At 36.1% G+C, this 144,179-nt stretch overlaps 7 protein-coding genes across 7 annotated transcripts; 1 reads left to right on the forward strand and 6 right to left on the reverse strand.

The window, feature by feature from the left end:
• Nucleotides 1–4,878: 4,878 nt before the first annotated feature.
• Nucleotides 4,879–7,074, reverse strand: LOC145581154 (protein FAR1-RELATED SEQUENCE 5-like). Its single transcript, XM_081638214.1, has one exon. It carries the CDS (start codon nucleotides 7,072–7,074, stop codon nucleotides 4,879–4,881), a length of 2,196 nt encoding a protein of 731 aa, XP_081494340.1.
• Nucleotides 7,075–31,184: 24,110 nt separating this feature from the next.
• LOC145582216 (acireductone dioxygenase 1-like) lies at nucleotides 31,185–34,381 on the reverse strand. Its single transcript, XM_081639221.1, has 5 exons — nucleotides 34,224–34,381; nucleotides 34,004–34,091; nucleotides 33,818–33,912; nucleotides 31,672–31,911; nucleotides 31,185–31,504 (listed from the first exon to the last, which is right to left on the reverse strand). The coding sequence occupies exons 1-5, from the start codon at nucleotides 34,233–34,235 to the stop codon at nucleotides 31,376–31,378; spliced, it is 564 nt and encodes a 187-aa protein (XP_081495347.1). The 5' UTR covers nucleotides 34,236–34,381; the 3' UTR covers nucleotides 31,185–31,375.
• A 3,358-nt stretch (nucleotides 34,382–37,739) lies between these two features.
• On the forward strand, nucleotides 37,740–42,405 carry LOC145582217 (beta-glucuronosyltransferase GlcAT14A-like). Its single transcript, XM_081639222.1, has 4 exons — nucleotides 37,740–38,487; nucleotides 39,197–39,272; nucleotides 39,367–39,482; nucleotides 41,379–42,405. Exons 1-4 carry the CDS (start codon nucleotides 37,932–37,934, stop codon nucleotides 41,888–41,890), a joined length of 1,260 nt encoding a protein of 419 aa, XP_081495348.1. The 5' UTR covers nucleotides 37,740–37,931; the 3' UTR covers nucleotides 41,891–42,405.
• A 1,708-nt stretch (nucleotides 42,406–44,113) lies between these two features.
• LOC145582218 (protein PAM71-homolog, chloroplastic-like) lies at nucleotides 44,114–59,281 on the reverse strand. The gene is made up of 10 exons (XM_081639223.1): nucleotides 58,917–59,281; nucleotides 53,731–53,902; nucleotides 50,377–50,560; nucleotides 49,604–49,651; nucleotides 48,239–48,335; nucleotides 45,762–45,919; nucleotides 45,135–45,200; nucleotides 45,003–45,053; nucleotides 44,812–44,916; nucleotides 44,114–44,730 (listed from the first exon to the last, which is right to left on the reverse strand). Exons 1-10 carry the CDS (start codon nucleotides 59,044–59,046, stop codon nucleotides 44,665–44,667), a joined length of 1,077 nt encoding a protein of 358 aa, XP_081495349.1. The 5' UTR covers nucleotides 59,047–59,281; the 3' UTR covers nucleotides 44,114–44,664.
• Nucleotides 59,282–66,864: 7,583 nt separating this feature from the next.
• On the reverse strand, nucleotides 66,865–67,887 carry LOC145581155 (uncharacterized). Its single transcript, XM_081638215.1, has 2 exons — nucleotides 67,591–67,887; nucleotides 66,865–67,497 (listed from the first exon to the last, which is right to left on the reverse strand). Exons 1-2 carry the CDS (start codon nucleotides 67,885–67,887, stop codon nucleotides 66,865–66,867), a joined length of 930 nt encoding a protein of 309 aa, XP_081494341.1.
• A 39-nt stretch (nucleotides 67,888–67,926) lies between these two features.
• LOC145581156 (uncharacterized) lies at nucleotides 67,927–69,393 on the reverse strand. The gene is made up of 2 exons (XM_081638217.1): nucleotides 69,234–69,393; nucleotides 67,927–69,074 (listed from the first exon to the last, which is right to left on the reverse strand). The coding sequence occupies exons 1-2, from the start codon at nucleotides 69,391–69,393 to the stop codon at nucleotides 67,927–67,929; spliced, it is 1,308 nt and encodes a 435-aa protein (XP_081494343.1).
• A 12,552-nt stretch (nucleotides 69,394–81,945) lies between these two features.
• Nucleotides 81,946–83,236, reverse strand: LOC145581157 (uncharacterized). The gene is made up of 2 exons (XM_081638218.1): nucleotides 82,994–83,236; nucleotides 81,946–82,383 (listed from the first exon to the last, which is right to left on the reverse strand). Exons 1-2 carry the CDS (start codon nucleotides 83,234–83,236, stop codon nucleotides 81,946–81,948), a joined length of 681 nt encoding a protein of 226 aa, XP_081494344.1.
• Between the last annotated feature and the right edge of the window lie 60,943 nt (nucleotides 83,237–144,179).

Genomic DNA, 144,179 nt, shown 5'->3' on the forward strand with positions numbered 1-144,179 from the left:
ACAAAAATATAAGAATAATGTGTTTGTTGGATCAAAGGAAAAATGGTGTGTCGTGACATTTTGTCACTGAATTTGAAAACGAATTCCGGCACAACTGGGGTGAACATTGTATCGCCGGTACGGTACGTTCCCTATGGTTACACACCACTCTCACTCAAATGCACTTTTGTGTGAAAGGTGGAGCCATATAAACTTATTCCCAATTAAGAAGAATGTGTTTAGCTCTTTTTTATATGTATAGTGTGTCATTTATGAAAAGAGTTTCTAGCAATATATAAACTATGCAAGGAAGATAAAGAGGCAAATGTAACCCTCCAACAAGTGAATTAATTAGAATAAAGATGAAGATTAATCACCATAAACATCCACATAATTAAGGGAGTTACAAAGTGGTTACAAAGGAAAAGGAGAAAGCCAAAAGACATGTTGTTGAATGAATCTAGACATGAAAAAATCTACTCCACAACCCACCTGTGGGCAAACATGACAGACCACGACCTACTTGTGGAGTGAACTGATCAAGCTCTAAAAAGACCACAAATCAACCAAGAAACATGACTTTTACTCTCTTTACTCTAACAATCTCCAAATAAAGGGAGGAAAAGCAAAACCATAGAAGAAAGAAAAATGAGAGACAACATATTAGGCATAAGAGAAGATTAATACATAACACTTAGATACTACATAAGTAATTTGAAATCTAGTGCTTAGTGGTATGAGGCAATGAACTACAAGTCTAAGGGTGGATCGGACAAAATTTGAAACCCTTAATTCTCTTGATCATGGAGTGAACGAACCCTAAAACTCCAAGGTTTAGTGCATGATCCCCACAACACATATATCACTCCAAAATTTATATGAACTCCTCGAAGAGATATGCTTTTTTTATAGCCAAGCATATTCATCTTAGGTCTAGTATAGGCTTTAGGAAATCCGTAGTCTTCACAACCACATAGGTGAATCACAAACATTTCTCAATAGTACTTAGGCCTTGTTTGGTAAATGGCTTTTGGCTGGCTTTTTAATTGGCTTTGTCTTTTGGTCAAACAGCCAAAATACATGTTTGGTAAATGGCTTTTTAGCTAGCTGAAAAGCCAGCTTTTCCGCCAAAAATAAAAAGCTAGTCTTACTAGCTTTTTGGTTTTGGCTTTTCATTAAACAAATTACTTTTTTATCCTTGATTAATAATTAATAATTAGTGATTAGTGATTAATGTTAGTAACTATTAGTTACGGAGTATTAATTAGTAATTAGTGATTAGTAACTATTAATTATTAATTAATAATTAGTAATTAGTAATTAGTAACTATTAATTATTAATTAGTGAGTAGTGATTAGTAACTATTAATTGTTAATTAGTAATTACCAGTAGTAATTAGTAAATAGTAAATAGTAATTAGTAATTAATAATTAATATTTAATAGTTAATAATTAGTAGTTAATAATTAATAATTATTAGTTAATAATTAATAATTATTAGTTAATAATTAATAATTATTAGTTAATAATTAATAATTATTAGTTAATAATTAATAATTAGTAGTGAATAATCAATAATTAATAATTAATAATTATTAGTTAATAATTAATAATTAGTAGTCAATAATCAATAATTAATAATTAGTAGTCAATAATCAATAATTAATAATTAGTATTCAATAATCAATAATTAATAATTAATATTCAATAATTTATAATGAATAATTAATAATTAATATTCAATAATTTATAATGAATAATTAATAATTAATAATTAATAATCAATAATTAATAATTAATAATTAATAATTAATAATCAATAATCAATAATCAATAATTAATAATTAATAATTAATAATTAATAATCAATAATCAATAATCAATAATTAATAATTAATAATCAATAATTAATAATCAATAATTAATAATTAATAATTAATAATCAATAATTAATAATCAATAATCAATAATTAATAACTAATAATCAATAATTAATAATTAATAATCAATAATTAATAATTCATAATTAATAATTAATAACTAATAACTAATAACTAATAACTAATAACTAATAACTAATAACTAATAACTAATAACTAATAACTAATAACTAATAACTAATAATTAATAATTAATAATTAATAATTAATAATTAATAATTAATTAGTAGTTTTTATTTAATAATTAGCTATAATTAGTAGTTAATAATTAATAGTTACATTAATAATTAGTAATTATTAGTACCTAATAATAAATAATTAATAGTTAGTAATTAACAATTAGTAATTAGTATTATAATAATTAGTTTTTTGTACTTAATAACTAGTAGTTAGTAATAATTAATAATTAATTAATTAATAATTAATAATTAATTAATTAATAATTAATAATTAATGGTTAGTAGTTAGTATTTTGTATTAGTAATTAATAATTAAAAATTAGTAACTAGTAATTTGTAATTAAGAATACTAATAATAAATGAATAAGAATACATAATAATGTCCTTTAAGTTCATTTTGCATAGTTACAGCCAACATCTAAAAACTAATTTTATCAAACATATTTACATACAATAAATGGTCAAACAGCCACAACAAACAACCAATACTAACAGCCAGTCAAACAAGCCAAGTTAAACAGCCAGCAACCAACAGCCAACAGCCAATTGCCAAACAAGGCCTTAGTCATTGGGGTTAAAACATATATAACTTGGTATAATTACCTTAATTTTATATAATTTCCTCAAATCAAATTTCACTTCAAACATCGATGAATGAACAAAAATTACACTAAGGATCTCCGACACGAAGAACTTTAGTGTAAAAGGAATTGATTGACAACTAGTAAAATCAATTAAACATGCAAATTAACCTAGCCAAAATCGAAAATTGACAAAATCAACAAAATTGTAGACTAGATATCACAAACACAATGAAAATCTTATAATTACTAAATTTTAGCAAATATTTGATAAGCAAAAAAATGAGGGAATAAGTAAATTAAAAAATTAGTTAAAAAAACTCAAAAGTTAGAGAAATTAGAAGTATGAGTTGCTGAGATGCTGCAATTTATAGCTTTTCGCTTCCGACGAAATCGAAATTAGTAGTGATTGAAGTTGAGATTTGGTACGTCACCATTGATTTCTGAACGAGAGAAACCCCAAAATTTTGAAGAGAGAGAATGAAAAAGTTGATCAGGAGAGAGAGAAACACTCATGAGAGATGTGAGATTAAATTCACTTAAATCGTAACCGTTCGATTTTACGAAGGTAAGCTTAAAACTCGTGTGTATTTTTAAACCGTAAGATCTTGGAATGGACGGTGTGGATGAGCTGTTTTCAGTTTTCATCATAAGGATGGTTTTCACATGATCCTCCATATATATATATATATATATATATATATATATATATATATATAGGGATTTGCTAGAATGAGAAATAAGAAATGAGAAAAGAAATCTCCACCCTTAGATTTTAATAACCACCGACGGCTCAGATTAAAACATTAAAAATTCACCTACTCTTCTCTTTCACCCCCTCCCACGTTTCTATTTCATTTCCATTATGTTGTATAATTGTTGGTTGCCTACTTGCCTTTCTTTCGCTCTCTTCTCTTTTTTCCCTTCTCCTTACTTTTGTTTCTTCCAATCCCTTAGGATCTTAGTTCATACAAGCAATAATTTTCACAGGATGAAGATCAATCCAACTCATCCAAGGTAATTTTAACGTTTGGTTTTCACGATTTTACTTTCTGGGGTTTCTAATTGAAATTAGGGGTTTCCTATTAAACGTTTTTATTGCTTTTGGTGAATTGAAATTTTACTTTTAAAGATCTAGATTTAAACGTAATATTTGATTATTATTTTATAATTTCGATAATTATGTGTTAAAGAAATATTTGATTATTAATATACAATTTCGATAATTATGTTTATAAGAAATTAGTTCTTTGACCCAAATTTTGTGTTTTTATTAATATTTTTTTATTAGTTATATTGATTCATTATTGACGAATCCTTACGATATCATTGGTAATGGTTATTTGGTTAGTGCCTAGATATATTGTTTGACACAATTAGTGGATAAGACGAGTGATGTATAATGGAGATTTTTTGGTAATGGAGATTTGGGGGCTTAATATTTCTCCAATGTCAATACATATCTCCTTTTTTGAGATATAATGTGATAAGCAGAGTTACTCTCTGTTGTATCATTTGAAAAATTGATTGGCCAAGTTGTATATTGTGCCTACCTCGACATTACTACATCAAAGATATGTGTTATATTTTGCATTATTGATAAGCTGCATTTTCGGATATTATATAAGTAAAAGTAATGTTGTGAAGAAACCTATTAGCTCAAATGGTAGAGCATTGTGCATTTGCACAAGGTTGTGGGTTCGATTCCCTCATAGGTTATCAATATGTCAATTCTTAAATTGCTTCTTGAGTTTATTATGTTTTATGAATGATGTAATAATGATCACATTGGCATTTTGCCATTAGTAATGTGTTGAAATCAATGTAGCAAAAATCAAATTACATATGGAGTATGTTAGAATAGAGGTGAACCAAATAGAAATGTAATCCATAATGAAATTTGGTAATCATTATCCAAGATCAATATCTGTCATTCAACCCCAACTACAATATTACAATTAAAATAAAATCAGTTATATGTTCATGTGAAACAAAAAGGGAATAACCCTCCAAACATTCAACCTAACACCATCTGAACTCTGAAGTACTTGAATCTTGATAAGCATCACAAGTACCTGTGCCTGTGACCTGCACCTGCAATAGCTAACACAAAAATACACTCTTAACAATGAGCTGATGTGAGAGATAATTACAAAATAGTAGAGAAATTATATACAGCTAGTTTAAGAAATAGCTAACCTAAGCCTCCTTCATAGGGCAATTGCGACTATCATGTTGTGCATATTTCCCACAAGATTTACAAAGTCTTTGTCGCTTTTGCTTATCTTCAATAGCTTTCTCTTTCCCACTTGGTATTCGTTTGCCACTTCCTTTAGTTATTGAATGCTTTGGTGGATGAATATCAATTCTCTCTGGAACGGTAGACTCAACATATGCTTCCAAATCATTTGTCTTGTCATTTACATAGGCACTGGTACTCTCAAGCAGAGATTTTTTTAAGTCTATGATCCCATTCCTTAAAAAACGAATTTTATCAATATCATACCCGACCAATTCTGCACAACCATGAAAATCTTTCCATAACTCAGATATTTCTGTATTAGCTAGTTGACTTTGAGAACAACCTTCACATACAACAGTATCCATATCAAATATAGGTGAGCAAGGTGCACTTTTAGTCCATCTATGAACAATATAATATGATGGTATTGCATCAATTCCTCTGCCCTTGAAAACACAAAGATTATGACGACATGGAATGCCATCTTGTTCAAATAACTTACATGAGCAGTGAGCCACATTGTCAAAAGTATTATAAGCTACAATTCTTTGCTTTGGTTTCCAAGGATTACTATCATGAACTGCAAATATTATACTTCCATTTTCCTCTTTGGTCTCCTTAACTCCACAATACATACTAGAACACCAAAATTCCTTTTGAAAGACATAAAAATTTGCATGAGTATAAATATCTCTTGCATGCTTTTCTATATTATGATTTGTCTTTAATATAGGTAGTGAATGTGATGTGTCATGGTCAAATTTTTTTTGGTTATGCCTCTGCCTGTCAATAATACTTTCATATTGAACCCAAAATTCAACCAAATTGAGCCATTTATCTGTAAGACTACCAAATACTGAATTTTCACTTTCAGAAATAGAATTTGTTCTAAATAAACCAGCCAAGAACAAGTCCTTGAAGTATGCAGGTATCCATGAATGTCGTATCTCGTACATAGAAGAGAACCACTCATTTTTTGTGAGCTCAAACTCATTAACAACTTGTGTCCAACTATGCTCAAATTCCTCGGGAGTCTCTGATTGCCACACACATGATTTAAATTTATCTTGAAAATCCTCATTACTATTAAGACTTCCACCTACCTTCTCAGAAACTTTTTTTAAAATATGCCACATGCAAAACCGATGAGAAGAGGTATCAAATATATTTTTTATTGCAACTTTCATTGCTGGATCCTGATCGGTGATTATGCATCTAGGTTTATGACCCCCCATTGCTTCTAAGAACTTCTCAAATAACCAAGTAAAGGATTCGGTTTTCTCATTACACAAAAATGCAGCACCAAATGTAATGCATTGTCGATGATGATTTCTTCCGGTAAATGGAGCAAATATCATTGAGTATTTATTTGTTCCATATGTCGTATCAAAAGAGACAATATCACCGAAAGTGGCATAATTTTTTCTCCCAATGCCATCAGCCCAAAAAAAATACTTTAACCGATGTTCATCATCTACCTCATATGCAAAATAATAAGAAGGATCAAGCTCTTTTTTTCTTTCAAAATTCTCTTTAAACATCTGTGCATCATAATCACTGATCATAATTTTAAGTCCTATTTGATAATTTTGAAGGTCTTTTTGCGTACATCCAACTTTATCATATCCTCCAACTTGATTTTTAATCAACTGATATGCTTTGGCAGGTCCTATATTGGCTCGACTACATGTGAATAAAACAGCCTTATGCATAGAATTAACCTTTCTTTCCAATCTCAAAAGGTGTCTCTTTGTAGGAGTTGCAAGTGCATGGGTATGGTGCTCAACAAACTCCTTAATCTCATATTTACCCTCTTCCGTTCGTTTGATTTTGATTTTTGCACCACACCCTTCTCTTGTTTCTTTCAACCTTTTAGATTTACCCCCATTCATAGATTGATTTGTAGGCTGATTATAACCTTCTTTAGAACACAAAAAATATTTCCATATAACCAAACCAGTCTTCTTATCTTTCACCTCCGTTGAAGACCTAACGCTAAAACCAATATTATGTGCGTACCGTTTGTAAAATTCTGCTCCTTCATCTAAGTTATTAAATATCATTCCTAGTGATGGCTTGACATTATCCATTGCCTTGATTGCCTTCATAAGGGGTAACAATAAACATGTATCGAATACATTAGCAAATCCCATTGATGATGTAATTAAAAAAACATTAATGGTGTGCTATTATTAGATACTACAGAGTATGTATGTACCTATTTTACAATATAAACATACAAAGACAATAATCAATCAAAGAAAATAACAAAATCATATACTATTTAGTTAAACCACTTGATTTGATATAATAAAAAAAAATCAAACAAAAGAACAAGAATTCAAGCCGGCAATCAACAAGTCTAGACATTATTATATAAAAAAAAACAAATAGCAGTCCATACCTCAATTGTGATTGAAAGTTTTCGTCAAAGCAACAAGATAATACTGCAGCATTCGTCATTTTTGCCGACCAATTATTTTTTGGTCAATTGATCTATTAAGGGAGAATGAAGTGTGATTATGGAGCTTATTTAAAAAAAAAGGGTAACTAAAATAGAAACGTGGGAGGGGGTGAAAGAGAAGAGTAGGTGATTTTTAATGTTTTAATCTGAGCCGTCGGTGGTTATTAAAATCTAAGGGTGGAGATTTATTTTCTCATTTCTTATTTCTCATTCTAGCAAATCCCTATATATATATATATATATATATATATATATATATATAGCTTTATTTCTTTGCGCATTTCCGTTTGCCGTGCAAGAGTCCTCACAAGGTTGGCAGCAAGATGATTTTTCATCTAATTCACATTTCTTAGTTTTCTAAAAAGCAATTATCAATTACCTAACCTCATGTTATCCTACTTCTTTGATTATTGGGTAATTTTGTTTCCTGTCATTCGGATCAAGCATACTCGGTGACTATTTGTTCCCCAAATTCAACAATGTCCCTTGCTCGTATATAATTAATTTGGTGTTTCGGCCTGAAAGGTAATCACACGAAATTTTAAAGATCTGTGTATTATATTTCAATTTGTATTAGCTTGTATGATACGGAGTATGATTTATTATTTGTACTCTTTGTATACATGATTAATTATTATGATATTATATGATATGATTTGTTTGATTTAAATATCGTATTATTTTTGTTGTATATAATTGATTATACAATTATTTCTAGGGGTTTTAATGTTGTTGTTATAAGGGAGTATTGTTTTATCGAGGTTTTAGGTTTGTTAATGCAAAGTATTATTTTTGGGTTGTGAGTTAATTATATTTGGGAACTAGTATTATTTCCCTAAAGAGTTGAGATATTTATGAATCAAATTGTTATGTTATTTGAGAACCTGTGCCATTATTGAGATATTATAAACTAGCTTGTGAATGATTGTTTGATCGAAGTATGAGATCAAAAGGTTGAGAATTATTATTTTGTTCTTGGTTTAAGGCTCGACGTTATATACCTTAGTCCTTGGCATGTTGGTAAGAGGATGATAATCATGAGTTAAGAATGAGATACAATCTTTATTTTATTTATTTTTCTATGGTCCCCTACAGTGCGATTTGGCCCCTATGTGGTCTGGTTCAAGGTCTTTTCTGGTTATTGAGAGTATTCAAGTTTTATACTTGTTGGTTTATTTATTCGAATTACCCATATCCAAGGCTAGGTGTAAAACAAAGAGCGTGGCACACTTATGAGATAGATGAGTTAATTGAGTAAAAGAATATATTATTATTCGAGATTGAGTTAATAAAGGTTATTTTTCAGAGTACGATGTGTAATGTAGTTTTGAACTACATTGTTAAAGTGAGCTACTAATGTTAATTATTTTTTTATTCTCTGTACTCTGATATGTGATGATTACTCAGCTTTTTACTGACGTGTGTGTTGTTTTGTTGTGCTATCTATGTTTGCGGCTATTTCTTCTTCTTATGGTGGCTCTGCGACGATCTATTTTGGAATTTGTCCCTAATGGTGAGCAGTCAAGATTGTTTAAACAAGTTAAGCAAGTGATCGTGGCTAAAGGAGCTCAAGTGTTTCGATTAGTCTGTTATAACGAGTTTGTAAAGTTGTATAGATACCTCACCTAGATTTATTGGGTTATAATTATTGGGAGTTTGTAAGCCTTAGCACTTGACAGGTTGTCGAGTACGGCGGTAATACCTCCGATTTGGGTGTATGCTTCCGCAATTTTATTTAAAGGTTGCTTATTTTTCCTTTAAATCTTGTTTATTATTAGTTAGTAACTCGGGGGTGTTACATAATTTGCACAAATGGTTAGAAAAATATGTCACATTCACCATTAGATGAATAAAGTAACAAGACAACCCAAAACTTGAAATTTCAAAAACTTACTCAATCAATCCAATCCTTGAAAACAACATAGTTGCCTTAATGAACTTATTTCATCAACCACTAATCATCAACACTCGCCTTTTGAAAATTTTTGAACAAATTTTCCCGAAAGTTAGTGTATTTCACAACTTTTGTAGCTGAAAAGATACTTAGTAAAAGGTGAAGCAAATTTAAACAACGTTGGTCATTCACTATTAAATTTGTAAAATATTGCACTTCAACTATTTCACAAATATGTGTTATGCTAAAATAAAATGCAATGCATGTCACTATCACATTGCTAAATATATTTCACAACCTTTGTACCTAAAAAGATATTTAGTAAAAGATGAAGCAAGTTTAAACAACGTTGGTCATTCACTATTAAATTTGTAAAATATTGCACTTCAACTATTTCACAAATATAAGTTATGTTAAAATAAAATGCAATGAATGTCACTATCACATTGCTAAATGTATTAGTATACACCAATCAGGACATACTTTAGTATACACAATCTATGCCAATACAAAATATATCCCACTTGAATAATGACATGAACAACAAATAACATGCCATCACAAAAATCTTCTTAATCATGAAACATGCATGACACTTTAATGTGGATAAACCAAAAACTCAACCAAAATAATAAAACACATGCCATATTCAAATTTGTGAAAATTGTTTAACAAATTAGAAAGATAAGAAGTTCAAGAATGTTATTAACTACAAATAGACATGTGATTCTCAACTAGGAATGGTAACGGGTCGATCCGAATCCGATCCGAATTTAAACAGACTATAAATTCGGATCCGAATCCGGATCCGAGTCCGTACTACTACCCTTCGAATCCGAGTCCGTCAAATTTCCGGACTTCCATATTTTCGAACCTCCGAATCCAAATCCGATTGTTTAACATTATGAACCATTAAAGCAACAAACAAATAGTGTAAAATTTATATTCATCTATGTAAATTTCCAATAAATGCCGAAAACAAAGTATTACAGTTGAATGTTAGAAATAGTAATTCATCTAAAAAAGGGAAAAAAAAAAGCCATGACCATCCCGAAAGTATGATAATGATTGATGACTTCTCTTCTAATAAAATTTATTGGGAAATTCTCTTTGGTAACACTATAATTTTTAATTTTCTTAGTGGTAAATTGTAAAAAAATTTATTATCCTTGGTACACTTTAGTTAGTTATAATTTTTCAATGGTGAACTTAATGAAACTGTAAGCCTAACCCTAGTTAACTAAAGACTTAATGACTAATTTAACCCTATTCCTAAATTCTACCTTTCCTTCCAAAAAGTTTCAACCACGAATTACCCCTCCCCGTCTATGACCAAGCCCTTACGCCAGCATCCCCTTCTCCTACGCTGGCCGGCTATCCCAGCGCCCCCCCCCCCCCCCCCCCCCCCCTTCGAGATCTATATTTTGTTGTTGAAATCCACACCTAAAAAATTGAATTCTGGATTTGTTGTTTGTTCGTTAGGGCGAGTTCTAAGTGGGGTTTAAGGTTTGGTGGGTGGTTCTAGGGTGGGGAAGGGTTTAGGGGAGATTTCAAGCCAAAATCCAGCGGTTTTTTATTTGAGGAGGAGAGATTGAGGATTTGAGTTGTTTGGGGAGGGGATGCGGTGGTTGTTCAAGGGGAAAGAGAGGTGCGGAAGGGGTGGGGAATTGTTGTAATTGGTTGCGAATTTCATGTTTGCGGTAGGCGAATTGGTGATTGTGGGATGCAGAGGTGCGATTGGTTGTGGCAGGTGATGTTACGGGCTATTGGAGTGAGAATTGGTGGTGGTTCAAAGGTGGTTTGGTGGCAAATCGATGTAATTAATGGTGTTCTTGGTGGGTGAAGCAATGGTGAATTTGGTGAAGGTGGTTTGGTGGTTGTTGTGTGTTTTGGTGGTTTTTATCGTGGTGGCTGTTTGTTATTGTTGTTATTGCGGGTTGTTGTTAGTAGGTGCGGCGGGTTGTTGCAGTGTTCATGTGTTGGTGGCGGTTTGAAGGTGTTTGGTGGTGTGGCTAAAATGACGTGGCTGCTAGAGATGTGCAATAAGGTGTGGCAGGTTGTTAATTGCGGTGGTTGTTCGGTGTTGGCGTGAGGCAGTGAATTTGGTGGTGGTAACTGGTAAGTGAGGTAGAGAATATGCTCAACAGTATGTTGTTGTTGGAAAGGTAAGGAGGAAGAAAGAATTGGGGATGATGATGATGATGATTGGTTATTTGGTTGGGTTTGATGATAGTTAAGGTGGAAAGCTGGACAATCATGAAGAAATAGAGTGAGGATATTTTAGGAATTTGAGTGCATTAAGTGAGGATATTTTAGGAATTTTAATTTTTTTTTTTTTAAAAAATGTTAACCATAGTTAGTAATTAACTAACTATTTCAGAGTTAAGCTAAAATACAGTCCCTTAACTTTGCCATTAATAGCACATTTGGTCCCTTATCTTTGAAATGAGACAAAAAGGTCCCTCAACCACCCTAGCCTCACCATTTCTGGTGGAGGAACTTCCTAGTCAGCAAAGTTTAGGGATGTTAATATGCCAACTAAGCCAAAGTTCAGGGACTTCCAGCGATGGGTCAACAAAAGTTTAGGGACTACATTTATTTTTTTCAAGCAAAAGTTTAGGGACTTGTTAGATCATAAGTCAATTAATTAAATTAAATATAAACAAAAGCTTAGGAATTTATAAAGTGAGTTTTTTTTTAACCAAATACTTATTAAGTGAGTTGGCAAGAATAAAAATTGCTAATAAAATTTGATAATCATGATATATTTTATATTTTTTTTTTATCATTCCCTTACTTCCTACCATTATTTCGTAATCAAAATTTTTACAATATATTCCAACTAAACTCATTATCCACACTTCCTCAAATCCTAACTCCTAACCTCCTATATATTTCACACACCAAAATAAATTTTAAAAAAATAAATAAAACCAAAAAATATAATGTGTTTTCAAAGCGAGAGAGTAATAAAAACCCAAACTTTGTTATATAAAACTAAATAAAATTATGAAACTAGAATAAAAATAATACCACCCGACTTTTCTCATTAATTGAAAATTTATTTTTTCACGAGTTTATGTTCTAAAAGGTTTTCAATTTTTTGGGTTTTTGTGTGTCAATTTCAAGATTTTTTTTCTATGTGTTTTGTGTTCTAAATGATTTTCAATTTTTTTGGGTTTTATGTGAGACAATTTTAAGGGTTTTCTTTTTTATTCTTCTTATTTCTTATGTTAATTTCTAGAAGAAAATAATTTGCCTTAGATTATTAACTAAATGTGTTTAACTGAAGTAAATGGCGGCGATCATAAATTCACACTTAAATTATCTCACTTTGTATATTTTTATGAAGTAAATAATTTTTACTAAAATAAAATTGGTTTATTTGAAATTAAATAAGTTTAATTGAACTAAATTACACTTATGGGTTAAAACTTATAATCATTCTTGTGTAGGAGCACCATGTGTCCCTATAGGTTCCTAAATTTTGGCCTATAATAATTACATTAGCCACCTCACCCTAGTCCCTTAACTTTCATTTATAATTTAATTAATGCCAACTCATCAGCTGAAAGTCCCTAAACTTTGCATTTAAAATCATTAAATTTATTGCCACATGTATACCAAGGTCCCTAAACTATGCTTAGTCAGTTAATTTGTACCTGAAAAGTGAGTCATTGGTGGTTGAGAGATCATTTTGCCTCATTTGAAAGTTGAGGGACTAAAATGCTACAAATACCAAAGTTCAAGGACTGTATTTTAGCTTAACTAAACTATTTCATTAAGTTCACCATTGAAAAATTATAACTAATTAAAGTTTACCAAGGATAATAAGAATTTTTACAATTTACCACTAAGAAAATTAAAAAACTATAGTGTTACCAAAGAGACTTTCCCAAATTTATTTCTCAGCAACCAATCTTGTTCAATAATTAAGTGGAGATCTACTCTCGTCTTGCATGTATCTAATTGCTAAAGGTTCTCTGATTATAATGACAAATAAAAAGAATGAGGTGTTGAGAAGGGGGAGATAATGAGGTTACATGGGAGATGAATCAAAGAAAAAAGAAGATGGCGGCTGTTTGAGGAAATGGTTAGGTTTTATTATCTTATATTTTTTATATATAGTGAATAATAACAGAAAAAGGTCCACATCTTCTAATGGATCAGACTCGGATAATTCGGATCAGACCCTACACAAGATCCAATTCCGCTTCACCTCCTACTCGGAGTTGGACTTTTTTAGCAGACTCGGATTCTAACTCTTTGGTATTAGATTCGAATCGGAGTTTATTCTTCGTATCGAATCGAACCCGGAGTAAGTCGTCATCCCTATTCTCAACGCCATCACATTACTCACATTGTAGAAATAACACAAAAATCAAATTAAATTACCTTGAAGCAAGTAGTGAGAAGCATACTTAGTCACAAATACTAGATTCTCACAAGGTACTACCCAAACTCTTGTACCATCTCATAGGTAAAAGTCTCAACATACACTTGAACTTCAATTCACATTTCTTATCTTCAACATGGAACTCTCCAACTAACTCACTTGGGACCTGTTCTCTTCAACTTAATTTTAGTTCATGTACAATTCCTAATTTCCTTTTCTTATAAACAATTCAGTTCTGTTTAGCTCAATTCAGTTCAGTTCAGCTCAGTTCAGTAAATCAGAACAGACCCTTAGAAGGCTTAACAATCTTCAACCACTAAATTGAAACTTATCATCAACGACAATGATCCAAAATAATTAAGTCATCTAAGTGAGACCTACATTATCCCATTAAGACAAGAAAAACAATAACATTTACTCACAAGTTTAGCCTTGAATACTTCCAACAAAACTTGGTGAAATGACATCGAAAACCTTTAGAAAACACTATTAAGAAGCACACGCCTTAGAAAGTTGCAAAGCTCTAAGTATATATGTTAGACAAGTTCTAACTTATTCTCAATGGTTTCTTCCAAGGTAACCGTTCATGTAATACCCCAAATTTTTAATGTATTTTATAAATTATTTATTTAATTATAAATTATATTTTGGGTCAAACTATTTTAATTATTGGATTATAAATAAAACAAGTATTAACATTTGGGTCAATAAGTATTTAATTTAAATGTAGCCCATCTTCATAATAAACCCAATCATCCTATTTTTATAATTGGGATAACTTTTTCATCATCCAAGTCTATAATTCTTATAAGCCTAAAATTTACCCTAACCTACTCTACACTATAAATACTCCTTCAATCCCCAAAATTTCCCACACAAAAAGTCAATTGGTCAAGGTATTTATTTCTCCTCCTTATTTCTCTTTTCTTATTCTTTTTCCTTTTTCCTTTTCTTTTCTTTCTTTTCTTATTTTTCCTTTCTTTTGCTTGTTCTTTCACGTGGCATTCCATGAGTTCCAAATTGCTACTACTCCCAACAACACCTAGTGCTGGCTGCCACTGCTGCTCGTCGACCCCACCGTCGATTTGCCACCACCTGCCACGTCGCCGTCGGCCACACCCACGGTGGTTCTTCCCTTCTCTCTCCTCTTTTATTTTGTTTTAATCATTATTCCTATACTTTATATTTTGGGTATTAATTTTAATGTTTAAACATGATTAATATATTTTATAATTGTGTTTTAATGATTAAAGATTGTAAATTTTATATTATAAGGTGTTTAATTTTCAGATTTTATAAAGTATTAAAAGTTAAGGTTTTTATTATTAAAGACTTGATTTTTAGGGTTCTTATACAAATTGATTTGGGGCTTTTGTATACCTAATTATTTTATTGATTAATTAGGCATAAAAGTATGTTTTAATAAAGTTTTTAAGGGAGTTTTAATCAAATAATGTTGCTGGAATTTTATTTAAAGTAGTAGAATTGTGATTTTAATGAAAGGGTTTAATTACCCATTAAAAAGGGAATTATTTAGGGGTTTTTAAATAATTTTCAGATTATTATAATTTGTTTAAAGTGAGTTTAAGGTACTGGAAATTGTGTATACAAGTGTAATTAATATAGTATTATTGTCCTTTTATGTAGGAGACTTAGTTCGGGAATTGTTGTAGTGTACTCAGCTACTTTAAGGGCTTAATTGAGGTACGTACGCGTACTCGAAAATTTATTAAGCGTGTAGAAACATGCTAGGATTTATTTAATTGATTCCCACTTAGTGTCATGCTAGGAATTGGTTGGAATGGTTGATTTGAAATGAGATTGGTGATTTGAATTGGATTGATTGAATTGAGAATAGTTTTGGTGAAATATTTATGAAGCATGATTGGTTGAAATAAATCATTTATTGGAATTGGTGATATTGGAATATTGTCATTGAACCATATTTTTATTATTAGCATGTTTAGAGGTTTGTTTAATTAAACTAAATGTTTAATTTGGCTTGGAATATTGAAAAGGAATTTTATTATAGTTCATATAATTTTTATTGATGCTATAAGCATGAGGAAAGAGCTATTTTAGAGTCTTTGAACACGAGGAATGAATTATGTTTGGTGTCTTAGTGCGCTTATAGTGTTTTCAACACCGAGGGATAGGATTTGTGGCGCATTATGCGTTTAAGGTGTCTTTGACACCGAGATAAATTTAAAAAGGGGTTCAACATTAAATATTATGTGGTCACTAATTATTCAAGAATTAAATTGGTATGCTTGATTGTTTGAATAATTATAATGATTGTTTGTGTTATGGTTTGAGAGTCATCACCAAGTCTAATGATATGTAAACAGCGTAAAGTGAAAAAGATTACGCACCAAAACTCTTGAAACGTATATACCTTGAGTATGAACATATTGGGGGGGGGGGGGGTTATACGACTTTATATTTGACCATAACTTCTACTAGGGGTACAGGACGCTGTACTTTCCATTTTATTATGCGCAGGAATTCCGCCACTTACGAGTGGTTCTTTTATACTGGCACGGTCAGCTCCCGTGTTAATACCCCTTTATTAGGGCAGGTTAGGAGGAAACCCGTTCGATGCGTAATCAAGCTAAATAAATAATGTACCTATGTATTAGCTGGTCATTGAGTATATTGTATGCTTGTGAACAGGTGCAACAAGGTAAGTTGTGTGATGATAGGGTGAAAGCATATTAGTGTGTTTTATTTACGCTTATGTACTCAGCATTGCTGATTGTGTGTTTGTATGTTTGTTTGGCCTTGTCTTTACTTTGGCCCTACGACGACCCACTTCTAATGATGAGTAGTGGGGGACAAGTAGAGAGGAGCTTTTCAGGTGATGAAGCATATTCATGAGGGGGCATGAGTGAAGAGCGAATCATGCTTAGTTTCCATAAGATTACGATGTGATTTATCGCTTTAGTTATTTTTTATTATGCTTGTGAGACTAACACAAAGGTTTTTAAGTCTGTTTGGTTTTAATAAGGGCCTACAATGGTTCCAAGTTGTAGGTTGACTTCGTTTAACTTTGGTTTGACTTTACTTTCATTTTGGTTGACTTTTATAGTTGAGTCTTCTGTTGTGTGTCTTTGATAATTGCCTTAGCCGTTTTCACGGTGGCGGTGTCTTATTCCTCTTTTGAGTTTTAAAAAGAGCAAAACAGGTATTTTAAAGGAAAGGAATTTCTAGGGTGTTACAGTTCACTCTCGTTCACTAAGTTAAAAAGATACTCTCTTAGCATCATGGCAAACAAATAATTATCATTTTTTGCAAAGTTAGTCATTTTCATGCTTTGCATTAAATAGAAGAAAAACTAAAATTGAGTCTCTTATTCCTCTTATAGTCGAATTGCTCACTCAATAAACAAAATAAATACATAATAATAAGATAGAAATATAGCAATCAAGACATGATAATTACAATATGCATAGCCAAATCTCTTATCATTTAAACATGGCATAAGCATAAAATTGCTAAAACCAAATCATTATAGTAAAGGATGCCAATTATCGCGGAATATGGAGATAACCCAACATTCACATACAAAGTCATGCAACATACAAAAAATTGCTTAAAAAGCAAAACTAAGATGTTTCACAACCACAACCAAGACTTTGAGTCCAGCACTTATTCTCATATTACACTTTTCTCCCACTTTGGACAATAGAAGTCTTCAACTAAGTATTGAAATTAGACATGGTAAACTCTACTCCTTTTATATGGGGCACGTAAGGACTAAATTCCTACTACAAAATTATATACAATCATAGAATTATAACACATGCCAAAGTTAAGTCTAAAATCAAAACCTAGTTAATTATGGAGAAAGGAATATGTGAACATACCTCTATGACACCTCTAATAACTTACCTTAGCGATCAATGATGAATAACCCAATAACCACTACTTGTAGTGACTGTGCATCCACTAAGTATTTTGAGCTCTTAAAGCACACTTGGATCCATGTTCTTTACTTGAATTATATTGACATCATGTAGAGATTTACTAGACATAGCATCAAAATAAAAAGTATTCTTAGGAATTACTTTCCACATAATGATTCTTGTAAAAAATGCCAATACTAAATCAAATTGAACCAAGTAAGAACAAAAAATGAGCAAAACATGCAATAATAACTAATAACTCTTGAAAACTCTCTCATAAGGTAACACTAATAAAACATACTAATCTGACCATTGTATTTTAAAAAAAAAAAAAATCAAACATATTTTACTTCAAAATTTACATCATAATGTTAAAACAACTTTGTTAACACATTAAAAAAAATTGACGACACCCAAAGAATATTAAGAGTAAAATAAATAATAGTACTTAAGTTTCACCCAACAAGAGTTATGGAAGCTTAACACACCTAAGAGTCTCAAGAGCAAAAACCATTAAAATAAACAGTACTCTTAGGGGACAAAGCTATAACTCTTCACAAACAATATTGCATGATTTTATTTAAACCTTCACTCACTCAAGAAATCGTAAAACTAATACAAGTTCACGAAATATCATGGATAAATGCAATGTAGGCATTTAGCATTTAACATTGAGCATGAAAAAAATTTCCACAAGCATCACATATACATACCAAAGTATACATTTGCTAAAAATAATAATCTTTGATATCATACTCAACGTAACACAAAATTCATGGTGAAACATATAAAACCTATAATTTAACAAGTCTTAAATAACCATGGAGTATCTATCAACATAGCTATGTAAACATTAGGTACTCAATATATTGTTTATAAAAATTAATCTAAAACAATAGCCTAACATTTACTTTCTCAATGAACAAATTAAAATAATATATATGTTCAAAATACCAACAAATTGGAAAATAAAACCAATTAACATATTTCTAAGTACTAAGTTCAAACCACAAGTATAGAACAAAGAGATAGAAATAATCATACCATGTAATATCACACATATATAACACGGATTATACTTTAGTCTATAAACTAATAATCATATAACAAATTATACATTATGGACGTACAAAATAATCATCCAACATTATAATGCCAAAAAATCACAACTCATTTATTTGTCTAGAGAATTATTAGATATTAAACCACAAGCTAAACATAATCAATATAAAAATTGGTTTAGAATGGACCTCCCTTAAATTAATTCAAGAAATGTGAATGAGCATTCTTGTAATACGCCCAAACATCCACTCCAAAAATGCAGCTCAAGATGTCATCATAAATCCCAAATGTGAGGTACTATCAACGATCCGACTTTGAAAATGAAGCATTGTATGTCCCGAACAAGCTCCTAAAATTTCAGCCAAAACCGACCAAGAATGACCTTCGATCGAGGGTCATCTTCAAGACTGCTCCCAGAAAACGTGAAGATAAACTTTTCCAAAAAAATATTTTTCTTCACACCATATAATCTTTCAATCAATACCCATTGAGTTGCCATCAAAAATTAATAATTTGTTTTCAAAATTGTTGTAAAATATGTGTTTTAAAGGCTACAGAAATATAAGAAAAATGTGTTTGTTTAATCAAAGGAAGAATGGTGTGTCGTGACATTTTGTCACTGAATTTGAAAACGAATTCTGAGCAAGCGGGGTGCACATGTATCGCCGATACGTTCCCTGGTTACACACCACTCTCAAACCCACTTTTGGGCAGGGGCGGACCTTTAGTAGGGGTCTACTGGGGGCTGGCCCCTAGACTCCTGGTACAATACAAAAAAAAGTCTAACTATATTAATAAAGCCCAAGTAAAAAAGTTAAACATAAAACTACCATATTACTAAAAAAACTACTCTATTACTTACTGCGGAGTAAAAAAAAAAGTATCACATTTTTTCGCTTTATTCATACAATCACACTTATTAAAGCATACAATCCCATATACTTCGTACATCTAGTAGTATCACATTTTTTTCACTTTCTCATTTATTTGTCAAAGTTCACATATTCATTAATTTAGAATTTATTTTTTTAAAAACTAGTATAGTAGGCAGCTAATCATATTACTCCCTCCGTGTTTTAATAAGTGTTACAATTTGACTTTTTTCATTATTCACATAATGACTTTGACTTGATTATTTTACTAATATATTAAAAATAATTGTTATTACATAAGACATTGTTGGATTCATTATAATGTATACTTTCATATTATAAAATTTCCTATGATTTTATTAACATATAATTAGATAAATTAGTGGTCAAAGTCGTGTCTCGGCATACGTGTTTGATCAAACCTTAACACTTATTAAAACACGGAGGGAATATATTTTGTACGTACCATTTAGTTTCATATTGAACTTTCTATATTAACCAACTTTGTCTCCAAAAAGATTTTTAAGTACAGAGAACAATATAAAACGTAGAAAGTATAATATATTTCATATCAATCACATATAAACTTGAATTACATATTTACATTTCCATATATAATACTCAGTAAACGAGACCTCATATACAGTTGAGTTAAATATGTGTAACATTAATCGTTACTCGATTTATGTTAACTTTTAATGTTGTGTAGTTGCACCAAATAATTTTAGACTTTTTTTATCACAAATATTTATAAGGAAACTGGAAAATATCATTATTTTTCTGCTTTCTCAAAAAAAAAATATCATTATTTTTTTATAACAATGATAAAAAGATACTATTTTTTTTCTTCATATAATATGGAGTAGAAATAAATAACTTTAATTTAACCTCGTACTCCATAATAAGTTTTAGATCAAGAATTTATGTCATAAGTCTAAATATGTTTGGCCCCTAAAAGAAAATTACTCAAGACCCGCCATTGGAGGGCAGCACACCAAAATTGTATGACAAACACAACCAAAAATGTTAAATGACACAAAAAGGTTATTAATTATATTTTGTTAAACAAAGAAAAAATTATTAATATTGAACAAGTAAAATAGTTTTTAAAAAGTAAATAAATAAATAAAGGCAAGGACAGCCTCTTAGAAAATTGATTAACATGTTATTTATTTTTTAGCCAAATAAGAAATTGAAATACGTATCATGAGGTGACTAGGCTAATGATGAAAATCATCTAGTAGGAAATAGACGAGCAAGGTGTTGGGCCACAATAAATGCGGACACCACCAATGGGGACTAGGATTTGCGTGGCTAGAATGCATGGCACACGCAGATCCTAGTCCGAGCCCATATGCCCACATACACCAGGATGAATAAATCCAACCGGAAGGCCTATCAAATAAATAATAAAACTTCAGCATAGATTATTTATTTGGAACACGATATTAAAGTAGGGAAGATTATTCAAGGGCTACATAATTAGAAATTGTAACTATTATAACTATGTCCACTAATATGTTTTAACTACATAAATAACTATATAATAAAACAAAATTTAAAACAATATTTTAATTTTTATAAGGGTTACTAGACATGCGTGATAAAAATATTATGTCAAGTGACAAATCCAACAACTTTTTCAAGTGGGTTTAAATAAATGAAAATTAAAATTTAATCTCACACATATACTTTTACTACTTAACTAAAAAAATTTAATATTTAAATTTAATTTTATTGTGACCTTAAATTTTTACACTCGAATCAAAACATTATAAATTTATTTCATATATAACTCAAAATTTATCTACTACAAATCCAAAATGGTACGCATTTTTAAATGATATTATTTTTATACATATATTATACATATATTATACATGTATCGAATATGTTGTTTGCATCTATTGGCCCATATAAATTTGTGTAAATTAAACTTGTTGATCAAACTTGCATGTTGTATCCTTATAGTGATCAATTATTTAATTATTATATTTTGATTGTATGTAACAAACTTTTATAAGAGTTAATTGGGGTCAATTGACTTCAGTCACAATTTATTTTTATTTTTTTTTTGGGGTCAATTTTACTTGGAAGTTTTTAAAATTCAAAACTTGGCCCCCATTATCTTTTATTCTAAGATCTGCCACTAATTTTGGTTGAGAGGTGGATCCATATAAACTTATACCCAAAGAAGAAGAATGTGTTTAACTCTTTTTTATATGTTACGTATAATGTATATTTTATGAAAACGAGTTCCAAGCAACATATAAAATATGCAGATAAAGAGGCAAATGTAACCTCTCCAACAAGTGAATTAATCAGAATAAAGATTAAGATAAATAACCATAAACATCCACATAAAAGAAGGGAGTTACAAAGAGGTTATAAGGGAAAAGGAGAAAGCCAACAGACATATTGTTGAATGAATCTAGACATGAAAAATCTACTCCACAACCCACCTGTGGGCAAACATGGTAGGCTACAACCTACTTGTGGAGTAAACTAATCAATCTCTTAAAAAAGACCACAAATCAACCAAGAAACATGATTTTTACTCTCTTTAACCCAACAAGAGGGAGCTAGGAGGAGAAGGTGTGTGAGGTGACTTAGCTTGTGGGCGGCAGGTGGAAGAGCGGGTAAGAAGGGGAGGTGAGCTAGTGACAGGAGGTGGTGTTGGGGAGGAGGTTCAGTGACAAATGGGGAGAGGGAGGAGAGAGAAAGAGTGTTTTTTTTTTTTCTAAAAAATCAAATTCTTTTAAATAGATGTAAAAATAAAAATAGAAAATTTTAACCAACCACAATGCAATACATGTATGATTTTAACCCGTTAAACAAGTTATCGGTTTTTTCTTCTATTTTAAGCAAATGTATGTTAAAGATCATTTTATTTTAAAGTAATCAAAAAGTCCTTTTATTTTTGAAAGACCGTCCAACGGTCGTTTTATTCTTGACAATTTTTCTATTTATTAAAACATTAGTAGAGTATCAATCCGTTTTGAATTTGATTAATCCGTATTATGAAAGATCAAAATGAAACCATGTCTAACAATTGTTTTACATCTAAATTACATTTTTTTTATAGTAAATAAAAGGTGGACCATGGACAAGATAAATGATAATATAATTGAATAAATTAAAATAACTTATTAATTATTTATGATGCTTGATATTTAAGATTGATTATTATCAATGTAGCAGTAGTGATTTTTCCTTTATGTTTTACTAGTTATGCCACTGCGTACGTAAGCACGCGGTAGGCAGCTAGTTAAAAGTATTTATTTTCTCTGTTTCACGTATACTGCAAGAATTATCATTTTTTAAGGAACTTTTACAAACATCGCAACATTTCTATATTTGCACATGTTTTATTTCCTTCTCTCCTAATCACATGGGTACATAACTTCTTGAAATTTGTGACCCCCCACCCACCCACCCACCCACAGTGCAATATTAGGGGAATGGACGAAGTACATAATAAAATGGGAAATTTTATCATATATGACTTAATACTTGATTAGAGCCCTAATATGATTGTAATATTACTTTTGATCAATTACTACAACCCTAAAACATACTTGGCATAAGAAAAAAATACTCTTGTAAGAATAGTCTTGTGTGTACTTGTTGGAATCGTCTCAATAAATAGTTTATTATTTTTGTAATTGTTATAATTTATACTTATTGATAATTTAAAAATTACTAATCAAATATTTTCATCAACATATGTACTTGAGAGAAATAAAGCAAGTAATAAAATACGGAGTATAGAGGTATTATTTAATATTTATTTTACCTTTAAGTTTACTTTCGTACATATCTTAACTTAACCATACAAAAGTTTGTTTGTTGAGATTTGATTATTCATGCTGCTGTGCTTACATCTCACCATTTTTGGAAAGTGTTCTTTTTTTAACTATTTTACATTTTTTTTTACTATGAAAAAATAGGCAAATAAATTAATTATAGTATATCCTTATAATAAAAAAAATCTAAGTACAACATTTATAATGGAGATATTTAGTTATAGTATATCTTTATAACAATAAAAACAAAAAAATAAAAAAAATAATCCAAGTACAACACTTATAGATAAAATAAGAAAAGTAATTAACTGAAAAAGTTAAAGTTTATTTGGATATTATTGGTTACCGCTCACACAAAGTCAGCTGAGAAGATGTATAATAAAGCTCTACAAAATAAAAATAAAAAAAATAAAGAAAAAGGACATGGAAGGAATTTTAGCAAACGAATTCACTGTACAAGTGTCATTTTTCAAATAAATGGTCAAACTTCAAAAATTTGAACATGAATTGTCATTTATATCAAGTTTTTATAATATAGTCACGTTAAGTTTTATTACATTCGTCTCATTGTATATTTTATTAAATCAAGTTTTTATAATTTTTACGCGTATAGAAATCAAGTTATATATGTTTTAAAACGCGTCTTAAAGACTATAAAAATTTAAATAGCGTAAAAAAAATTTGAGGATGGAAACTATATAGAAATTATCATTCCTCTAAAAAATGATCACAAGTTTTCAACATGGCTGGCGTTGACAATGGGTGGGCCATGGGATGTGAATAACGACATTTAATCAGTTACTGTAACTCTAATAAAGTTCAAAAAGTTGTAAATAAGGATAAAATAAATTAAAAGAGGACATGGATGAGATTTTTGCAAAAGATGACACCGTGCATTTGCCCTTTAAGCCCAAACCATCTTTTCTCTTTTTAGTATAAATAAATGGTCAAACTTCAAAAATTTTGAACATGAATTTTCATTTATATCAGGTTTTTATAATATAGTCACATGGAGTTTTATTACATTCGTCTCATTGTATATTTTATTAAATCAAGTTTATATAATTATTACGCGTATAGAAATCAAGTTATATACGTTTTAAAATGCGTCTTGAAGATTGTAAAAATTTAAATAGGATAAAAAAAAATTGGGGATAAAAATACATAGAAATTATCGTTCCTAAAAAAAATGATCACAAGTTTCTAACATGGATGACGTTGATAATGGATGGGCTATGGGATGCGAATAACGACATTCAATCAGTTACTGTACCTCTAAAAAAGTTCAAAAAGTTGTAAATAAGGATAAAATAAATATAAAGAGGACATGGATGAGATTTTTGCAAAAGATGACACCGTGCATTTGCCCTTTAAGCCCAAACCATCTTTTCTCTCTTTTTTTTTATATATTTTTTTTTGAAGGGATCTTTTCTCTTTTTAGTATAGTATAGATTTATGGGAATTTTCCTTTTTATTTTAATTGATTAAAAATTTATTTTCTAAATTATTTTTTCTAAACTTTTATTTTTTTTGAAGAAATATTTTTTTCTAAACTTGATTGAACTTTTGATTAGAATGTTATTTTTTCCTTACATCAGTTAATATGTCAATTACCTTCAATTAGTTTTTTTTTTTTTTCTTTTTCTATAACATTCTAAAAAGAGAAAAGTAGGTTTGGGCAAAAAGGGTAGCTGTACAATATATTGTTTTGCCATATTTCCTTCCATGTCCCAAGTACCTTTGTTTAGTTTATTTTATTTATTCTTTTGGATTTTTGGTTGTTTGCTAGGTATTAGTCATCACGTGTCCAAGTACGTTTTGTATTTTTTTTTTAATTTTTTTTTGGTCTTTTTTTTTAATTTTTTAATGCAAAGAAAACGTGTGTAACAAATTGGAGCCAAAACATTGATAAATGTCAAGCATGCATTCATGGAATCAAGTGCCTCATCACTTGCATGACTGCCAACACTATGTTGTATCCCATCAGCCATCAGGTATCCAAGTACGTTTTTTATTTTTTAAATTTTTTTTTCTTTTTTTTGGTTTTTTTTTGTTTGTTTTATTTATACTTTTTGTTTTTTGCTAGCTATGTTGTACCTCATCATGTGTCGACCTTCTTCCACACGTCACATCACCACCTCCTATTATTTATTTATTTTTGTGATAATTCTCATTTTCCTTTCATTATTTTTTGTTTCATCCAAAAACAATATTACGGAGTACAAAAATACAATATATGACCCATATTTATCACTTTATATTATCTTTTATGTTGTCATTAATAACGCATCAACTTCAAATTAATTTGATTTTATCTTTTAACTTTATTACTATAGATAATAATGAATGAAATTAAGAAGAGTATATCTGTATATTCAACTTATCTTACAACTAAATTGTTTTGCTAAATTCTTATCAAATTGTTGTACATTGTTTTCTTTTTTGTTATCCTTTTTTTCCCATATATACATACACATAGTTATCAATGTACTGTATATCTTTTGGTATATATTCTTTGTTGATGTGCATAGTTATCAAATTACTGTTCATGCTTTGGAATTTTTGACTGTGTTTATAAGTAGATCTTCGGTGCTGCGATAGCATCTCACTCCATCTTCATCCTAAAATATTTTGATATATAAAATTAACGTGTAGTACTGCATTTGTATTTCTATTCATTCGGGTAGTTACATTGATCATCAAACAATAAGTTATTATTAAAAGGTTATTGTATGGCTAAACATGCATCATTAATGTAATATAATGTATGCTATATTCAAATATTTTCAACACAATTTATCAACAATAATTTTTTTCTCAATTTTATTTTTATAAATCATGGCCTTATTAGTTGTGTTATAACATGTGTTGTAACATAGTTTTAGGGGAGCTAAGGGGATGTGTTAGGCTCCTCTTACCATGTCTTGGTGCTCGAGTTCGGGCAATTGTGGGGACTACCCTTTTTTGTGGTATGTTTAGGTTCATAGGATTGGTTTTGGTTTGTTGTTTGTATGTTGTTAGCTTTTTTGATCTATGATCAAGAGAGTATACGAAGTAGAGGTGATCATTTGCGGGCTTGGGCGGGTAGCGGGCCGGGCTTATGGTTATTTTTTGGTCCAACGGGCTTTATGTAGCAAACCCGAACCCTTTTTATGCGGGCTTGATACTTTGTCCATGCCCGCTTATTAAACGGGCCGGGCTTGTCCGCGGGCTAATGGGCCTTAAAATTTTGTTTTATTTTTTATAATGCTAATTAATCTTTTTTATTATTTACCTTTGCTAAAATGATTTTGGTGGAGTTGTCTTAAAATTTTTTGTTCACAAATGATAATAGAAATTAACAAAAAGGTTGAAATTATGACATATTTTATAAATATGTGAAAAAAAAACTTATTTAATAAGTGCTAATGTTAAAATATAAGATTAAAATAAATAATTGTAACTAATAAAAGCTTATAATTCAATATAGTCTCTTTTTATTTATTTTCTAAAATACACAGAGTTTGTCATAATTACTAACTAAATAAAATTATTAAAATATTAATAAACGGGCCGAACGGGCTAGCCCGTGATACATATTTTTTTGTCCATACCCGTCCATTTATATTAACGGGTCGGGCCCAGCCCGCCCAAATATCCAATTTTTTCAAAAAGGTTTCCCAAGCCCGCCTTTTTTACAGGCCGGGTTGGGCGGGTTTAGAGGGCCGTCCCGCCCATGAACAACTCTAATACGAAGGTTATTCCTTGGTAATTTTATTTTAGCTTATTAGCAATGGATTTTCAATTCATTGCTTTGAAAAACCTTTATCTTAGTCCTGTTCTCCAACATGGGGGCTGCTTTAAGTTTCTTTTGGAGGTTTTTAGTATGTTAATGGTCTTTTTTTAGAGAAGAGGCTAAAGGTACCCACAACTAAGGGTACTAAGTCACTTTTTACAATGACTGTGAGTGTGTTGTCAAGCCTGGGTTGTCTGTTGTTCCTACCCTTGTTGCCTAATGACATGATAAAATTGTATCTCCTAATCAAAAGAATTACTTAACTCCTCTAACTAAATTAGATAGGGAAGTAGGGTCAAATCCACAAGTCTTTCTTTTTCTAATTAATTAAAATAATTTAAACAATCAAGTAACCAATTATTATTATGTGAAAATTAAACTAAGGGAAAAACAATTAAATTAAGCAAATCAAATAAGGGAGAGATCAATAAATCAAAGCCTATGGTATAGGTTCACCAATAAATATTTTTCCAGGGTAAAATAAGACAATTAATTATTAATGCATCAATCAATCAGATTATAAAGGGCTTTTCCTAAGTATTACAATCACATAATTAATCTACCGGTATTAAATTACATCTCTTGAATCTTGACTTAACCATTAACCTGCCTATTGAAACTAAGCCTAAACATCAATTCTCATCTCTCGAATTTCGAATCACTATTGCATAACTCATACAATTAAACCAGGTTTAATCTAATTGCATAGCAATAAATCAATCAATAGGAAATCAACCAAAACATTGACAATCAACCATAATAAATTACCCCTTCATACTATTTATGGATCACCACAACCCTAGAAATAAAACTACTCACATATATTAAAATTTAAATTAAGCAAAGCAAATAAACAAGACATGATTAACCAAAGCAATTAAATTATTGAAAATAAAAGGGGAAGAAATCGTTACCAAAATAAATGGAAATAATGAATTTCATAAACCAAAAGTGTAGAGAGAGGACAAGAGTATTAATCAAAAGCCTTAAAACTAAAAATCCGAGAATTTAACTAATAAAAGACGTCCCCAAAACTCGCTTAACAAAAGCGTATTTATACTAAGTTAGAAAATGTTAAGCTTAAACGAAATAAAAGACGCTTAAACGTTACTTAAAAATATGCGCCCGGTCGGGCGCCATCTCGCCCAGCCGGGCCCGCCTTTTCGATGGGAGAAGACTCGCTTGCGCCCGGTCGAGCGCGCCTCTGGGGGAGTACTTTTTTACTTCCTTTTGCCTTGCCCGGCCGGGTGCACCTCAGAGAGAGGGCCTACTCAGTCGGGCCCTTGTTTGTTTGTTCCTTGTTTGTTCATCCTTGTTTGTTCCAAAGCAAAGAGCTCATCAATGAACAAATAAAACATACTTCACCCCAAAAATCAATTAAAACCAAGCATAACCAATTCAAGGCAAATCCAACAAATATGCATCAAAGTCAACCAATCAAATTCATCCAACTATTCATCCTCCCTAACAATTGTCAAATAGAGCAAACCACAAGTGTATATAGAATTCAAGACTAGTGCTCACACACTCTTCACTCTTTTGTGTGGCAGATATAAAATGTATCCGATTGCTTTCCATCTAATCCCTTTATTGTGAACAATTCCCTCCCAAACTCACAACACTTGTGTGTTAAGAAAACATGCATTCAATCTAATGGTCGACTCAAAATATGTCAAATCATTTTTTGCATCGATAAACAACAAATTTCCCACCATACGTATTTTTAGATGCTATGTTGCGTTTAAAAATACGCAAGCGATGCTATGTTGTCACCCAAATTGGGTAATTTATTATTAAACTACCCACCTAGTATGGTGGGTAAAATACCCACCATACCATCACACGACACCGCGTGTTCACCGAAATTATCCCCAGAAAAAACCTTTGAACAAGTAGAGCATGATGTCGAGACAGAGAACAACGGATTGGCCAAAAAAATCAACTAAAAAAGCATTATCTCTTAGTTCTTTACACGATATATATCCTTATTCGTTGATTTAAATGTTCATTAGAGGCAAGGTAATTTAATTATACAGTTTCACTAACATCTCACAAAAAATTATTAGAAAAAGTCTAACGATCAATTATAAAATTATTTATTTGTAAAGAATTACCATAATGGGAATTGTTGTATGAACCTTTTTATATTTCATTCACTAGTACATTGCTCAAATAGTCAAAAATAATCTTAAGTAGAAATATCTTTCCCTTTTTTTTGTTAGTCTGTGTAATCTGTATAGCTTGTTTGGTAGGTGGCAATAAATCTTGATAATTTTAATGAATTTGTTTGCATATTTGTAAAGGAAAGTCCTACATCTATGACCATGGTGATTCTAGTTTATTCCAATTTGTTTCTTTTGCCATAAAATTTTCCATTACCATCCATTGCCCCTCAACGAGGTTGAAATATGGTAATGGGGATTTTTGTAAGAAAAACACTGGTTTGGGGATGGATTTGCATTACTATGGACGTTACACGTTAGGACGATACAATCTTTGTAAAATTTCACTTGATACCATTCTTTCTGCTTTTTAGACTTTATGATCACCTATCTATTTAGCTGTTTAATGTTTTAATTTTGACGGAGCCCTAGTCAATCTATGAGATTAATATTTCAAGTTAATCTCCTCTCATAACTTTCTGCATTTGTTTATGTGTCACTAACCTATTTCACTTTTGTTATTTAAAAAATAAAAGTAAAACAATATATTATGAGAGGAGATTTATTTTTATATTTATCGCAGAGATAAACTTGAATTTTCCTTTTAATTTTTGTTATGGTAATTTAATTATTTATATTCATTTTGAGTTAGTCTATTCAAAAAAAAAAAAAAAAAAAAAAAAAAAAAAAAAAAAAAAAAGAGAGAGAGAGAGAGAGTTATTTATTAAATTTTTAACTCTACTATCTATTTATATAACACCCCAAATACCTCATCTACAAAGTATCATATTAAAGTCAATTTAAAAACCTCCTAAATTTATGATTAAGCATATAAAAAAAAATAAAAAAGGTCATGTTCACTTCACCTTACAAAAATGTATCCAGAGTTCAGTAAAAATAAAAAAATTAAAAAAAAATAAAAAAAAAAGTAACTTCAAAGTAAAATATGATAGAGAATTAGGAAAAACATTTTCAACTCAAGTAAAATTAATTTAAGTTTCTTAAAAATAAGGTGAAGTGAACAAGACTTAAGGGGCATTATGGGTAGTCCAACAACACCAACTTTTTTCTCCCCCCTCCCCCCTTTGCATGAGGAAATTCTTGTTAATGAGCCTGATTGACAAGCTATGTAAATCAGGGGGTATATGGGTAATTTTATTTGTTTAATTAGGGATAATTTTGTAAGTTTCATCCCTTTCTTCCTCCCTTCTCCATTCTTCCATTACAGCAAGTCAACAACCCACCTTCTTCCTCCATGAATTTGTACTGCAAACCACCGCCACCACCATCTATGGTGGTTAAAATTGCTTCCACAAAGTAGAGGATTTCCCTAAGGGGTTGATGTGCCCATAATTTACACTCTTTTTCTACTAGGGTATCATTTTGTTACCGTCGCAAAGCGGCGTTTGGGGCATTCCGCCATTGTTGTTGAAGAAGACGACGAAGAGGAAGGCCGGTGGTGTTAGGGTTTCTCCTCTTGTCCTTTTTGGTGGTGGAAATGGTGGTGGAACGAGGAAGCCTTCGGGCATGTTCTCTTCAGCTTAAGTTCAGTTCAGTTCAGCTCTAATTAGTTCAGTTTTTAATTTCCTTCTCTCATAAACAATTCATTTCAGCTCTATTCAGTTCAGTTCAGTTCAGCTCCAATCAGTTCAATTCAGTAAATCAAAACATGTCCTTCGTGGTTGATCGGCGGGAAGACGAAGTGTATCGTCGTGGTGATTGGCGAATCGGTGGTCGTCGGAGGGGTGGCTGACTAGCTATAGATCTGGTTTTGGAGAGTTGGTCACGGCTCGTGGTAGATAGCTGTAGTATTTTTTTTTTTTTTGTAAAAAAAATTGGGACTGATTTACAACTTTTGCCAATCAGACTGATTGACTGGGGCGCCCCCCAAACCCCCCCCCCCCCCCCCCCCCCCATACTTAGAAAGTTTACAGATAGCAATATATAATAACAATAATTGTGTAGAATTTTTTACACTATTACTTCCTACTACTGTCCACAAAGAAGCAGCAATACACATTACAAGCAGCCATAGCTCTAGCATATCAATGATTACAGTCACAGAATACCTATATAATTTTGATACCCACGAGCAACCACAAGGTATGGCTTGAATGACTAGTAAGCAGAAACAGGCATCCTCGCTTTCTCTGCCAAATTCTTTACGTACTCCTTTCTAACTGGATGGTCCTCCTGTGGCCGATTATAGGGTGTCCACACTGGTTCTCCTATGAATAGCCTCATTAACTGCATGTTGTTCATAAGTACTCTCATTAAATCATATCAGCAATTTCCATGATCCTTTAGTGGTAATAAACAGATATAGGTAACAAACAGGGGATGCAAAGCTCAACAGTAGTGAGACTATAATGTCACACAAAATTACTACCGTATACTAAGAAGTGTATACTTGCCTTCACATAGTTAGAGGTGTCAAGAGTGAAACGATGGTATATTCCAGCAGGAAGTATGATCATATCACCCTCTTTAAGCCAGATCCGAATCCAACGGTCTGCCTTGTCTCGTACATCAAAGTAGCCACTTCCCTCCAAGCAGTAGCGTATCTCTTCATCTGCATGTATGTGTTCTGTGAAGAAGTTCTTCAGCTTCTGCTCATAATTCTCCACCTTTTCAGGGCACAAATCAAGAATATCCTGCACATCAGAATACATTGTATGACCCCCTACAGAGAAAACAACCCTTGACTTCATCGGAAAAGCATAAGATAGAGGATGTAAACTTTGCAAAATCTTGGGTTTAAAACATGAAGTTCCATAACTCTGGTTTTAAGATCTACAATATATTTTTCATCAGATTTAAGAACCTTTGCAGTTTCTTAATCACGAGGTATGAATCAAAATTCATAATGAATCTAAGTTAATCAGTTAAATAAAAGTAAGATTAAATAAAAAGATACACAATTCCAATCCCTTCCCCACCCCACCCCCCCCCCCCCTCCCCCCAACCCCACCCTTCTGAACAAAAAGTAAAACACAGCTGCTGATTGTTGGAGTTACGTATGCCCAGCTGCCCTGTCCAGCATATGTCAACTCCAAGCCAAGTGTGCTAGGAAAAATAAGACTACTCATAAAGTGTCATAAGATTAGCTAGCCATTTGCGGGGTTCGTGATGATAAATTTTTAATTACTGGTATAGCCAAGAGCACTTGTAATTGTCACTAGTAGGTATGTTGGTTTGAGTTCAAATGTAAATTCTCCAGAAAAGGAAACAATAAGTTAATATGCAAATGCATTCTATTTAGCAGTACGTTAAAGCTTCACAATTGTTAAAGAGCAAGTCTTCTAAGGAAATAAATAATAGCAGCTTAGGCTCTTAGCCGTAGCAGTACAGCAGCATATGTAATTTGAGAAGAAAAGAAACATGAGATATGGTGGTGAAGACTTAAGAGCATCATCCAGCTGATTTAATCAGATGTCAATGTGTAAAACACTATATTATAGAAGCTAAGCAAAGAGCTCAGCAGAAATTGAAAATATTTAGATTTCCACCCTGCTAAGGTGGGAAACCCTTTAGTTTTCCCTTATATAATAGATTTTATACAGCAACATTATACAACGTTAGCCAAGTACCAAGGACAATAGACTTTGATATAAATTGATATCACAGATGGATATCCTGCAGCATATTACAAAATTCACGGCAACCACTTACGATTCACATGTAAAACCAGAACCATGGACTGCAGAGTACATAGTGCAGAACTGCAGACTGTAATTCAAAATTAGAACTAATTTGTCGAATTTCTATTAATCTCTATAGATTGCTCCCCAACTCATTGTACCTCGACACCTACACAATCCTACTAACATAATCAACTCTTACATTCAATACCCCAATCTTAATCTAAAGCACTGAACCTTTTATAACTCGTAGTTCTCCAGCATCCTAATCAGCACAATTAGATAAAAAATTTAATAGCATTTTTGTTAATATTACTTCTAGTAATCAACTTATCTCATGTTGATTTTCAATAAAATTATTCGTAACCCACAATCCTAATCCAACATCACAATTCGGAGTGGAGCCAATCATCAATTATGCAATACATTATACATATACTCATAAGTCACCCAATTTCTAATCCAATAAGATCAACATCATTCCAGCAATTTTTTTTTTTTGTTAGATTTTTTATTTGCACTAAATAACCATTATGGCATAATAATTTAGAAAACGAAACAACATTTTCCAAACATTCATTAATAGTACCTCCATTTTCTCCTGTTAGTCACATTTACCATTCATGTGTTCAAACAAAAAAAAAAAAAAATCATATCATGAGTTAAACTCAACTACAATTGGTACATAAGAAGAAATATGGTCAGGTCAAGTTGAATTTATATTCAAGATGTTATGCAGTACTTTTTATAAGTTACGTACACTAGTATAATTTGAAATTACCTGTAATTAAATACTCCGAATATTATAATTCAATCATGTGTATCGATAACTATGCAAAAATCAAATAGAACAATCACGGGACAGAGGAAGTAGTATCACTAGTATACGTGACTATTATTTCCGAGGGAGCAAACTTACCATATAGTTATAACCCCTCTCATCTCTAATCTTCTTTAATTCAGGATCATTTTCATAGTCCTTAGCATTCAATTTCCAGTGTAAAACACCAATTTCTGCAACAAACCCCATTTTTATCATCAATAAATACCCAAAAATTCCCTGAAAAAATTAGAAAAGAAAAAATGGGAGGGAGAAATAACAAACCAGAAAGGGTATCAAGGGAGACAAATTCTTTTGGGTTTCGATGATGAGGAAGCCTTGGATCCTCATTACTTTCATCCATATACCAAGCCTTCAAATTAACATTAAAATTGATCAAAATTATATATTAATTAATTAATCAGCGATTATATGATTATAAATTTATAAGTAGTAATTAATTAAAGGAAAAAGGGTATGAAATTGGATTTTGAAGAAATCTCACCTCGATTGCCATGACTTCAGTTGAGTTTTGTAATGGTGGGTTGGTAAATGAAGAAGGTTGATATATTTACGAAAATGGAGTATTAATTTAATTAGCTGAAAAATTATATAGAGGGAATATAAAATATGAAGAGCATGAAATGGGACAAAAACTTGTGAAAGTGTGTGGTTAATGTGGTGCTTCTAGTTTCTACGTTTAAAAAATCTGGTAAGAAAGTTAGCATCATGACATTTGGAGGCTTATTAAAATTTTTGGAGGCTTGGTTTTCTAAAGATTAACTAGTCTTCTGGCCCGTGCAATGCACGGCTTGTTCATAGAAAATTGCATTGAGAGATGAGTGAGAAAATACCAATAAATAATTATGAGTGTAATATGTAAATGAAAACATAATTAAAGAAATAAAAATTTTGAGACTTTAATTGAAATGATACTTAATAGAAAGAAGATGGAGGGACTAAAATCAAAGAGAGAAATTAAAAAGGTTGAATTAAAGAGGGGAGATGAAGATGAAGTGTTTAATGAAAGAGTTAAGAAAAATTGTATAATCAAAAATAAAAAATGTAATAAGACATGTGGCACGTTGAGTTGAAGAAGAAGATTGGGAAATGTAATAGAATAATGACACATGTTTTTTTTGGTTTGCTTTTTTAAATACTAAGTATAGATTTGGTGGATGAAAATTTCACCATACACCCATACCCATGGTACACTCGGTCATAATACAAGGTTATTAAAAATTGCGAAAAGAATATTGCAAACAAATTAAAATACATGAGTAAAAAAAAAATCAAAACGACTCCCTCCTTGATTTAAGGTATTGATTTGTTAGTTATATTCCTTGATTCATGAAATTGATTTATTATTTACATTTTATATATTAATAGAATACTTTTGGTGAATAGAAGTTCATTTTTTTTTTGTTAAGAGAGAGAAATTGAATTTAGATAGAGAGAGAAACCATGGTAAATTTTGTATTTCTAAGTGATTCAATGTTATAATAGAGTTGATTGTATCATTCAATATAATCTCTTAATGATGTAATTGATTAATTCATTGTTGAGAGAAAATGTATTTAAAAATTTTTTTTTCTTGTTTTCGTGCTATTTTCTGAGGTTGAAGATAATGTTCTTCGTATTATGATAAAGGTTCTTTTATCATTTCTTGATACATATTCTTTTTTTTATTGGAATGTAATATGTTCATTAAATTTGATCAATATGTTTCTTGTATATGAACTATATGTTCTTTACATTATAAACATTATACTTTAATATATGTACATTAAAAATGTTCTTTGCTGGGTTTCATTAATACAAATAATGTTCTTTTAAGTTAGATAATATGTTCTTCTATATTAATATGTGTTTGCTTTAAACCTTGTATTATTATTATTATTTTTAGTGTTTTTATCCCTTATGTTTTTTCGGTAATGGTGAAAATATATGATTAATTTTTGTACATATTTTTTTTAAAAAAAAAAAAAAAACTGAAATAAAGTATATTGAAAATAAAATTTTAAATTTTGAATTTTTGAAATTTGAAAATAAAATCTTGAATTATTTTTGATAGAAAATAATCTTAGATAAAAAAAATTCTGGGAAATCCAATATTTTGAAATGATTTGACTTTAAATGCGTGGTAAAAATCAATTGGTAACTATCTATTATCTTTTTTTAAAATTAGTTTCTCATAACTTACCATGTTCTTTATATTTCAATGATGTGTTCTTTTATAATTTAATGATGTTCTTTGCATTTATAAGCTATGTTTTTTCTATTTTAATTCGGGTGTACCATGCACATGGTACTCCCAGGTGTATGAACCAACCATTGGTTTTGTGGATGGATTTTAATTTTTAAAATGGACGCCTATCATAAAAATAAAATTTGGTTGTGCATTTTGCCTTAGTTTGAGCTTTGAGGGATTGAGGATTAGAGAGAGAAAGAGATCCAACTCATCTAAAGTGCAAGTTAGTTTATCATTATTATACTAATGAGGTCTTGATTTAGTGGCAAAGATTAAGGTCATATATACCATATGGAGTAAGTTATATGTTCAAACATGCTATCGTGTAAGCTACTATTATAGGCATGTTCGGCGAAATATAGTTGTGAAGGTAGTTATTAGCTGTGAAGATAGACAAATAAGGTATGAGTGTTTGGTAAAGTAGCGATTGACTATATGTTACATTTAAAATTAATATTTTTTCCTAATCTACAGATTAAATTTTCAACAACTACCTCTAACTTTAAAACCTAATAATTCTAGCTTTTGATAAAAGCTACCTTCACCACTAAACACTAACTCAACCACTATATTGCCAAACACTCATATTTTTTTATTTTTATTAAATATTGGTTTGCCTATCCACTAAATGCTACTCAAAAGCTAATGCTAAACACGTCCTATATTGTGTTTCAAGGAAGCAACACCTCAAATCTGATTTGTTTTAGAAGACTTTGACATCCTTATTCCACAAGCTATCCCTAATGTGGTCACGTAGTGGTTGCTGATAGATACGCTTGTCGATAAAGTTAAGCTAGGATTAGGGTTATAATTTGGGAGAAGATTGGGTGTTCTTGGCCATTAGTTTCTTCGTTCCTCAAGTGAGAAAAGATTTTCGCATTTGATAATTTATAGGGAATTTCAACAGCATGTCATAACTATCTCTATCACCACCGTTTTAGGGTTTGTAAGTTTCATTGAACTCATGATAAAGGTAAAGATTAGGTTAGGGTTTTTGCTCTTTGGTTTTTTAGGGTGTTATGATAGCGTTTTATCCTCCTATTACATACCCCTTATTTTAATTGGTTAAGTTCTAAGTTTTAATGCTTAGTTTTGTTTAGACTTGGTGATTTTGGGGGAGGGGGGGTGTGTCAGGATCCCCTTAGCTTTTCCCTTAGAACTATAGTCTACCTAGCTGATTGGCTTTGCATGCCTAGAGTTTCAAGGGTCGGGGTCAATGCAGGCTGGGTTATAGATAATCACATTTTGTTGGCCTAAAAGCGAGTTAGGCCGATACATGTACAAGATCTAAGATAAACATAGTCATGTGAAATCTTATTGGAACCATCTTAATAAATTATTTTTTAATATCAATTTATTACAGTTTATACCACTCCATAACTGACAATTAATAATTTTTTTTATGGACAATAATTAAAGATATCACCGTCAAAATACCGCATCAAAAAGTACTAAAAGGATAAATGTAACAATTAGGGACTTTAATAAAGAAGTGAGGGAGCACCTAATAGTCAGAAGCTCACCCATTACATCACACTCACCTTGTTAATTCATTCCAATCTAACCACCTTTCTTGCCTCCTTAATCTCTTTACCCATCCTCTACTTAAACACAACTAATAAATCAATAAATGGTAATCACATCATCTAATCAAAATCATATAAACTAAATATCTCCCTAATATCTAACCTTCCTAAAACACACCAAAAACCCCCCCACCTTAGATCTAGTAATCTCACAACACCCTCAAAATCAAAACACTCTTCATTATTTTTTTCATTTCGATACACAGCAATACACGAAAGCATAATAATCCCTTATCTCAAGAACGAACCATCCCTATGGCCCTATAGCACCATTAATCCCATTATAAACACACCAAAACAACACAACCAACCATCTTGTACCAAAAGAACCAAAAACTATAAACTTTTTTAAAAAAACACAACAACAACAACAACAATGTTGCAAAACCAACAACCACCATCACCGCCACCAAGAGACAACTCCACAACCTTGTACTTCATAGCAGCCTCCTTCATTTTCTCTCTCCTCTTCTTCATCTCAACAACCACAACAACCACCACAACCGCCGCGACATCACCTGACCCACGCCTCTTCCCCAACCCTCAATATGTCCTCAACAACCCCAACTCACCCCCTCTTCCTTCTGTCCCTTCAATTGCTTACTTCATCACTGGATCATCCGGTGACTATTCTAGAATCTTCCGGCTTCTTCTCTCTATTTACCACCCTAAAAATCTTTACTTGCTTCATCTTGACCGTTTTGCCCCTCAGTCTGACCGTGACCGTTTGTCTCTTAGGGTGCACGGCCTGCCCGTGGTTAAAGCTGCCCGTAATGTCCATGTTATTGGCAATGCCGATTTTGCTTACCCTAGAGGATCTTCCCCTATTGCTTCTTTGCTTAGGGGTGCCTCTATCTTGCTTAGGTTGAATTCTAATTGGGATTGGTTCATCAATTTGTCTGCTCATGATTATCCCCTTGTTACTCAAGATGGTAAATTTCTATCTTTTGAATTATAATTTTTGTGGGGTTTGCTTGGATGTTTGATTTGCTATTGTTTTTTGTGATTTAATGATGGTTGATCATGTGATTTTGTGTTATTGGTTTTTTTTCTTGCTTTGCTGCATTGATTGTTAATTTGGTCTAAGTTACTAGTTTTGATTTTCAAGCCGCAAAGAGCAGTGATGTAGACGGGATTTCATCTGACGTTTTGTGAATTACTATTACATTCGGACTTGAATTGACTAAGATACTTAAGGTTTTGAAGTGTAGTTTTGTTGGGATTTCTCTTATTAGCTGCATTGATTGTTAATTTGGTGTATACTAGGATACTAGGTTTGTTTTTTCTTGTTCATGGAGAGTCGCAAAGAGCAGTGATATAGACAGTAATTGATGTCAGGTGTTGTGTATTGCACCCTGACTGTAACCCAGACTTTAGGTTTTGTGCAAATTTGCTGTTCATTTCGCGGTTCATGACCTAAAGATTACAACTTTGTTACAATTCTAGCTACATTAGATGAGGAGATTGTTGTTATCTTATGATGTGTATTTTGGTTCAAGCTTTAATGTTAAACACTGATTTGATAATGCGGGTCTTTCAGGGTTTTGTTGCATATATGCCCTGCTTGATTTGATAATTTGGTTCAAATATTCAAACTTCTATTTAATTTTGATAATGTTGTTATGATTCACATTTCTACAGATTTATTGCACATATTGTCATACACACCAAAAGACCTGAACTTTGTGAATCATACCAGCTACATTGGATGGAAAGAGTGAGTTACTTTTACTTGTTTACATGAATCAATTTTTTGGTTGTTGATTAAGTCCATTCCCTTTTAGTAACTCTGGTTTCATGTGGCATTTTAGAGCTCGAAGGCTGAAACCCATCATTGTGGATCCTGGACTTTATCTTGCAGAAAAGACTGGGATGTTTTATGCCACTCAAAAGCGGGACTTTCCCAGTGCTTATCAGTTGTTCTCAGGTGAGTCTGCAGCCTCACTTGCATATTTCCAGAGCTCAAATACTAGTAAAAGTTAAATCTAGTGCTCCTTGGTTTGAGCTATTATAGATTTTTTTTTTTCAAATCTTAGTCTATCGCTGGCAGCTGCCCTAGTTGCTTTATACTCCCTACCCTCTTGAAAAAAGTACATAATGTGATTTAGTTTTGGTTAATTGAAGCTTTAAAAGGGATCTCTTTCCTGCATTGTCTGTCTCACCTCTGATGTTACCAGATAATCAGGGCAAGAATCAAAAATATGTATTGAAGCTTTGGTAGTATTCGTATTCTTTGAGAACAGTTACTTGAGATTTTAGGCCAGAAAGTGGTTATGTGGCTAGGACACAAGGTCTTGATAGCAGCTTGTTTGGATAATAAATTGGGAAGGGAAAGAAGAAAACTGAGAGGGGACTAGGGGAGAGAAAGGAAAATAGGAGGGGAAGCGAACTTTTTGGTCTTATGGTAGTGAATAGTTCATCCTTTTCGCTTGCTATTCTTCATCAATGGAAGAAGAAGACCCACAAATTTGGAGCCCCTAAAAATTCGTTTCTTTATCATTTACTACTGCCTACAACACCACACGATCCTTTGCCACTTCCACAAAGACATCCACCTGAAGGTGACGTTCATCATCACTCTGACAATCTCTTCCGCCAACACCACAAAAAACTACAGTTGCTGATGGCTGGGTGTGATTAAATGTTTTCTCCACTGCTGAAATAGTTGTTGCTAGTCTTTCCATTGTCATTTAAGATATGTAGGTAGTTTCATTTCATCTTCATATTTCTTGATTTGAAATTGGGGAAGTCATGACAATTAAAGGATGTCAATTATGTGAATCTGGGTTTCACATCTAAGAGTGAGACAAAGAAAGGTGAGGGAAAATGAAAAAGGGGTTATTTTTTGGAAGGACTCAAGGGTTGGGGGGGGGGGGGGGGGGGAAGGGGAGAAAATCGAGATTTTAGTAAGGTAAAATCGTCATTTCATGTTAATTGAATGTCTTATTCCCATTTTCTTTCCACATTTTTCCAATTTTGGAGAAATTTGTTTCTCAAATACTTAATTCCCTCCATTTTCCTCCCTTTCATTTCTCTCACCTACATAATATGCTATCCAAATTAGGGAAATTGCATCCCTAATCCCTCTATCCAAACAATGTGCCAGTAGATGTGATCATGTGAATTGACTTTAGATCCATATTCAGGGTACCTTCTGTCTGGTCTCAACTTTTTTAAAACTTTCCTTGATCCTGATGTATGATTTTCTCCAAAATGAGACTGATGCTATGGGTAGTAATCACTATTGTTTACTAATTACCCTTGCTTCCCTTTCCCTCTCTGTTCTTTTGTCAAAGTGTCTAGGCCTCTAGTGAGAATGGCAACTTAAATAACACCTTCCCTCTGACATATACTTGTTCACTTGCTGCATAATTCCATCAACGGATGAATACTCTTGGACTTTATTGTAAGGTGCAACTAGGAGCATTGGCTGTTTGACGTTATTGCTGGAATGGCTTATATTCTGAATATTTTTTTGATGGCACTTTTCTTGTTTAGCAACTACATGAAAATGATGAAGTTGAAAGAAAGCTGTTATGTTTATTCATCTATTTCATCCCCTAATAAGCCCCAATTTTCAAGATAAATCGATGAGAAACTACAAAATATGTAGATGGAAATCTTGTTAACAGTTTTTTGTTCAGAATATGTCAAAGAAACTGCATCTTCTGCTGGCATATTTAGCCATCAAAAAATGTAGATGGAAATTGTTCAGAATATGTCAAAGAAACTGCATCTTCTGCTGGTCTATTTAGCAATCAAAAAATTCACCAGAAATTTTGAGTACTGAATCATCAGCTGATAATTGGTGTTCTATGTGCAGGGTCACCGACCTCTGTTTTGAATCGGAAATTTGTTGAATTCTGTGTTCTGGGATCAGATAACTTACCAAGAACTTTACTGATGTACTTAGCAAATTCCCCATCATCTTTATTGAGCTATGTACCAACCGTTGTTTGCAACTCACCAGAGTTCAAAGAGAGTGCTGTAAACCATAATTTACAGTATGCATCTTACTCTGCATCTTCAAGTGATAGTCCCAGACACCTGAATGGCTCTGACTTAAAAGACATGCTACAGAGTGGATCGGCATTTGCCACGCAATTTCGTCCGAATGACCCAATACTTGATCGTATTGATAGAGAAATTCTTGGGCGGAGACGTGGGAGTGTTGTGCCTGGTGGCTGGTGCGTTGGTGAGAGGAACAACACTTGTGGTGAATGGGGGGATGCAGACATCTTGAGGCCAGGTCCTGGAGCTAAGAGATTTGAAAGACGTATCACTGAGCTGCTTAAAAATGGGACATTCCGAACTCAGCAGTGTTTGATTGAATAAATTTTTTACCCTATTTATCACACGATTTTCACCTGAATGACACATTAAGGAATGAAAAAGAAATTCATGAGAGCATTTTCAGCTTCAGCCTATAGAAGCATTTTTTTCCCTCGGCTCATCGTAGCTCTGCTCTGAGGTTTTTATAACAGTCAATGCTGCATCAGAGAGTGGGTTAGACGATTAGTGGTCAATTTTAATGTTGTAACAGTAGGTGTCCAAGCCTTTGTGGTTTGTTGGGGATGTAATTGTTGTACCTTAGTCCCAATTGGTTGGGGTTAGCTGCACAGATCTAGACACTCATGAGTTGCTCGTGTTAGTCGTCTTTTCTCCCTTAAACTCTATTCAATGCGCTACGAGTCTACGACCCTGAAGATGCAGGGCTGCAGGGGATGTAATTGCTGTAAAGTAAATTAACTTTTTTTTGTTTAGTTGAGAGGGTTGATTATGTTGTACTTAAACGATGCCTCTAGTTCCTCGGTTGGCACACAGTCTAACTTTTCGTAACGAGTAATTGTTTGCACATATTGTTCTTGAATGAATCTGCTTACAATGAATAATCAACAATTATTTGACTAAAATTCCTGCCAAAACTACTCAACAACTTTCTTACACATTCTCTCTAATCAAGCTTATAGTTAATTTCTGTAACAATCTGAAAGGCTTGACCTCAAGTCTGAATCTCAAAACTAGGAAACCAATTAACAAAATCATAAGTATACTTCCAAGTAGCTTGAGATTCAAGACAACCTTGCATTACTAAAATACTAAGTAATGGATTTCAGCAACATAACAATCGCGATGCTTGACCACCCAGCCATCCAAGATATACCATCAGACATCAGTTCAGAAGAATTTCTATCATGAAACATGAAGATACATGCGTCGTTGTAAGAATAAAACCTCTCAACTGTTTCAATTGTGAATCATAAAGGCTGGATGAAACTATTCCAGGATCTTCATTTTATAGCTTTATTACTTGTAATGTACCAAATACTTGGATGATAAAATATTCATTGGTCCCATTCTTCACTCATCTTTGTCCGTATGGGTGTTGCTTCGGGTATAGTTACCAAGTCAGGAGTTTATTACTTGATCAGTAAGGAACATCTTACGCTTGAATCATGATTTACCTAAAATAATTAACTGAGCTCGAGGGGTGTATGAGAATACTTGCTCTGATAACAAAGTTAGTTACGAGTACTTGCGAAAGAAAAAAGCTTGCAATCTTTATCGATAAGTATGAGCGAATAGACAAATTGAAAGTACCTTGGGATTTACCACTAAAGCCTGTTCTTCTCAGTTTAATTTCAGTTCAGCTTTAATCAGTTCAGTCCAGTTCAGTTTCTAATTTCCTTCTCTCATAAAATATTCAGTTCAGTTCAGTTCAACTTCAATCAGTTCATTTCAATTCAGTTTAGTAAATCAGAACAGACCCTAAACTAATATTGGTACTACCTCCGTTTCATATTATATGCAACTTTGGAATATTGTTTGTGATATAAAATATTCCAAAGTTGTAAATAATATTGTAACGGAGGTGGTAGTAGAAATAATATCTTAGTAGATGGGTTTTGGACCACTTGACCATTGGGCCATTATATTGCTTCCAAAGCTTGGAAATGCTCAACACAAGCATTTTAGACTCATCCCAGACTTAAGCCAATTGACCTTTGCACCCATATGGGACTTTGCTATTGGGCTCAGGTTTGATAGGCCGTCAAATTAGAAAAGCTATTTGGGCTTCAAAACAAGGTGTAATCTAAGCTAAACCCGGAAACTCACCTCAAACTTCCTATCAAACCTCCTTTTGATCAACAAGAGTTTTCACCCTATACACATGGATCATTGGGAAACTACTGTCCAGGAAGAAAGCACTTGGGAGCAAGTGTGTACAGAATTAAGAGTTTAGAACACTTGAAACCAAGACTTGTGATTTCAGAGATGTCTCAATTCGGGGGATGGACTATTATGACGTTTGTTCCGGTGACACTATTTGAACATTTTTGGCCATGGCAACTTCAAAATTTGGGAAGCACACCAAATGGATATCCACAACGCTAGCCCTTCATGGAGGACTTGGAAGATGGTGTATATGAAAGCACCTCCAAAGTCTAAAAACATGAAATCGGGATTATATCAATTAATTTTCCCTATCAATTCCTCATCCCACACTTAATCCTCATAAGTCACAATTGTAAACCATCTAAACAAACTCTTTGCATCTGATAAAAATGATAAAAGGTTACTAAGGGATGATATTCCCAAATTCCATCCGATCTGTGACACACATTTCTGTATCGAGTAATGTAGCTATATATGCCAAAACATGAAACATATCCGAACTAAGAATACAATGTTTCTTACACTAAAAAAAAACTACACCATTTCATGGGAAATCATTATTTATACAAAAATGATTGTTGCAAGATGGTTATTTAAATACATGTCATACAGAGGAAGGTACAAAAATTTTATCAGTAACAATAAATACCTATTCTTCACAGGTTTCACTCTGTTTACCTGGTTATTGGAATTTGTCAAATTTCCTACTCAAGGTGTTCTGTTGCTAAAATGGCATGGCGTAACTTGTATAAACATTTCCAAGCTGGCTATGAAGCTGAGAGATTCTACTGGCACGATCCAACTAATGTGTCAGTGGGGAGGAGTTCCTGATCTGGAGAACAAATCTTCTGAAAATTTCCTTTTTTGAAGATAAACGTTTTGAATATAATATCTTTAAGGAAAATCTCTTGACTCGGTTATATCACGAGGAACTAAAAGAATCCAAAGAATGTTGCTACAGCAAAAAGAAGAAATAGGACCCCTCCCAAGTAGCCGACCTAAAGGGAAATATAGCGAGCATGATAAATAAGAGCAGCAAGATAGCAAAACTTAACAGCAGAAACATTTCAGTGACCTACCAGCTTTTCAGAAATGTACTTGGCAAGAAATGCTCCTCCAAGAACTGCGACAGATGTGGCAACTAGGTGTCCCACTATGGCTCCACTTGCCACGCCCCATGGAGACTGAAAGTCAAGTAATTAAGATATAATTGTAAAACTTATGGATGCATACAAGTTTATATCTATGAATGCTAGTTCTTATATTGTACCTGTGCAGCACCAAGGGCGATGGTAGCAAGCATTGAGCGATCACCCCATTCCTTTAGAAACAAAAGGATTGCATGTTTCAGCGAAATAAACTAATAATAATACAATTACTAATAATTGTACTGAAGACTCACTGCAAAGAACACAAGGCAGAATGATTTCCACAGAATTTCAAATGGGTTTGTTAGTCGTTTTGAAGCCTGCACAGAAAACAATAGGATCAGTCAAATGCAATGGTTATCATTACAGCTTTTTCACCTTTTAGGATTTTTTTAAGGAGGGAGGAAGGAGAGGGGGGGGGGGGGGGAGATGATTAGAGATTGTTTGGTTTTGCAGCAAGACCTCCGTTGTGTCAATCCAGAGAAGTTAATTCTCGGAGGGAGGGGGATAACATATTAATAGGATCTAAAATATCTAATCTATATTTCTATTCCAACTTTATATAGATTAAACAAAGTAAACAAAAAGATTGTAACCCCATAAAAAGTAGTGAATTTGATTTGTTTTGTTCAAGCAAACAAAGTCCTTATTAGAAACTTTGAAGGAAAATATATTTAATTGGACGCAATGGAGTCAAAGAGATTCACTTAAGAGCATAAGCGTCCAGTACTAGGGCAGTAAATATATATTTGTTAATCCAGAAATGGTGCAATTGAGACAGAGGTAATAGTAAGCTTAAAAGAAGTGAGAGTAAGGTGTTTATTGAAGAATAAAAATATGAGATCACAAGTATCCTGAAAATATGGTGTTTTGAAATTCACCTTCACAAGCTCCTCAGCCTCAGTATATTCACCAAGTTCAGAGCCATCTTTATTTTCATCTTTGGAATCATCTGCCGGAAGGTCCCATGCATCTTTAATTGACTTCAAACCGAAGAATAGCAGAAGAGTCACAGCAGCATACTCTCCGATGGGAAGAGCTGTAAAAGTCCCATGCATCTTTAATTGACTTCGAACTTTTATAAGATTAAAGAGCTGAATGCAACACTGACCCATTATCTAATAGATACTTCTTCAAATGGAAATCTCCTACATTTTTTTTTTATTATTGAATCTCTCCTCTTATGGTCCATATTCTCACTTTTCATTATGTTTCTCTCACATCCTTTCTTTCTAATAAAAAAAATACACCCACTATTCCCTATCTTATAAATTTTTAATTCCTCAACAAATCCCACTTGCATATTATTTTATTACATTTAATTGAACCTCCTAAAACTTTCATGCTAGTCTAAGTGTTGCACTTACAAAAAACAAAAAAAAATAAATTAAAATAGGTATTTGCGAAGTCAGTTGACTGTCCGACTGTCAGCTAAATGTTAAATGCATCCTAAACACTACAGATTACCTGGATATATAGCTATATCCATGAGTTTCTGGGTCATGATAGACACAAATGGCAATTTTGTAAGAGACAATAATAAATCAGATCAGCTGATAAGAGTTAAGCTAACATTTTAACAATGACCAAATCAGCCACGTGAAAGGAAAATAAAAGAGTTAAGCCAAATAATACAAAGAAACATAGAAATCAGAGGTAATCTTTCCAAGTTGCAAATGGGCTGGAACAGAGGTCTCCACCTTGACCTTGACACGTGTTAGCTGAAGCCCGAAAATTCTCTCTCTAATAGAATGGAATGGATTGGGAACCCATACAAGATGGTGGATTTAGAATCTTAGAAGATGAGTTAGGTATGAGACTTTTGGGGGTTGGAATGGAGTTAGATACTAATATTATGAAATTCCAGACTGAACATTCAAATGGATTTGACACCATTCCAACCCATTCCAAAAACCCCAACCAAACACCCCCTAAGTTCTCCATACAGGTAAGAAAAAGTAACAAGGAGCCACGAAGGGTTTTTTTTTTTTTTTTTTTTTTCCAAGTATAACCTAATATACATAAATCAAAAAACTTGAACTACAATCTGTTATGCGCGCGTATTAATACTATCTGAATAATATTTCTTACGATCAATTTTGTTAGAACCTACAATATCATAAGAACAATTGGTAGGAAATCCCAAGTGCAAGGATGATATTCTCCAAGACAGTCTTTATTTTGTTTGCGTTTTATGATCATCTGCTCTAATATGTAGAATCAAATAGATTATCTTGCTATTCATATGACAAGTACTAAAGTTCATTATGAACCTTAAAAATCAAGCCTACGATTTCCTATCTTTTACATTATAAAAACAAAAGAAAAATGGAATATTCTCAACGGTAGCCTCTAACTTTTTCTAAGCTGAATTGGTAATCCCCCACCCCACCCTACCCCTTTCCTTTTTTTTTTTTTTTTTTTCACAAAAAGACCCTAACTCAAATGTTATCCTCACTTGCATTAGTGAGACTTATTTCTTAAGTTTTTAATAATAAAACTAACCATGGTTAGTGTTTTTTGTTCCCTTTTTTTTAAAAAAACCTCAGACCCCCACCCTTCTCTATCTCTGTTCCCAATCAGACCATTGACCTCCATTAACAACACCCAGCCACCAGCCCAGCCCCATTTCCTTTCCTCCATTAACACCTAAGTGCCCAACATCACCAAGCAATCTGAGTTTTTTTTAAAGCAGGAGCAGGATTGAGATTAGTGTTGAGGATGATAATTTGATAGGATTTCTTGTCGCTTTTGTTCCAGTTTTCACGCCTTCCTAGTTCCTAATGCTGTTATATTAGGCTTCTTTTCTTCATCAATCAATTTTTCAAAAATTAATTAATTTAATTAATTTCCCAAATTTAGCTGCTCCACATTCTTTTTCTGCTTCCTTAATTGTCTTTTGTTGTAGTTAACGGGAAATTGAAGACTTTAAATCGTTTAAATTGATTAAGAAAAAGATGGGGTAAAGAGGTGTACTGTGCTGGGCTAAAAAGGGTTTTACTAACAGTTGTATGGTGATGGTGGTTGATGTTGTAAAGTGGTGTGAGTAGGGAGAAAGTTGAGGATTGTAGGGCCATTTAAGTAATTTATTAGGTTAACCATAGTTTGCATTGTGATAACTGAACTAGGTCTTATTAATGCATTAAGTGAATAAAAACTGAATTAGGGTCATTTTGTGAATTATTTTTTTAACAAAAGGAGCTAGCAATCAAGCATAGCAATTGTTAGAGGCAACATGAGAATTTCCCAAGAAAAATAGAAAAGGTGGTTTCATGAGCCTAATTCCCTGACACATAGCATTCATAAGTTAGGCCAACAATTACAAACATGATTCCTCAAATATGAGGTAAACACTTACTTGTCTGAAATTGAGCCGGTACAGACTGAAATACTCGTCCTATTATCACAGAGAGGATGGTCATCAGTCCAAGGGCACCCATAGATCCTAACAGCACCTGTTTCATGAAAAAAAGACTATAACATAGGATTTCCATCAGTGGAAATACACTCAATTTTGCACTGGTGATCATCCTCCCTCTAGAAAATGCTTTAACAGTTAATCACGTCGCAGAAAAAGGACTTGTGAAATGAAAAAGCTATACTCAACACTGCATATGGTAGCTCTACAGAATGGCGACCCAAAAGATCAAGGTGAACCAAACTTAAGATACCCAGCAGACAGAAGTTAGTTACCATAACTTCTTGAACCTTCCAATAGAGGGATATTCACTGTAATATATCTGAAGAAACTAGTGAGTAGTGACACAATAAGCGCTAGCAAAACAACAATTTACTCAATTTCTTTTGACAATCTTGGTTGAAGGCTCTATTATTAATTTCCGGATAAGTAAACATGCACAAGCAACAGAGAGAGTAACAAGGTTCTAGTAATATATCTTATGCTTCTTTAGTTCATCAACCCATGTTATCATAAACCTTGGTACGGCCTAGTCAGATAAGCTTACTCTTTTCCTTAATCAGTTTCTCAAGCTTCATCAATTTTCTACATGACTTGTGGTTGTCACTTCTCAAGGGCCAACTCATCATTGATAGATTTATGTAAAGTTAGACTAGTTTACTGCATTTTTTAATTATAAGATATTCCCTTCGATCTGTCTTTTTTAACCCTATATGCTAGATTAGGGAGTATACCATCACATGTCCTTAATAGATAAAAAGATGATCTTTACATGGGGCACAGAATTCTTTGGTGTCATGCAAATCTCAGGAAAAGATCCTCTTTGACAAATTCAACCCTAATTGAAAACAATGGACCCTCCACTCTGCTCTTCATGATACTTGGCAAAGCATATCCTTATTACAAATATTCAATTTTTCATGCCTGAATTCTGACAATCAATTTTCAACACGCAGAAAACAGATTATACGCAGAGGAAACAGCAGACTTCTTTGTAGAATGGCTAAAAAGTGCCACCCACACACAGTAATTTTAAGAAGGCTATCATTTAAAATTCAAATTTTATTAGAGCTCACTGGTAACAGACACTCAAATTTCTAATCTTCCATGAATATTTTTCATTAAGTTGGTAGGCCATCCACCTTCTGATGAGATGGAGCATCAATATGTAGTTATGTACTATTATTAGCTGTCCCGCTAAGTAGAATACATGAAAGCATCAGACCTTAGGATGAGATTATATGTGATACGTTGTCAGCAAAATGACATGACCTTAGAGAGAGAGTGAGAGAGAGAGAATCATACCAGTCCTTTTTTATACTGCATGGCCAGGAGAGCAGCAATAAAAAATGTCTGTTCCACGGACGCAAAGCAACTTATCAATATTTCCATTTCACAAAATAACATTACAGAGGCAGTCTAAAGGTATATAAAATGGAAATATAACATTTGTCCTTTAAAAGAATTTTTTTAAAAAAAAGAAAAAAAAAAAGAAATCTGAAAATTGCATGAGCTATTTGATCTCGGGCCTATTACAGGTAAACATTATACTGAACATTGACACTGCATTATGTGAAGACCTTCCATAAAAAAATATGCATTTTATGAGGACTATAACTTGATTAAAAGGCTCTTTTTTGTTCACTTTAACAGCCTATAATCCTGCCTATGGATAAATTATAATCGCGATTAAAATCTTAGAATCTTTACGATTTTTGTATGGCCATGAGATCCTACTTGAAAGCCAAATAAATGCTCAAACTTAATTGTAATAAATATCACAGCTACTAATATAGCAGCACAGTAATGCTGGTTAGTTCATATGGAAAAATATTTATCCAGATGTTTCCAAAAAAAAAAGAAAAAAAATCATGGCTTCAACATTATTTTCAAGTATAGGTTAGCAAAGTAACTAGCCATTTGTAATTAACATTATATACTCAAATCAAAAGAATATGTCATCAAGGAATGTGATATGCTCCTGGTGATTATTCTAATTCAAATCACGGATTCAAATGACACTGCAGACCAATACAATTTCAAAAGAACGGATAAAAGCTTTGTTACTAAATGTATACCTTGTCCCCAATTTCCGAGACAAAAATTAATGTGAATGCAGCAGTAAATCCGGTCTTTGCAATTGCAGCCAATATTGATGAAGGCCCTCCTTTGACAAACATTACAAGGGAAAACGCCAGAGCACACCCACCCAGAACCATAGCTATAGAGAGAGGATAAGGGATTCGGATAGGATGCTTGTCACTGCCAAACAATCGAAAATTGAACATAAATTGATGTCATCCTAATACACATTGCAACAGATCATACATGATTAAGATATGACATTCTGTAGGAAAGACTAATCAGAAGTCAAAAGGTGAACAATGAAAAGGCTGTCACATCAAAGTACAGGAGCAGGAATCACAAACATGTTATTCTGATTGTCAGACACATCACAGCATAATTTTCAGACACAGCCACATGAGACATTATCTTATAGGATACTAAAGAGATGGCACAATCCATACATCAATCATGAAACACCTTCATGCGTGGAATAAGGCTGCCCTTACCAAAATCCATTTGGCATTAGCTTACAGAAAGGACAAACTTTGGGTCAAATGTAATTCACATATATTATGTCAAGGAAGGGATGTCTCCACTATGCCTATTCCACACTTCATGGCTTGTGAGGAAAATTTGGAGATGTAGACTACATTGATAAGGTTGGTGGGTGGAATGCAGTTAACAGTTGAAGTGGCTTCTCATTCAAACTTATGTAACAAAACTTCAGAAGCTTCAAGAACCATATGAAAAGGTGGTTTGGAAAAGGGTGATCTGTAATATTAAAGCTGGTCATAAAATTGTATTCACTTTATGGATGACTATTTTGCATATAACACACACTAAAGGCAGAATCACAAGTTGGGGCATTCAATGAGTGCAAAGCTGAAGTTAAATGATCAGGCTCCAGAGAGCATTGACATTAGTTCTTCTCTTGCTCTTTGTCAGCTCATCAGCTGAAGTCTAGAAATATGTGCTCAATGTGTTGCAGCTGAGAAGGCAGATTGTAATGGCAGAATGTAATGGATCATTAGCAATTAATTACTCAAGCTTTAAGCCTTAAATTACTGTTCTTTGTGTTAATCTTGAAGTGGGAAATCTGGTCTATAACACAGATGAAGTCTTTCAGAGAAAAAGTGCAGAATGAAAATAAGATTGCCAAGAAAACGATTGCAACTAGTAACATTTACCTGATGGCTAATTGGCTATTGCTGAAGCAATTTAAGGCATTTGGGTCTGGAGGAATGCTATAATTATTTATAGAGTAAAAATGATTCCTACATGGAGATATAAGGAAGTCATTGTTGGAGTCTACTGATAGTGATAGATGCAATTAGCTTAGTTTTTATTGCTTTATAGGAGTACAGTTTTTACGAACCATGTAGACTATATAGGCTAGATCGAATAGGATAGGACCAGGACCAGGACCAGGACCAGGACCAGGACCAGGACCAGTTTCAACGAATCCGATCTTAGCACAAGCAATATGGGTGATAAAGCCACCAAAGTAAATGGAACAGCAGTGTAGTGCCCTTAGCTATATTATTATGGTGGACTGCAAGTTGGTGCGCAATATTAATTTTGTAAGGGTTAGTTGTTCAGTAAACATAACTACCAAAAATGGCCAATTCCTCACTCTTAACATTTTGAGGCTCATGCCTCCTAAAAAAATAATGCCAGTAAACCATTGCCAAACCTTAGGGACAAGGTGGTGGATTAGAGTGGCATATAGATGTTGGAAGGAATCACAGTTCTCTTGACCTGTGAGAGCCCTCCAAAGACTTACGACGATATATTTGGGTGGCAATTTGTAAATACAGTTAATGCTTAGGCCAAAAGTTCGAGCGAACTCATTCAAACTCATCAATAACTCTATTTATTTATCTATAGTACAAGGTGATATCACCACCTCTAGATTTCACAACACTTAAAGAGCTCAAAAATTCATAAGGTAATTTGGGAAAAAGTGTAACAAGACAAACTAAATATTTGACATGACACATTAAAACAACATTTTAACCTCATTATCAATTTCCATATAATTGAAAGAATTTCTATATATGAAACGAGTAGGAAAAAAAAATTTCCCCCTGTAAATGAATCTAGAACTTTCAACTTTAAACTCCCATCTTTTTTTATTGTTCTTAAAAAGCTTTTTACTTTTTATTATAAATCAGTTTTAACATTTAAATTTGAGTTTTTTTTTTCTACATATTTAATATTACTACCTTTTTTTTTAGTTGACACGTATTCCTTTTTAGGAAGTTCATTTTTAGTTGACACGTTTCCTTATCGGGTAAGTTTTATACCTTGTTTTTTTAGTGTACCCCACTTGCTTTATCATTCTCTCTCCTCTCCTTAATATGTGTGTCTACATTAAAAGCGTCAATTAAATAGAAACGGAGGAAGTACTAAGAAAGCAGTAAAATAAATATAAAAAAATTAAAAAGCGCCTCATATACGAAAGGTGCACGTCTACGCTTTGTGCCTAACGGCTAAGCTCTCAGTGCGTCTCGCGCCTTTGAAAACTAAGAATGATTGAGACATACCCTTTAGTCTTCAATGACTATGTCCGAAAGGTCTTGTTAAATCTCTAATTGTGGTTATCTCGAACTATCAGACCCAGTCTTGACCTTTTTGGTGCCATATTTGAGTACTTGAAGGTATTTCTCTATAGGATATTTGAAACTTGTAAACTATATAGAACGAAGATAAAGTAAAGTGTATTAGATAGTAGATGTAACAAAGATTGAGAATTTGAGAAATTTGAGGAAGGGTGAGAGATTTAAAGTTTGTAGAGTTGAGAAGTTAGGGTTTGGAAAGTAGAGAGAGAAAGTGAAGAATTGGGGAAGAAGGGAAGGGGGGTTAAATTCCCACGAATCTTGATTAACCAAAGGGGGGCATGGTGATATACTTTCCATGTTTTGTGGGGAGTTGAAATTCCCATGAATTCCCACTTCCTCCATTTTGCTTTTGTGTGTCAACCAAACAATTATCCAACTTATCAATTTCCATAAACTTTCACTTCCCCAATTTTATGTTGTCAACCAAACAAGGCCTTAGTATTTATTATTCCCTATTCAATTATTGTCTTAGTTTCAATTATTCCAACATCAAAACACTCGATCCCATAAATAATAGGATCAAAAGGACATCATATGACTCTACTTCCCTCACTACCTTGTTAGTGGATTTTAGGATTACTTTAATTAGGTGATGCTATCACTCTATCAGTCATACGTGTTTTCAAATAAATTCAACTGTTAATGACATAAAGATTACAAACAACAGTGTACTTTTATGACATAAAGGTTACAAATAAAAGCTTACTTGGTTTCAAGCTTGCAACAATGAAAATTGATACCTACATTTGAGAGGAGCTTTCAGTGGATGAGCTATTTGAAGATATATTCTGACTATTAAACTCCTCTCTTCCATCAAAGTCGCTTGATCCAACACCAACATTTGAGGCCTGGCTTCGTACTGGACTTCGGACTGGACTGAAGACTGGTTTGAACTTCCTTGTTTCCTTGTGTTTTACTTCAAAATATAAATAACATTTATTTATCATTTATCATCAATCAAAATTTAGTGTATTTCTTCAAAATAAAAATTAGTGTATCAATGTGCAAATACCAAAATTTAGAATTCCAGAGAGTAGGCTTGTATTAAAATATGTCAACATAAATTGGGGATTCTCAGCAGAAATATATGTTTCTTATGAGAGTCGGTATAGAAAACATAGGTATGCTACCAATTACAGAGTCAAAATGCAAGGATAAACTAAGTCTCACCATTTCAGCAGCGGAAGGAGACACATATAGTCCTGACAAGAAAAACACAATATTTCAAGTAAATAACGGACCATATCAGAAGAGAAAGACACCTATAGGCCATGGTACAGGTTTGATCTCTTAAGAGGTCATCATTCAAACATGGAATGCAGTTCTACTTGCTTCATCAAGCTCTTTCAGTCAAATATTAGCGAATTCTACAATATTCTGGTCCCTTCTTCATTCAATGTGATATTTATACAGAAAAAATATAGATACTAAAGACCAAAGTCAAAACATGTACACCCTTAGTTCACTAAAACTTTACCACTGTTAGCAAGATTGACTGTATAACACTATAATGGCATATAGGAGTATCCCATAACGATATACATATCGGCATTACGACACATTGATGGTCACACTCAAATAACTCAGGCACTTTGAAAGTGAAAACCACCAAATATAACAAACAAATGAACAATATTAACAGCCTTAAATATCTCTTATGTAACGACAGGGCCAACAGACACACAGAAGCAGACAATATAACACTATCCTCCCATCCAATATTATGTACAACTATTTTTACACCCTTCTGGACCCTCCGACCACACAACCTGTCAAAGACAACTGAACTAATCACAACAAAATAAATGCATATGAGAAGATACAAGAGGTTGGCAAAAGTAGATTACTGTCTTTCACAATTTCAAAACTATGATAGGATTATTTGTTTAAGAGTGCCTTGGGTTCTAAATGTTAGTAACACTTCATGTGGATACCACAGACCAACGAGAGGTGGAAAGGGAATGTGAAAGGTGGGATATGTGTAATAAAAGTAGGAGAGAAATTGTTGTAAGTGGGGTTTTTGTGAGAAAGAGTAGAGTGGTTGTAGATGAGTTAATGTGAGAAAAGTTTGCCAAAATAGGATAAAAGAAAAGGTGTACCCAAGAAAAAGAATGGATGAAAATAGAATGTACAACAACAAAATGTAACATGAATTTATGCATCTTCCAACTTTTATGAGTAACAATGAGACTTTCTATATAAATCAAACAAAGACACAACACAGAACACACATTTAACGATATATGGAAATATTAAAATCAAGACACCAACTTTGAGGTGTGCTACATTTATTGATTCTAACCTGTGCCCATCATCAAATTGGTACCAACTTGCTAAACACATAGCTGACATAAATTACACCAACATCTGACCCATTTGCTAGATAAAAAATTGTTATCCCTTTATTTCTAATTGAAATCCTATTTGGGGTCGGCTAACATAAATTGTCATAAAGAACTGTCTGATATAGAAAAAGGGACATAACAAGATAATCCGATGAAAGAGTTTGAAAAAAGAAGTGTAAAAGTGAGAAAAAAGAGCATCCAAGTAAAAATTCAAAACTAAGGGTTACTGTTGAGAAATTCCCTTTTTTTCTCCAATGGCCTCACCAAATAACCAGGTTTTTCATGCTAACACATTCTTCACCAACCCAACATAATGTAACCCCTAGTTATTCAAATCATCTATTACAATCTCATAAGCTCAATTAAATAACAAGGTGTAGAACAAGAGCTAATTTCTACTAAAGATTCAAGAAGCGAAAAAAGGGAGAAGTTCAATAAAAATGATTACATTTAGCACAAGAAGCCTTTTTTCCCCTTGGAGAGTTAGCATAAGAATAACCTCAACACCATTTAAAGAAGTATCCTCATAACAAAAGGCAAAATTGAATCCCAACTGATAGATCAATTAAAGAGCGGGAGAAATGTACATATTAGAAAATAGGGAAAGAGGAGAGAGAAATTATATGAGATAGAGGCATGAAGGTAAAGAGGGAATTGAGTGGACAGAACAAGGACAGCTATGGAACCAATCTCCCACCATAGACAAAACTAGATTGAGAGAATATTTATCAGGGACCAAAATTAGACAGAGAGCATATCTATGTATATTGGTCCCAAGTATGCTAATTTGCAAATGCTCATTCTTCCAGCATTTCAGTTCTGGATTTCAAACGTGTAAGCCAACATAGTTATTATTTTACTAATCACCAAACACCGTTTATATAGTCGTCTTCTAACAAACCTACTGCCCCAGCTTGCTAGTAAAGTCTTCTAATTGGGAATTGAATATACTATTGTCGGAACAGTGTTATATTGACAAACAAGGCCCAAGTATTTGGTAATGTCAAAATCAATTAGTATGCCAAAGCTGATGGAGTGATGGTTTTGTTGAATTATTAGGCAGCAAAAAAATCCTAAAGTGTTTATAAAAGGGTAGCTTAAAATTTTTTAAGTGGTTCAGCTGCAAGAGGAGAATAGTAGGCAGAATGTACAAAGGTAGACTAGAAATAATCACTTACAAGTCACAAGAGTCATATCTGACATTAACATATATATACTACTATACTCTGACTTAATTTTTCCCTTAGATATACTTGACCTGGCAACTTTATTACTCGAAGTCTACCAACACCCCTTACAAGTTAAATACTAATATTCACATGTGCAGATGCTATGCTTGAATGCCATAGAGCATACAGCAAGATGGTAATTTATCTGTGTCCATTTTCTCCACACTATGACAGTTTATCAATCTTAACTTAGTTTCTGAGCAATTTTGTCTATGTTCTAGGTCATAGATATCAAAAATGCTGGATGTTCATAAAAATATCAGTTTCAATTATGCTCATGCATCGACCCTAGCAAACCCCAATTAAAGATATGCTTGACTGGAGTAAGGGATCCCTTGAAAGGGGCACATACTTGTTTAATATAAAGAAAGTAAGGAACAACTATCTTTTTAGTGTAAGTTAGTGTCATTAAATACAGATTTTATCAAACTAATGAAACAAAACCAGCTATCTCCCGTTGTTATTCCTAAATCCGACCTCGATCAAACTCCTATTACCGAAGCTAATGAGTGGAACGAGCATAAGGATAAGGTTTACCAGTATGGCAGAGTTTCATAGCCAAGTTAAAGACGTGCCAACTTTTCAAACTCTTTCTTAAGCGCTGGTTCTGCTTTCACTATATGAGCAATATAAGAGCATATAAACAATAGAGCAAGATAGAAACAATAACAACAGGAAGCTCTTAGCCGGTCTATCGAACGTCCCTTGTTATTAGGCTTTAGCAACAGGAAGAGGAGATGGTTCATTAATACTAGTTTAGTTAAATAACTATGTTGTTAGCTCCGGTCGAGCTCTTTCTCCAATAAGACCGAGAACTTGTTTAGTTAAATAATGACCGAGAACTTGCATAGTCACTTGTGCTACAGCAAAATCATGGCAAGACAAACACTTAGACCCCGTTTGGTTTGATGTAAAATGTTTTCGTGGAAAATGATTTTCCCTTTTTTCACCCATTTTCCTTTGTTTGGTTTGTGAATGGTGAAAAGCAATTTTCCCAATGGTGGAAAATCGTATCCTTAACGATAAAAATCATTTTCCTTTTCAAGGGAAGCCACATTTTCCTCCTTCCTCCTTACCTCCCTTTTACTTTCCTAGTATTGTTGGGTTTGAGAAGTGTGAAAAATGGTTCAAGAAGGCATAAAGATGCAGGGCTTTGGACTTAAGCTCTGGATTGTGTGTTTGGTGCAAAGCAACAATTAAAGGCAAGGGCTGACTTCAAATGAGCATATATCTAGATCTAGAAATGTTATTGAGATCAGGTGATAGCTCATCTCAAGAGCTTTCCAATGGTCATAAGCTCGATTAGGACAAGAATCGATGAAGATATGACCATTTTACGAAGAGTTGTGTGGGGAGTTTGCCCGAACCTCCCATAGGTTCGCAACTCAAAGAAGAACAACATTTGAAGGTTACAGCCAAGGACTTCACCCGAACCTTGGGTTGGTTCGCCCGAACCTCTTGCTTCTGTTCTCTACGGTTTTGCAACTTAAGCGACGTGGCTTATTTAGGACCGTAGGATTGTTTTATTATGCTTTAAACTATATATACTCATGTTTAATCATTGTATCAGAGTAAGGGAGAGGGAATAAGATGAAGGGAAAGATGTAGAGAGAGAGATCCTCAAATGTAAAAGCTCTAACTCTATACAATGACCAAACATGAGTATATATAGTGCAAGGCATAAAAAACAATCCTACGTTCAAGAACACGTCACAAAGAGGGGGAAACGGGCTGCAAAACAAAGCAGGGGGTTCGCCCAAACCAACAGTCTTCACTGATTCAGCCGAACTTCAAGACAGTAGCTTAGAGCTACTTTGCTTCACAATGTTTGGTTGAATACCAAGTTCAGGCAAACTTGCTTCAAACCTTCACGATCCTTTGCAACACCTCATGCCGTTAAACCGTTCTCCACACTTCTCAAACCCAACACTTATCTATTTTCACATTCCCGCATTCTTTAACTTTCCTCACCAAACAAAGGAAAACTAATTTGCAATTGCGCATTTGCCAATAAATGGCACACCTCATCTTTCTCTAACCAAATCATACTCTTCGTAAACCAAAATGACTTCCCTTTCAGGTTCAGGGTTCACCATTCCCCTACTTAAACTAATTTCTATCGGGTTTATCTTCGCCGAATTTACAAGTATCCATGGGCACTCGTTAGACAAACCGTATTTAGTTATAAAAACAACCCCACATGTTAAACATACAAAAGCATAATTTTGTTATGGTTTGAGGGAAATTGAACTATAAACAATGAGATTAATAAGTATCCAAAATCACAGTAAAATTAAACAGCAATTAAAACATGAAATTGAAAAGGAAAAAAAGAGAAAGGAGAGAGAATTATTACATGAGAGAGAAAATTGGCGTCTGGGTAAAGTGGGATTTGAGCGGACAGAAGAAGAAACAGCTAACAACGGAAGTAATCCTCCGCCATCAATGCCAATTTTTGATGCCATTAGCTGCTGCTTCACCACCATTTTTATCACTTACTTTGTGTAATTTCTGCTTAATTATGCTTCAAAAACAATTAATTCTTCATCTTGGATAGTAGTTGAAGAACGTAGAATTTGGGGGTTTGGGTTGTAATTTAAGGAATTTGAGTTTGGTGATTGGTGGTATCACTACTGCTGATGTGATAGATGATAGGTGATAGATGATAGATGATGCGGAAGAAGTAGGAAAGCTGTAGTGTTTTGGACTTTTGGAGAAACTGATGACAAAAATAAGCTCTCCATACGCCCCATACGGCCATACCCAATCCATTATTTACATTTACACCCCGTGTTTTTTCAAATGATATACTTATCAAATACAGTTGTGTACTTGTATTATTGTCGTGTTATACTTAAAGATGGGCACGGGCCGTGCCGGCACGCGGGCGGCACGGGCCCGGCACGACTCCGGCACGGCCCGGCACGGGCACGGTGGCCGGCACGGCACGGCACGGCGGCACGCCGGCGTGCCGTGGGCCGTGCCGTGAACAAATTTTTTGGGACCGGCACGGGCACGGCCCGTGGCACGGCGGGCGGCACGGTGGCCGGCACGTGGGCCGGCACGCCGGCACGACCCGCCGGCACGGCACGTGGCACGGCCCGGCACGGCCAGGCACGGCCCGGCACGGCCAGGCACGGCACGGCACGGCACGGCCCGTGCCGTTGGAATATGGCCGTTTATGGCCGTTTTCCAACAGCTATAAACGGCCATATTTTCCACCCCATTTCCCACCCAAATCCCCTATAAATACCTCATATTTTCCTCCAAAATTTTCACAATTCATCAACTCATCTCTTCTCTCTTATTCTCTAATTTTCTTACTCCCAAATTCTCAATTCTCAAATTCCTAAAAAACATACAATCTTCCTCTCTTTTGTGAAAAGAAAAAAAAAATTCCTACTCTCTTATAAATTTTACATTTTTACTATTATTACTTGTACTAGTCTACTACCAAAAAAAAAAAAAAAAAAAAAATTGTTATATTTACATTCGGGAAATTAAAAATTCGGGAAATTATAAATTTGGGAAAGCATTGAAGCGTCATTGTAAGATCTAACTCAACTTTATTTTAATTTGTTATTGTTATTGTTATTGTTATTGTTACTATTATTAATTTATTATCATTATTACTATTATTATTATTATTATTATTATTATTATTATTATTATTATTATTATTATTATTATTATTATTATTATTGGAACTACTTAATTATATAAAAACTACTTTCTATTTTAATTGTGGGTTATTTGGATTGTTGAAATCTGTCTAAGGCGGGATTTGGGCTCTGGACAACGTCGCTCCTAACCTCTCCTACCTGGGATCTCATTGATCCAAGTAATCTACTATTATTATAATTATTTTTGAAAATTTAATTTATATAAAAACTACTTACTAATTAATTCTCATTGATCTCATTGTTGTTAATTGTTACTTTGTTATTGTTAGTTGTGTTATTATTATTAATTAATCATGGCATCAAACCCGAACGTTTCCTCCTCCTCTAGAAAAGCCAAGTCAACACGTAGGGAATCACCAAACCCAAACACTTCAATGTCTATGCCCCCCCCTAACATGCCCTTTCCCTCTCCTAACATGCCCTTTCCAAACACTTCCACCCCTTTCTTTCATCCCCAAAACACGGGAGGGCAAGAACAAATGGATGATATGGCTCCTTGGACCCAATTTCAACAAACCCAATTTCAACAATATGAATTTCCTTTTCCTCCTCCTCCTCCTTCCCAAGGTAGCCAAACACAAGCTTGCGGGTCGAGTGAACCATCCACCCATAATCCTAACATATTAGAGTGGTGTACCGAAGAGGATTTTGCTCAAACCAAAAGAAAGAGTGGATGTTGGGTACATTATCAATTAAGTAAAGATGGAAAAAAATGCAAGTGTCGGACTTGTGGTAAAATTTTCTCGGCCGATACCAAGGGAGGGACGGGACACCTTACTAGGCATACAAAAAAATGTGGTGGACCATCTAGTGATCCAACCCAACCTAAAATTTCTCAATTCCATCCACAAGGTTTCATTTACAATTACGAGAGAGATAGGGATGAACTTGGGAGAATGCTTGTACATGCAGAACAACCTTTTCTTTTCGCCGAAAATGATGCCTTCAACAACTATATTAACCGAGCACTACAACCAAAACACAAAAAAATGTCCCGAAAAACCGTTCGATCTGCTGCCATGAAGACTTATCTAGAGTACAAATTGAAATTAGTAAATGAATTAGCTAATCTTCCTTGTAGAGTTTCTTTAACCGCCGATGCATGGGATGGTGGGTACGGACTTCACTATTTATGTGTTACTTGTCATTGGTTAGATAATGAGTGGATGTTACAAAAACGCATCATTCATTTCAAAATGCTTGAATACCCTCATACCGGTCTTAACATTTCACATCATTTAATGGAAGCTATTGATGCATATAGTCTTAGGGATAAAATCATGTCTATGACTTTCGATAACGCAACTTCTATGACATATAGTGCGAATTTGGTTAAACCCCAATTAACCGATTTAGTATTAGATGGAGAAGCACTTCATGTTAGATGCATTTGTCATGTTCTTAACTTGTGTGTGAAGGATGGAACACAAGCAATTGGTCCATTTTATCACAAAATACGGAGTGCTATTTGCACTATTAATAGCTCTAACATGAGATATCAAGAATGGAAAGGTTTTTGCAGGCAACAACGGATTAAAACCATAAAAATAGCACCGGATTGTCCAACTAGGTGGAACTCCACCTATGAAATGTTGAGTCGGGCAATCGAGTACAAGGTTCATTTAACACTTTTTTATAATATGAAATATCCACAAAATGCTTTACTTGAAGATGATTGGGCTAATTGTGAAAAATATATGCAGTTTTTACAATTACTATATGGTATGACACATTGTTTTTCTTCTGTATATAATCCTTGTGCTCATTCTTTTCTTAGCAATGCATGTTTACTTGCACAACTTTTTGCGGAACACCGATCAGAACATGTTTATCGTGGATATCTTCCATCCATGGAGGATAAATGGCGTAAATATTACACCGATATTCCTAAGATTTATATTTTTGCTTCCATTTTAGATCCTAGACAAAAATATGATGGCACCTTTTTATTAATTGATATTTATTATAGTAACATGAATTTTGAAGATGATGTTGAAACTTTTAAGAATAAGGTGACGGATGAGTTTTTTAATTTATATAATGTTTATGAAAGTAAATATGGAACCGTGTCTCGATTTGCCCCTTCTCAAACATCCAAAAATGTAAGTAAACGGGCCAAAGGTTTATTTGCACAAGCTGCTAACTTGATGTCTAAGTATTCAGGTACAGAATCATCATCATCTAGGAGAACTCAAAGCGATGTTTCGGAGTTGCAAATGTACTTAAGTTACGACTTCATGAAAGGCATGGACGATGAAGAGAAGTTTGGCCTCGACATCCTCGATTGGTGGAAATCACAAGCCGTGAAACATCCAATTTTGTCGGCAATGGCTCGTGATATTTTTGCTATCCAAGTCTCCTCCGTTGCTTCCGAAAGAGCTTTTAGTGCGTCGGGAAGAGTTCTAGACGATAGAAGAACAAGACTAAAACCCGAAACACTTGAAATGTGTGTTTGCTTCAAGGATTGGTTGGATGCCGAAACTCGTTCTCAAGATCGTACTTATGCACAAAACGACGACGATGAAGGAACGTCGACTTCTTTTAGTTCTCAATCCACTCAATTGGCGGATGAACTTGAACCTCTAGGAGACGAAGACGAAGATGAAGACGAAGGCGAAGACGAAGGCGAAGACGAAGACGACCAATAATAATTACATGATTACATATTTACATTATACACTATTGTATTCTTTTTGTATTATCGAACTTCGTATTCCGTATAATAAATGAAGTTATTCAATATTCATACACTGTTGTACGATTTTTAATTATCATTACTTATTTTGTAATTTTGTATTATTGAATTATCGTACATTCGTACGGTCGTACCGGCTACCGTCATATAATAAAATAAGTTATTCTTCAATTTTTTGTGTTTTCGGATTATCGCACTAGTATTTTTTTTTTTTATTATATGCATTTTTGTTTTTAATTCGTTTTTTTTTAACATTTATTTTTTTTTTTTAAAAAAAAAAAATAAAAAATAAATTAAGGTCGGCACGGTTTGGCCCGCGGCCCGGCACGGCACGGCCCGCTAGGCACGTGGGCCGTGCCGTGCCGTGGGCTGGGGTGTGCCAATTTCAGGCACGGCACGGCACGGCCCGCCGCGGAGCCGGCACGGCACGGCACGGCACGGCCGCCACCCCGGCACGGCCAGGCACGGCCCGCGGCGGCACGGGCACGGCCCGTGCCCATGTTTAGTTATACTTCTTTTATTTTTGACAAAAAGGTATATTTTCCTCTCTTCATCTCAAAATAAGACATTTTTTCACACTGTTTGTATATTAACTGTGACTATATTGTTTTTACCGACATAATAAAAACATGTGTTGTTAGATACAAGTAGGTGTTAATGGAAAAGGCTATACATACAACTCTTGTATGTGGAACCTAAATACAACTAATTCCTATTGGTTTATAAAACTAGAATGTGCCGGTGCTAATGCACGGGTTATAATTAAGGGTAGGATTAAAAAAATACAAAGTATATAAATGCAAATGGTGTTTAATAAAACCAAAAATAATAACAACAAAAACCAAAAAAATGAAAAAACAAAAAACAAATTGATTACAAATTAAAAAAAAAACAAGTTTTGAATTCATATAAAAAAAAAAAATCAAAGTCTTGAAATATTATACTAAATGAATCTAAGTCTTCAATTAGATTGTCCACACATCTCTCGTTTCAGATAATAGAATTCTTCCTCCCATCTTACTTGTAAAACAGATGCAACTATGATATCATCGTTTCCTATCTCAGGAACATGTAGTATGAAAGTGAATGTATTCATCAATCGTTCACTCAGATACTCCTCTAGAAAGTAGTCTCCAAATTCCTGTTCATAAATAACAAATGTAGCCATTATGCGGGTGAGTAATTCTTTAATATATATGAGTAAAGGATATACTTACATTATCTGTCATTGCTTGAATACTTGATATTGGACAACCGATAATCATCTCAGCATATTGGCCAAAGAGTGTAACAGACAATGTATTTGTAGCGTCACCAATTTTTACATTGATTCTATATATGTTATTATTGATATGATATAATTAGGTATAGTAATATGTAAAGCAGGTTATAATTATATTTTTTAAATAAAATAAAAAAGTGAAAATACCTTGGCCTACTGAAAGAGGGGTCACACTCCACGCACATATCAGCTCTCCTTGAGTGTCGAGCACATGATTCATACCAAATAGGCATAGAAGAATAAATAGATAACACCTTTGCTAGTACTCGAAAGTATTTTACCTGAAAACACACATCAAATATTAAGTACCTCATGTATAAGAAAATGAAATCAATAATTATTGATATACATACATTATGAGCAGCTGAAAACTGATTTAACTTGATCCTTTTTGCATTAAACACCATTTCCATTTCAGAGATACTATTGGCTAATATCTGACTCCAACTGATATGTTTTTGGACACATCCATCATCCGCATACCTATATGAGTTATATAAGTACATAAGTATGCAACACAAACTTACATTGTATATTATGATGTTTTTAGGCTTACCAGCCATGTAGATCATCAGTTTCATCCATATCAGGATCAATAAATAGTCTGGTACGTCCAACAGTCGAAAGACATGCACCTATTGGAAGGTTAGTAAAAGTATTCAAAGCAACAATAATAATAAAATTGACACCATAGTCTTTCTATGGTTATCTAATTTTAAAAACTTATTTTACCATAATAGGAGCCAACTGATACCATGGATGCACCCAACACATGATCTTGATTAAGCTCATAGAATAAGAAACGACCTTGATCATGAGCAAACCCTTCCCATAAAGTTAGCCTCATTGTTTTCATGCTGTAAATCAAAATATGTCATTATATTTTTTTTTTAATAAAAAAAGAAAATCAAAAACTTAACATTGCATAAGTTGTTATAATTACATAAACATATTGTAACTTTTGTAATATGCTCTTACTATGTGTTGCAGAGTAACACATCTCTTTTGAATTGTTGTCTCCCACCCGAGACTCTATATGATTCAGACACATATATAACCAATCCAATAACATCTGTGTACATTCATCATCAAGAAAAAAAGATCGGATATGACCTTTAAAACTCAAAAAATAATTTTAAAAATGCAATAAATATTCATACTATTTATTTTAATTACTAAAAGACACATACCGATGAGAGGACCATTGCGCATGTGAAGGTACTGTGGAATGTGGCAAAATTCAATAAACCTGAAATTGTACCTTGGGATATCATCACAATCATCAAGAATTTCTTTTATAATGGTCTTGTTGCCAAATTTCAACCTCATTTGGTTATTGGAATATTTGTAAGATGTATCTAGAGGCATAAGATCTAGCTGAGCAATTGAATAAACCTTTCCTTGTTTCAAGATCTCTTTATATTTATCAATGTCAGCATTAAATAATGTGATTTGAACTTCGTCCCCCTAGAAATTGAAAACTTCATACATACATAAGCGTCAAATAAATGAATATATTGAAAAAAAAGTAAGCACTAAGTAAAAATATAGTTCAAACCTCTGAGTCAATGAATACCATACTCCATGAACGATGGACGTAATTTTTACCTCTAGCTCTACTTTGTTCATTGACCATCCATAATAAACGCACTCTCATATTCACATTCAATGTCGTAAGGGTAATACAACGACATGGTGTGTATCTTGTGTTCATTTCCTGCAGTTTAACATCATTGAAGTGGGCATAAAAAATAATTTACATAATATATCATTATTGATCCAACCTCAGTTCGCACATGTATAAAGGTTATATAAATACTTTAGATAATGAAATAAATCTTTACCAAAGTAAAGTAGAAGTACTAACATGACAAAGAAAATCTAATATGTATAAAAAAAAAAAAGTATAGCTCTGAAATTACAATAAAACAAACATTGCTAAGAGTTACTGAACAAATGTTATAACAAAACTACATACATAGCTAATTTACACTGTTTAATACTTCCTTATACACAATATTTTTAGTCAAACTATGAGAAACATCCTTCTTATTTTGTACTAAGATTTTTAGCCCGGAAGGAGATGTAACTCGTGACATTACAACATATAATTGGCCATGACTAAACACGGGTCTAGGGAGAAAAATGCCAACTTTGCTCAACGTCTGTCCTTGGCTTTTATTTATTGTCATGGCAAAGGCTAACTTTAATGAAAATTGCCTTCTTTTAAGAGGGAGATCTATCTTCTTGTTGGAAGGTGTTAAATCAATTCGCGGAATTAGAACTGATTCTGTAGCTCTTGGACCTGTGATCACTTGTGCCTCAATCACTCTGTAACCCAATTTCTTGATTATAAGGCGTGTTCCATTGCACAACCCTATGGATTGGTTCATATTTCGCATCAATATTACCGGGGCACCAACTTTCAACTCTAAGCAATGATTAGGAAGACCTGACAAATTTAATGAGTTTAATAATTCCATAGGCTCCATGTTATCAAGGATCCCACCATCTCCTGTATGACCCAAAGTATCCGAACTATAGTATCCCTGCACGTTTCCTGGTAGCATTGATAAAATTTTCGAATTTAGCTCATCTACATCATTGTTTGTTGGTGCTAGAATTCCGCGATCCTTAGGTACTCTCAATCCGTGTAATTTGAAGGCAAGTTGGGGTAGACAAAGTTAATGAGATTTTGCAAACCATGTTCATCATTGGTTATCAAAAAATCACGTGGTATTTCAATCCAATTTGGTTCACCTTCCTCTGTAATGGGCACTCCTGCTATATCACCTTCTCCAACTTTTATTATCCAATCAGCAAATTCTCGAATTTGTTCAAGGGTATCGGAGGGAACGTCACTTCGACATAAATGCATGTTTATCCTTAGGCACATAACTTGGCAGTCTCTCCAAAAGGACGCTCGATTCAAGGTAGCTGCAACAATAGATTCTCGTCCTTCATCTGGCACCACGGGAAGTATCTGTCTAAAGTCTCCACCAAGAACAACCAATTTACCTCCGAGAACTCTATTGTCATTACAAATATCCTTGAAATGTTGATCTACCGCCTCAAATGCTAATCGATGGGTCATTGGAGCCTCATCCCATATAATTAATGATGCTTCACGGATCAAATCAGCACAGGTTGAGTCTTTTTTGAAGTTACAAACGGAATGTTGATCAGGATCAAAAGGAATCTTGAAAGTCGAATGTGCGGTTTTACCCCCAGGCAATAACAAAGCAACAATTCCCGATGAAGCCACAGAGAGCACGATCTTTCTTTCAAATCTGAATTTCGCAATCAGAGTGTTTCACAGGTATGTCTTTCCTATCCCACCACTGCCGTAGACAAAAAATAGGCCACCTACATCTCGAGAATGAGCATCGAGTATTGCAGCATATACTCTATATTGATCCGTGTTTAACCCTCTAACTAAGGTATCAAATCTGTTGGCTTCATCATGTGTGTCATATTCAAGTTCATCTCTTATCAACCGATTTAAGGCATTGCGTGCTAACTCCGAAGAAGGTTGTGGCATGTCAGGGAAATCTGTCAATGACCTTCCAAGTTTATTCAATATATGCTCAATCTCTTGTAATCCTTGATTCTGCATCTCTTCGGGAGTTAATCGTAAGTTAGGGTTTCTAGTTTGACGTTGCATCATTCTCTCGAGGTCATCGGTAAGTTCACCCCACTGTTGTTCTCACAACTGTTTCGGATCACTTACTTCTGAAAACATCAATATGGAGCAAAACATGTTTCTCAACTTAGAACCCGGTGCCCAGTTAGAGGCTTCTGACAGAGTTTCATGCCACTCATTATCGTCGTCAAGCAACCTTAAGGCCTGACATGTAGATCTAAAGGTAGGGTGGATGACACCATCAACAGTTCGCATATCTTCAAAAGATTCCGCTCCACAAACCTTAGTTAAAAGCATCCGTAAGTAATATCGTTCCCTAGAATTTGGATGAACAAAAGGCAATCTACCAATGCAAGGTCTTTCTTGCCGTTGTGCCCACCTTTTTGTAGAACGATCCCATTTGAATCCCATAGGAAAATTTTGGTAAGTGTATTGATTTGTTTCTGGAAAATCCTTGTTAGCTTGAAACCACATAGTTAACATGGTTTGTTGCAATCTCGGTCGTTCAAGGACTGTGTGCAGATCATCATTATCATTGAAAACTACAAATTGTTCACCAGGTAGATGAAACTGAAGTAGTTCCGTTGAAGTATATTGATGTTGCAAATCAAACTCAAATATTCTCCAGCATGCTTCAATGGCCGATACATATCGATAATCTAAGCACTGTTTTATCTCATCCACTCTGTTTCCTTGTCGTACCTCTTGACCACGTCGTGTGGTTGAATTGTTTTCAATGACAACTGTTGCTCGATCTTGACCTTTAGTAACATGCTTGTATAGATACTTTACCACACTTCTCGCAGCAACACGCTCAACATTTATGTGTGCATTGTACTTAACACATAGATCTCTGTTATATGGTACCACCCAACGATTATCTACCTCCCTTCTATTAACAATGATGGGCTCTCTATGTTGTCTACGTCTATACTGTACAAAGCCATTATCATCAAAGGTGGTTTCAGTACAAAATTTCTTCGGGAAATGCTTTGAACACTTTCCATCGATTAAACATGGCCCACATGGTCCATAGAGCATGTTCTTGGTAACTGTTTCAAATGCCAAAGGATCTATATCCTTGTCAGGGATTTCCGCAGAGATAATTACATCGATATCCTCTGGACACTTAGGCTTATCTTCTGGAGCCAATGTTATGAGAATATGCGCATGTAGAAGTCCGCGCTTTTGAAATTCAATAACATAAAAATCTGTAACATGAAATATGTCCCATGTTAATTAATTAGATATGTCAAAAAATATAGTAAGATTATATAATTAATCAACACAACTCACCAGTAATGACTTTTCCAAACTTCTTGTTATCCTTCAAATCGCGAACATTTGTTTCAATTTGATCTTGAAAACACGTGCTACAATGTCTGGTCTATCTTCAGTGCGACGACTTCCACGTGTAGATATCTCATTTACAATCTTAGGCCAGTTTAGATTGCAAGTGAAAGTTATAAATAAATCAGGTGGACCCAAAACGCGAACAATTGTCGTAGCATCTTGATAATGACGGGCCATATTACGGGGGCTTCGTGTGAAGGATGATGGTAATATGAATAATCGACCTACATCAGTAGCATTGACATCTCCAGCCCTGATTGCATCTTGGAGTCCACTGTATAAATCAGAGCGAAGCCTACCTTGATTTCTCCTTATCCATGATAATCAATATTGTTCCATTGCAACATATGCATCAACATCAAATTGTTGCAATAAGCGGTCGGAATCTATCAAGGTGTCACCCTCTTCTTCCCTATCATGTATCCTAAATGCATAGAATTGTCGCATTGTCACAATACTTCGGCTGGTACTTGTACTTGACGCCTTGGGTATCCCAACTCTCCATCCATCGGTACCATATGGGAACAGTAGTGGGTATTGTAAAGGCATATAACTTGGATGAGTTTCATCAATCCTTTGTAACCCACCATCTATTTTTTGCAATATGATATCTCGATTACCTATGTCTTCAGTCCCATCACCTACCATCAATGCAGCCACTTCACTTGCGGTTGGTTGGATGTACTGTCTGCCTTTTCTAGCACAAATTAACTTTATTCTCAAATCTTGATGCTCACCTTGATCGCGCAACATACTGCCAACATTTCTTAAGACTGCAACATAAGGATTTATATCATCAAGCATCGTTTGTAGTCCTTGTAAAATTCTTGGATCTAAGGAAGAAGCCTCTGTGCCCCCCATGTAATGTAGCCGATTGGATGTTTCATTATCAGTGTCATAAATGTACAACTGTGCAAACTTTGGTCCAGTTCCAGGCTCAGGGAGTAAAGTTCCAATTCTATGGTAATTACTACCACTTATACGGTAGACATAGGGGCCTCTACCATCATTAACTGTGTTATCAATCCGACCGCCCATAGAGGTGAAAGCTAACATAGAATTGAAAGCTCTAATATTGTTTCGAAATTGTTGATATGGAAAAATTGACATCAAATATGGCGGTGTCAAAGGTAAAAGCGGCAATTTAACTTGCCCACTTTGACAACAATGATAGAACCTTGGGTGTGTTTTACTGCTACCCTTTACCCTTTACTGCCTTGCAATTAGGACACATAACTGTTCTAGGTCCAAACTCCCAACGTCTATCAAACTCATCTCTACGATATTGATGAGTCACTTCTGCATGCAAATGATTTATTTGAGTGAATATCAAATTAACAATGATATATCAATAATGTGTGTGGTTAAGTAGCTTGGCAAGGCGATTACCTCTCCCTGCGACAATTTGCTCATCATGTCTAGCATCATATTCTATCCCATTATCAAGAGAGCTTTCTAGAATCAAAGTTTATAAAATTTTAATATAGTCCTTAGTCAAGGTATTATTATTCTAAAGTAAATAGTAATGGTTTTTATAAGTACCATTCATATTGATCTCATTGGCTAATTGTTCCACTTGACGTGTAACATCTTGACATTGATGTGTAGATCGACGTAATTGCATCATCAGTAATCGCAATGATCGTGCTTCTTTCTCCAATAAGTAACGACGTCGCTTGAAAATAGGATCTTCATGGTTTGTAGTGCGTTTGAATAATAACCTTTGTCTAACGGCTAATCTAGCTTGTTTATGTTGCAAAATCTCTCTAAATCGATAATTACTTGTACTTATGTCCATTCTTATCTATTAATTATACGATAACCAAGAAGGAAATATATTAAAAACGATATAATACAATAAATAAATTAAGTTGTAACAATTGATTTTTTTCGTGTTAGTATATTTAATTGACATGTTTTATTCTATCCAAGTTATTGGCTTATATTTATTGTTAGTGGACCAACTCAACCAAAAGCGTATGGTGATGTTTGAGGCTCATGAATATTTTTTATACACTATCATTTATATTTATTTACATTTTCAAATTCACCCATTTTTTTTTTTGAAGGGGGGAGATTAAATTCATTAATAAAAAGCCATACGGCACTTACATAAGAGATCGTAATCGAACAATACAAAGACAACCGAACCAATTACAAGTTCGAAATAAAGAAACTACAATTGCTCGCGCAAAATGACTTTCTTAAGTACCCTTGGCTCATATAACGCTGTCCTATGCAGCCTCTTGCAAGGGGGTCTGGCAATATGATGTAATTTCTGACGAGAACCTTCATTGGCTCAGAATCCCGTACTCCTCGACCTGAAATCAAAATTGGTGTCGTACACTTCACCATAGACAAGGCAAACTCCGATTCAAACACGGATATCGGCATGGAAGCAAAACCCTTTAGCCCAAACCAACAGAAGATCAAACCGAAGCCCCATAGCCAAAAAACCCGGCTTAAATCCAGCACCAGAAGATCGGTACACCAATCTGCAAGCCCCATATCACCCCAACACACCACACAAACAGAAAAAAATAATAAAACTAAATAGCACACAACGACTTCTAAAAGGAAAAACAGAAAGAAAACTAAAACCTAAAACAAAAAACGAAACCCTAACATCCCACCCCGCCGCCAAACCGAGCCCCACCACCAACGCTCCGGGATTCACCGACCCAGCCCACGAACCGCCGGAAAGAAACGCACGGACCGCCGAGGCCCGCCTGAGAAGCCCGAACCCCACACGCCCCTGAGCCGCGGCAACGACAACCCTACACGAGGGACTTAGAACGGCCCTACACGAGGGACACAGAGGGAGAAAACTCCCCCTCCCCGTTCTCGTACTCAACGTCGCGGCAACGGACAAGGGGGTGGGGCGTAGGCGCGGCGGGGAGGCGGTACAAAGAAACGACGGCTGGCCGGCCACACGGTCGGAGAAGAACAGCGGCGGCGGACGAAGAAGCGGTGCGGCGCAAGACGAAAGGCTGAAAAAACGAAAAACCATAACGGAAAAGGAAAGAAACAAACTAAAGGGGTAGATCGGAGGCTCGCCGACGCTGTGGCATGGGCGGTGAGCCACACGCTCGCCGGCGAGCCTCATAGCCGGAGAAAAAAGAGGGGGGGCGGCGGTTTTTGGGAGAGGGATAGAGAGGTTTCTAGAGAGAGAAAAGCGGAGGAAATAAATTAGTTAAATTCACCCATTTAATCTCTTGTATGTCTATAAACTTATATATACTTCGTTTTCATAAGTAATTAAACAATATTTTAAAACAAACATTACTCAAAATTATTAGTAATTATACGTGTTACGTAGTATAATTTTATATGTATAGAATGTAAAGTGACAAATTGTATAACATGTCCAATACAACAGACAAAAAAAAAGTCCCAATTCACCTAAATATCCATGGTCATTCACATTACTAAAATTAAAGCAAAAATTACTGTATACATACCTGTAGGGTCTAGTAATATAAAGGCGAAAGCAGTCAATTGATCTGTATATCGTAAAAAAGACCATAAATAAAAAAAGATTAATAAATCATTCCAATAACTATAAATAAATAATACATGGATCGCTTAAAAATTTGTGTTGATAAAAATTAAAATGCCAAAGTGAAGTTACAATTTAAAATTGCTTAGACAAAGCTAGATTACCATACATAAGTGAATTTATTTATCAATGTGGCACGGTTCATAGGTGAGTAAGTATTGTTAGTAAATGGTTTATTTTTTAAATAAATATTTGGTAAGTTTTTCTCCATAGGTTATTTTAAGTTACATATGCATTATAACGACAATTGCAATATGATATGTTAAATCATCATTGATAAATTATAATTCATATAGCACAATGAAAGTCTTATTATTCCACCAACTTGCAAAATACTTGTACAACAAAAGCATATATAATTACATAGATATAAATCTTCATTAGAATTTACAGATTAAAATATATTACTTATTTTTTTTTGTTTGTCAAGAGTATAAAAAGTATAGTCAATGTATGCTATAACCAATTATAAATAATAAATAACAATTACTCTCTATTGCAAAATGCACGGGATATATATTATAGAGAAAGGTAGTAAAAATATATTATAAGAAAAATCTATTTTAAATGCGGGAAGTTTTTTTTTTTTTTTTTTTTTGACCACGGGAAGTTATTTTAATATAATAACTTACTCTTATATATTTTTTTGAATTAATTTTTATCATGGATGCCATTATAAATCATGGGGAACGTTTATTATTTAATTTATTTAATATATTTAGTTAGTTAGATAAACATAGGATTGTATTGTGTTGAATTGATGATGGCCTTTGAAAATGATGAAAATAGTACTACTAACTATTGAGTAAGAATGATGAGTAACTCCTACTTGTATAACACTGAGCAAGTGCCACTCAAACTCACTTGAATTTGGTAATTTTCACGCAAAGGAGGGGAACATTCAGCAGCATATATACGCTTAAATTTTATGTATCTAAATTCAACGTAACATCATACCCATTAATTTCGTGCAACCAATCGAGTGTATGAAGATAAAACTATAATGATCATTCTTCATAATATATACTTCATATTAAGTTCTAAACTACCATATATTACATGTACAGTAACCCTCTTTGCTCTATCTAATTTTAATACACTTGAGTCATATTAAACTTGAGCAATTAATCCAATATCTATGTATACCTTGTCCTCTTTTTCTTCTTTCTGTTAAGCTCTTTGGCGGAAGAGGTACCTTTAAAATCCTGCAAATTACCAATTCAATAAATCAATAATTCAAATCCCAACAAATACCTTGCAACTTAAAATTGAATAATGAAAGTTCCAAATAAAACAAACAAAAATCAAAATGCCAATAAACTACTATTAATAGTTACGAAATAGTTCTTTATGGTTGAAGGTTCATAAAAACTAAAATAATAATTATCAATAACAAATAATCCAAAGAGAAAATAATATTTTTTTACTTTAAAAGAGATAAAAATTGAAAGTTAAGGTAGGTATATTTCCACTCAAAAGGATTAGGTGGATATAAACATACCTTTAATGGTAATTGGCAGCAGTAGTAAGGTTGTGGGATGCGTCTAGACGCTGACAGATGTTTATTTTTTTATTTGTTTTTTTTCCTTCAAACTGGATTAATTTGTGAGTATTGCATTGAGAATTTGAGATTATGAAATGGAGAAGAATGTGTTTAGTGGATGTATGTTAACCGTGTAATTGTTAAGTTGGAGTTTTAGATTTCAGTGGGTAGTTTGTTCTTTCAGATTTTAGTGGGTAGTTATTATCCTTTTTTTAATATTTTTTTTATTTTTAATGTAATTGTTTTTTAAATTTTAAATTAGAAAGTAGAAGTAATTTTGGAGGGATTAGTGAATTTGGGTGGGAGTGAATGTGAGGCAAGTATTGGGGTTTTGGTGTTCTCTCGTTAAAGTTGGTTGTGCAATTATAATATAAATGGGCCCAACTTAATACTACGGAGTATTTTTAATTTTCATTTGAAATTCAAATTAAAATTTGAAAATAAGATTTTTGAAATATAATTTTCTTTTTTATTTGATTTAATTTAACTTTAATTTTTTATTTTCATTTAATATTTTTGATTTTTTTTTCTTTTCTTCACTTTATTTTTCTTCCCAACCCGAAATGGTGGCTGGGTTTCATCGGGCCTACAACCATTGGTTTTGTGGTATCGTCGACGACGATGGAGTGATTGGGGTTGTTGCATCGGTGATAGCGACGGTGCCCTTGGCTTTGTGGCGCCGCGACGACAATGGTACTATCAATTATTCGTCGGTATTGGGTTCAAAGCCTTTGGTCGACGACGTCAACAAATATATAGATTTGGTTGCAGCAGCGGAGAAGTCAAAGATTTGATGATGAGAAGGGATGCCGGAGTGCTATTCAACGGTAGTATTTGTAGAAAGAGAAAGTTGGGGTTAGGGTAGAGAGATAACCATGAAAGCGAGGAAGATGAGACGACGATTTGACGGTTGAGAAACTGAGTTGTTGAAATATGATTTTTCTAGTAACGTAGTCTGTTTTGTCTAGTAACATAAATATTAACTAGTAATAGACGATCTATGATTTTTAAACGACTAACATCTTTGTATTAACAATAAATATTAAAATGGTACGGAGTATCTATGTTCACAAATCAAGATTCAAAAGAATACCTTGATAAAAATATTATTATTATTATTATTATTATTATTATTATTATTATTATTATTATTATTATTATTATATCTCAAAAACATACAAAGTTATACAACCTATAGAAAATTAGTGGAAAGCCGAGATACAATCTGAGCCCCACTCCTCTAGATATAGAAAAGCCGATCCTAGTAAAGATATGAGTTGCAGCACGCGCCCCAATGTCCTGAGTGTTCAAGAACTTTTGGATCCGTTTCAGCAATGCAACTGCCTCCTTTTCTAACTCCCCAAGAGAAGAGAAAGAGAAAGGAAGGAAGCCATATCCAATTGCTCGACAACTAGATTCGTACTTGACCCGCTTCCGATTGGCTGCATCAGTCACTACCCGTCCAGGAACAAAGTCAGAAAACCCAGATTGTATCAATGGAGAAGACCCTGTCAAGTCAACACAGACATCGCGACCACAATCCCATGAATACAGTCATACATCTGCAGGTCTGAGAGCCTCGTCGTTCCCTCCAGATAACCCAATGTCCACCTCCTTTTTAGCTGAAATCCCTGACCGATAGCAAACATTAACAAGGGTATCCCGAACAACATTATGCCGATGTTTAATACCCACCATATTAGCACATGAAACCGCGTGATCACCGAAAATATCCCCTATGAAAACCCTTAAACAAGCAGAGCACGACGTCGAGACAAAGAACAATGGAACACCCAATCGGTAGCATAACACACAACGGTAAGTCTTTGCGTTCGTCGTCTGACCCAACCCTGAAATAGGAACCGCCCATAGCTAGACGGAGGTGCGATCTCCCTGCTGCGATTTCCAAAATGCTGATTGTCGAGGAGATAAAGAGAAGGTGGATTTTGAAGAAGCGGTAACCTTTGTAAATTATATATCTGCCAATTTCTTCATGAGTTTAGGGGCAGCAACCTCACTAGGATTACTCAAAATGTCAGACTCAACCGTTCCATTATACAGAAGCAACGCATCCGCGAAGGCACGACCAAGGCCAACAACGCAGTATGCCGTAGAAGCTTTGTCATCATTATTATTATCATCATTATCATTATAATTGTTTCGGGTGAAAACAATGGGACCGAGGATTTCCTGCACAGTAAACACACGTAAACTAGCCTCGGGGGTTATGTCGAGGAAGGCCCCTCCGATGCCGAAGTCAGTACAATGTGTAGAGAGAAAGCTATGCAAGAGAATTAATTGCTTGATGCTTGATGTGAATGAATGTAAAATAAGACAATTGAAGGCTTTTATACCTTCGCACATGAGGAGAATAGGGCCTAAAGTCAGGCGGGCTTGCCACATTGACCGGACCTTGACTTGACATGAATTGGAGAGTTGAACTTTTGACCTTGGGTTTATAATTGAATCATTTATGAACCAGGCCCAATTAGGCTAAATTGGACCCAAACAACTTGCCCCCAGACTCGATTTGGAAGTATGACGGGTCGGGTTTTAATTAACAAAAAGGAGGGAAGTAAATGATTTAATTAATCCAAAAAATCTGAATTTGATCCGTAATTAGCGAAGTAACGGCAGTTTGGATGACAATGGAGGAAGTTGGAAGGATAATGGGCATTTAAGTTGGAGGGAGTGTGTTTAACGATTACTTAATGGAGGATTAATGAGAAATTAAAGGCGCGGACTCCCAGAATTCCCTTTTCTGGCAATATACACCACATTTCGCACTCTCTCTCCTCATTTCTTCACCAAAATCACACTTCAAACTCGCGTAACACCCTTGATTCCGACTTGGGACTTCGTTGAATCCCCGAAATTAAGACTTTGAAACTGAAATTTGCTGCTCCCAATTTGTAGATCAGCAAATTCCGCTTCGCATTAAGGTAATTTCTTCGAATTCTCATCGTTTTTTCTTGAATTCCAAAGTACCCTTTTTTCTTTCGATTTTCCGCCATGGTTAGAGGTAGGGCCAGACAACCTCGACAACCTCGGCAGCCTCGGCATCCGAGGGACCGAGTTAATAGCTAGAATGGGGAGAATCCTCAGGCCACCCAGGAAGGAGGAATTCCACTGGTGCCCCTCTCTTCAGCGCCTCCCCGAGGAACGGAGGAGACGAGCGTTTCTGGACAGGGGGAACCTCCGGTCGCCGCGCCTTGGGAATTGCCCCTAGGGCTGTTGAGTGGCTGAAAGCCGAAGCAAATTCGGGTATGATGACAAATGCCCCTTATTCCTGGTGGGTATGGAATACTGAAGCCTACCACCTCGCTGAACAGATCGAGCTGTACTATGGCATTTTTGAACAAGATGGGTATTAGTGCCGAATGCCTACTGTAGCGGATAGAATCCATCGTCCACCCCTAGGATATGTAGGGGTGTACACTCGGCAATTGCAGTACGGGCTTCGGTTCCCCTTGCATCCCTTCGTGAGGGACGTGCTGATAAAGTACCGCATTTCCTTGTGTCAGTTGACACCTGACAGCATCCGAAGGGTGATGACGTATTTATGGGTGTGCCAGTTCTACGGCCTTCAGCCGAACTTGCACTATTTTAAAAGATTTCACAGGCTGGTGTAGAATACCCAGAGTGGGTATGGCCATCATGGCTCTAGTTGGTGGCGAATTTAGAGTCACCCACAGTATTTGACAATGTGGCCGAACGACTCTTCAGACTAGGATTGGCGAGGCCAGTGGATCTGGGTCAGGGCTCCTTCGGATCCCGAACACCCCTACTATTTTGGGGCTCCTAGATATATGTCTGAACATGATCCGAGCATGGCGGACCTCGGTCCCGAGGAGCCTGGTGCCGAGAATCACCCGAGCTACAAACAGCTGAAGCTCTTCGGGAAGAAGGAGAATCCCGGAGGGACGGGTCGATTGAAGTTCATGCCTGAGAATTGGTTTCCTGACTCTTTCTATGCCTTTCAGGAGCCATTGCTCGCTGTTGTCGGCCTCAACCGAAAGTACCAAGATGGTAAGATCCTTCGGTTGGGGCCAAGGGCTTTAAATTATTGCTTCTACTTTATGCCTTCGCGCTTTCAGCATCTTTTTCAGTTATACTGATGCGTATTAACATTGTTTTTCAGAGTTGCACGAGGGCAACATCAAGATCAACTATGAGCGTTTAGGGATCAATGCTGAAAGGGTCGTGCTGAACAACGCTCCTTTAATAACTGACCCTAAAGATCGCCCTTTGCATCTGCACTCGAACAAGCTTCAAATTGCTCCTGCTGCGGATTATCTGAAGCAGATTCCTTGGTGGGATAAGCGGGATCCTTTCAACCGACTTACCCCTGAAGAGGAAGAGGCTGTTAGGACTGCTGCTGAAGTAGCCAGGGTGGTTGAGGCCTTTAAGAGTGGCGAAGGACCCTCTGGAACCACTGAAGCGCAAGAAGCAGAAGTCGCTGAAGACGAGGCTCTACTGAGAACCTCGGTGAGCTCTTCAAACTTTGACTTGGCGTTTTTTTTTTTATTTGCTTACCCTTTTCCTGCCCCCCCATTTTTTGCAGCTTGAAGAGGAAGGCAGAAAAAGAAGAGAAGGGAAAGCACCCGTCAACCTCGAAGACCTCTCTGAGTCTGAGACTTCGGATTCGGATACGGACGAGCAACCTCTAAGAAAGAGGAGAAGAATGGCGGTGCTGGCCCTGATCAATTCATGGTTAGGCCAATGCCGGGGCTCAGCATAAGGGAACCCACTGAAGGCAGGATTCCGCCGAGGGCTCCTCCGCCTCCTGTGAACCCTCCCCCCAGACCCCTCCACCACCTCCAGTAACTCAAGATGTGGAGGTGAACCAGAAGACCCCTGATCCGAAAGAGGAGGTAAGGGAGAAAGCATTGAATGCAGGAAGTGTTGTTGCTGTTAAGAAGATTGCTGCTGAAGGATTCGCAGCGGATCTTCAACAAGAGGCTAACGCCTTCATTCGTCAGCCTGAAGAAGAGGTAGAAGTCGTTGACCTCGGGGAAGGCCAGCTGGGCTCCACTGATGAGATAAGGGATGAAGCTGAACCAACCCATGTTAATGAGGTTCCTTCGTCCTCCCTTCCTTCTTTCGAGATGTTCCAGTTGGGCGACATGGGGTTTTTAGCACCCCACATCCCCATCCCCGACATTGGTCGGGCAACAATCTGGGGAAAACATCAGGAGGAGGCTGCAACCTACTTCGAAGACTGTTCCCACTTATCTGAAGTGGAACGGGCTAGAGACTGGTCCCTTAGGGCCACTACTGGAATTACTGAACCAGGGCCACAAGTCTTAGATCCCGCAAGAGACAACTAGAGGCTGCTGATGCAGGTAACTTATCTTAGTGAAGCTTCTGCTTCAGTCCATTTCTTTTTTTTTTAACTTCAGCTGAACTGCGTCATGGATCTGCAGGTTATGCACAATCATACTCTGACTGTGGAGATGATTGACTCTCTCTAGCACAGAGTTGATGTGACTGAGGCAGAGGCCAAGCTGGCAAAGCTGCAAGCTGAGGCAGCAAATGAGAAGCGTGCAGAGGCTGAAAATACGAGAAGAAAGCCGCAGAAACCCTCCGCACCTTATGCGCTGAGATGGAGAACCATGTCATGCCTGCTATACTCGAAGGCGAGAAGCTGCTGAACGAGTATGGGGCGGTTGACATCCCCGACTTCCGGGCCCGAATTGAGCTCAGAATAGAGGGAGAAGTCCATGCTCGGGTAGCTGGCCGAGAACAAAGGCTGCAGCAGAGGATCAATGTCTTGGAAGAAGAGGGCAGGACCGTTGACCAGGCTATGAGAAATAGAGAAGCTCAGCTCTCTAAGGCTCAAGTTGCTGCCGAGGCTCAAGGTCAGAAGCTTCAGGACTTGAGTGCCCAACTGAAGGAAAAAGAGACGGAACTTTCCCAGGCCAAAAGTGTTGTAGAATTTGTTCGGAGTCAGCTGTAGACTCAAAATGATGAAGCTGCTAGAGTTCAGCTTCAGCTAGGCGAGGCCCAGGAACAGCTGAGGGTCCAAAAGGAATCCTCCTCTAAGGTTGTCGCTAACTTAGAGCAATCCCAGAAGAACTTAGAGGAGGTTCAAAAGAAGTTAGCTGATACTGAAGCCCTGCTGAAGGTCCATGTCTACACCAAGGCCGAGTATGAGAAGGGCTATGAAAATGGCTATAAGGTGGCTAGGAGACTGGCCCTTCATGCTGAGCCCAATCTGAACTGGGAGCAGTGTGAGATTTGGGCTGAAAATGCCAATGACCCTCACATGATGTACGCCAGTCAGGCTGAACTGGACCTTGAACTTCGCCTTGATGCAGAAGAGCTAGAGGAAGCCATAGAGAAGAAGGAGGCTGAGAACAGAGAGAGAGAAGCTCAGACGATGGTTAAGCCTGCCTCTTCTATGGCTGGAACTGATGCTATCAAGGACTCCAGCGAAGTTGAACAGCCTAACCTTTTAGCTGAAACCTAGGAACTTGGGCAGTCGTCTTCAGAATCTTGCGGATCTTCATGTACTTAACTTCTGACTTGCCGCTTCTGAAATTTTTTGCCTTTTGTTTTGCTTCAGCTTGCCTTGATGTACAAAAACTTTAATTTTTTCCTTGTATGCATTCGGCAGCTGTAATTTTCCGCTCATGGGCAGCTGCCGATGTTTTATTATGTTCTGAACACTTAGTTTGATGTAGCTCGGAATCCAAGCATATTTCTCATGATTTAAATCTGATGTTTTTCTTCTCATTGCCTTGCTTTGGTACGTGCGTATTTGCTTTTTTGAGAGTTTTTTTTTTTTTTGAAAATTTGCTAAGTAAGAAGCTTTGGCTTGGAAGATTCCAGCTGATGATAATCTGCATTTGTATGCTTATTGCCCCCCCCAGAAATCTGAAGGCTCTGCCTTCGGATTTCTAAGACGGCTGGTTGTCCCTTTTGATTTGGGCGAAGCTTTTAATGTTTAAGGAATTTGAAATACTTCGTGCTATTAATCCTGGTTTTCTGTCTATCTGAAAGAATGGATATCTGAGACATAAGGCCAACTTAAGGCAATGTCCTAGACAATAACCCTCTAGGGTACAGGGCTCAGTCAAGGCAATACCCCAGATTCGTCCATTGACTCATTGCCTCGGAGAATAAGTCTTACCAAAGCGTGTACTTTGGCTGAAAGACTGTTTTAGGCGAGTTTATCAGCAGTCCGAAACCTTGTGCCTTAAAGGCGGAGGCTCAGACGGTGTTGAAGAAAACCCTTAAAGAGTAGATAGAATAAAGAAAATTGAAAAAATAAAAATTTGCAAGCATTTGTAGAAATAGCGGCTCTGAGGCCTTTCATTAATAACTGAAAACGTACTTACAAAGATTGTTTTGCCCCGAAGGGCTTACACATGATACTTCTTAAGTACATCAGCATTCCAGTGATTTTTCAGCTCAGTTCCATCCAACTTCCGAAGTTGATATGTACCTGGTTGAAGCTCATCATAAATTTCATAAGGTCCCTCCCAAGTGGCTGAGAGTTTCCCATGAATTCGGCTTTTCTGAAAAGTTGTAGCATTCCGAAGGACGAGGTCTCCAACTCGGAGAAGCCTCGCATGAACCCTTTGATTGTAAAACTTGTTGATTCTTTGCTTGTATGCAGCCATTATCTATCTCTGGCCGAGTCTCTGACTTCGTCAAGGAAATTGAGGGATTCCTTCATAAGTTGCTCATTCTCAGCCGAAAAGTGGTGCTCTCGTAGGCTTTCAGAATCGATTTCCACTGGAAGGACGGCTTCGGCAACATATACCAGCTCAAAAGGTGAGTGGCCTGTTGCCTCTTTTTTAGTAGTTCGAAGTGACCAGAGAGTTCCGGGAAGTTCTTCTAACCACTTGAACTTTTGATCTTCAACCCTCTTCTTCAAAGTATTGAGGATCTGCTTATTTGCAGCTTCGGCTTGACCATTGCTTTGTGGATATAACATTGCAGAGTATGCCAATTTAATGCCGAACTGATCAGTGTACCGCCTCAGCGGCAAGTTGTCGAATTGCCTCCCGTGATCAAAGACAAAAATCTTCGGAATATCGAAGCGAGTGATTATATTCTGCAAGATGAATTTTCTGACAGTTTTCTATGTGATGTTCGAGGCTGCTTCGGCTTCGATCCATTTGCTGAAGTAGTCAATGGTGACTATCAGCCATTTTTTCTAGTGTGGGGCATCCGGAAAAGGACCCAAGATATCCAGTCCCCATTGGGCAAATGGAAGCGGATTCAAAATTGGCTGAAGATCTCGGGCCGGTTGACGGATAACCGGTGCAAATTTTTGGCATTTTTCACACTTTCTAACCAGCTCCCTAGCGTCTGAGATCATGGTGGGCCAGTAATTCCCTGCCCTCAATGCCTTGTGGGCTAAAGTTCTTCCTCCGATATGATTCCCGCAAATGCCGAGATGAATTTCCCGAAGGATGTAGTCAGCATCTGTTGGTCCCACACATTTCAGCAATGGGGCTGAGAAAGATTTTTTCAGCAGTTCCCCTCTGAATACAATGAACCTTGAGCTGTCCGCTTCAGCTTAGAGGCTAAAATTCTGTCTTCGGGAATTTCTCCCCGAAGTTTGTAAGCTAGGATAGGATCCATCCAGCTAGGTTCATGGTCGACGCTGCACACTCTGGTGCTTCGTCAACACTTCTTTCTCAGCGCACTTCCACGTATACGGATCGGTTCAGCTCGGTTAAAGTTGAACTAGCAAGTTTGGAGAATGCGTCGGCTTGAGCATTCTGACCCCTTGGGATCAGTTGAACTTCGAAAGTTCTCAGCTTTGCAATAACCGTTTTGATCTTAGCGAGATAAGCTATCATTGAGGGCTCTTTGGCCTCATATTCGCCCCTGATCTGATATTTAACAAGCTGAGAGTCTGTCTTGAGGCAGACATGTTCGGCTTCCAAAGAGATGCACATTTCTAGGCCAGCAACTGCTGCCTCATACTCGGCTTCGTTGTTCGAAGCTTTGAAAGTAAACTTTAGTGCATACTCAAAGGACTTGCCTTCGGGAGAGGTTATCACTACCCCCGCCCCCGAACCATTTACGGTGGAGGATCCATCCGTAAAAACGGTCCAGATTTTCTTTTCCTCATCTAGCGTCTCCTGGTACGAGCATTCGGCCAGGAAGTCCGCTAGGGCTTGAGCCTTGATGGCTGCTCTCGGCTGGTAGCTTATGCTGAACTCTGTGAGCTCGAAAGCCCACTTGGCCAGCCTACCAGATTTTTCAACTTTGCTGAGAACTTTCTCCAGCGGCTGATTAGTGAAGACCACTATTTGATGACAATCAAAATAAGGCCTCAGCTTCCGAGCGGCTACTATTACTGCGAATGCAACTTTTTCGAGTAGGGGGTAGCGAGTCTCGGCATCCGTCAGAGTGTGACTGACGAAGTAGATCGGCTGTTGAACCTTTTCCTCTTCCTTCAGCAGCACGACACTTATAGTGGTTGGACTGACTGCCACGTATAAGTACAGAGTTTCTTCCTCAGCTCGACGAGCCAGCGTCGGGAGTTGAGCCAGGTGCTCTCGGAGTTGCTTGAAGGCTTCTTTTTACTCATCTTCCCAGACGAGCTCTTTTGTTTTTGGGAGTTTAAGGGCTTTGAAGAAGAGTAACCCTTTGTCCGAGGCTCTAGAAATGAACCTAGACAGGGCTGCCATTCTTCCGGTGAGCCGCTGAACATCCCTCTTTGTTTTCGGCTCAGGAAGATCGAGCGCCGCTTGCACCTTTGCGGGATTGGCATCAATCCCTCTTTTGCTGACCATGAAGCCAAGGAATTTTCCCGACTTCACGCCGAAGACACACTTCTTCGGATTCAGCTTCATTTGGTGTTTTCTTAAGGTGGCGAAGGTTTTGGTCAGGTCCGTAACATGGTCTTTATCTTCTTTGCTCTTGACAATGGAGTCGTCAACATAGACTTCCATGTTTTGGCCTTTCTGATCGGCGAAGATCTGATCCACCAGCCTCTGATATGTTGCCCCCGCATTTTTCAATCCGAAGGGCATCATTTTGTAATTATACACCCCGGCGTTTGTGACGAATGCCGTCTTTTCTCGGTCACCGGGGTGCATGAAGATCTGATGATACCCCAAGAATGTGTCCATGAAACTAAGCAGAGCATGTCCACTTGTTGAGTCGACCAACTAATCGATCCTCGGCAAGGGATAAAAGTCCTTCGGACAAGCCCTATTTAGGTCCGTGAAGTTAACGCACATTCTCCAGGTGCCATTAGCCTTCTGAATCATCACCACATTTGCCAGCCATTCTAGATATTGACAGGGTTCGATGAAGCCTACATCTAGCAACTTTTTGACTTCGGTTGCGATGTCTCGGTTCTTACTTGCGGAGTAATTCTACTTCTTTTGCTTAACTGGCCGACACGTGGGGTCGACATTAAGCTTGTGAGAGATGAGGTCTGGGATTATCCCGAGCATATCAGCTGCCGAGAAAGCAAACACATCTCGGTTATTTCGAAGGAGTTGGATGAGTTCAACGCGGACGTTTGGATCGAGATCCTGTCCGATTATGACGCATTTTTCAAGGTCTCTTTCGGTCAACTCAATGGTTTCAGTCTGCTGATCTAGCTCCATTGCTCTGGGACCAGATTCTTTATGATCGGGCGTGCTGTCAATATCAGCAGGCTTCCCAGACTTTCTCTTCGGCTGACTCTCTGAGTCTTTCGGCTCAAATGAAGAACCAGCCTTTTCTTGTTCTGACGACTTTTCTTTCCCCAAAACTCCTTGAGCTGAAGCGCTTAGGCCCTTCAGCCTCTTTGCGCTGGGCTCTCTTTCTCTTTCTTTTTCCTCCTCATCCTCGTCGTCGTCATCCTCTGAACGACTGGTGGATGGTTTGAGGTAATTGCACCTTCGAGCCTCCTTTTGGTTGCCCTCAATTCTTTCGGGGTAGCCGGCATCCGAGACGTAGATCATGATCTGATGATACGTGGAGACTACCCCTTGAATTTCGTGAATCATAGGTCTCCCCATGATCACGTTGTACACTGAAGGGGCGTCGATGACAAAAAAAATTCAGTCATGACATTCCTGGCTGCTTCGTCGCGGCCGATGGTGACAGGAAGAGTGATCTTCACATCAGGGTAAGTCGAAGACCCGTTGAATTCGGATACCGGGTAGGGTACCAGCGTGAGGTGCTTGGTATTCAGCTTGATTTGGTTGTAGGCTTTTCGGAACAAAATATTTGCTCCGCTACCACCGTCGACGAGAGTTCGCCAGACATTGTGGTTGACCACAGTGGTGATGATCACCAACGGATCCTCGTGGGGATACGCCACCCCCCTGCAGTCGGCTGAATATCAGCGTTGTTCACCTGATGGGCTAGTGTCCTAAGGTGACGCTTGCGCTCCCTCCGAGAGCATGTCCCCTCGGAAATGGCCATGATTGGAGGAAATTTCTCCTCCGAAGCTTTGTTGTTCTTCCGGGGGAAGTCAATTTGTTGCCGAGAGTCTCTCTTGGACTTCTCAGCTTCTTTTTTCTCGCGGTGATCCGCGATGTATTTTTTGAGATAGCCTTTTCAGACCATATCCTCGATCTGGTCTTTCAGCTGAATGCACTCCTCGGTGTTGTGTCCCGGTGATTCGTGGAACTCGCACCATTGGTCCTTGTGCTTTTGTTGATACCACTGAGGAAGTGGTCTCAGCTTTCGGTACCTCTGCTCCTCCTTCGTCACGCTGTAGATCTTAGCACGTGGGAGGGCGAGAGGGGTATAGGACTCATATCTGCCAGGTGAGGCGCAAATTTGTCCTTCTTCGGCTCGTTGGCTGAAGATTGTTCCGAGGCTTTCGCCTTTCCTTTCGTCTTTTGGCCTTGGCCTTCGGACGATTGCTGTTTTTGTTTCCCGCCCCTAGTTTGAGGATGGGTTTTTGTTTTGTTCCACTCTTCGGCTCGGATGAACTTATCCGAAGCGTTTAGAGCTTCCTCCAGGGTCTGCGAGGTATGCATGACCATGAAGTCAAGAAACGGTCCAGTTCGAAGGCCGTGCTGTAAAGCGAAAACGGCCAGCCCCTGGTCAAGGCTTGTCACACCTAATGACTCGTTGCTGAAACGAGTCAAATAGTCTCGGAGACTTTCGGTCTCCCCTAGCTGCAGGCCCATGAGCTCTGTAGTCGTTTTCTCTCGGCGGTTGCCGTAGAAAACTTACTTTTAAACTTGGTGGATAGATCGTCCCACCCCATTATCGAACCTTCCTTGACCCCCTTGGAGATCCACGGTTGCGCGACCCCCTTGAGAGTGGTAGGAAAGTATTTGCACCAGGTCGCTTCTGACCTAGGATTCAAATGCATGTGTCCCTCGTAAGAGACAATGTGGTCCTTCGGATTCGAAGTACCATCATAAGTGATGTGTGACGGAATTTTTACCGTCGGCACATGTTCTTCCAGTATCCATTGCTCGAATGGAGAACTGGTGGGGAGCATTATGGCCTTTCCTTTATTCCTGGCCGAAGGGCGCTCCGCCCTCTCAGAGAGGTAGAAGTGGTTTTTGTCCCTGGTCGGGAAGATTCAGGATGAGCCTCGGCTTGGTTAGGGAAAGAGAGGCGGCTGTGCACACTCGGCTCCCTTACGCCGAGACGGTCATAAACGCTTCGACGGGCAGTCTCTGGCCGAGAGGCAGAACTACTGCTTTTGTTGCTTTGGAAGGTTTGGGCGTCGGAGTCCTTAAAGAAATGCGGGTTTTTTCTCCTTTCCTGTTCAGTCCTCCATGTGTCCTTTTCCCATTTGTCCTCCAATTCTTTGAAGGATTGGGGCCTCCCCCCCTCTTGTCCGATTCTCCTACGCTGATGCCTAGTATGCGAAGGTGATCGACCACGAGGGGGTGGCATGGATCCAGCCTTCATGGCCTCCATGAAGACCGCTAAAGCTCTCACTATTTCCTCGGTTGAGGGTCTTGTTTGAGGGGTCCTCGGCTGAGTATGGGAGCGAGAGTGGATGCTTAAAGGTGGACTTCGAGCATCAGAGTGGCTCGGACGCTAAGAATTCGACCGTTGAGAATGATGAGAGGGAGAATGAGCTCTCTCTCTAGATGGCCCTCCCGAGCTAGCCTCCATGAAGGAGTGCCTGCTCGGTGAGGCTTGCGGAGACGGCGAGGGTTTCTCAGGTGCCCCGTGGCTCCTCTTTGACAAAGAAGCGCCACTCCCGTCGGATTTTTTGTTCTTGCGGTTCTTAGGCATTAGTACTAAGATTAGAGTAGAATAATTGAGATTGGTTTAAAAAGAATTTTTTGAAAGTCTTCTCCACAGACGGCGCCAAATTGTTTCGGGTGAAAACAATGGGACCTTCGGCAAGGTCCTTCTGAGGTGGCTGAAGACTGGGTTCGGTCCAAGTAATGTTGGGCCGAGGATTTCCTGCACAGTAAACACACGTAAACTAGCCTCGGGGGTTCTGCCAAGGAAGACCCCTCCGATGCCGAAGTCAGTACAATGTGTAGAGAGAAAGCTATGCAACAGAATTAATTGCTTGAGGCTTGATGTGAATGAATGTAAAATAAGACAATTGAAGGCTTTTATACCTTCGCACATGAGGAGAATTGAGCCTAAAGTCAGGTGGGCTTGCCACATTGACCGGACCTTGAGTTGACATGAATTGGAGAGTTGAACTTTTGACCTTGGGCTTATAATTGAATCATTTATGGACCGAGCCCAATTAGACTAAATTGGACGCAAACAATAATAATTATTATTATCATTATAAAGACAAAGAAATTATTATATTTATTATTGTTCATCTAATCATGGTTTATTATGGTCATAGTATTTATCATCACTGGTTGCAGATTTTTTTAGTAACATGTTCGAAAAATAGTGATCGAAAATAATTACCTGGTAGAATGAGTTGTTGCGAGGAGAGTATAATATAATTTTTTTTCTACAATAATTGATAAGGTGATTGTCCCGCAAACTTGGTTCCAAACTGTTGCGCAAAAATAGCACTTTTACCTTTGCCGATTCTCAAATATTATTATCGCGCTATCCTTGTTGTTTATTAGGATTTTTTTGACAATTACCACCTATAATTATTCTCATTTTAGTAATTATCACTTACGTTTTTTTTTTTTTTTTTTTTTTTTTTTTTTTTTTTTTTTTTTTTTGAATTTTACCAACAACTATTTTTTAAAATATCAAAACTTCCCATCTACTTGGCTCTCAACTCAAATGTGATGTTATGTGGGGCCCATTAACTACCTTCCCACCCTTTTCTCCTCACTTTCTTCCTTTCTCACTCGGTTTCTCATTTTCCTATATTGTACTCCTCTCAAAATCGAGGAAAAACTTCAAATTAAATTATATATTCATATTAATTATTTCACGAATTGAACTGTTTACCCAATTTTGAGAGGAATACAATACATGAGAATGAGAAATCAAGTGAGAAAGAAAGAAAGGGAGGAAAAAGGTAGTTAGTGAGCCCCACATGACGTCACATTTGAGTTGAGAGCCAAGTAGGTGGGAAGTTTTGATGTTTTGAAAAATAGTTGGTGATAAAATTCAAAAAACAAAACTATAGGTGGTAATTTCTAAAACAACAACAATTGTAGGTGGTAATTGCAAATTTTCCTATTTATTATACAAAAAGTGTTAAAGGCAAATTTAGACTAACAAGAAGAAGAACATGTGTTCTTCACTAGCTAGTACTATCGGAGACATTATCAAGACTTTCATTATTTCTTAAATCATCCTCGTCGTTATAAATATCATCATTAAGATTTTCATTTGTGTGTTATTAATTTTCTTGAAATCACTAGGTGGTCCATATTATTATATATGTTTCTTATAATTATATTTTTGTTGTTGTTCATATTATTATTACTCCCTCCTTTTCAATTTGTTAGTCACATATACTATTTCGGGCATTTTAAAAAGATCTACCCATATTAAATGTATTCCACTTTTAACTTAGTTCTTATTTCCTATTTTATAAATATTAAATTCTGATTGGTTTAATTGATTGTGAATTGATGACATGACTCTAATTAAAGAAATTATTCCCTTGAATTATGCAATTATGTTTGACGGTTTCCTAAAAAAATCAAAACAACTTAAACAAGACAAAACTATTTATGAATTGTTTTTTTTTTGATGTTAGATTCCAAATATTTTTTATTTTTTTATTTTATGTGATTGATTCAATATGGGACTATCATATTGGAAAGGAGAGAGTACTATTTTAATTACAGTCGTAATTAAAAAAAGGAGTGTTCAGCGTACCTTTGACCGAGATAATTATAAATGTTACAGCATTATTTATGTATTGTTGTTCTTATATATTAGCATTTAACTACTTTTTTTTGTTGTAAATATACAATGTTGGGAAAGCCTAGTACATGTTTTCTTATAATTGACATATAATTAGTGCTTAAATAGTGCATGTTGCATTATAATTGACATATTTTGTAGGTTGAAAATTTTTATAGGATCTGAGAAATATTTTATGGTAACATGATAGAATCAATTGGTTGTGGAACAGATTTGTGAGAATGGTATAACAGTATAATTATAATTGATGTCAAAAAGTGATATGGTGATTATGCCGCCCCACTGGTTACTAACGCTGCACATGTTGAGCTTAACGCATTCCCCTTGATCCTAGGTTCGACACCTGCTGCGCACAAATTGTTTAGAATTAGGAGGGTTTTTTATTTTTATTTTGGGAATTGTCTAGTAAGGGGATATAATTGTTTTTAAACGGGAGAGAATTAAAAACAAATCTATTTAATACTAGGATTAAACAAAACAAGTATTGAAATCATTAATTGTTTACTCCCTACATCCCTTTGTTACATGCCTATTTCTCATTTTGTACGGGGATTAAGAAAGTTAAAGATTCCTTTAAATTAATAATTGGGAGTATAAATATGCATGTGGGGTTAGAGAGAGATAGAGAGATAGAGAGAAAGAAAAAGTAGTTGGGAATTAGGAGAGAGAAAGTGTTGAGAATTGATATTAAAGTACAAAAAAGAAAAAGGGTGACAAATCATCAAAAAAAGAATAATATTGTAAAAAAGTGCAATCTATAACTAGAAACAAACACTTAATTTTAATCACCCAAAAAAAAAACAGACATGTAATAAAGGGACGGAGAGAATACTATTTTTACCTTTGCCGATCCTCAAATATCATTATTATCTCGCTGTCCTTGTTACTTTTAGAACAAGTGTGAAAGACAAATTTAGGCTGTTACGAAAATAATAAGAACATCAACATCAATAGCAATACAATTATGTATAATAATATTTATAAAATCTCGGTCATTCGGATGCCAATTACTCTTTTCTTTTCACAACGATTGCCAATAAAATAGTAATAAGAATATTTATAAAAACAAGAAGAAGAAGAATAACAATATAATTACAACGACAATAATAATATAGACCGATTAAGAGCTTAGAAACGAGAGGGCCAGAAAGCAAGAAAATTCTATTTAATAGGAGGATTAGACACAACATGTGTTGAAAATGTTAATTGTTTACTCCCTCCGTCCCTAAATTACATTCCTGTTTGTAAAATTACATGGGAATTAAGGAGGAAAGAATAAGACAAATAACAATAATGAAAGTACATTAGTGGGAAATACAAAACATTAAAGGATATCTTTGAGTAAAACAAAGATAGCTTAATGATTAATTAAGCCATGTCATCAATCCTTTGCAAAAAAAAAAAAAAGACCAATAACATGCTAGTAATTGAAAATTAAAACCAATCATATTCATTTAAATTTGGCACAAGGATCCTGACTTTTTGACTGAAAATTTCAGATTCTCTCCAATTCTAATTCAACGTGCCTGGCTATTTAAAACACTTGAAGCCAAAAATATTTCACCAAAATCACTGTTCATTTTACAGCAACTTTAACCAAAAAAAAAAAAAAAAGAAGAGAGAAAAGAGGGGACTTTTTCGCATCATTGCCAAATTGAGCCATGCCTTCGGGAATCGATTTGAACGTGCCGCCAGACGATGATGGACCTACTGAAGCTGACATTGGTGGACGTACTAGGGGACTTTTCTTTGACTTAAACATGCAGCCAGCTGTAGTAGAGTCTGATTCAGAGCATGAGGATCATGTTAATGACATGCAACAAGAAGTCCATATGAATGGGCAGCAACAACAAGTCCATATGAATGGGCAGCAACAACAAGCTCCACAAAGGCAACGAAAAAAGGCTAATAGGCTCAGCACTGAAGGGAGGTTTAATGTCCTCATGTTTCTCATGAAACATTCTGGAGGGGACAAACCATACAAAGGAGCTATTACAGCAGCAGTAGAAAAGTTCAACATATGCAATAGGCCAGTGAGTCAAATATGGCATGATGCAAAACAACAAAAAGCAGATATGGGAGGTTACAATCCAGTCCCAAAATACTATATGGCAGGAAGGAAAAGGATCCAAATCCAAGAAGAAGACGTAACAAACTGAGCATTGGTGAGAGGTCAGGTATCAGAGATTCGGCACACATGCTTAATGTCTCTAAAAGCACAGTATTTAGGATGATCCAAAGAGGGGACTTGAAGGCCCACACTAATGCCTTAAAGCCAAAAATGACAGAAGCTAACAAATTGGCAAGATTGAAGTGGGTCCTAGAGCTGTTGATGGGATCAACAGCTTGGACAAAGAACAAATACTTTCCAATGTACAACTTTGTTCATATAGATGAGAAATGGTTCAACTTATCAAGAAAAAGTCAGAGGTATTATTTGTCAAAGTCTGAAAAGGGAAAACATAGGTATGCAAAATCAAGCACAAGAATACCAAAGGCAATGTTCATGGCAGCCACTTTAAGGCCAAGGTTTGATGAAAATGGGGATTGCTATTTCGATGGAAGACATGGCATATTCCCATTCACAAAGCAAGAACCAGCCAAGCGAAACTCAAAAAACAGGGAGAAGGGGACTATGGTCACAAAAATCATTGAATCAATCACAAAAGAAACTACAAGAAGGTTGCTTATAGATCAAACTGTACCAGCTATAAAGGCAAAGTGGCCAAATGATGGGCAGCCAAAGGTTATTTACATTCAACAAGATAATTGCAGAACACACATAACTCAAGATGATATCGAGTGGCAACAAGTCTACAAGTAAGATGATTTCATATTCATTTTGGTACAACAACCACCAAACAACCCTGATCTTAACATATTGGATTTGGGATTTTTCAGAAGCATACAATCATTGCAACACAAAAAAATGCCCAAAGACATTGATGAGCTACTCAAGGCAGTTAAAGATGCATATTATGAGATAGAGCCACAAACACTCTGTTTTGTGTGGTGTACTTTACAAACAGACATGAATGAGATACTCAAGGTTGGAGGTGGCAATGACTTCACCGTGCCACACATTAATAAAGAAAACTCTTAAGGGAAGGCAACCTAAAGGAAAGAATGGATGCGCCTACATGAGCTGTTTTGAAGGCATGGGAGGCAGTTTATGGGGATATGCGTGATCCCACATTTGAAGAACAAGATGAAGAACTAGAAAACATAACACAATCAGAGCATCAACTACCACTAGAAATAGTTGCAGGTATTCAGGAGGAATATAACACAGACATTCATGAAGAAGAAGCAGATAACATGGATTTAAGATGGTTCGACTACAGTGAGTACACTGAAGAACTACATCATTGGGCGTCATTACTAAACAATGAAGGATTTCTAAAGTCACAAGGGTTGTCAAAATATGGAACTCCATTTTGCAACAATGACCATGAGGCTGGCTCATCAAAGAAAAAGTAATGTGATGCCATGTGATGCTATGTAAGCAATGGTACCAAGTTTTTTGTAACTATTTTAATGACTCAATGAAACGAAACGTTTATATCATCATATATAAATCAAATGTCTTTTTTTTAAGGCCAAGTATAAGCTTATTGTTTTTATCTCAGAAATCCCCCATACATCATTGATTATAAACACAAACGTAGCGCACAATTAGCTGCCCAAAAGTCTCAACACCCATAGGTAAAGGTGGAATCAAATAGCAAATAATCATGATACGTTATTGCATATATAATCTCATATTTTCGGAGACTCATCATTGATGGACAGAAGAAAACAAAAAACACATGGAATCACATAGTCATGAAAATGTAGAAATAAAATTCATCTCAGAAGTCCCCATAAATCATTGATTATGAACACAAACGTAGCGCACAACTAGCTGCCTAAAAGTCTCAACACCCATAGGTAAAGGTGGAATCAAATGGCAAATAATCATGACACGTTATTGCATATATAATCTCATATTTTCGAAATCTCATCATTGATGTACAGAAGAAAAAAAAAACACATGGCATCACATATTCAGGAAAATCTAGGACTAAAATTCATCTCAGAAGTCCCCATCAATCACTGATTATAAACACAAACGTTGCTCAAAATTAGCTGCCTAAAAGTCTCAACACCCATAGGTAAAGGTGGAATCAAATGGCAAATAATCTTGACACGTATTGCATATATAATCTCATATTTTGGAGTCTCATCATTGATAGAAAAACCACTTGCATCACCAATTCAAGCAAAAGCACCTAATCATGTTGAGTAATTAGGTTTTGATGATTATAAACTAATGATGATTATCTATCTAACATGTGTTGTCTAGTTGTGCATAGAAAGAACAAGTCATGCTTGGAACAGGGTACAAGGAACCTGAATAACGTCAGGTATATATCAGGAACTTAAGCAATATAGGATAAGCAATAAGGGAACAAGAACAATGATTAGTGTTATGGTTGATAAGTATGATGATGGCTAAGGAACCATGAAGGTAACTATGTAAATAGGTGTTTGCATATGTTAGCTTCACGAGGTAAGTATCCTATGCATATATAGGTCATGTATGTGTAGGAGTCTTTTAATTTAGTTTAGTTTTCTTTATTGTTTTTATAAATGAAAAAAATAACCTTCTGTTTTACTTTGTTATCCTCAGAAGTTTGCTCAGTTTGTCATCATCAAAAAGGGGCAACTTGTTGACCCTTATGAGGTTTTGATGATGATAGTTATGATTGAGCAAACTTCCATCTAATAAGGATTTTCTAGTGTTGTGACGTTTGCAGGTTCAGTAAGCGTTGGGAGCTGAAGTAGGAACCGAGACAAAGGAACTTTAGAAGATCCATGAGGACAAGTAAATACAGAAGAAGAGTTTCAGTAATGGAACTTCCCGAAGTTTCCTAACAGGAACTTCAAAACGGGTGTAACGACCTGGTTCCGGTGTAATGCTGGGGCAAATCCTAAGATCCAGAATACATCAAGACTACAGAATTCCAGAACAAGAATCTCAGAGAAGCAGCATGAAGACGGAGAAATAGAAGTATATTGCTCTAGATTCATGTAAGTATGTTGGACATAAAAGTCAGTCTGGAACAAGTTTATATAGAGCCAAGGTGAACTCCAGACAGTAAATGAAATTAGAGTTACTGACTTGTCAGGAACTCAGAGACTGTCAGAAGTTCCGAACCTAATAGGAACTTAAGTATGCACGTCTTTAAAAGTCGGTTTTAATGGTATATATTTATCTAATACGTGCATATCTTTTAGGGATTTGGTTTTACTGAATAAAGATATTTATTTTCTAATAAATCCCTTTTGGAAAAAGATAAGTTAGTTTAAAAAGTATTTTTAAACAAAAAGATAAGTTTTGAATAAAATCTGATTTTATATTAATTATATCTTTTTATTATTGACATATCTTATTCTTAACAAAAAGGTATATTTTCGGAAGACTTGTTTTAGAAAATATCTTTTAAACTTATCTTTTCATAAAACCTATCTTTTTCAAGGTGAAATGAATAATTTGAGTGTACTATAAATATGCTCATATGTATTCATTCAAAGTTGAGGCTGATGAAGTGGAGTGGTCGTGCTTAATGGTTTTATCCTTCACCACGAAGCTAAGTCAGTCCTCCTGGTCAAAGTTCCTATCAGGTTTTGGTTACAATTCGTCCAGTGAGTTCCAAACAGATCTCGAGTGTCCAACATATTAGTTTTATCTTTTTATTCATATATATGTATTTAGAGTTATTCAATGAGATCTTGTAATGGGAAAAAGGGTTTGAGTGTTTTAGGTTTTGGGGTGAGATTGTGAATTATCTTAAATTCACGTTTAAGTGTAAGAGTTTGAATTCTCTAAAATTCGAGTGGTAGTGAGTCACTTCGAGTGTGTCTTGGGGTGCTTAGGTCGAAAAAGGAACCTGAGTGTGTCTTGGGTCGAAAAAGGAACCTGAGTGTGTCTTGGGTCGAAAAAGGTGCCTGAGTGTGTCTTAGGTCTGATAGGATAGGTTCTTATCAATTAGCGAGTGTCCGTGGAGGAACTTGCGAAGCAAAGGTCTGTGTAATAGGTTGTACTAGAAGAGTTGCCTATTATAGTGGAATTTGTTTATAAGTCCCTATACGGCCGAGGTTTTACTTCCAGCTAGGCACTGGATGGTTTCCTCGTGAAATTGCTGTGTGCTTTAAGTTCCTTTTGCGTTTTATTTTTAATTTCCGCTTAAGTTCCGCGATTGGAACCTACTACTATTCACCCCCTCTTGTAGTAGTTCATCTAAACTAACAAATCATATTCATAATCAAAGCATAGCATCCTCATAATCATATTCAAGTCATAGGATCATCATAAGCATTTTCAAATCATAGCATCATCATAACCATTTTCAAATCATAGCATCATCATAAGAATTTTCAAAGCATAGCATCCTCATAATAATATTCAAATATTAATGAGGGGAGATGTATCATTTACAGGATTATCATATCATTCTAGTCACACCATATTCATAATCATAACATCATCTAACCATATTCATAATCATAGCAGCATCATAACCATACTCATAATCATAGCATCATCATAACCATACTCATAATCATAGCATCAAATTCAACCTTGACAAACATGATATACTTATCAAAATAAGAATCAAATTTCAAACGCACATGATTCACAGTACATAAACATAATCCAAATTAGAGAGAATAAGGTAAAGCATATATCAGACCCCATATATCATAAACATGTAAATCAATCAAAACATAGCATTTTCTCCTCATTATTCAAATCAAAGCATAGCATCCTCATAATCATATTCAAATCATAGCATCCTCATAATAATATTCAAATATTAATAATCATAGCATCATCATAACCATACTCATAATCATAGCATCATCATAACCATATTCATAATCATAGCAGCATCAAAACCATACTCATAATCATAGCATCATCATAACCATACTCATAATCATATCATCATCATAGCATATTCATAATCATAGCATCAAATTCAACCTTGACAAACATGATATACTTATCAAAATAAGAATCAAATTTCAAACACACATCATTCACAGTACATAAACATAATCCAAATTTGAGAGAATAAGGTAAAGCATATATCAGACCCCATATATCATAAACATGTTAAACAAAATAAAACAAATTCAATCCTAAAATGCTCCTATTCATCGTTCTCCGCATTCAAACACACATAATTCCCGTGGCCAGCACGAGATCACACTTGCTGGCATACACCATCATCAACTAACCTAATAAAAAATGCTTTAAAAACAGAGATTTATAGGGAGGAAGAATACTTAGCTATGTGATTCACATGAATAACTTACGTAGCCGCCAACATTACCGTCATCTAAAGGTGAATTAGTGTTGTTGGAGTTACTCACATAGCCCAAGGTGTGATTAGGAACTGGAGATGGAGATGACACAGTATTGCTAGAGTTACTCACATAACCACAACATTACAAGAAAATGGGGAATTAGCGACGGCCAAAGTAGTCGCAAATTCGTCGCAAAAATGGATTTGCGACGGATTTGCAACTACTTTGGTTAGTCGCTAAAGGCCTCGTCGCAAATCCATTTTTGCGACTACTTTTGAACAAGTCGCAATTTTAGCAACGGATTAGCAACACCCTTGTGACTACCAATTAGCGACTAATTTTCATATTATAGCAACTAAATCATTGCCCGTCGTAAAATATTAGCGACTAATTTGCAACTATCATTTAATGATTAACTTCCAAATTTTAGCAACTGAATCATTGTACCATCACAAAATATTAGCAACAAATTAGCAACGGATTTGACCAATTTTTTTAAGACTACAGAGACTGCAAATTTTGAGACTGATTAACGACTACGGAGACCCTTTTTTTTTTTTTTTTTTTTTGAATAGCAAGTAACTTTGAGACCAATTTTTTGCTACTAACAAATTAGTTGCTAAAATTTTAGATAGACTATCAATAGTATAAGAAAAACCACAAAGGAACTCGTACCTAATTGCTTACTGCCAATTACAAATCACAAAGGCAGCAATTCAAAACGATGAAAGGCACCGGTTCTTACATGAACAATTGCCTAAAACGCCCACAAAAATGGATTTTTTTCATCCTCAAGACGGATACAGAAATACACAAATATATATAAACTTGAATATTTTTCAATAATAACTATTGTAATATTACAATTTTATCACAAAAGAAAGTATTTTAATTACACAAAGTTGGGATTAGCTTAATAGAAATATTTAAAGGCGGAAATAGCAGCATCAACATTCACATCAGTGACTTCAACGCTAACAACAGCGATTGAGGCATGAGCAGCAGGTCTGCTAGAATAAAAACAGATAAGTACCTTGATTATAATTTGTCAAGAATATACACAAGAAGACCTGTTTAAATATCCATAAAACAAGTATGATTAAAAGAATATTGCAAATGAATTATAATAGAGCTATCTAAATAGTTAAAACACTTAAAAGAAATAGGAAAAAGAGATGCTTAAACTTATCAAGATCCCCTTGAAAGCTTGGGGAGATTCATAGCAATGCAAGGAAGAATAATGATCTAAGATACAAAAGATCCTAATCCTTCTCATCATAACTAGATTAACCAGAATATTCAAACTGACAGAAATAGGAGACTAAGGTAGATTAACAAGTAAGGTTAAGTTATGGAATGAACATCCATTCTACATCAGCAAATGGCATAGTTCCCACTGTTTAACATTCTCATTCAAATTTCTTTTCTACAGCTTCATAAACAATCTTCAAAACTAGAATGTGGCAACACTGCAATGATAAAACAAAAAAAATGAAGCTACACTCATTAAGGGGTGATAACACCATAAAAAGAACCAAACAGCACATAAAAGTTTGACAAATAACATCTTCAATTGTTTCTTAGGGTGTTATCCAACAATGAGAATAGTAATAATGAAATTGTAATTACAAAAACAAATCTCTCAGAATCACTAATAATGCAATGGTGATTAAAAATACACATAAAACCCCCAAAATTTCACCAACAATTTCAATTTTCTGTCACTTTAATTTAATTTCTATAAAATTCCTATAAATCATCAAACCCCACCTAAATATATAACAAAAAATCAAGCAAAATCATGTAGAAATATCAGAAATATACGAATACCAAAAAAAAACGCAAATCTTGACATTGAATCTCTTAAGCAATTCAATAAATGGGCAAAAATTCATCAATAAGCCTAAATAAAAAATCAACAAATTGATCCAAAAATAGCAATAAAACCAGCGATACAGAGGAATCGAGTATCAAGGAATTGATTTTAATGAGAATTGGAATGAATGAAAATAATTAAAATATAAAGTACCTTACAAATAGAGGAATCGACATCGGTGTTCAAGGAATCTGGCAACGTGGGCGACGGCGGCGGAGGAAGAGTGACCTAATGAGAGAGAAAGAGAGAGAAATGGGGGGTTTTCAGTTGTTCAACGAATTTTTCGGGTTTTGGGGTCGAATTTGTTGGAATTTAGGGTCGAAATTTACTGGGGTTTTGGGGTTTGAACGGAAACAAGCTAAGGGGTTCGAAATTCTTGGGGGTTTTGGCTGCGATTTTTTGCTCGAAAATGGGGATTCTGCTTTGGATTTGCTTGAATTTAGGGGGTTTGGCTCGAATTTGCTGGGATTTTGGTTTTTAGTTGATTTTTTTTTGGGTTCTGGGGTCGAATTTGTTGGAAAATAAATAGTTGAATTATGCTGGATTTTTGAGGTTTGAACGGCAGAAAGCTAAAGCAGTGAGTATTACAATTTGACTACACTGTAATCTCTAAGCAGTGCGTATTTAGGTTTCAATAAGAAAAACCTTCGATTTGAATAAGAGGGCAATTGCATCCTCTCGGTGAAAATGATCTTACCCTAACACAGGTGAACAAGTAAATTGCAGGATACGAAACCATAACTTCGTCGTATTTAAGAAAAAATTATCAAATTAACTATTTGAAACACCAAACGCGTCAATTGGAATGTAGAATGAGCTAAAATAACAACAATATATTTTTTGGAAAGGATGAACATCAAACTAGTACCGAACGAATGAATATTTCTCTCTCTTAATTCTTTTTTTTGCTATTGAATATTAGGGTAGTGGCAAATATTAGTCGTAAATTAGCGATCGCATTGCAACTACTACAAAATCTGTTGCAAAATTTGAGACTGCTTGTTTTTCGTAGTCGCAAAAATTATGGTAGTCGCAAAAAAAGGTTGCTAATTAGCGACCGCATAGCAACTACTGCAAAATCAGTTGCAAAATTTGCGACTGCTCATCTTTTTCAGTTGCAAAAATAATTTTTGCGACTGATTATTATAGTAGTCGCAAAAATCAGTTGCTAATTCCCCTTTTTCTTGTAGTGCAAGTAGGGGATTTTTTGTCATCAACAGGCATTTTTTTTTCAACATCAGGGGACGTTTTTTCAGTAACAGGGGTGGAGTTAACTTCATCAACATTTTTTTTCCAGCCATTTTAGATGTCACCTCCTCACCACTTAGGGTTTTACCATCACCGTCACCAACAGACCACCCATAATACTGGAATTCTTCCCTAGTGTAGAGGTAACGACCAAAGCGACTCCTCCAAACATCTAAGCTGTAAGAATGGTCGCCATTGCAGTCAGTCGGCCAGTGACAGTGACGATCCGAACACTCGTAATGCACGGTTTCCCCACCATCCTCATCACTGTCGGTACGAAACAAAATATCAGGATCTGGGCCAAACCTTTCATCCCAAACTTGAGGATTTTGTTGTTTTGGAAGATTGGAACTCGAATTTTTAGACATTTTGTCGAAAATAAATTGGAGAAGGAAACTCAATTTTTGCAAAGAAATTGCTGAAGATTGTCGAAAATTACCTCAAGATAATCGAGGGAATGAGTCGTAAATAACTATTGAGCAAGCTAACCCTAGATCTGATGGTTTTTTAGGAGAGAGAAAATGAACAGTGACTTCAAAAACTTCATATCTACGAAAAAGGAACACTATTTGTGCAAAATTAACATGGGGCTTTTGTAGAGGAGACTATTTCAGATGGAATCATGTAAATTTCGTGAGATTTGAAGCAACAAACCATGAGAATTAAGGAGAGAGAGTGACGGAGGATGAAGAAGAGAGGAGAGAGAGAATCTGGTGGAAGAACCCAAAAAATTAATGGAGAGAGAAAATACTAAGAGAAATGAGAAAATAACAGTAGATTATGAGAGAAAGAGTTAGAATACATTAATTATACATTAATAGTACAACAGAAAAAGAGAGTGTATTTGAAATATTTAGAAAAAAAAATTTACTAAAAATAGAAAGGTGGAATGTAATTTTAGATTACCCAAAATAGAAAGGAGGAATGTAATTTAGGGACGGAGGGAGTACTATTTTTACCCTTGACGATCCTCAAAGATTATTCAATATGAGGCTTAACACAACAAGTGTTGAAATTGTTAATTGTTTACTATTTTTACCCTTGTCAATCCTTAATTAAGGGAGCAAGGAATGTTTTGGGTTTTAGTTTACTTGACTTTTAGGTTGTTAATTACTCAATTCCAAGTTCATCTTACTATGTGGCAAGGGTTGTTCGAAAAATTAGAGGCAACGAATCCGAGGAATCATAAAAACAATGGGTGTAGAACTTGTTCTTCACTAGTACTAATGGAGACATTTTCAAGACTTTCACTATTTCTTTAATCATCCTCGCCGTTATAAATATCATCATTAAGATTTTCATTTGTGTGTTATTAATTTTCTTGAAATCCCTAGGCGGTCTATATTATTATATATGTTTATTAAAATTATATTGTTGTTGTTGTTGTTCATATTGTTTATTAAAATGAGTGTTCGCCGTATCAGTGACCAAGATAATTATAAATATTACAGTATTATAAATGTATTGTTGTTCTTATATATTAGTAATTTAGTATTGTTACTACTTTTTGTTGTTGTAAATATATAATGTTGGGAAAGCCTAGTACATGTTTATAATCAATTATATTGATATAAGGAAATTTTGTCTACAACTAAAGATGGGCATGGGCCGTGCCGGCACGTGGGAGGCATGGGCCCGGCACGGCACGGAGGCCCACTTGTGGGCTGTGGGCCGTGCCGTGAACAAAAAAATTGAAAATCGGTACTGGCACGGCGGGCGGCACAGTGGTCGGCCCGTGGGTCGGCACGTCGGCATGACCCACCAGCCTGGCACGGCACGATGCCCATCTTTATCTAGAACTACCCTAAAAATAGGGTCATTTGTGAACAACTATCCATTTTTTTTATTTGTTTAGAACTACCCACAAGTTACAAAACGTTTGGTAGCACTACCCATTAACGTTTTCCGTCCAATTAAGACGTTATTGGGCCCACTTTTTCACTTTTCCCACTTAATTAACTCCCCTAATTACCTTCTCTCTCCTTCCTAATTAACTTCCCCTCTATTCTCACTCAAATAATCCAAAGAGAACATACTCAATCAATTGAACACAAATTCTCAATTATTCAAGTAATGTTTCACAGTTTCCTTTTGATTCATTGTTTATTGTATTTGTTTACAAGTTTTAATTGAATGCAACTAACATAATTAGGTGTAAATTAGTGATTCGAATTAGGGTTTATGGGTTCAAATAAATTTGGGGGTTTGGATTTCTAGGGTTTAAGGATTCAATTGAGTTCTAGGTTTTGGTTATTTTGACTTTGAGATTGAATTCAATTGCATTTTAATTACTAATTGGCCATTGTAATTGGTAGGATGTCTACATTTGGGGGTTTTGATTTCTAGGATTTAGAGGAAGTTAAGTAGGGAGGAGAGAGAAGGTTATTAGGGGAGTTAATTAAGTGAAAAAAGTGAAAAAGTGGGCCCCATTAACGTTTTTCGTAGTGCTACCCAAACTTTTCTTAATTTCTGGGTAGTTCTTAACAAAAAAAAAAAAAAAAAAAACGAGTAATTTTTCACAAATGACCCTATCTTTAGAATACTTCTAGACAAAATTTCCTTAATATAATCAATATAATTAGTGGTTAAATAATACATGTTGCATTATAATTGACATATTTTTTAGGTTGAAAATTTTTATAGGAACTGAGAAACATTTTATGGTAACAAGATAGAATTAATTGGTTATGGAACTGATTTGTGACTATAGTCTAATTATATTTGAAGTCAAGAAGGTGATATGGTGATTATCCCGCTCCACTGGTTACTAATGCTGCACACATAGAGCTTAACACATTCCCTTTGATCATGGGTTCAACACTCATTGCTCACAAATTACTTAGAATTAGGAGGGTTATTTTTCTTTTTTTTTTTTTGGGGAATTGTCTAGTAAGGGGATATAATTGTTTTAAAACGAGAGAGAATTAAAAACAATCTAATATATATATATATATATAAAGGGGAGTTTTTTCCCGAGATTTTAGAGCGCCACATAGGATTTTTATTTTTAAAAAATTATTAGAGCGCCACATAGGATTAATATTTTTAAAGCGCTACAATAGTATTATGCCACCTAATATAATATTAGTTAACGTGCCACGTAGGATTATAAATTATAGTTTATCCAATAAATAATTCAAGTGCCACATAAGCATAATTGACCAATGAGATTTTAATGGTTACATCAATTAAATACGAAATATTATCTTTTGAGATTAGGAATTTTATTTAATATCTTAAAACAAATACGGAGAATATGATATATTACGTACAACTAATATAACGTACAACTAATATATATATATATATATATATATATATATATATATATATATATATATATATATATATATATATATATATATATATATATATATAGGGGAGTTTTTTTCCGAGATTTTAGAGCGCCACGTAGGTTTTTTTATTTTTAAAAAATTATTAGAGCGCCACATAGGATTAATATTTTTAAAACGCTACAATAGGATATTATCTTTTGAGATTAGGAATTTTATCTAATATTTTAAAACAAATGCGGAGAAAATGATATATTACGTACAACTAATAAATAACAAATGTAATCACATAAATATGAAAAATATTTTTTTAAAAAAAAATTAGATCGACCCGTGCATCGCACGGGCTTCATCTAGTATATATCAAAGGTGGGATTATTTAGGGTCAATCCAAAGGTTGGATTATTTTGGAAGAACCAACGAAAGGTTTATAAAAAAATAAAATAAATTAATAACTTAAATAAATTAAAAAAAAAAAAGAAAAGAAAAGACATCAGCAACAGATTTATGTAGACCTCACTAAAAATAAGATCACAAATTACTGTACTGAATTGAGAATCACTAGTTTTATTTAATACTAGGATTAAACAAAACAAGTTCTGAAATTATTAATTGTTTAATATTTTTACCTTGGCCGATGCTCACATATCATTATTATTGCGCTAACCTTGTTACTTATACAACAATTGTTAAAGACAAATTTAGGCTAACACTCTTTTTTTCTTTTAACCACGACAACAACAAAAATAATTACGGAAATAATAAGAACATCAAAAAAGGAAAATGGTGAGTTTAAAATATATGATCTTCCAATCTTTATTATTATTATTATTAGGAAAAATGAAAAATAATAATACCACCTTTGGGTGATCTGCTCAAAATAATCCCATATTCACTTAATTTTAGAATAATCCAACATTTATCCCTTATCTTCTTATAGTGGGTCATGATCGGTTGAAATTGTGGTGACTAAGTTAACAGGTAAAACTAACACGTGTCATGTGTTTATTAGGTAAAGCTTTTGATAAAAAAATAATAATTAAAATAATTTTTTTCTCCTCACCCACTGATGCTCCTTCTTCTCTGTTACTCCATTAGTCCATTACAATCCTCAAATCACCTCCATAACCACAACCCTATCACTTTCAATACCAGTGGCGGATCTAGGGGTACATAGAGTTACAACTGTACCCCCATTCTCAAAAAAAAAAAAAAAAAAACTGTATATTAAAGAGACCTGTTTTCTGTAAAAACAGGTCTCTTAGGTACTGTCAAACGAACAAAGAAGCTGGCGCGTTGTTTATGAAAAAAGACCGCCTAGTTTTCTACTTTAGAAAACAGTTCTCTTTTGTTTGTTACTTTACCGAAATCAGCAATTCGAATAAGCTGCTTTGCGGTACATTTTTTTTTTAATTCCTTTCCTTTTTTATTTTTTGTTATCTAATTGAAAATAGTTTGAACTATGACCGTAGTAATTTTTTCTTGCCCTTCATTTTTTTTTTAAATTTTCGAAAACCTCTTGCCTTCATTTTAATAGTTCAAACTATTATAAAGTATGATGTTTCATACTTAAACATATAACACTATGAATATATCAATTATTTTTAATACTCCTATTATCTTACTATGTTCAAATATATAATTAATATTCTATGATTGTCTAATAATTTCTCATTATATTAAATAAAAATTTGTGCATTATAAGTGCTAAATGGAATATACTTATAATTTTTTTTTTCCTTCGAATAAAACTTCCATATTTTTTGTTGCTATTGATTAATAAGTAGTATGCCTCAATTTCAGTACTCATTCATTATTGTGACAAGGAATTACAGTAAGTATAATTTAATTAGTTATACTTTTTTAGCTTATTTATACGGATAGTTGACTTAAAATTAAAATTTAAGAGTTTTATAAAAGTGTGATTGTATGGCCTTTAATTATACTACTTTGTACTCACTTTTAATTGTTTGGTTCAATTATGGACAATATTTAAGGAGTAAGGGATACATTCAATGACTAATAAGATCGTGGAAACCATTATAAATAAATTAAACTTTAGTTTGTCAAGCTTCGTATTTTTTAACGAACCGGACTTCGTACCCCCATTACCACATTTTTGGATCCGCCACTGTTCAATACCAAATTCAACACCCATGAAACTCACCCACCTAAGTACCAACTCACCCAACCCACAACATCCCGACCCACTCGAACAACCACCATCCTCCTCCGACGTCCACACCTCCAATCATCCAGCCCACAAAACCCAAATTTTACAACCCACGAAAATAAAAGGTTAGTGATAGTAGTGAGCAGCAAAAAATTAAAGGAATTCAAAAATTATTCTCCTAAAAAATTTGTAAGGCCCCGTTCTTTTGGCTGAACTAGGCTGAAATGAAGTTGGCTGAAATTAGCTAAATTTGGCTAAAGTCAGCTGAACAAAAGTGGAGTGAGCTAAAGTAGGCTGAACTGAGATAAAGTAGGCTGAACTGAACTGAAGTGAAGAAGGATGAACTGAATTGAAGTGAACTAAAGTAGTTGGAGAGAGTTGAACTAAAGTAATAATCAATAATTAATATTATTAATAACAATAATATTGTATTGTTATTGTCATTGAGTAATATTGTATTGTTATTGTCATTGAGTATTAATATAATTAGTGTTAATTACAACTAGAATAAAAGAAGAGGAGTAGTAGTAGTAGGAGGAGGTAGTAGGAGGAGTAGGAGTAGTAGGAGGAGTAGGAGTAGGAGGTAGTAGTAGGAGTAGGAGTAGTAGGAGTGTAGACACCAAATTGTATCTCCCCAAAATCAAACCCACTGATGAGTACCTTTTCACGTCATTTGATTATCGAATGAAGTGAAATGTGAAAGAGTCTCGTGATCTCCTTTTTTTTATAATAAAAATACTTATTTCTGTTTTCGAAAATAAATCTTTCTTTTCGTACCTTATTTATGAAAAATGTCCAATCCAACTTATTTTGGTCCATGATATCTGGTCTAATAATTGAGTAGTTGGATGAGATTCAAAAAGAGCTTTCCAACGATATATTATAAGCTCAATTCCGATGAATAATGAGAAAGTTATGGCCGAAATAGTAAATTGGATCTTAAATGAGTTTTATGGGTGGCCCAATGATCATGTAGAGGGTCCATTAATTATTATTCCTAAAGTCATTATGATTTACTTTAATCTTCTAGAATAATCTAGAAGGATCCTTTAAGTTCTAATGGGATTATGATTATTAATTATATTTTTATTTGATTTTGAAAAGATAAAGAATTTTATTTGGAATAAAACAAGTGTTTTACAAGGATTAAATCTGATTTGATAAAAGATAAGTAAGGTCTCTACTTAGCCAAATTCAATTGAAAGGACTCCGTACGAATTTTATCGTACAACAGCTATTGCGTCGCGATAAGGTCCATCGCGTCGCGATGAAACCTGTCGCGTCACGATGAGGTCTGTCACGTCACAATGGCGTTGTCGCGTCGCGAAAAAACTAGTTTTACTCCGAGTCGAATTCTGACTCTTTTCTATCGTTTTCGGATGTTTTTCTCTATAAATAGGGGCGTTATTCCCCGTTTTCAATTCACCAACAATCATCTTTATTTCTCTCTCTTTTTAAACCTTCTCTTTTCAAACACCATTCGTCCATCACGAGATTTAGACACACTTAGCCAAGCTCGAATTTGCCTTCGCCCTAGATGTGAAAGGTTGATAATTTCTGAGGGTTTGATCCCAAATCCCTATTTCAATTATTTAAATTAATTATTTGATTTAATATATTCATCGAAGTTACTAACGTGTGTATTGTTTTGATAGAAAGAGGTACGAGGCAACAAAGTGGGTAATTCAATTGCTTTATTTCTTTAGGAATCATGCTTAGATTATTTTATTAATTCCTAGTGTCATGATTAGGTTGTTTCCTATTCCTTATATCATGCTAGTATCTTGTTAGGGTTAAAGTTTTGATTTTTATTGTTTAGTGACATGCTAGGATTTGTTATTTATCTTGTTAGTATCATGTCTAGGATCTTGCTAATATTATGCTTTGATAGAGAATATTATGATGATGATTGTTGTTATTTATTATATGTTGCTTGATATTATTGTTATTGCTTGATCACACCCTCTCTTGCAGGTTTAAGGAGAATTTGTACTTGAAATCACGTTTAATAAGATAATTAATAATTTTATTTAGGCTAATATGATTTTAATTCAAGTGATCACCAATAATAGATTTGTTTGTGCATTAATATTCAACCAACATAAATTAAACAGGTTTAGGATTAATATATTGATTGTATGTTAGTCAGAAAGCGTACATGAATATGAGAAGAATAAAGTAGAGGCCTATTTAGGGCAGGCTCAATCTCTTTTAGATTGGATTTGTACCATCATCCTTGAATATCCAGTCATGGTTCCGGACCACTATGGAGTTAGCGATCTCATGGATCGTGAAGGGGTGTAACCTTCACCCTATGAACGGTTTACAAGTTCCTAAAACTTGTTGGCGACTCTTTTGCTCTAGCTTCCTTCCCTTCGGACACCACCATGCTTAAGTGTATGATCACAGTAGGGCTCAAGTGTGGGATGCTTGAAATAATTCCCTACAGTTTTTGGCGACTCCACTAGGGAGGATTTCTATTTTAATTCCTATAATTTATTTTGGCAATAATTTAGAATGAGTGGATGAGACTCGAAAAGTTCTAAGTATTCATGTGCATAATTTTGATTGACATTATTGGCATAAGCATAAAAAAGGTCCGCATTGGAAAGACCATCCGTAATGCGTCAAAAATATAGGCTTTTTATACGTAGGAAATTTGAAAAATATCTTTCACAACTAGAATCGATAAAACGCTGCGAAAATCGGAAAATTCTAAGAACACAGAAAACTGCTAAGGCATGTAGGAACCGTCGCTGAGAGAACAGGGCCCATCATAGTGCGATGACTCTATCGCGACGCGATGGCAACATCGCGGTGCGACAAGGCCATCTCCTCGCAATGGTCCCTGTTTTCTCGCGCCATGTTCTTCCAATACCGAGCCAGACGTCTACCTTCTTGCTTTGACCGGTTCTAGCACTGTTTAGCCGATTTTACTTCCTGATTGAGTTTTTTCCCTTTTTCTGAAACCCATATGTGTTCTACATATGGCCATGACCCTCTTGGAATTCACGCTCCATTTACCCAATTGAACTCTCATTGCAACGAAGGGTACATCCGAGTTTGTGAATTCACCAAACCATGGAAACAAGTTTAACTTTTGGGGTCCCATCCATACGCGCCAACCCTTTTAAAGGTAAGGCTTCCGCGCGATGCATTCTGACTCATAACCATAGACCCTATTTGACTACCTTTATCCTTGAACTTTATAGAACTAGAGAAATGGTTAGGTTGCAAACTCATTGCATCATATTGTGCTTATTTGACTACTCGTGCATCTCTTGCTTGTGCATAGCCTAAATGTGATTGAACTAACCGTTTGTTTTGACTTGTGATTCTAAAATATGCTTAAATAAACTAACCATTGACTAAAGGAATTTATTTAATTAATTTATTAATTAATTTGAGCTAAAAAATATGTCTAAAATCGAGTCATATTTCCTTTGAGTCAACCCGGATTTTCATTCCCGTATACTGCACAAGTGTCAACTTTTTTTGGTCATAACCGGAGTTCTAGAAAGAAATACGAGTCTTATAGCTTATGGATCTGTAGAACCGAGTTTTATCTTTCATTTAGCGTTGGTTTTGTCCAATTCGAAGTCACAGATAAAAAGTTATGACTAAAATACTACAACCTGTCCATTTTAGTGCACATACGTGAGGTCTTAACTTAGTCTTTGTTAGAGTCTAGTCACATAGTCTAGTCACATGGTCATGATACGAGTCTTGAACATATCACTTACACTCACGAGTCTTCATGCACTTTTTATATGTGTCACCATGACCATGTCTTAGGTCCATTCATGAGTCATTCTTTCCGTCATTTGAGTTGGGGGTCCACTCTATTCCTAAATTCTTCCACATCTTTCCACTCTCAAAATGCTTTCTCCATACATATCATTTCCCTAATTCTTCCATGATCTCTTCCCATCTATGTATGTTGAATCGAGTTTGAGTCAAATAATTAACAATAAGTATCCATGACTTCCCTTTCCACATCACTTGGTCAAGGAGAGAAGGGCGCTTAATCAAGGAAAACACCTTCGTTCAAGTTCTACTCTTCGATAAGCCCATCAGACATAGGAAAAAGTTCGTACTAATGGCTTCCCAACAAGAAGTTGATGAGTTGAGAAAAACATGAACAATCTGGCTGAGATGTTGAAAACTCTCGTTCTTCAAGTCAACGAACCTAGCAAGCAACAACGGCTTGAGCGCGTGGAAGAAAGCCTTAGTAAAGTTTCCAACGATTATAAGTATCAAGGAATTAGCTCGCTAGGGGTCTTAGTGGATAAGGAACTTCTTCCGTAGAAGTTTAATGCCAGTGACATCCCTAAATTCAAGCCTACAGATAACCCTTTTTTTCATTTAAGAGCTTTCGAGACTATAATGAATATTAAGGCAATTGACAGAAAAGTCTTCCCTTCAATATTCTCACTATATCTTGAAACCGTTTGTCAACAACGGTTTTTCTCCCAAGAAAAGGAGAAGACCTCCTCCTGGGACGCTATCACAAACACTTTCATTGATAGATACAAATGTAACATTCAAGTTGAGACTGACCATAGAGAACTCGAGATGTTGAGACAAAAAGAAAACGAAGTATTTACTTCTTTCTTCAACAAGTGGAGGGAAAATTCCGCTAAGATGGTCGAGGTCCCTACTGAAAAGGAGTCTGTAAGGATGTTCATCAAGAACCTCAAAGACAAGTACCAAAAGCACCTGAAATATCAATGCAATTTAAATACTTTTAAAGCTGTCTATGACATAGGTATTGATATTGAAGACGATCTTGCAAAACAGAAAGCTACTAACAATAGTAACAATAGTGGCTGGAAAGGAAAGAAGAACGACAATCCTTCTTTTTCCGAAAACACAAACTCTAGTAGCAATGTTAGTACCTTTGACCTTAACGATGTCTTAGCCATGGATAATCAAGGACCTAAAAAGAAACCCAAAAGAGAATTCACACCCATTGGAATGACCTATGATGTTGCTTTCGATCGTCTCTATGATCGAGGATTAATCAAACCTATTGGCCCTACTGAAGACCAACGCCAGAAAAGCGATCTTCGAGATGGAATCCCAACTCTTACTGCAAGTACCATCGAGGAAATGGTCATACCATGGATGAATGTTACAGATTTCAAAATCTTATTTAAGATCTCATAGATGTAAACAAGATTCTGTTGCCTCTAACTGGCAAGAAGACCGGGTGATGATAAAGCAAATGACACAAGACGAGCTTCAACGACAAGATTTCATGACTTCTTTTCTTCTTTTTGATTTCCTCTTCCCCAATAAGTCTAGCATAGGTAGCTTTTGTTTTCCTTAGATTTGTTCCATAGGTTTTTCTTTTTTCTTTAATAAAACGAGCATTTCTTTTCCTGCATATGATCATTGTATTGCATCATAAAAAAAAAAAAATTACCGGACTAAGCACAAGGTATACTAATGATTCGAGGCACCCCTTGTAGCCATATCATATCACTTTCACTTTTCAAATCCTTTCTTGTTAAAACACTTTGAGCCTCGTCTAACGGTATACCTTTCTTTTTTCAACCCATATCTACCTAACCTTGGGACGGGATGGTGTGCAACTTATGCAATTTACAAATAAAAGCTTTAGTGATTTCAAAAAAAAAAAAAGCAAAAAAAATAAAATAAAATGAAGTGTGCAAAAGGGCAAGTGTTCCAATGTCATTGATATGAACATGTCTTTGAGTTGAACACATTTCAGATTGCTTCTCTTATCGAGTGCTCGGTACCGTGCCTGAGAAACATGAATGCCAAGTGAGTAATAGACCGCATGATCGGGATTGTCCAGACTTATAAAAAAAAAGAGCAAAAATATAAATAAAAGAGAGTTCAAAAGTGAAAAACCTCAAGCATACAAATACAAAGGTTCAAAAGCAAGGTTGCACACCTTGGGGGCTTATCTAGGTTCTTGAGCCTTTATCCTTTTTTCTTCAACCTTTAGCCTAACCACGTTACTGCCCTTAAAAGACCTCTTTGAGGTATACATACACTTGTGCGAGGTTCGGCTAGAGCTACGTTCGGCCTGATTCCTAAGGGATACGTAGACAACCTCACATTGGGTGCGGCCGTAATAATTATACATTTACATTCACATTCACATTCATACATGATCATATCAAGAGATCTCCAATGCTCATTCCTATCCATTTACAGCTAGATTTGGGGGCTTGATCCCTACATCATTAGCCTACCTAGCCAAAGAGTCACCATTATTTGGCTTTTATCAAAATATATTCCACACACTTAGCCCTTGCGGCCAAACTTTAGTGTCACTTTCACACACATCACAGATACATGGCCAAATAAACCTTCCCATAGGAACCCTTTGTCATGAAAACTTAACACAACGTTGAAGCATGCCTTGTCATATCAAAATCACTTATCACTTGTAATCATCATTGCATCGCAAAGTATGAAATACTTAGCCTCCGTGCCTAAGTCATCCAAATACTTTAATCATCGAGTCATTAACTAAGATAGTCTAGGATGTTACAATCCTTTCACCATGAGATACAACATAAACACATACATCTGACTAAGCTCATTCAACATGCACCACAAACGCTCAAACACTTCACTTCATCCTTTTCCCTTTTTTCTTTTTCGGGAGAAAGTCGGTACCCTCCACAAAAATGACAAAATTTTTTTAATCGTATACTTAGCTCAAAATGTTTGTATTTCTGCATTTTCGAGTCGCGCGAACACAATCACAATACAATGTGCACACGAGTCATGTACACTTTGAGTCATGTCGGGTTATCACATTGAGTGAGTACGTCGAGTTACACATCGAGTCGAGCAAAAAACATTAAGTCTTACACAATGAGTCAAGTAACACCAAACCTTGAGTCAACCTTAAGAAATCAACTGTCAAGGTCCTTTGGCAAAATTTGATCTCTTTTGCAGAGCTTAAGAATTTCTTCTCCAAACGACAATTTTTCCAAGATTGGATTGTCATATCAAACTGACAATGTTTCCAAGCATGGATTGTCGAGCATCTTCTTCAACGACAATTTTTCCAAGATTGGATTGTCACCTTTGGCAATGTTTGCAAGCATGGATTGTCGTGCTCCTTCTTTATTTGGCACGTTTTTCAAGGTCGGATTGTCATACATTCATCAAATCTTTGACAATTTTTCCAAGATTGGATTGTCATCTAAAAGTGGCAATGTTTCAAAGCGTGGATTGTCGTGCTCCTTCTTTGTTTGGCAAATTTTTCCAAAGTTCGGATTGTCATCAACTCCTTGGCAATTTTTCCGAAATTGGATTGTCATACACTCAGTTCCCTATGGAAAAATTTCCCAAAGGATTGTTGTAGGTCTTTATTCAACTTAATATTTCGGCAAAGGTTCCTCAACGTGGATTGTCATTCATTTCAGTAGTGGCAAATTTTCCCGAAGTGGATTGTCGATCGACTCTTTGTTTGCAAATGTTCCAAGACGCGGATTGTCGATTGTGGTAATATTCTCCTAAAAAGATTGTCGCATACCATTGGCAAATTTCCAAGGCGGATTGCTTTCAAGAGTTATGTTCCAAGGCGTGGATTGTCGATCGTAGCAAATTTCTTATGACAGATAGTTACGCAACATTGGCAACTTTTCCCAAATTGGATTTTGTCAAATTTTCTGAGATGCGGATTGTCGTTTCATCGTAGCAACATTTCCTAAGACGGATTGTTACGCGACATTGACAACTTTCCCTAAACCGGATTGTCGCTCATCATTCAAGATTTGTGTTGGCAACTGTTCCTAAAGAAAAAGAGGATTGCCACCACCCCCGAAACACGCATTCAACAAAACAAAGCAATAGCAGACTGAGGATCACAAGGTATCGAGGTCTTCGAAAACTTTCACTTGGATGTGAAAGTTGTCAATCAAATGATCAAGTCAAGGTATAGAAGAGATTTTGGAGACAGCTACAAGCAGCGTTCTTCGATGATGTCCTAAAGCAAGGAAGAGATTGTCTACAGCGGCAAAGTACTGCCGTAGCGAGGTACTGCCACAACAACTAAAGATAGCTACAAGCAGCAATCTTCGATGATGTTCCCTAGCTTGTAGAAGATTTTCATAACAAAGTAGAAGATGGCTACAAGCAGCGGTATTCGACGATGTTCCCTAGGATGTAGAGGGTCGTCACAACAAAATGCAGCAGTAAAAATCGGTTACTTCAGAGACGTGTACTCGACGGTGCAAGATACGCGTTTCTAACTCTTTTATCTATTTAACTAACGCTAGTTTGCAGGTATCAGCGTTGTAAGAATGATTTAGGATCGCAGAACGTTAGGAATCATTCTCCGCCCCTATCGCTACTTTGACTTTTGTTTTCAAAACTTACGTTCCTCCAAACTCAGTTAAAGTGGAGGCTTCTGTAGACACCAAATTGTGTCTCCCCAAAACCAAACCTAGTGATGAGTACCTTTTCACGTCATTTTATTATCGAGTGAAGTGAAATGTGAAAGAGTCTCGTGATCTTCTTGTTTTTTAATAAAAATACTTCTTTCTATTTTCGAAAATAAATCTTTCTTTTCGTACCTTATTTATGAAAAATGTCCAATCCAATTTAGTTTGATCCATGATATTGGTCTAATAACTGTGTAGTTGGATGGGGCTCGAAAAGAGCTTTCCAATGATATATTATAAGCCCAACTCTGATGAATAATGAAGAAGTTATGGCCAAAATACTAAATTGGATCTTAAATGAGTTTTATGGGCGACCCAATGATCATGTGGAGGGTCCATTAATTATTATTCCTAAATTCATTAGGATTTACTTTAATCTTCTAGAATAATCTAGAAGGTTCCTTTAAGTTCTAATGGGATTAGGATTATTAATTATATTTTTATTTGATTTTGAAAAGATAAAGAATTTTATTTGGAATAAAGCAAGTGTTTTAAAAGAATTAAATCTGATTTAATGAAAGATAGGTACAGACTCTCCTTAGAAAAATTCAATTGGAAGAAGGAATCCGTACAAATTTTATCGTACAGCAGCTATCGCGTCGCGATGAAACCTGTCGCGTCGCGATGAGGTCTATCGCGTCGCAACATAACCAGTTTTACTTCGAGTCGAATTCTGACTCTTTTTTATCGTTTCCAGATGTTTTTCTCTATAAATAAGGGCGTTATTTCCCGTTTTCAATTCACCAACAATCACCAACAATCAACAACAATCATAAATAATCATCTTTCTTTCTCTCTCTTTTTAAGCATTTCCTTTTCAAACACCATTCGTCCATCACGAGATTTAGACACACCTAGCCAAGCTCAAAGTTGCCTTCGCCCTAGACGTGAAAGGTTGATAATTTCTGAGGGTTTGGTCCCAAATCCCTATTTCAATTATTTAAATTAATTGTTTGATTTAATATTTTCATTGAAGTTACTAACGTGTGTATTGTTTTGATAGAAAGAGGTACGAGGCAACAAAGTGAGTAATTTAATTGCTTTATTTCTTTAGGAATCATGCTTAGATTATTTTATTAATTCCTAGTATCATGATTAGGTTGTTTCCTATTCCTTATATCATGCTAGTATCATGTTAGGGTTAAAATTTTGATTTTTATTGTTTAGCGACATGCTAGGATTTGTTATTTATCTTGTTAGTATCATGCCTAGGATCTTGCTAATATTATGCTTTGATAGAGAATATTATGATGATGATTGTTGTTATTTATTATATGTTGCTTGATATTATTGTTATTGCTTGATCACGCCCTCTCTTGCAGGTTTAAAGGGAATTTGTACTTGAAATCACGCTTAATAAGATAATTAATAATTTTATTTAGGCTAATATGATTTTAATTCAAGTGATCGCCAATAATAAATTTGTTTGTACATTAATATTCAACCAACATAGATTAAACAGGTTTAGGATTAATATATTGATTGTATGTTGCTCAGAAAGCGCACATGAATATGAGAAGAAAAAAGTAGAGGCCTATTTAGGGCAGGCTCAATCTCTTTTAGGTTGGATTTGTACCATCATCCCCGAATATCCAGTCATGGTTCTGGACCACTATGGAGTTAGCGATCTCATGGATCGTGAAGGGTTATAACCTTTACCCTGTGAACGGTTTACAAGTTCTTAAAATTTGTTGGCGACTCTTTTACTCTAGCTTCCTTCCCTTTGGATGCCACCATGCTTAAGTGTATGATCACAGTGGGGCTACTGCTGCTGCTGCTGCTCCTACTGCTGCTGTTGCTCCTACTGCTGCTGCTGCTCCTACTGCTGTTGTTGCTCCTACTGTTGCTGCTGCTCCTACTACTGCTGCTGCTGCTACTACTACTACTACTACTACTCATTGGGCCACACGTGGCCCTATAGGAAGATGACACGTGTACAAGCCCTACAAAGAGCACCTGAAAAAGAGAAAAAAGGGTCTCCTTACATTAGGAGGCCCAAATCCCAAGAAAGCCGCAAAACGGCGCCTCTATTAGAACACGTGGCAACACCTGATTGTGCCGCCAATCTGATCACGTAATTCTAGGGCAACAGCCCTAAAGGGCACAATTCCCCACCCCTAACCCCAATCATTTATGATAGGAGGGGTGGATTGTGACATAACATTGAATAGAGCGTAAAACAGCTCTTCTCTCTAATTTCTCTCTCTAACCTTTCTGTTTTCCGGTTACTAACTTGACCGTCGGAGGCAAATATTCCGGTCTATGGAATATTCGTTATTTTGCAGGTGTTTATGCCGTATGTCCAAAGAGAGTGACCGGTATCCCAGAGGAGATCACAAAAATATCCAAAACATTTGGCGCCGTCTGTGGGGATACTCGTCCGTTATGGCATTAGATAGTCAGACACCTAACACCGATCCTAGTCCTAGTCAAGACGGACATGTAGAGACCTTGATTGCAACGATCAATTCTAGTGATCCTCTGACCGCCTCATTCCATGAGGCCGAGGATCCTCTAGTGACTGCTAGTTCTCTCAAGCTCGCCTTAAGCAAGCTCCGAAGAGAGCTTGAGAGTAAGATGCCTTCTTCTTCTAGGCCGCCGCCCAGGAGAGGAGGAGAGGGCACTCAAAAGAAAGCTTAGATAAAGGTGAACAATGCTGAAGATGTTGGAAATACCTCTTTCTGCCGGCACGAACGTTCACCGAGAGTGCCATGGATGAACCTGTCTATGCTCCTCGAGAAAACGTAGTTGGCTAGGGGGTAGACCAAACAGCCTCAAAAGGAAGTAATTGAGCCATCTCGGCATTAGAAGAATGCAAGAGAGTACATTCGGCATAAGTAGCGTGAACGAATAGCCTTTTCGGACACCGTCTCCACTCCAACTATGGCGGATGATTTCTCAAACAACACCATTTCCAAATATACCAGCTCGGCTAGGACTAGTAGAAGTCAAGCTCACCGTACTTTAACTCCAATCCTAATTGTTTAGCTATTTTAGTATCAAGTGCCCCAAAATTTCAATGCAATTTTGCCCCTAACCCCCTGTCTTCGGACAGTACGGGCATTATGGCCAGCCGTTCGACCAGGAAGCCAACCTCAGCTCATTGATAGGCAACTGCGTTTGTTAAATATTGGTGACAAGCCGCCTCGGTTTCTCAAGAAATTCATAAATCTCCTCAACCAGCCAAGGTGAAGAGCGTACTTGTGGGTGCCTATGATGGTAAGGGCAACCCAGAAGAGCATGTCACCTCGTATAGGAACTTGATGTATCTTCAAAGTGTGGATGATGCCACATGGTGTCGATGCTTCCCGGCCACCCTTAACAATACTAGAATAAGGTCGAATTTCGACGGAATCGTTCCGACAGACACGTAAATCCGTCGGAAATCTCGAAATTTCAGAAGGATTTTTATTCTGTCGGAAATTTCCGCCCGTCGGAAAATTTCCGACGGAATATAAATCCGTCGAAAATTATGTACTTTCCGACGGATTTTTCCCTCGAAAAGTACATTTTCTGACGGAACAATAATCCGTAGGAAATTTCTGACGGAATTTCCGTCGGAATAATTTTTTTTTAATTTATTATTTCAGAAAACCCTAAGTTCTAGGTTTGCTATCCGCCTCTTTTTTTCTCCTTCCCCCCTTCTCCTTTTCTTTCCCCTTCTTCTCTCTCCTATTCAATCTGTTATTCATTCTCCTCTCTCTCCTCAACGTTCTCCTTCTCTCTCCTCTTCTTCTTCTCGTCCTCAATGTGCTCCTTCTCTCTCCTCTTCTTCTTCTCTCTTCTCCGGCCAACACCCACCGTCCTCAACGTGCTCCTTCTCCCTTCTCCGGCCAACACCCACCGTCACCGCTAAAATATCAACACCGCATGAACAACAACAACAAAGAAATAAACGAAGGTTTTCAGATCAAATTCAACCATGAAAACTCTAGATCTAGGGTTTTCGTGGTCGAAGTTGGCCTTATAAACCCGATTTTGAGGTTTTGTTTGGTCAAATTAAGGTATTTATCTCTTTTTTCCTTAATTTTGATTTTATTTTGTTGTTTTTTGGGATTTTTTTTTCAAATATATGGCGGTGATGGTGGCGGCTGTTGGAGTACGATTTTTTTTTGTGTTGAAGTGTCGTGGTGGTTAGTGGTGGTGGGGGCTGGTAGATCTGGGTTTTGGCCGGTTTGGTGGGGTATGGGTCTGGGTATGGGTTTAGGGGAAGGAAGATAATAGGGGTGGGTTAGGGTTTAGTTAGGGTCTGGGTTAGGGTGGGTTAGGGTTTGGTCAGGGTCTGGGTGGGTTAGGGGTTTGGTTAGGGTCTGGGTTAGGGGTCTGGTCAGGTCTGGGTGGATAGGGGTTTGGTCAGGGTTAGGGTGGGTTAGTGGTGGTGGCGGTGGTGGAAGTCTGATGTGGGTGGCGGTGGTGAAAGTCTTATCTGGGTGGGTTAGGATTAGGTTAGGGCTAGGAAGTTTGGTGAGGGTGGGTTGACAACAGCGTTTTGGGTGATTGGAGGTGGGGATACGCCGTGCCGGTGGTGGCGCGACGTATTTTTTTTAATTTCAGGAAATATTTTTCTGACGGAAAATCCGTCGGAAATTTCCGACGGATTTTTCAGGTGCCGGAAAATCTTTTATGACGGAAAATTCCGTCGGAAAATGTCATTTTTCCTACAAAAGCTTTTCCGACAACCAGTTTTGACGGAATTCCGTCGAAAACGTGTTTTCCGACGGATTTCAGGGTGTTTCCGACGGATTTTTTCCTTCGGAAATGGCCGGTTTCTAGTAGTGTAAGGGCGTGGCACAAGATTGGTTTAATAGCCTTCTGGTCGGGTGCATCAACTGTTTCACTACCCTCAGTCTGTTATTTGTTGGAAACTTCTCTTTTAACATACCTCCTCAGAAGACCAGTCTTAACCTGGTAACAATTGTCCAAGGAAAGAACGAAGGATTGCGTTCGTACGTCCAGAGGTTCAATCAAGAAAAGGCCCAAATTCATAATCCGTCGGATGAAATGGCCTACTTGGAATTTCTCTGGGGATTAAGGCATAGTGGTTTTAAGCTTGACTTGGTCAGAAAAAAGGTTCGGACATACGCAGGCGTTCTGCGAGAAGACGAAGCCTGTATTGAGGCAGGATTTCTGCTCACTTACAAAAGCGGAAGTGCCGGCCAAAGGGCCTGAGAAGAAGCAATCTTCTTAGCAAGACTCGGCCGGCAAGAAAAAAGGAGGCAACAAAAGAAAAGAAGTCTGGGTGGCCGACTGCCAACAGACAATATCAAAGAAAGCCAAGACGTACGAACCCCCAATATGAATTCAACAAGGACTATTATTCAATTTTGATGGAAATTAAGGACAAGTTCGATTTAGATAAGCCTCAGCTAATGAGAGGCTCCACCTTGTACAGAAACAAGAACAAGTACTATCATTACCACAAAGATGTGGGGCATGACACGAACGAATGTAACAATTTGAAAAGGTAGTTAGATAAGATGGCCGAAAAGGGCATGCTCAACTCGTACGTCATGAAGTCAAAGTTCACTTACACTCGGACATACAACAAATTTGAGAAAAAGAATGACAAAGAAAAAGATGATAGGAATAACACTGATTCAGGGTTTGTAGTCATGATATCAGGCAACTTTGCTGCAGGCGGCCCGACTATGAAAGGAATTAAGCAAGATGCTTGGAAGTTTGGAAAAGTGATGCACGCTGAAGGGGTGAAGGATGAGCCCTTCCCTGAAATGACGGTTTGTGAATCAGACCGAGGCGAGATTAAAGCCCCTCACAATGACGCTATGGTATTCATCATGAAGGTTGCCAACTTGAAGGTCGGTCGAGTGTTGGTAGATACTGGCAGCTCATCCGACATAATCAGCCTAGGATGTTTGAAAAATTTAAAGTTTCTAAAAGATGCCCTCCAGGATATTTCCATCCTCTTGTTGGATTTGGTGGGAGTATCATTCTCACGGTCGGACGAATTGGCTTTCCTGTCCGATTCGGGAGGAAGGGAAAGGGAAGGGACATGGTCGTTTGCTTCCTAGGAGTCAAAAAGCTTACGGGATACAATGTTATCCTCGACCGCCCTACTTTAACAATAGTTAAGGCAGCAATTGTCCCCCATTTGATGCTGATAAAGTTTGAGCAAACAAATGGAAAGATTGGTTCCATTCAAGGTAACCAAAAAATGGCTAAGGAATGTAACCAGCGTCCAAGCGAAATTCCGAAGAAGGGTCTCTCCAAACATACCAGGTCGGCCAGAAGCGTAATTCGATCAAGAAGGAGCAAGCATAGCAACTAATGACCGTCGGACGGCCGGAAGAGTTAAGACCACAGCCGGCCGGCGATCATAAAGACATAGTGCTCGACCCCGACCAACCTGATCGGACGGTCAAAGTGCGCATTATGGCTATGGGTTTGCTTAGAGATGACTTAGTAAAATTGTTAAGAGAGTTCAAAGATGTATTTGCGTTCGAAGTCCATGAGATGTCGAGCATCAGTCCAAATCTGGCCGTTCATAAGTTGGCCGTGAATCCAACTGCTAAGCCTGTCCAACAAAAGATAAGGAATCATGGAGAAGAGAGGAATCAGGAGACCGCAGCAGAAGTAAAAAAGTTGTTGGACACCGGTTTCATCCGACAATGTTACTATCCTGATTGGGTAACAAATGTAGTCCTTGTGAAAAAGCCAAATGGAACATGGAGAATGTGCATGGATTACACCGACCTCAATAAGGCGTGTCCTAAGGATAGCTTCTCCTTACCTAAAATCGACCGGCTGGTTGATTCAACGGCCGGACATGCTCTTATGAGCTTTATGGACGCATACTCTGGATTCCACCAGATCCCTTTATGGGAAGAAGATTAAGAAAAAACAGCATTTGTGACCGAGCAGGGGCTATATTGTTACAAAGTCATGCTGTTCGGCTTGAAGAATGCCCCTGGTACTTTTCAGAGACTTGCGAATATGGTCTTTATGTAGGACTTTAGATACTATAAGAGGAATTGCATGAATCATATTCATAAGCATCTAAACACCAAGATCAATGCATAACACATAAAGAAAAATTAATAATGCCTTTGAAGCGTGACTCCACTAGCAATCGAGCAAGAACAAACGGGAGACAAAGAACCCCAAACGCGATTCCTCTACTTGGTCCATGGGCACAGATTAAACCTCCACTAATGCTAGTTAGTTGTGATCGAACCTTTCAATCAACCTTCTACGGAGAAGAGAGAAACACGAACTAACCACAAACCACCACGAACAGACACCACACGCGCCACCTAGGGTGGACGGCCGTACGGACGAGAGGGGAATAGAGAGGGTCTTGAGAGAGAGAGAGAGAGATTACGGACTTGGTTGCTTGAGTTACAATTAACTGACTTATCAATCGTTATATCAATCTAAGTCATGAATCTTATTTATAGATCATATATCTAAATAAGAGTACATGTCAAGCCCAAACTCCTTATCCTAATCAAAATTACTCTAGCCTAACACTCCTTGTGGTTTGTCATGATCTCATGAGGCCCATTAATGGGCCTCTTACTTGTTTAACCCAATACCCTTGTTGTGTGACCTCATAAGATCCATTCTATTAGGCTTTAGACTATTTGACTAGCCCAAAGATCATTTATCATATCTAGCAACAGACAATGACGATCCAAAAGAATGAACTTATTATCTCCATAATAGTGATCCTTAATATATCTAGTAATTGCGCTTATCGAAGACATAATTCCTTCAATCTCCCACTTGTCTGAGACAAATGCGCAATATTCAAATTCCTTAAGTCAATGTGCGTCGATTTGATAATATGATTGCATCTCATGTCGTGATGATATTAATCTACAAATCTTTTCTTGAAATCTGAGTTAGAATTACAAAACAAATGATTACTATGTAATCCATTTGAGCACAGCCATGCATTTTCTGAATTCTCCCTCTTCAAGGGGCCAAGACATATTCCTTATTAAATAGGTAGACTCAATCCATTCTTGTGAAACCAAAGCTCCCACTCAACTTTTAAGGTAACCAGGAAACACCCTTTATAATCTCCAGTTACGAGTAGACGTTTGAATGTTCCACAGTTAAATCAATCATTAAATGAAATCCATGTTCTACTCATGTCAAAGGAATCCACTAATATATTCGGAAGCTCTATACTTGAACTTCAAAGTAGGTATACAGTTCGATCATGCATCATTCATGCATATCCATGTGATTAACCGAGCATCATCACCATGCCCCTATAGTCCATGAAACTGCGCTATCCAATCAATCTTACATGCTAGTCCTTGTATTGAAAACATTTATGTCCAATTTAATGATTTCAAACTAGGAACTTTAATAATATATGGATTTTGTTCACATGTGGGGTTCTATTCACCAGATCATTAACCTGAAAAGCCCATCAATCCATAATTATTTTGGACATTTTATTTAACATTAAAACCATAATTAAAAAAGAGAAATAATAAATTTCAGACTAAACATAATTCTACAAATGAATGTATTTCTTATGTAATAAGTTTTCTCAAAACAAATACAACTTAAATTACATAATTAACCTTAATCCAGTTGCACTAGTATGAGTCTCATGCTTAGGAAATGGAAGGGGTTTGGTAAGCGGATTAGCAATGTTCTCATCCGTATGAGCTTTGCACATCTTGACATCTTCTTTGCCAATGATCTCTTGAATGAGGTGATATTTCCTCTCAACATGTTTGGATTTGAAGTGTGACCTTAGCTCCTATGATTGAGCAATGGTGCCATTGTTGTCACAATACAAATCAATTCCTTTCTGAGCACTTGGTACAATTTCCAACTCTGTGAGGAATTTCTTAATCCAAACTGCCTCCTTAGCTACTTCAACGGTAGCTAAATACTTCGATTCTGTCGTAGAGTCTGCGACAGTGCTTTGCTTCGAACTCTTCCAGCTTACTACTCCTCCATTCAGACAGAAAATGTATCCTGACTAGGATTTGAAGTCATCTCTGTTTGTTTGGAAACTCACATCCGTATAGCCCTTTACAACCAACTCATCTTCGCCACCATATACTAGAAACATTCCTTTAGTCCTTCTCAAGTACTTAAGGATGTTCTTGGCAGCTGTCCAGTGTGCTTCTCTTAGATTTTCCTAAAATCTGCCACACATGCTTAGAGCATATGAAACATCCAGCCTTGTACAAATCATGGCATACATGATAGACCCTACTGCAGAAGCATAAGGTATACTAGTCATACGCCTCATCTTATTTGGCGTTTGAGGGCACTAAGATTTACTAAGCGTAATTGTTGGGGTTTGGTGAGTCTGACTCACCGCGGAAATAAACCCAAAACCAAGACCGCACTCGCAATAAATAAAACCATAAACACAATTAAATTAATCATAAGATTAAGATAAGCTAATTACCCTTGACGCGTGCTTCGCTCCAAATGAGCTCTTACTTGAAAGCTACAAGTCCCGCTCGCACGGAGACCTCCAACGAAGTCCACCCGCACCAACAAAACCGACTAGGTCTAATGTCTTGGAGTTAGCAAGACCCGACCAACAAAACCCGAGTAATAATATTGAGTTAAAAGGTTTTCACTAATTGTGATGCCTTTTCCAACTCTTACCCAAGCTACTTTCCCAATGCCCATACTTGGGTATTTATAGGAAATGATGGGAGTATCATTTGCTCTCCCATCAATGTGGGATAGTATGATTTTTCCATTTTATTTTAAAGCTAAAATAAAATTAATAATCAAGCTAGTAATAAATCAACAAGTGGCAAGCTCATGTGAGTGGTTAGGTGAGGACCATTTGGAGAAGGGGGGGGACCAAACTTGCTCCCCACTCCCTCTCCCATAACCGGCCAACTCACTCCCACACACTCAAGGACCACAAGCCACATGGCATCCACCCTTGGGCACCAAGGCAGCCAAGGTGGGCTGCCATGTGCTGCTGTCCGTGGCACCCACGCCCAGCAAGCCCAGCAAGCCCAGCACTTGCATGCGGGCTGCTGCTGCTGCTGGCCAGCACGCCCAGCATGCTTGTGCGGGCTGCTGCTGCTGGCCTTGTGCCTCGGCCAGCGCTGCTAGGCAGCAAGCAATGGCCTAGCCATGCTGCTGCTAGCTGTTGCGGGCTGGCGCGCCTAGCGTGCTAGCTCCAGCAGCTTGTTGCGGCATGGCTTGCTAGCCATTGCGCGCACAAGCCTAGCATGCTAGCACGCACTAGGCAGCGCCTAGCCTTGCGATGCTAGCATGGGTGCGCTAGCACGCACCAGCCAGCCTAGGCTCGGCTTGGTGCGCATGCTAGCCACCATGCTAGGCCATACGCCCTTAGCACTCGGTTTGCTAGGGCATTCCGATGCTAGGGGTATTTTGGTCTTTTGTTGATTTATTACTATTTCTCGTCTCGTCTTTCACTATTTTTCGACTCGACTTCCGACGCTCGGTTTCGACGCTCTAAGCTCGAATTTCCGACGTCTAAATAAATATTACTCGGTTGACTCATTAATTCCTTCCGAATTAATTCGTCGATTCGGTTTGTTGAATGCTTGGGTGTGACCCGAAGGGTTCAGTCAAGATTAAGCTGTAACATTAATTATCCATTAATATTACTGATCGGAAGCGGCCTCCACCCAGGCATTCCGATCACTTGACCTTACTGAATATATTAGCTTTCTAATAATTCTGAACCCGCTAACGGAATAGTACACTTGTTCGAAGGACACCATTCCTTTCAATCTCCCACTTGTCCTTCCGGACAAGTGCTCATTTTGTGTACAGCCCTTTCCTATGTCGCTTAATGTCTCTTCATGAACTATAAGGTAAGATTTAATTTTTGTCATCCTTATTACGTCCAGAAGTGTTTCCCGATTCCGAGTCCGACTGTCAATAAACAGATGATTTCTAAAATCCATCCGAGCACGGCCATGCATTTTACAGTCTCGCTCTACGAGAGGCCTTGAATACAACAAAGACATCTTCCCTATTTTACTAGGGGGACATTCCCAGTCTTGTAATGTAGCTCCTCTTACTGAGAGGACCTAGCCGCCCGAGTGTTGCCGTTATAATCCCCTATTACGGCAGACGTTTGACAACATCAAAGCGAACTAGTACTCAAACAAGAGAACTCCCACTACTCATGGTCGAGGAAATAGGTTCCGATAGCCATAATGAGAAGTATACTTATGACAAATTTTTTTAATTTCTTAAAGTATTCTCATAGGTCGTTCCAGTATGGTTCTAAACCAATACCTGTGCAAATGATTTATGACAATCATGTCCTCGTAGCACATGAAACGGTGCTATAAATCAGACTACACACTAATCTCAATTGGTCATTAATCGTCCATCGTTTAAATGACCTTGATTAGGGATAATTTTCGATCATAATATTCAATGTTCACTTAATAGGTGTTTCCTTACCAAGACTGGTCTTGATACCCTATTTTGAATATTCTCAGAATCGAATGGACTCATTATTTAATCCTAAACCACAATTAAATAGCATAACGGAGTAATAAAATGTTGCATGAAATTTTATATTACTCCAAAATATGAATGGTTTTCCTTAGTGTCTTACATTAACTTTTCTCAAAATTAACTAAAACACTAAACAAGGAAATCAAAGCCAGTCTCCAACATGCTTGATTCCCATTGCCTCAACGTGTTTGTTGTGCTTCACTTGAGGCAAAGGTTTAGTAAGTGGATCGGCTACATTGTCATCCGTTCCAACTTTGCAAATTCTGATTTCACCCTCTGATTTCCATTCTCGAATCATGTGAAATCGCCGCTTGACATGTTTGACCTTCTGATGTTCTCTAGGCTCTCTGGCCTGAGCAATAGCTCCATTGTTGTCACAATAGAGGGCTATTGGACCCTTTATAGAGGGTACAACATCAAGTTCGCCAACGAACTTACGAATCCAAACAGCCTCCTTAGCTGCTTCAGCAGCTGCCAAGTATTCGGCTTCAGTTGTAGAATCTGCAGTTGTACTCTGCTTTGCGCTCTTCCAACTAAACGCCCCACCATTTAGACAGAACACATATCCAGATTGCGATTTGAAATCGTCTCTGTCTGTCTGGAAGCTTGCGTCGGTATAACCTTCCACAACTAAATCCTTTGTGCCACCATACACCAGGAATTTATCCTTGTTCCTTTTCAGGTACTTTAGGATATTTTTGGCCGCAGTCCAATGCGCCTCTCCTGGGTCTGATTGGTAACGGCTCGTAGCACTTAAGGCATACGACACATCTGGCCTAGTACATATCATGGCATACATGATAGATCCAATAAGCGAAGCATATGGAATCTGATTCATTCTTACCCGCTCATCAGGTGTCTGTGGACACTGCTTCTTGCTTAGGGTTATGCCATGTGACATTGGCAGGTGACCTCTTTTGGCCTCCTCCATGCCAAATCGAGCAAGTACCTTATCAATATAAGTACTCTGACTCAATCCAATCATCCTTTTCGATCTATCCCTATAGATCTTGATGCCTAGTATGTACTGAGCCTCTCCCAAGTCTTTCATTGAGAAGCACTTTCCAAGCCAGGCCTTTACAGACTCTAACAACGGAATGCTGTTTCCAATGAGCAATATGTCATCGACATATAAGACTAGGAAGGCGATGTCACTCCCACTGACCTTCTTGTAAACACAAGATTCATCTGCATTCTTGATAAAACCAAACTTACTGATGGCTTCATCGAAACGCAGATTCCAACTTCTGCTTGCTTGCTTTAATCCATAAATGGACTTCTTAAGCTTACAAACTTTCCTAGCATTGTTTTGGTCGACAAAACCTTCAGGCTGTGTCATATACACAGTTTCTTCCAAATAACCATTAAGGAAGGCGGTTTTGACGTCCATCTGCCATATTTCATAATCGTAATATGCAGCAATCGTTAGGAGGATCCGAACGGATTTAAGCATTGCAACTGGTGAAAAGGTTTCATCGTAATCAATACCATGAACTTGTCTGTAACCTTTTGCCACCAATCTAGCTTTGTAAATGAATACATTTCCATCTTTGTCGGTTTTCAACTTGAAAATCCACTTACATCCGATCGGTATATAACCTTCGGGTAAGTCAACCAAGTCCCAGACTTGATTTTCAAACATGGAATCCATTTCAGATCTCATGGCCTCTTTCCATTTAGCAGAGTCGGTGCTTGCCATCGCTTGCTTGTAGGTTGCCGGTTCATCTCCATCCATAATTAGGATGTCCTGATTCTCGGTTAATACTAAACCAAGATATCTATCAGGTTGAGATCTCGGCCTCAGAGACCTACGTAGGGTAATGGATTGAGCATTTGCATTGTCGGTTCGACTTTGCACATTTTGATCATTTTGACCTGCGTCAACAGATGCTGTTTGAGCACTTTGACTGTCATTATGATTTTGTTGCTCATCCTCACGAACTTCGTCGAGTTCGATTTTCCTCCCACTTGTCATTTTGGAAAGATGTTCCTTCTCCAAAAAGACACCATCGCGAGCAACAAACACTTTGTTCTCCGATTTGTTGTAGAAGTAATACCCTTTGGTTTCTTTTGGGTAGCCCACAAAGTAAACCTTGTCAGATTTGGGATGAAGTTTGTCAGAGATCAATTTCTTGACATATGCTTCGCATCCCCATATCTTTAGAAAAGATAACCTAGGAGGTTTCTTCGTCCATAATTCATATGGAGTCTTTTCTACAGCTTTTGATGGAGCACGGTTCAGTGTTAGTGCCGCAGTTAGAAGTGCGTGTCCCCAGAAAGAGATAGGAAGATCACTAAGACCCATTATTGATCGTACCATGTCTAACAAGGTCCGATTTCTCCTTTCGGATACTCCGTTCCATTGTGGAGTTCCTGGAGGTGTCAATTCTGAAAGTATACCCTTTTCTTTCAGATGGTCATCGAATTCTTGGCTCAAGTATTCACCACCTCGATCCGATCGAAGGGCTTTGATTTTCTTGCCAAGCTGATTTTCAACTTCACTCTGAAATTCTTTGAACTTTTCAAATGATTCAGATTTGTGCGACATGAGGTAGACATAGCCATATCTACTATAGTCGTCTGTGAAAGTGATGAAATATCGATGTCCATTTCTTGTGGTTGAGCTCATTGGTCCACATACATCGGTATGTATAAGACCTAATAAGTCACTTGCCCTTTCTCCCAACTTGGAGAATGGCTGTTTAATCATCTTGCCTAATAGACATCCTTCGCAATTCTCAAACGATTCTAAACCGAAAGAGTCAAGAACACCTTCTTGTAGAAGTCTCTTGATGCGTTTGATGTTAATGTGGCCAAGACGACAATGCCACAAGTAAGTCTGATTTGACTCCATGGTCTTAGCTCTTTTGGTATCATTATTCACATTATAAACTTGTTTGTCTAATGAAAGCACATAAAGACCATTTTCAGAATGTGCAATACCATATAAAACATTATCGAGATAAAATGAACATTCTTTGTTCTTTACTCGAAATTCAAAACCTTTGGCGTCCAACGCCGAAATTGAAATAATGTTTTTGGTAATGTTAGGAACATAATAAACATTATCGAGTTCCAAAACTAGCCCGGTGGGCAAAGACAAACTGAGATTTCCTACGGATACGGCACCAATTCTGGCTCCATTGCCGACCCGGAGTTCAATCTCTCCCTTCTCTAGCCTTCTAGCGTTCCTTAGTCCCTGAGAATTGGAACAAAGGTGTGAGCCACATCCGGTATCTAATACCCATGATGTTAAGCTAGTGAAGTTAAAGTCTATAACGAATATACCTGATTCAGAAGCAACGTTTCCGTTCTTCTTATCTTCCTTGAACTTGAGGCAATCTCTCTTCCAATGTCCCTTCTTCTTACAGTAGAAACATTTGGAATCAGATTTAGAAGACGCTACCCTCTTATCCTTGGTAGCTTTAGACTTAGGCGGAAAAGTTTTCTTCTTACCTTTCCCCTTAAAGCCTTTCTTCTTCTTGCCCGAAAATTTGAACGGCTTGCCCTTTTTAATCATGAGCATATCATGCTTTCCCTCATCCTTGAGCGTTTGCTCAGCTTGCTTCAACATACCATGAAGCTCGGTGAGGGTTTTCTCCATGCTGTGCATATTATAGTTCATCTTGAACTGATCATAGCCTTTGTGCAGCGAGTGGAGAATGATGTCAATTGCCATCTCGGTTGAATACCCCGCATCAAGCCTTCCCATGTTTTCAAACAATCCAATCATTTTGAGTACATGTGGGCTGACTGGCTCTCCTTTCTTGAGCTTGCTCTCAAGGATCTGCCTGTGGGTTTCAAACCTTTCAGTTCGGGCCTGCTCTTGGAACATATTCTGCAATTCAGAAATGATCTCAAAAGCCGTCTCCTTTTCAAAGAAAGTCTTTTGAAGCTCAGGAGACATTGTGGCCAACATGATACATTTGACATCTCGATTGGCACTTTGCCATCGATTTAGGGCAGCTTGAGTCACCTCCTCATTTGGAGTCTCGGGCATTTCCTCATCAAGGACATATTCCTTTTGCTCTTGCATGAGAACAATTCGCAAATTCCTTTGCCAATCAAGAAAATTTGGCCCACTCAGTTTCTCCTTGTCGAGAATTGAGCGTAACGAGAATTGGTTGTTCGAGTTATTTGAAGACATGATTCTACAATTGAAAGAATTTAAATGAAAAACCATTCATTATACTTAAATAAGATTGAAATCATGCATTTTAATCAAACTTATTTAAAACGTCTTATTCACACATTAAAGATTGTCCCCAATTTTGGTGAGAATAAGTCGATTCCAAGATCCAAAGAAACAAAGAGTGGTTAAGCATGCTTTGGCTTGTCTTAACACTCAATCTCCTAAGGTAAGCAACGCTTTGCTAATGGCTCTAAGCCACTCTTGGTTGAATAAATCGTCGCATCCCATGCTCTCTAAACAATTTATTCACTTTGCCACGACATGTTAGGACTCCATCACTCATATCGTTGAGTATAACCAAAACCACTTGCATACCTAGTATGCCTTACGTTCCTTGGAGAAGTAGTGATGCCTCGCTTTGGCGTAGCCCACCACTACCCTCGTTTGGTTGGTAAGTGTGTTTTGGAATGGCAAGTTTTACTCAATTTTAAGGGACCTAGGGTTTCTATGTTGGTTGATTTAAGTGAACTTAATTAATCATCTCAACATTCGAAATCCTAACCATGCATCTAACATATAATTTATATATATATATAAACATAAATATATATCGAAAACATAAATAGAGATGCATTTGGCAACTAGCATGACCCCTTGAGATCTTCAAGTCTTCAAAAGGTCTTCTTTTGCAACTTCATGGCTTCGTCTTCTAAGAACCCCGTCTTCAAGACTTGACCAAATAATATAATTGCTAGTGTCTACGATTAGGACTAATCTAAATATTAAGGTACAAAAATACTCAACGGTTCGCAGACCGTATTTAGATTTACAAAAATACATCACGGATCACAGTCCGTATTTTCTATCCTAATCGGGCCCCACTAGTTGCCATTTCATAAAACCTGTGAGAGAATTTTACATTCCATTCATCCATTCACTATCTGTGAATGGCCCATGCATTTTACAACGATCAAACAAGTAACAATGCATAAAACCGCGCGAGAACTAGCAATTAATCTAGGTGGTTAATTCAATTAACACGCCTAATTAAACTAGTCCAAGTTGTTTTAACCGGTTATGGTAATGACTAAGAGACGCTCCCACTAAATTCCGCATCCAATCTTAACTAATCCAATTAATTAAGTCGGAGAACCCAAATATTTGTCATAATTAATTTTGCAAATGTCGCTCAAAAACCCGAGGCCTAGCCTCCAAAATTTTAATTAAATAAACAAAATAATTAAAATAATTAAAACGACAATCTAAGCAAAATTACGTATTCCATAATGTCTAAGTGCCTAGCACTAAGACTTGGAACCCAAAATTACCCTTATTTACATATTAAGCAATGCTAAAATTAACTTTAAAATAGCATCGCCTTAATGACCCGGGGTTATTGTGCCAATTATGGGATCGTACGTACCGTACAACAAGCACGTAACATACTCATTCGCACTCCCCAAACACCAAGCATGCCCATGGGCTGCTTGTGCTCGCCCACGCCACGCCCAGCCAAGCCAAGCGTAGCAGCACGCACAGCGCGCACAGCACCATGCTGCTGCTGCGCCATGCTGCTGCTTGCTGCTGGCGCTCTATGTGGCTGGCAGCGAGCAGCAGCCCACACCCTTCCTCGCACACACAGACGCACAGCACCACGCACCTAAGAACGAAGCACTTAGCAGCCTCGGCAGCCACATATGGGTTGCGTGAGCAGCCCAGCTGGCCGAGAGCTAGCTCGGGGCTCTTAGGCCTCGTGTTGCGTGCTAATGCTTCGAAAATTATCGAATTTTGTGTGTGACATTATAAATCAATTCTAAATTAATTTTAGAATCAATTTTGAGGAAAAATGAAAAATAACAAGTCCAACTTAAATAATTCATCCAAAGCAATTAACCAAATTTATTACTAAGAATCATTCTTTAATAAAATTGGTTTAACTTGGTGTAACAAAATAAATTAGGGCATTTCTCACTATTAATTTAATCACTTTAAATTAATCTTGAGATTTTGACAAAATAAAAGGGAGTTTGGAAAAATGAACATAAGTTCAATAAAGACTCCAACTTTAATACTTGTGACTTCATGAAAAATTATATCTTCCAATATGAAGATAAACCAATTTCTATCACAAGTTTTAAACTTTATGATTCCAATCAACTAAAAATGATTAAATCAACAAAGTTTAACCAAAATTCATGGAATTTAGTAACTCAAAGTTTCAATCACTTATCATAAATAAAGATTGAATCTTTAATACTTGGAAGCATCAAAGAACAACTATTTCACACTCAATGCAATTAATTTGCAATTATGTGAAAAATAAAACCAAACTTTCAAGCACCAATTACTACCAAGTAATCATGCTTAAAGTGGTCTAAAATTGCATAAAAATAAGGAAAGAACCATTTACATAACCACCATAAATATGCAATCAATTTTCAAGGTTAGAAAGACTTAAAATTTTTCGTCAAAACGAAAAATCCCTCGAAAAATGCATTTCTGGTCGTTTTCTGGCTAAAAACCGAGCCCTAAGAGGGTAAAACCATTTCCAGAACACCTTTTCCACCCAAAATTCACTATTTTTGGGTCGAAATCTGAGTTCGGGGCTGAAGATAGCTCTAATACGAGGTAAAATTTGAAAAACGAGCTACTAATGTAATTAGCAACTTAAAACCAGAAAAAATAAGCCATAATGACACCTTGAAAATATTATGATTTTAAAAATAAACGAGCGAGGCTCCGATACCGCTGTTGGGGTTTGGTGAGTCCGACTCACCGCGGAAATAAACCCAAAACCAAGACCGCACTCGCAATAAATAAAACCATAAACACAATTAAATTAATCATAAGATTAAGATAAGCTAATTACCCTTGACGCGTGCTTCGCTCCAAATGAGCTCTTACTTGAAAGCTACAAGTCCCGCTCGCACGGAGACCTCCAACGAAGTCCACCCGCACCAACAAAACCGACTAGGTCTAATGTCTTGGAGTTAGCAAGACCCGACCAACAAAACCCGAGTAATAATATTGAGTTAAAAGGTTTTCACTAATTGTGATGCCTTTTCCAACTCTTACCCAAGCTACTTTCCCAATGCCCATACTTGGGTATTTATAGGAAATGATGGGAGTATCATTTGCTCTCCCATCAATGTGGGATAGTATGATTTTTCCATTTTATTTTAAAGCTAAAATAAAATTAATAATCAAGCTAGTAATAAATCAACAAGTGGCAAGCTCATGTGAGTGGTTAGGTGAGGACCATTTGGAGAAGGGGGGGACCAAACTTGCTCCCCACTCCCTCTCCCATAACCGGCCAACTCACTCCCACACACTCAAGGACCACAAGCCACATGGCATCCACCCTTGGGCACCAAGGCAGCCAAGGTGGGCTGCCATGTGCTGCTGTCCGTGGCACCCACGCCCAGCAAGCCCAGCAAGCCCAGCACTTGCATGCGGGCTGCTGCTGCTGCTGGCCAGCACGCCCAGCATGCTTGTGCGGGCTGCTGCTGCTGGCCTTGTGCCTCGGCCAGCGCTGCTAGGCAGCAAGCAATGGCCTAGCCATGCTGCTGCTAGCTGTTGCGGGCTGGCGCGCCTAGCGTGCTAGCTCCAGCAGCTTGTTGCGGCATGGCTTGCTAGCCATTGCGCGCACAAGCCTAGCATGCTAGCACGCACTAGGCAGCGCCTAGCCTTGCGATGCTAGCATGGGTGCGCTAGCACGCACCAGCCAGCCTAGGCTCGGCTTGGTGCGCATGCTAGCCACCATGCTAGGCCATACGCCCTTAGCACTCGGTTTGCTAGGGCATTCCGATGCTAGGGGTATTTTGGTCTTTTGTTGATTTATTACTATTTCTCGTCTCGTCTTTCACTATTTTTCGACTCGACTTCCGACGCTCGGTTTCGACGCTCTAAGCTCGAATTTCCGACGTCTAAATAAATATTACTCGGTTGACTCATTAATTCCTTCCGAATTAATTCGTCGATTCGGTTTGTTGAATGCTTGGGTGTGACCCGAAGGGTTCAGTCAAGATTAAGCTGTAACATTAATTATCCATTAATATTACTGATCGGAAGCGGCCTCCACCCAGGCATTCCGATCACTTGACCTTACTGAATATATTAGCTTTCTAATAATTCTGAACCCGCTAACGGAATAGTACACTTGTTCGAAGGACACCATTCCTTTCAGTAATGCCATGGGACATGGGGAAAAATCCTCTCTTAAAGTCTTTCATCTCAAACCTGTCAAGAACCTTATCAATATAAGTCTCTTGACTTAGTCCAATCATCCTTCGAGACCTGTCTCGATGGATCTTAAAACCCAAAATGTACTCTACGTCACCCAAGTCTTTCATGGAAAAACAACTCTTCAACCATTCCTTGATTGACTTAAGTATTGGTATGTCATTTCCCATGAGTAGTATGTCATCTACATACAAGACTAAGAAAACCACGCTGCTTCCTCTAGACTTCTTGTATACACAAGGTTCCTCTTCGCTTTTGAGAAACTCAAACTGTTTAATTGCCTCATTGAAACGAAGATTCTAACTCCTTGATGCTTGCTTCAATCCATAAATGGATTTCTGAAGCTTGCACACTTTTCTAGGATTTTCTGGATCTTCAAAACCCTCATGTTGTGTCATATACACTTCCTTCATCAAGAACTTATTCAAGAAGGCGGTTTTGACATCCATCCGCCAAATTTCGTATTGAAAAATGCAGCAATCGCTAGAAGAATCCGAATAGACTTAAGCATAGCTACTGGGGAAAAGGTTTTATCATAGTCAATACCATGAATCTGTCTGTACCCTTTTGTAACCAGTCTTGCTTTGTGAATGTAGGCATTTCCATCCTTGTCCGTTTTAATCTTGTAGACCCACTTGTAGCCAATAGGTTTTACCCCATCAGGCAAGTCTACCAAGGTCCACATAGCATTTTCAGACATTGATTCCATTTCGGACTTCATGGCCTTAAGCCACTTATCTGAGTTGGGGCTCGCCAAAGCTTGCTTGTAGGTTGCAGGTTCTTCATTCTCCAATAGGAAGATTTCAGAATCCTCAGTTAACAGAACCTCAACAAACTGTTTGTTTCTGATTCTGGAAGACCTACGTGGGGTAGAAGCAACAACAGAAATATTCTCTCCAACTCTTTGAAGATTTTCGCAAGAATTAGATTCAAGTGGGACGATAGGAGTCTTGCTAGTCGAATTAGCTTGCTCCGGCACATGATTTGTCAAATTAGCTGACTCATGCGCCCTCGCCTCTGTTGTGGTGTTATCCACATCCATTTATTGCTCGTCTCGAATTTCTTCGAGAACCACTTTACTCCCACTTGGCTTTCTAGAGAGAAATTCCTTTTCTAGAAAGACACCATCGCGAGCAACAAACACTTTGTTATCTTCGCGATTGTAGAAGTAATACCCTCTTGTTTCCTTGGGATAACCCACGAAGAAACACTTATCTGATTTAGGGCCTAGTTTATCGCCTTATAAACGTTTTACATAGGCTTCACATGTAACACCCTAGAAATTCCTTTACTTAAAATACCTATTTTGCTCTTTTAAAACTCAAAATAGAAAAATCTAAGATATTGCCGCCACCGTGAAAATGGCTAAGGCAATTATCAAAGACACACAGCGGAAGACTATCTTTAAAAACATTCAAAACAAGTCAACTATTAAGTCAACCAAGACGAAAGTAAAGTTAATCAACATCAACCGAAGTCAACCTACAACTTGGAACCATTGTAGGCCCTTAGTAAAACTAAATAAAACTTAAAACCTTTGCGTTAGTCTCACAAGCATAATATAATATAATAAATAAAGTAATAAATCACATCATAGTCTTATGGAAACTAAGCATGCTTCGCTCTTCACTCATGCCCATCATGAATATGCTTCATCGCCTGAAAAACTCTTCTCTACTTGTCTCTCCACTACTCGCCATTAGAAATGGGTCGTCGTAGGGCCAAAGTAAAGACAAGGCCAAACAAAGATACGAACATACAATCAGTGATGCTAAGTACATAAGCGTAAATAAAACACACTAACATGCTTTCATCCTGTCATCACACAACTTACCTTATTGCATCTGTTTACAAGCATACAACATTCAGCATGACTCTATAAATAAATAACTAAATAATTTATTTAGCTTGATTACGCATCGAACGGGTTTCCCCCTAACCTGCCCCAATGAAGGGGTACTAACACGGGAGCTAACTGTGCCAGTATAAAAGAACCACTCGTAAGTGGCGGAATTCCTGCGCATAATAATAAAAGGAAAATACAGCATCATGTACTCCCAGTAGAAGTTATGGTTAAATAAAAAACCCCATAACTCCCCCCATATGTTCATACTCAAGGTATATACGTTCCAAGAGTTTTGGTGCGGAATCTCTTTCACTTTACGTTATTTACATATTATTAGACTTGGTGATGACTCTCAAAACATAACACAATCAATCGTTATAATTATTCAAACAATCAAACACACCAATTTAATTCTTGAATAATTAGTGACCACATAATATTTAATGTTGAACCCTTTTTAATCTACCTCGGTGTCAAAGACACCTTAAACGCATAATGCGCCACAATTCCTATCTCTCGGTGTTAGAAACACCTTAAGTGCACTAAGGCACCAAAATATAATTTATTTCTCGTGTACAAGGACACTTAAATTGCTCATTCCTCATGCTTATAACATCAATAAAAATTATATGAACCATGATAAAATTCCTTTTCAATATTCCAAACCAAATTAAACATTTAGTTTAATTAAATAAATCTTTAAACGTGCCAATAATAAAAATATGGTTCAATAACAATATTCCAATATCACCAATTCCAATAAATAATTTATTTCAACTAGTCATGCTTCACAAATAATTCACCAAAACCATTCTCAATTCGATCAATCCAATTCAAATCACCAATCTCGTTTTAATTCAACCATTCCAACTAATTCCTAGCATGACACTAACTTGGAATCAATTAAGTAAATCCTAGCATGTTTCTACACGCTTAATAAATTTTTGAGTACGTGTACGTACCTCAATGCTAGAAATTACTCAACTTAAAGTCTCCTACAATACCAAGTTTATAAACTTAATTAATCCTTTGATTACACAAATTTCCAGCAACTTTTAAACACTTAAAAACCTCTCTAACAAGCTGAAATTTTAGGTTAAAACCTTTAAAACTCTTTTTTTAAGTGGACAATTAAAACCCCAAAGTAAAAACATAATTATAGTGTTTATATTAAAATTCCAGCACACTTTTTAAGGTCTAAACCCCTCAAATAAATCTGAAAATTATACTAAAACCAAATAAAACCTTCTCTACTTATGGGTAATCAACCCCTTTTAATTAAAACACCAAAAGTAGTAATTATAATAAAATTCCAGCAATTTATTCTAAATAAAAACTCATTAAAACTACATAAAGATACATTCTTTAAGCTTTATTAACACTTCCAATCAATGAGTATATAAAACCCCCAAATCAATTGCTAGTTAGAACCCTAAAAATCAACACTTTAATAATAAAAACCCTAACTTTTAATACTTTATAAAATCTGAAAATTAAACACTTTATAATCTAAAATTTACAATCTTTAATCATCAAAACACAATTATAAAATATATTAATCATGTTTAAACAATTAAAATCAAAAACCCAAATTATAAAATTACAGGATAATAATTAAAACAAGATAAAGGAGGAGAGAAAGAGAGAGAGAGAACCACCGAGGGGTGGTGGTCGCGGCTGGGCGCTGGCCAGGTGTAAGGTGGGTGGTCGTCGGAGATGACGTGGCCTCGTGTGGCATGAGGTGGGTGCAAGTCTTGGCCATCGAAATCCCACATGTGCACGCACAAGCAGGTAACCAAATAGAAGAAAAAAAAAACAAAAAGAAAAGAAGAATAAGAAAAAGAAAGGAAGAAAGAAATAAAAGAGAAATAAGGAAAAACGGAAAAGTTACTTAAATCTCAAAATCTGATTTTTAAGTCTCCAATTGCGTGGGAAAATTTTGGGGTTTTGAGAAGTATTTATAGAGTAGAGAGTAGGGTTTAATTTTGGGCTCAATGAATAAATGGGCTTGAATTATAAAACATTTGACCTACAAGGGTTCAAATGAAGGGTTGGGCTTATTTAAATGAAATGGGTTATTTCAATAAGAGTATATAGGAATAGTTTACATACAATATTTTAAACAAGGCCCATAATTAATAAACGTTTGACCCAAAATATATTTTACTTTTATAAATCCTTATAGTTAAAATACTTTAACCCTTTAAAATATTTGATTAAAATACTTGAGCCCTTAAAAATATATTTTATTAATACTTAAATACTTTATAAAAATACATAAAAATACGGAGTATTACATCACATCCCCAAATCTTAAGAAAAGACAACTTTGGAGCTCTTCCATTCCACATCTCATGTGGAGTTTTTTCTACCGCTTTGCACGGGCTTTTGTTTAGTACTTTTGCAGCTACTTCCAATGCATATCCCCAGAACGATATGTGAAGATCAGTAAAACTCATTATGGATCGAACCATATCTAGCTAGGTTCTATTCCTCCTTTCTGATACACCATTTAAGCGTGGTGTTCTTGGAGGAGTTAACTGTGAAAGTATTCCACAATTAATCAGATGTTCATCAAATTCTTGGGTTGAATATTCACCACCATGATCAGATCGCAGTGCTTTAATTGTTTTCCCAAGTTGATTTTGTACTTTATTCTGGAATTCCTTAAACTTTTCAAAGGCTTTCGACTTCTGCTTCATTAAGTAAATGTAACCAAATCTACTTAAATCATCAGTGAAAGTAATGAAGTAACTAAATCCACCCCTAGCTTTTGAACTCATTGGTCCACACACATATGTACGTATGAGTCCCAAAAGATCACTAGCTATTTTCACCTATTCCCGAAAAGGGTGACTTGATCATTTAACCTAGCAAGCATGACTCATAGTTTTCAAATGATTCATAATCAAATGAATAAAGGAATCCATCCTTATGTAAAATCTGGATGCGCGTTTGGTTAATATGACCTAGCCTACAATCCCATAGGTAAGTTGGGTTTGAACCATCTGTTATTTGCTTTTTATGATCTATGTTATATAGGGGTCGTATAATCTAATACATATAAACCATTAACCAATTTAGCACTAGCATATAACATATTTTCCCTTGAAATAAAACAACATTTGTCTTTAATTTCAAATGAAAAACCTTCAGTATCTAAAACAGGAACTGAAATAATTTTTTTAGTAATCGCATGAACATAATAACAGTTATTAGCACCAAAACGAGTCCAAATGGGAGCTTGAGTTCATGGCTTCCAATAGCAAGTGCAGCAATAGTTGCTCCATTTCCTACTCGAAGCATCATCTCCCCTTTAGCTAGCCTTCTACTCACTCTTAAGCCATGTATTTGATTAACAATGTGAGCACCACAACCGGTATCGAATACCCATGTGGAAGAGGAAGTAAGGTTAATTTCTACAACAAAAACATTAGGCAACTCCTTACCTTCCGTTTTCACTGGTGTGTTATGGGGAAAACCTGGTATGTGGCAAGACCACCTACCCCAATAGAAGCATTGGCTTCCCTCCTTCTTCAAGTACTCCTTTGTGTGGTTGATCAAAAGATTGACTAGTGTCACTGTCGAGCCTTCATCATCATGAATTAGCTTGACGAGATCAAATCCATCATGGAGTGAAAATAGAATAGTGTCATGTGCAAATTCATCATCAAACGGTCTCCCTAAGATATCCATCCGATTGAGTAAATCAATCAGTTCCTTCACATGGTTCTTAACCGACTGACCAGGAATGAGTTTCATAGCTATTATCTAACAATGAATATTGTAAGTCTCAAACCTTACACTGTCAGTCCAGGAGTAGTATATTTGAGGGATCAAATTAACGACCTCTCTAACATTCTGATCGTTGATGCCTCCACTTCCTAATGCACCAATGCCACCTCTACGGATGGCACGTAGACAATTTCGCAGTTTGGTCAACTCATAATCCTTGAACCTTCTCTTCCAATAAGTTGGAATAGATACCAATATGAGATCCCTGATTTTCTCTACATCCGAAACATCTTTTGGGTGCCTATCAGGAGTGAAACCTACTATGAATATGCTGTCAATGGGAATATAGAGTTGAGCCTCAAGCTTGTGGCTTTTAAGAACATTTCTTAACTCTTATTCCAATTCCCTGAAGTTTCTGAGATTTATCCTTGTTTTCAGTTTAGTTGGCAAATTTGTGTTGTCGTTTAAGCTATTCATCTACAAACAAAAATCAAAACGAGGCAAAGTTCAATAATTATGTTTAATAAAATTAAAGTACCATAAGCGTATTAAATTGGTAACTTTAAAACATTTTATTCAATATTAATTGCTCCCTATTGAATTAAATGATTCCAAGACCCTTTATTTTTGTAATAGTTGACCGGACTGAGGCCCTACCATCAAGCATTACATTTTCAAGGTGAGTAAACTCTTTACTGATTACAACTCTTGTAAATCTTGGTTGAATAATTAACCCTCACGTGTTTAATAATTACCCTTTGCTTCAAGGTTCTAAATTCTTTAGGTAACCTTGTTGAGTATAACTAATTAAATATGTATAACGTGATCTACCCCAAATTACCCAAGATAACAAGTGACACTCTGCTGAGGCCGACCCATCACTCACGATCGAAGGATTGTTAGGTATCTAATTGGAAAAGCAACCTCAATATTACCGTGACCTAGATTTATTATGTTGTGATTATTTAGTGAACTCTAGCGCATCATCAATCAACATAAATAAAATCTAACATGCATAATCTACTAATTCATAAATAAAATGACATAGTATGGCCCCTTAATCCTAAGAAAACTAATAAAGCAAAACTCCCACTTGAACCTTCATGGATCTCATCCATCTAGCTCCTTTGGGCCTTTACTCCATTGGCTTCTTGGATCAACTGCAACCTGTGATACTATTCTATTATATCTACTACTTAAATCAAATAAAATAAATTACAAAAATACTTAACGGTACGCAGACCATATTTAGATTACAAAAATACGAAACGATGCGCAGATCGTATTTAGAATCTATGGGCAATACTAGTCTATATATAGCAATAAATAACATCATATATTATAAAGTGTCATATAATAAATCACTCATCATGTTTTCCTAAAGTACAACATCGAATGTTCATAATTAAGGAAACATGGCATCTTAATATCTCATATTTTAATTAAATTACCGCAATTAGATAATATCATATATTATTCATGACCAATCATAAAATATCATATATTCTATTTTATGTATGAGATAGTTACAAATCTTATTTTAATTATGAAAGATGTTTTTGGGTGTTTTTGTCCCTTGGGAGAGTTACAACTCGAAGATTGGTCCTGCGGGCTCTGTACCTGCAAAATCAACGAAGACACCGGTTGGGTGGTGCTCCGCCTCCAACGCTCAAGTTAGTAACTTGAAGGAGAATAAAAAATGCGGAAATTTAGGTGGGGATCTGCTTGGATTCCAAGCTCAGGAGTTCTCTGATGAGAGAGAAAGTAGGATGTAATAAATGATAGTAAATTTCTGAATGTCCCCCAATTTGGGGGAATATCTCCCTATTTATAGGGTCATTGGGAAAAGTGCCCCTCCCTAGGTCATTCTGACCTAGGACTGATGGGCTGCGCCGCCAAAAAGCGGATTTTGGGGAATTGGGCCCTTGAAGGCCGCAATTCTACGAGAATATCTGGAGAGGCCACGTGTTAACTGGAGATTGGTCAAGGGTGACCTGCCAGCCTCTGACACGTGGCACCTCCTCATTGGTCCACATGTCTAGGGTAAAAATACCCTAAACAGAAGATAAATCATATTTATATCCCATGATTATCCTAACTAATTTAGGAGATTCTATCCTAATTGCCTAGCCAATCACAATATTTTAAATCAATTATTATCCTAAAATAATTATGGGATAATCTCATTATTTAATCAATTATTATCCATATAGAATATTTTTGCTCAAAATTTATCCAAACTTAACAAAATTTACAACTTTAATTTTGATAATTATCTTTTCAAAATTTTAAAACTCATCTTTTATTTTAAAATCTGATTTTTAATTAAAAAAAATAATTTTTTTTTGAAAATTGCGCCGGCCACCGTGGTGCGGCCAGCCTAAGCCAGCCACGGTTGCACGCAATGACCTGGTGCTGGTGTACGCTGCTGTGCAGCAACGCAAGGCAGCAACAGTGCGCACAACGGTTGCACGCAATTGCTGTTGCTGCCACTGCTACCCCACCCCACCCCCCTCCTGGACCACCTGGTGCGGCAGTTGTCGTGGCTGCGCCACCCAGCCGCGGCTCCCGTACCCAAAACCCCTTTTTATTTTTAATTTAAATTAAAACAAACTTTATTAAAAAATAAATTAAATTAATGTGGTCCAATTAATTTCAAAATTAAATAATATTCAATCTTGAATTAGGGTTCTTCATGAAATTAATCCCCAATTCAATTTAACCCTTAAATTAAATAATTTGATCATGAAAAATTTACAATTTAACATGAAATCAAATAGATTAAAATCATGAATCACATAACAATCGAATTAAATCAAAACCAAAAAACAAAAATCAAAATTTAGGGTTTGGGGTTTCGAATTTTTCGAATTAGGGTTTGGGGAGTTCGAAATTTCAAACTATTTAGGGCAAAATTCAGACCTTTTATGGCTAATTTTGAGCAAATTAAACAACTTTTAATAATTCCATATGTGAAATCACATTAAAATTGACCCATAATTAAATTATTCACCCTCCTAATTGAATTTAAATTGTGGACATTCAAAGAATTAATAATTCAATATATGTACATGCATAGGCTAACTAATACCACTGTATGACTTTAGATACTGTAAGTGGAATTGCATGAATCATATTCATAAGCATCTAAACACCAAGATCAATGCATAACACATAAAGAACAATTAATAATACCTTTGAAGCTTGATTTCATTAGCAATCGAGCAAGAACAAACGAGAGACAAAGAACCCCAAACGTGATTCCTCTACTTGGTCCACAGGCACAGATTAAACCTCCACTAATGCAGTTAGTTGTGATCGAACCTTTCAATCAACCTTCTACGAAGAAAAGAGAAACACGAACTAACCACAAACCACCATGAACGGACAACACACACGCCACCTAGGGTGGCCGGCCATACAGACAATGAGGGGAAGAGAGAGGGCTGTGAGAGAGAGAGAGAGAAAGAGAGAGAGATTAGGGTTTGGGACTTGGTTTCTTAAGTTACAATTAACTGACTTGTCAATCTTTATGTCAATCTAAGTCATGAATCTTATTTATCGATCATATCTCTAAATAAGAATCCATGTCAAGCCCAAACTCCTTATCCTAATCAAAATTACTCTAGCTAAACACTCCTTGTGGTTTGTTATGATCTCATGAGGCCCATTAATGAGCCTTTTACTTGTTTAATCCAATACCTTTGTTGTGTGACCTCATACGATCCATTCTCTTGGGCTTTGGACTATTTGACTAGCCCAAAGATCATTTATCATACCTAGCAACAAACAATGACGACCCAAAAGAATGAACTTATCTCCATAATAGCGATCCTTAATATATCTAGTAATTGCACTTATCGAAGACATAATTCCTTCACTTTAGAGACCAGATCGGTTGGAACATGGAAACCTACATTGATGACATGATTGTCAAGTCAAAACGGCCGGCCGACCATCTGAATGATCTCCGAGAAACGTTTACCGAACTCAGGCAGCATAAGATGATGTTAAATCCAAAGAAATGTGTCTTCGGTGTTGAGTCTGGAAAATTCTCAGATTTTTGATCAATCAGCGTGGAATTGAGGCTAACCCTTAAAAGATTCAGGCGGTCTTAGACATGAAATCGCCAAGAACTATCAAAGAAATTCAAAGATTGACCGGCTGTCTAGCTGCACTTGGCTGATTTTTGTCAAGGTCAGGGGATATGTGCCGATTTCTGTCTAGTTATTTATGAGGTCATTCTCCTCATTTCATTTGCTGATTGTTAAAGTTAATTACATTGTTGTATTGTTACAGTAAGAGAATAAGTTCATTCTATGTAATAAAGAATGTTTTGCATTTTAATTTGTCATCTTCTTCCTCTAATTGATCTGAGAATGCTATAATGGTGGTGAAGTTTTAGACGGTATCAAAGCTGTAGGAGATCCTACTTACGTTTTTTCTCACCTTCTGCCAACATTTCCAGTTTCTTTTACATCCAGATTTCAACAACTTGTTCTCTCGACTTAGATCTTCTCTCTACTGGTTCTATAAGTTTAATTTTCTGTTTGATTGAACTTTGAATTCTTATTGCTCACATTTCTGATTCACCGATTACAAATTGATAGATTACTGTCTTACTTTGTTCTTCTGATTTTTTTTCATTTGCTGATCTGAAAATCGTGTTTTGTGCTATAGTAAACATTCAGTGTTTGATCTTAGTTACTATTTAAATTCTTCTTTGATATCTGAAATTGTTCAAGTTTTTTCATCATCTTATTTTTCTTTTGTGATTCCTCAGTTTCCTCTCATGTTAATT

This window comes from Chenopodium album, chromosome 15 (genome assembly GCF_948465745.1).
Source record: "Chenopodium album chromosome 15, dcCheAlbu1.1, whole genome shotgun sequence".
Taxonomy (NCBI): domain Eukaryota; kingdom Viridiplantae; phylum Streptophyta; class Magnoliopsida; order Caryophyllales; family Amaranthaceae; genus Chenopodium; species Chenopodium album.

Excerpts from the sequence above, each read along its gene's own strand:
- LOC145581155 (XM_081638215.1), bottom strand. The coding sequence starts at position 67,887 with ATGATGCAACGTCAAACTAGAAACCCTAACTTACGATTAACTCCCGAA. Across the intron at positions 67,498-67,590 it reads TCGATGCTCATTCTCGAGAT|ATCGTGCTCTCTGTGGCTTC; the intron begins GTAGGTGGCCTA and ends TTTGAAAGAAAG.
- LOC145581156 (XM_081638217.1), bottom strand. The coding sequence starts at position 69,393 with ATGGCCCGTCATTATCAAGATGCTACGACAATTGTTCGCGTTTTGGGT. Across the intron at positions 69,075-69,233 it reads TAGACCAGACATTGTAGCAC|ATTTTTATGTTATTGAATTT; the intron begins GTGTTTTCAAGA and ends TTCATGTTACAG.
- LOC145582216 (XM_081639221.1), bottom strand. Across the intron at positions 33,913-34,003 it reads CTCCCTTGATACCCTTTCTG|AAATTGGTGTTTTACACTGG; the intron begins GTTTGTTATTTC and ends GGTTTGTTGCAG. Across the intron at positions 31,912-33,817 it reads AGAGGGGTTATAACTATATG|GATATTCTTGATTTGTGCCC; the intron begins GTAAGTTTGCTC and ends TCTGATGTGCAG.
- LOC145581154 (XM_081638214.1), bottom strand. The coding sequence starts at position 7,074 with ATGGGATTTGCTAATGTATTCGATACATGTTTATTGTTACCCCTTATG.
- LOC145582218 (XM_081639223.1), bottom strand. The coding sequence starts at position 59,046 with ATGGTGGTGAAGCAGCAGCTAATGGCATCAAAAATTGGCATTGATGGC. Across the intron at positions 50,561-53,730 it reads ACTGAAAGCTCCTCTCAAAT|TGACAAGCATCCTATCCGAA; the intron begins GTAGGTATCAAT and ends ATTGTTTGGCAG. Across the intron at positions 44,917-45,002 it reads TCGCCCTTGGTGCTGCACAG|TCTCCATGGGGCGTGGCAAG; the intron begins GTACAATATAAG and ends CTTGACTTTCAG.
- LOC145582217 (XM_081639222.1), top strand. The coding sequence starts at position 37,932 with ATGTTGCAAAACCAACAACCACCATCACCGCCACCAAGAGACAACTCC. Across the intron at positions 38,488-39,196 it reads TCCCCTTGTTACTCAAGATG|ATTTATTGCACATATTGTCA; the intron begins GTAAATTTCTAT and ends ACATTTCTACAG. Across the intron at positions 39,483-41,378 it reads TGCTTATCAGTTGTTCTCAG|GGTCACCGACCTCTGTTTTG; the intron begins GTGAGTCTGCAG and ends TTCTATGTGCAG.
- LOC145581157 (XM_081638218.1), bottom strand. The coding sequence starts at position 83,236 with ATGTGCATCTCTTTGGAAGCCGAACATGTCTGCCTCAAGACAGACTCT. Across the intron at positions 82,384-82,993 it reads TAACCGAGCTGAACCGATCC|AATATAATCACTCGCTTCGA; the intron begins GTATACGTGGAA and ends TTCATCTTGCAG.